Source organism: Plectropomus leopardus, chromosome 17 (genome assembly GCF_008729295.1).
Source record: "Plectropomus leopardus isolate mb chromosome 17, YSFRI_Pleo_2.0, whole genome shotgun sequence".
Taxonomy (NCBI): Eukaryota; Metazoa; Chordata; class Actinopteri; order Perciformes; family Serranidae; genus Plectropomus; species Plectropomus leopardus.
The window spans coordinates 19,698,637-19,838,636 of NC_056479.1; the positions used below are offsets into that span (position 1 = coordinate 19,698,637).

Here is a 140,000-nt window from a genome sequence, read left to right on the forward strand (position 1 = left end):
TAGAATAAAGTCTCAATAAAGAAGTGCCAAAAATTTACGAGAAAGAAAAAGCCAAATAAATTTTTAAAAAATCAAAAATCCAAAGTAAAAATGAATCACTAAAATAATGCAAACACACCACCCCNACAAGAAGACATACCTAAACTAAGACGCCAAAAAAAAAAACCCAAAAGTCCCTCCCCAGTGCTTAAAGAATTGTTTTTTACATGCCTCCACCTTGCTCCTCCTGTCTCATAATAACGAACAATCCCTAATAATGATAAAAAGCCCCAAATAATAATCTGTCTATACTTGTACTTCACCAAATGTACTTTATTCTGTCACTTTTAATAAAAATACATTCAATTTTTTCAACTCTGGTCAATCGATTTTTAATAATAGTAGTTGTAAAGTATTCTGTTTCTACATAGTACTAATAACTAACACCTATTTTACCTCACAAATTTAATTCATACTTGAAACATTCTTTAATTACAGGGTAAATGGGGTGCTAGGGGGCATTAAAAACACCAAATCAGAGCTTGTTCATTAAAAAAGAGGATCCCCACCGAACACCTAAAGATCCAGACTAAGCCCCCAGTTTCATCAAATCTTAGAAACGCCCCTGTTGTTACACTTCAGTTGCTATTTCTAGCTTATTAAACAAGAAGTCAAACTTAACTGAGCACTTGAGTAAAAGTGAAATAATAAACCGCGGACAGCCTCTCTCAAGTGGATGAATTATTGTGCAGAAAGGCGCACTGATGTTAACAGATGGCTGAGGGCTATCAAACCGATTGTCTCTTTAGAGAGGAAAGACAAAGACCTGCAGAGTCCAACAGTCCCGCAACAACTGGATCAGTCCTAATGAGAGAGACAGAGAGAGAGAGAGAGAGAGACAGAGAGACAGACAGACGGAGAGAGACAGAGAGAGAGAGAGCTGAGGAGTCACAGCATCGCGGTGCAGCAGAGCGCTTGTTGTTCTCTCGACTACTCGCAAACTTTCCAGCCATGCTCTTCCGTCCACTTCTGTCTGGATTTTCATCTTTTTTTGGTTGAGATGTTGCCAAATGTGATTATTCTGATGTGCATCCTGGCTCCTCAGTTACTGCACTGTACGGCTGATCTGTGCAACTGGACTGGAAGGTGAGTAACTTCTCTCATTTCTGCAAGATGATTGCATTTTAAACAGGGAGAAAGAAGGACGTTTAAATAACATTTAACTAGCCAGTTTAATAGGCAACCCTTTATGCTTAATAGATCCGTTAAAAGCCATTAATAAGAGCAACTTTTGGCTCACTCTGAGTCATTTGACCGTTTAGTTCCAGAGCTAAGCTGCACAAAAACGATTTAATGAAACTTTGAATTGCAAACTTGATGATTAAATTATTTTATTAATGGATTGTTAACATTTATTATGAATATTTAATGCTTATTATGTGGCAGGAAACATATGGGCACTTATGGATGAATTATTGAAATTTAGAACTGAATTAGAAAGAAACTCCAGCTCATTAGATTTTTTACAGCCTAGCAACCTTAAATTAGTGTCTTAAATTTATAAAATATATGTTAGTGTTTAACTATTGATAGAACCATTGGTAATGATGTTATCCATGCCAAACAGTGATTTGAATCTCACATCACTGAATGATGCATTTCTCGATTGCCAGCGGTTTTGCAGCTGGCGTGGACTCCAGGATTGTCTTCCAGGTGCGGCTGCGCTGTACAGAGGGCTCGGTGAGGTGGATATACCCGGGCCAGGCTCTCCGGGTGGTCCTGGAGCCCAACTTGTTCTCTGCCATGCGCACCACCGTCTGCATCAAACCGTCTCCCTCTTTCCGGGGAGCCAGCGTGTTCATTGAACGCGCCGGGGAGCTGGAGCTGCTGGTTACGGATGGCGGGAGACCCGGGCAGCAGGTGTTCTGTTTCCGGGCAGATGGGCCGCACAGGCCCGCTATCTACCTCCAGTCCAGCCCGCAGAGTGACGGACCCTGGAGCAGACGCATGATGGGCTTCAGATATGAGCTGCTGGGAAACAGGAGCAACGTGGGCTCCAGCGGGCTTCAGAGTGAGTGGACCTTCTTTAATAGATGCATCGATACATTTGCACCCTTTACAGTAGGTTTAGTGCGATTTGCAAAAGTCTCAAGTCTTTGCACTTAATTCCCAAGTCCTAAATTTTGAGTTTCGAGTCATAGCAACTCATGGTGCGCTCTTCACTAAATGTATTGCAAGTTTAACAACAGAGTAATAATATATTACATTTAAAAAAAATGTTAATTGAAATTATAATTAAAATTATCATTTGGATCATTTTGTCCAATTGGTCCTCAGTAAAGTAATGTTAGTTTTTCGTGCAACCTGATTGGCTGTTGTCCGATTGGTTCAACCAAGCAGATCTGAGGACTTGAGTGTCAGCTTCCTGGAAATAAATAGAGTTTGTTGATTCAGGAGATGAAGGGAAATCAATTGATTTGTGGCTCACTTTTTAAATAATATGCTTTAAAATCTGTGGCAAAAGATACCAGGTATTTTCAAGTCAAAGGGCTCGTATCCAAGTCACGAGTCTTTGGTGTCAAAGTTCAAGTTGAGTCTAAAGTTTGTGACTCAAGTCTGACTCGAGTCCAAGTCATGTGACTCGAGTCCTCACCTCTGAATATTTGTAACAAATTGCACTATCAATTGTTAATTAAACGTTAACTATAGCTTTGTAAGGTATTAATGAGACCAACCTTTGGGTTGCCAGGTTGTGAAAAATCCCTTTTACTGACGGGAAAGTGACCACGAACCCTCGAGAAAAGGGCTGCAGAGGATAACAACCAACATCCAAAGAAAATAAGCTCTGTGGTGAACAAACATTTATGATACTTACATGTTTTGTTCAGCAAAGATATTCCTCACAAATAAACACCATGCTCAGGATTTTTAAGGCCTAACTGCAATTGTAAGAAGTAAAAAGCTAATGGCTATAAAGAACTACACCACAGTCGCGTCGCTGCTGCTTTGAGGCTGTAAAGCTGCATGTGTTCTGCACGGCTCGGTGTGATGATGTTCTGTAGTTTCATTCAGCCACTTGTTAGTAACCGACTTTTTTAAGACACAAGGTTTGCAAGTGGGGTATTTACTTACGTGATTTATGTCGTAGAACAAAACATGGGAATCTCCTCAGCTTGTGTTAACCACAGACCTTATTTCTGGCTTCCAACCAAAAACCCATACAAAAAGCTCACTGACTTTGAAATGAGGGAACTGGGGCTGAAATGCTAACTCATTTCTAGATTTTAGGACTCATAACTGGGGCACTCTGTAGGGATTTACTCTGTTTTGGAGCCAGCCTCAAGAGGCCATTTGATGAACTGCAGTTTCTGGCACTTCAGCATTGGCTTCATTTTTCAGCCTCGGAGGATGCAGATGGCATATTACCTAACAGAAGGAATACAATTGAACAGAAGAGATTTTTCTCAACCTGGGTACCCAAAATCTGCTCATACAAATAGTTTGATGATCGATAAAGCCTTATTGCATGCCAATAAGCTCTCAGTTAGCCATTAGTTACAACTTATAGATCCTTTATAAAGGGTACTTTATTATAAAAATAATTATAATACAATTTCAAAGCTGCGTGGAGTGTGAGGGACTTGCCAGCCCTAATTCCTAGAAAAAAAATAGCGGTTATTTAATTATAGACCACAATCATACTGACTGGAGCAGGCAGCTGCTGCTGGTCAGTCGTGTGTTTTGTCTGGCTGTCTGGTTTCCATCGGGGGGACAAAGCAGCGAGGACAGAGCAGACCACAGGGCGGCTGAAGGGCACCAGGCCAAAGAGCCTGAATTGAGACTGCAAATACTTTGCAGATTCCACAAATGCCTTTTTATTGTGCACGTCTGTTTATTAGCATTTATCCATGTGTGCGGGCTGCTCCCAATGTGGTGATGTCATTCTGTGTCTATAATGGACAGCTGCTGGTTCATCTTTTCTGCATTGCCAGTCTGGCAGAAGTGTTTGACTCCTGCAGGCTCCTGCATTGGCACGGGGTCATTCAATTAGGTGGACACAATAGGAGTCAAACGCGGGGTCAAGACCGGAGAGGGTTTTTGATCTGGAGGCGGTGTGGTGGGCAGAGCACTTAAACACAGGGGCAGCATTCCTTCATCGAAGCCCTGGTTTCTTCACTCTTTGATGTGAGGGGCGAGATGAATGTGGCCGGTATGTGTGTCGGATTTTAGGTCAGCGGAGTGGAAGGGAGGAGAAGTGACACCCAGCTATCAGTCAGTGTCAGTCATGGAGCTTTGGCTTGGTTTGGGAGAGACAGGTTAATGAGATTCAGTGCAGGTTTTCATCCTCTTAAATGTCATTTTATGAACTGATTTTCATTTACAGCTTCATGCCGACCCTGCAACGACACAGAACTCCTCATGGCCATCTGCAACAGTGACTTTGGTGGGTACATGATAATCTTACTGTTCAAACTGGAGATCTGACCGTCAAATTTCCATAAAGAAATACTGTAGCTATAAAGCAACGAGGTGTAAAGAAGAAAAATGCAGGAGAATATGAACGAGATTTGGTGGGAGCAACCACTGTGAGTCACCTGACTTGTAAAAAGTGGATGTAAATGGGGTTAAAGATCCTAAAATAATTGAGTCAAGTGTGAAGCGAGTGTTGATTCAAAAAGGGCATAAATGCACCAAAATATCTGTTTTTGAAAGTAATTTAATACATTCATTCATGTATGTGTATCGTGTAAACATTGATGTACTTGTATTTTAAATTTAAATTGTTCCATTACATGTGACTTTACAACTTCAGTTCCTCTGCATTTATTCAAGTTGTGTAAAAATATTGTAATTTTTACTGTACTTAATTTATTTGACAGCTACACTTGGTAGTTCCTCTGCAGATTTTTCACACAAAACTTAAAAGAATACTTCACACAAAAAAATTATCATTCACAGATCAATCGTTCGCCTCGTGTTATCTTGAGTTTGTGAATAACACTTTGTTGTTCTCACATGCCTCCACAGTGAACAAAGACCCATAAACATAGTTTCTTTAAGAATTAAAGTGGTGGTGGTGGGGGGGGGATCACGTTTAACAGCAGTAAAACTATATCATCTGTTGACAAGCATCTGTTCACAAACTCTCGCAACTTGTGTAGTATAATTCAAGTCTACTTCATCCAGTCATATGCACAATACTCCCCAAACACATGCATTTTTTTGCAAAAACCTGACATTTTAAAACACGTTGTGTGAAGCAGGGCTGCGTTCAGCCCTGACAAAATGTTGTAAAATGTATATTTAAACAGAAATGGTGGTGGTGCACTGCACACACCCTGCTGTGTTACGCAGGTGCACTGCTCTTTAAAACAGTTCACTTCAAAGGAGCTTTATTTGCGTGGTAAAACTTGAATCGACATTGCCAAAGCAAGTGTGAAATAAAAACAAAAACTGCAAGCACAATAAGTAAAGATCTACCAGAATTTGGTTTATGTACACGTTGCTGCTGACTATGTACGCCTCTGGCAAACCCACCAAATGAAAGAAAATATACCTCAAAGCCTGATGCACACCACTTCAAAGAAACCTGTAATTCAATCCCGAAACCGTAGCAAAACTGTGCACACCGTTTTGAGATTGAACGTGGCCCAGGTTTGGGAGCTGTCTGGGGAGAAGCAGGAAGGAGGAGGAGCCTGATTTGATGAGACTATACATGCTGGATTAAGTTCAGGTGTGAACCAGTCCCTGCACTACCTTCAGCACAAACCTGGGCTGCCTGGCAACACAAAATGTGAGTTTCTTTGTTAAAAAGCATGTGTTTGGGAAGTACTGAGCATACACCTCGATGGATAAGACTTGCATTGTACTGCACAAGGTATGTGTGAGTTTGTAAACGGATGTTTTGATATATTTTGCTGTTGTTAAACGCGGACCCATTTTACTTAAATTCGTCAAGAATTTTCTCCGCTTTTGGATTCTTCGTTCACCGGAGGCATGCGAGAAAAACAAAGTTTTCTTCACAAATTCAGCGTAACAAAGGGTGAGTAACTTTTATACAAGTCGTCTTTTTGTCGGTGAAGAATTCCTTTAAGATCACTTCATAAAATATGATTCAGTGTCATAAGTGATAGGAGTACCAGTGCAATATAAAAAAAGATGAATTCAGCTCCACCTGGACAAACTTAAGCAATAAAATGTTGCTTGCATGTTAATATTGCATCACTATTTGAATATTTTTATGAGTTCTTTGACATTTAATTCTTTAAGTAGTAGTTTTGAGCAGTAGTTTTACTATTAGTAAAATACGTTTTTTTAGTAAGTAAGTAGTTAGTAAAGATTTTTTGTTTACTTCTTTCTCCGCTGGTAAGTCGTACTGAGATAAATGTTAAAAGCCAATCTTAAGGTTTTGTGTATGCTGAGAGAGCAGCAGCTCTGCTGGCAGTGCAGAGGTTAAACAGATGTCGAGGAGAATGGGCGAGACCTGTGCTTTAGAGCAGAAGTAATCTCTCCACTGGGCTTCATTTCTGTGCCTCAATATCCCAAACCTTTTATCCGTTTAAAAATAAGGTATAGTTGAGCAGCTAAGGTGTAAATGGCTTGAGGTGAAAAACAGACATTAGAGAAAATTTTAAAAATCCTCACCATACAATTACAGGCTTCTATCTGACATTTTTGTCAAGATTTAGTTATTTAAATATTCTCATTCTGCAACAACTTAACTAAAGTGTCTATTTTCTTTCAGTGGTCCGAGGCTACATTAAAAATGTCACCCACGACCCTGAGCGTCGGATGTCGTTGGTGGAGGTGAATGCTGTGAAGGTGTACTGGCAGCGGAGCGGCGTGTTTGAACAACAAGCAGCTACCTCTGGGTCACCTCGGTCCGTCCTGTCTTGGCGTGGACACATCCACACACTCCTGCAGTGCCACGTGAAGCCTGGGGACGGAGAGTTTCTCTTCACAGGGTCAGAACACTTTGGGGAAGCTTGGTTAGGGTGTGCCCCGCGATACAAAGACTTCCTGTCTGTCTACCAGACCGCCTGGGCAGCACGTCGGAATTCCTGTGACTTCCCTTTAGACTGAGGAAGTGTGTTGTTTTAGCACTAAACTGGGCCCAGCCTGTTTTTATCCACTGGCCTCCTCACCCCTGGCACTGTGGGATCCCTGTTAAGTTGTCATGCGCCAGCAAGGTGGCATCCAGCATCACCAGCAGGGACGAAGCTGTTTAATTGCTGGTAGAAAACACATTTGGAGGAGCAGAGCAGGGCCAAACAGCAGGGCCTCCTGCACTCAGGCTCAGAGAGAGCCGGTCTTTGTCTCGCTCCCATCACTGCCTTCAGTCCTGGGAGACTGAGAAGGGGTTGGGTTGCTGCTCTCTCTTTGTGCTTCTCCCTACATCAACGGTTGTTCACTTTGCTGGCTCTGTGTGACAATTGCCCCCTGAACTGAGGTGGGAGGGAAGACTGAGGCAGGGCCATTCATTATCCCCAGTTTATCCTTGTGAATAGGCTTGTGCAAGGACAATTGATTGCAAAGTTATTTTTATTCTCATTCATCGGTGCTTAAAGGTGCAATGTGTAAGATATAGCCAGAATTTGAGGATAAAACCTTTGAAAAAATGAACCAACAGTATCAACAGAATGTGAAGAAGTAACAGTTTTGACATTATGTCAAAGATATTTATGTGCTGTGTTGAGAGATATCTACTGAAAAGAGCGTGCTAACCAGTTTGTCCTGGTTTGTCCTGTCTTCCTCGAGAGGTGATAGTGAGTCACTGTAGCGTCCAGTCTGCCCTAGATAGATAAAGAGAACTGGATACAGCGTTACAGGCGGGGCTTCGTTCATTCCTATGAAAGTTGCTCATTGGTGCATGGTGCCAAAAAAGTTTGACTTCTGGGGTTCAAAAAAAACAAAAACAAACCCAAATTACATACATAGTGAGGCTCATAGAGCAAGTGCACTGGAGACTTTTGCTGGCAGACTTCCAGTTTAGCGCTTCGCTCAACTTGAATGGGGATAAAATAGTTGAATCTTGCAGCTCTTTTAGACTTTAAAAATGTTATTGGCACAAACGGATCAAACTGTGATAGTTTGAAACACTCTCACGGGGGGGTCTGTGCTGCTGAAAAAAAATGTATTCACTGATTTACAGACTTCTTTTTCCCAATTTAAGACTGTGGGAAAGAAACCTTTGTGCCCAATTGCATCACGGGACAAGCCTAGAAATTGTAATTCCACGTTTTGGCCTCTAGGAGAATTCTAGGCGCTTTATTGTAGGCAACAGGACTTGCTTGAGTTTCTTTAAGACATTTAACGTCTAGGCTGAGTGGCTTCTTCAGTTCTAACAGACAAGGAGGGAGTCGCAGGCTTTAAACCCTGTGAGGGTGTGAACCTTTACAGAGTCCTCGGGGTCACATGTGAGTCGTTGACCCATCTGGCCATCATGTGGATCATTAGGGCCATCATCATCAGACCTAGACTAGTCTGTTAGAAGCTGAAGAAGCTGCTCAGATGAGAGGCAAAATGTCTTCAAGGAAAGTCCAGTTGCCTACGATATAGCCGCTAGAATTACCATGACCTGCATGACTGAGATCTTCACCAACTCGAGAAAAATTAGCTTCAAAATCTGGCACGCTTTCTGGATGCCTGGGGATCTCTCCCAACATAAGTTCAGCTTTCATTTTATGTCCTGGACTTCCTCTTTCATATTTGGAGAAGCTTTTTTCAGTCTCATCTTGCTTGCTCAGTGCAAGGTGTTCGTGGTCGACCAAACAGAGTCTGCATAAAGTACAAACGAAATTCCCAGTTGCTACCCGCTTAAGCACAGTCTGGGGTCAAGTGTCGCCAAGCTAGACAAGCTAGCCCCATTTGGTCAAGTTCCAAGCTCACGATTCAGACACGATCGAGAATATGTCCCAGTTCAGACAATCCAACATTCAGAATCTGTAATACTGGTATGATTAGGTCAGCTTCTTCAAGTTGATACACAACCAAACTAACCTGCTTAGACTTAGCTTCCAGGTGTACCGTTAGTCAGTCATTCAAATCTGTGATCTTAAATCATAATCAAAAAGCCGAGAGACACACAAAGAACAGTCAGTGCAACTAACGGCAACACAGATTGCATCGCAGATTTGATGTGACTGTTTACAACTACTGCGTGTGAAGACTATAAGATTGCAGTGTTATTTTGACTGTCTCTTAGAGTTTCAGCAGTTTGGTTGAATTTTTCGTATTCTTGCCCTGCTGTTAGTGAGTAGTTGGCTTGAAGTTAAAATGCTGCCACCCATTAGTTTGGAGCATGTGATCAGACCAAGAGACAACGTCCGGAGCTGAAAAATGAAACCAATGCAGAGGCTCCCAAAACTGCAGTTCACTAAATGGCAACTTGTGGCAGTAAATCCCTGAAGACCCCCATGTTAAAAATCCTGACTTTAAAGCAGAAATAAAAATGTTTACAGCCTGGTACAAATTATTTATGCAGTCTATGAGCCACAAATTACATATTGCACCTTTTAGTTCCAATCCCTTTTGTCTTTTTACGTGTTCACCTCTGAATTAAATGTTTTTGTACATGTTTAATTAAAAAAAAAATCATCCACTTTATTAATGATACTTTTTTTTGCATTTATTCTGGTTCCCTCTATTTTTGCTTGTGATTAATTGCGTCAGTGCAAATTGCGTCACTTTACACATTTAAATCAGAGACCAAATGAAATCTTAGGACTTTTGTCAAAGCTTGCAGCTGTAACTGGTCATAGTATATCAGGTCTGCAAGTCTGTTTTTTGTTAGATATACTCAACACTGTTGTATTTTGATTCTCCCAGGCTCGCCTGTAAAAGTTGACATTGAATCAAACATTTTTCTGTCTTGATTTATCCGTTTATCTTAAGCAAAACATTTGATATGCATCCTAAAAATTGGTGCTCAGTAGAATTTGTTTTTATCATCAGAAAATAATTTCATGTTGAGTTTGTTTTAACAACAGAAAAACAATGAAAACACTGTTATCTGCAGATTTATTTTCAATGATAACTGAGCCTGGTCACTTCATACATCTGTGTGTCTGATGAAGTGAACTGAGCTCATGAAGAGTGCTTAAAAATCTAAATTTCATGAGACCCTCCAGTTCACCAGGAAGCTCCGGCCCCTTAAGACTCAACTTAAATGAACTTACACCCCCACTTCCCATAATATGCTGCATAATTTGTTTTTTTTTTTTTTAGGAGAACAGGATTTAGAGCAGAAATATCATACAAGCTCATTTTGGCCCTTTTTCCTCCTGTGTCCCATCTCTTCCCCTGTAATCAGATTATGATAACAGGATATTCCTACCATAAAATGAAAAACAAAAATTCCCTTAGATGGCGAAAAGCTCTGAGCAGACTGAATTGGACTTTTCTTTTGAGTTGTGTGGCCCCTGCATCGTGGCCTGAGAAGACGAATGGACAGATGTGAGGCCCCAAAGCTTGGGGATCCTCCCCCTCGGCCCCTCCCAGCAGAGGGGAACAATTAATTGACTTTTAAAGCAACTGCTTTCTTTGCCTATTCCACACTTCTCCTTGACTGAGCAGGGCTCACAAATTGGTGTGTTGAACTTTTTATGAGGACTAAATAGCTGCCAATGAAAGTGTAAATGACTGTGTGGTGAATGGGGCCCGCACAATGGCTCTGCAGTGACAAGGCCTCCGGCAGACATAATGACTATTGTCATGGCTTCTGTCATCTAGAAACCATCAGGGCTCATGAATCCAAGAACCGAGAGGAGGAGTGATCACTGTTTTTTACTCTCACTCCGTCCACATTTTGTCTTCTCGTATATGTTCTGGTTATCTTTCATATTGTTTTTGTTACTGATCCTCTTTGTATGCATGTTGCACATTCCAACCACTAAAAGCAAACTTCTGAAATTGTTTTTGCATATTTGAAATTAGACAAATAGTACTTTAGGCACAAAAAGTCTTTAAAAATCACTGATAATGTGAAAAACATTTCTGTGTATGTCCATAAGTATCTTTTTATGGTAAAAAGTTGCAAAACCATCTTATTTTGATTAATGTTTCCCTAAAATCAAGCTCTCCAAAAACTTTTTTCATTCTACAGAAGCTCAGTTTGAAGTCTCCTCCCTCAGTATTGTCCCATGGGGCCACCATGTCAAATTTTCAAGCAAAATATAGCCTCTCTGCAGGCTTTTGAGACCCAACAATTCTCATCTCTGGGAATTCCAGCAGGCTCTCATGGGGAACGAGCCCAGGAGGGCTCGGCCCGGAGCTGCTGAGTGGTGCGCCGGCAGGAGTCCACCCAGACTTGGGGGGTAATTGGTTTATCCCACCGCCTGGCCTGCTTTCCCATGTGGGCCACTGCTGTGGGGAGGCCCAGGGGTACAATATGGAAACAGCGTGATTCCCTCCAGTGCTGAACAGGCATTCACTGCCCTAGCTATAGAGACCAGAAAGAGGGTACCAGGAACACAAAGCTGAAGGAGAGATGTCTCTTGGCTTTGAAAAGGTTGCCATTTGGTTTCCTTTTAACAGTGGGCAGCATTTGTGATTTAAAATCTGAAGTAATTGAATCTGAGCTTTTTTAAAAAAAAATAAATGTTCTTCTCAATTCTAAAGGTAATGAACTTAAGTTTTTCTAAAGCTTGACATAATTGTCGTCACTCGTGCACCTGGCCGAAAATGAGATTTTCCCATTGTCCTTATTGTCTTAAACCAAACACGGAGCACTACAATAACAAAAACAGAATGTATTTCTTTAAACTAGACAGACACGTTTACTCAGTTTACTAATCATCTGCAACTCTGTTTAACTTTAACTGCACGTATAGCACTGCAGCAGGAGCAGTATCATATTAAATTAATTTGTAAGCTAAGCATAATATCACATTCTGCACAACTCTTGTTTTTTAACCATCCAACTCCAGCGCTTTAACAGAGAATCAAAGATGAAGTTACACCCATGCTTTTGCATCTTTTTGTGGTTTTGTGTCTCCTTGTGGTTGTGTTATCTTTTTTTTACAGTCGTTTAGGTCCCTTTGAGATAATTTTGTGTTTTTTTGAGGTAATAGTATATCTTTCTTTGATCATTTTACAGCACTTTACAGTAATTCCATGTCTCTTTGTGGTTGTTTGCCCCTTTTTGTAGTTATTTTCTGTCTTTTTGCAGTGTCCTTGCTTTTCTTGTAGTCTTTTGTGTCTCGCTGCGGTCTTTTGAGTCTCTTCCTGGCCGGTACCTGTTAATTTCAGCGACAGTGTCAAGGGCCTTGACACTTTAAGCCCTAGCCTTGTGTCCAGTTTTAGTCATGATTTATCAAGAAAAAAAAGAAAAGAAAAGTACAATGTAATTATGTGAAAAAAAGTCAAATTTAATGGTATACAAACATCTCAGTGATAAAAAAGGGGGTTTATATTGTAACTGTAGATGATAAAGCATTCTCATGATTTATCCCACTTAAGTTCTCATTTCAGAATGAGTCGCACCTTCCTGTCTCCAAGGAGAAGTCTGTGAAAACAGGAAAACAGTTACATAGTTTATAATGAATCATTGTCCAAATACATACAAACATAGGATTTGAGAGTAAAATGTGTTTATGTTGCTCCTACCGAACCAGTACAGCTGCTATTACACCTCCTGCGATGGGTCCCACCCAGTAGACCCAGTGATAAACCCAGTAGTTGCTCACTATGGCTGGACCAAAGGCTCTGGCGGGGTTCATGCAGGTGCCAGATACATCTCCACTGAGATGATGGGATAAATTATTAAAGTGAGTCTCCCATTATTTATGTAGAAAACAATAATATTTATGTCAATTTTAATACTGCCTCATTGTTTATTTACGTCTATTTGTATCACTGATGCAGCATAAACATGACATCATATGTGAGATACACAACAAATAATGCAAATTGGATGTGAAGCTTTAAAATATTTTTCATGGGCAAACCAATAAAATACCACTAATGCTTCTCTGTATAAAATTGAAGTTATACACATAAAGGATTTTACTGCAAAATGTCCCTCAAACTCCTCCAAAACAGATGCACTTTACTGTAGGAATAAACATCGAATCTGTACAATTCTTCTTCTTTACTCACCCAGCCAAAATGTTGAAGACAACAGTGCAGCCCACTAAAAACGGCACCATGGGGCTTTTGGTCTTGGTGTTGACAGCCCCTAGCAGCACCACCATGGTGACCAGGCAGGTCATGGCGACCTCTGCGAATACAGCTCGTCCTATTTCACTGTCTTGCTGCAGGAGAGCAAACGCAGCCCCGTGGGCTCTGGCGAAGTTCTCCTTCGAGGTCATCCCCTGTTGACATCAGCCATGATTCAGTTTATTTAACATACATATAAAAGATTCTAGGGTGAACATTTTAATGAAACCAACATGAGGCAGGTTTACCTTTGCCATCGCAGCTCCGAGCACCCCTCCGAGCAACTGACATGCGAGATATGGGGCCACCATGTTCAGCTCCATCTCGCCACATAGATAGATGGCCAGGGTGAACGGTGGGTTGAAATGGGATCCACTGAAGAGACAAAAAATCAAGAGAAAAGGTCACTCTTGCAGAGCAATGTTGTCCTCAAACTATGAACTTTTTAAAAAGGCGTTATTATGAGATGTAATAGTTCAGCTTATGTTAAATAGATAAAAGTATGATTTGTCAGGATTCACATGGCACTTTCCTAAATGGAAGTCTTAACTATTGAAAACAGTGTTAATACACAGAATCATGTGAAAAAATTTAAGCACAGCTGAGTAATTTCATCTACAAACAAAATGTTTTTATTTTTGTAATCAATTAAATTTGAAGATATATATGCATTCAGATCCCCCGTCTCATATAATCTGAATGTAACTGGAAAATGAATAAAGGAATACTGTTCAGATATTATTTTGTAATTATGAAATCAGTTTAAAATGCATCCTATTGACAGTGTACACAGAACATTAATCTATTAGTAGGATTCTTTGTAGAGATTTTCCATAAATTGGAAGGACAGAAAAATAACACGATAGACTGAATTTTAAAAATTACAGATGATTTATGTGTGCATTTAAAGTAGAGATCCACCATTACAATATTTTCTGTGTGTGTTTGAAACATACTTTGGTTCTGAATGTGTTAAGTGTTTTAAAATGCTGTTTCCAAGAATTTTTTTTAACAGCCTATAATTAATAATTGCCCACTCAGGTATTGCAGTAATTTACTGCATTTATTCCCTTAATATGTTTAATGTATGAACCAAAAACCAAAGTATTTCCTTGTAAGTGAAAACCTACTTGGCAATAAATCCCTTTCTGACTCTGGCATACAGGAGAGAAGATAAAAAGAAAACCCTCATGGCCCAATAAACACTGAAGATGAGCCTCACCTGATCTCGGCCATGCAAGCCACCATGACGGCCACAGCCAGGCCGTGCACCAGAGCCGGCTGCAGCCTCCCCGTGGACTCCACATTCTCTATGACCGACACGCAGCCGATGAACACAAAGAAGGTAGTTCCCACCAGCTCGCCCAGACAGGGCTGAAATAACCTCTCAAATTTGTTTGGAGGTCTGTCTGGAGGCGGCTTAGGCTGTGAAGACATCAGAGACGCCCCGACTTCTCCCATCTCCATCTTCTCATCAGCCATGAGTCTTCAGTGAGGTGTGGTTGTGAGAGCTGAGGATGTGACACTGAGCCTGCTGACCCGAGAGGTGCGTACAAATCTCTCCATGCCTGTAATCACACGGACTTTGGTGCTTAGGGTTAGAGTCTAGGCTACATTTGCTCCACTGACCTCCTTTGAACTCACTGACTCTTTTTCTTATTAATCCAGGATAGCTGGTTCATCACATACCCTCTCATAGCAAGAGTGCAAGTCTGTGAGCTGTGCCATGAGCTGTTTATAAATCAGCTAGTTTTTGTCAGTGATTGATACTTAATAATTTACAGTGAAGTTACACAAACGTGTTTTCAGAAGCTACTTTTCCATGACAGGGTCAAATCAGGTGGGACAACAAAAATTCAGACATCTTGTTATATATTTGTCTGATTTTATTTTGATGCAGATTCAGAAGCTCTTCAGTACTGTCGAGATGAAGTTTCTTAAAACCTAATAATGATGAACAGTGACAAAACATCAGCCTAGATATGGATGCAAGCCAGCACACTTGCTTAATGTTTACCCAAGAGCAAAGTCTAAGAGTTGTTTTTAGTTTGGAAAAAAATATTATTTAACTTAATTTTCCATAATTTCATGATACAGCAGATTCCACTCACTAATTAATCATTTCCCACAAGGTGCTCACACATTAAATGAATGTACGTAATGGAGGAGATGGCGCAAACAAACTGATAATACAGCACACATGGCCACCCAATGTTTGGAAGAGCTAGAAACACAAAAGCAAACTGTATTTTAGAGTCATTTTTTGTTCTTACTGGATGAATTGTTAATAGTCATAGGATGTACAATGCTACAAAAGAACTAAAACCACTTATGGTCACTCAAAGACAGTTTTGCACATTAGTAGAGATCCACCAGTAGATGGAGACAAGGGCATTTCTAGAATTTGAGGAACGAGGTGCTTCGCTCTGACCTGTCTGACCCAGACCCAAGCTCTATTTTTATGCTTTTTTTATTTTTTGTATGCACTGTTATCTTAATTACCCTTTAACACATTTTTTGTGACTTTTCAGATTAATAATGAACTGTGATGTTAAAAATATTAATGGTTTTCAGTAACTAAAAGAATTGATAGAAACAGAATAAGAGTTGCAAAAATAGTTAAAATTGTGAATTTTATAATATATATGCATTTTTATCTAATATATATCTAGAGCCTGGGCTATGCATTAAACAGTTAAGCCTGATGCCTCAGACGCCAAGCCCCAACAATGCCACCGGGTGGAGATATCAAACAAACACGTAAACATACATCAACAAACAGACATGTCCAAAAAGGAGTGGGAAGAAGTGCAAACACTAGCCCTTTTAATATGAAAAAGCCTGGATTAAAGAGGGCAAACCCTTTTAGTGACAAGACTTTCAAAACAGCTCTGCAAAGTACAATGTGACAGAAAAGTTTGATAACTAAATGAGGAGCAGATACCCGAGAAAACAGGGACACATTAAAGCTAATTTAATCACAACAGAAGGGAGCATATCGCCTCTCAGAGCTGTTTAGTATGACTCTGAGTTCTCACCTGGTGTCAAACTACATTGCTAGTTGTTCTTTAACGTCAACAAAACAGGGTTAAAGTACCTTGAGCATGACTTCTCTGCTCTGTGCACACAGGAATGAACAGACACCACATGTTCACTCCATTTATTGGGATCATATAGTTTCCATCATTCCCATGAAAAAAACAGGTTCATGGGTCAATGACATTAGTGCTGTTCAGATAGGAATGCCTTTACAATGTATATATCATTGACCCCCATTACACTGGGCAGATAAGGCAAAGGTGCGCCCTTTGTCTTAAAAGACATACTTTTGAGCTATTGTAAGCCTTTCTATTATGACGTCTATTACAAGGTCCGCTGAGGAAATGTACTATTGTCCTGTTCATGAAGACTGATTTGGCACCATGCGGAAAAAATAAATTTACCTCCATTGAATTTGGGTGACAGCCATTAATGAATTACTGAATAGACTTACTGGGGACGGACCCAAGGTCGCAAAGTGTCACGTGCCCTACTGGCCCTCACGAAATGTCACTTACATTTCTGTAACATGTAGCAACCAGGAAGAGATTCAAGATGGAGCAAAGAGACACAAAGACACAACAAAGAGATGCAAACAGACACAAAATAACTACAAAGTGACACAAAATGACAATCAAGACACAAAATGACTTAAAAGAGAAAAAAAACAACCAAACAAGACAGAAAATTACCTCAAAGGGGCAAAACAACCAAAAAAAGACACAAAATTACTGCACAGATGTGAAAAATGACCCCCCCAAAAAGTAAAATTGCCCCAGAGACACAAAATGACCTACAAAATATTGCAAAGGGACACAAATTACCAAAAAAAGACACAAAATATGCCAGAGACGCGTAATAACCACAGAGACACAAACTGACCAAAACTATTGCCACTATTATTTCAGAGAGCTTCAAACCGACCAAGAAAGACATAAAAATACTTCAGAGATTTAAAAATCACCCCCAAAGCCAAAATTGCCAAAAAATACAAAAAATTACCCCAAAGAGACATAAAATGACCACAAATACACATAATTACCCCAAAAAGAAACCAAATAACACAGACACAAAATTGCACAAAGAGATGCAAAATAGCTACAAAAAAAGTTAAAAAACAAAATTAAAGAGGTGAAATCACCACAAAGTCTGTGTGTCTCACTTCTGTATAGGAGAGGTGATGGGGCCTTTTATGTGTATGTGCCCCGGGAATGCTGCTGCTTAATCCGCCCATGCTGGCAGCACAAAATCTGAGGCGGATATGACAAAATCAAAATCACCTGTATGTTCAAATGCTGCTTGGGACAATTTACAAAATATTTCTCCTTCGCATGTTTCATTCTGATGTTAAACTTCATAATTCTTATTCTGTTCATGTAACAAAGAAACGACTCCCAGATTTGTTTTCAGTGCTCATGTCACCATAGGGAAGCAGCCACAAGGTGGCAGCAGAGTGCTGATGCAGGATTTAAAGTCAGACTGATCTCGAGTCAGTCCGGAGAGGCTACTTACCTGCTGACGTCACGAGGACTGACCCCGGATCAAAATGTAATTAAACCATGTTGATAAGTTTTTGCAGCATTTTTTTTTTGTTTTTTTGAAAAGTGCAGTGGGTGAAGTTTTAGTTTTTAGCAAGTTTCTCTCCGTCTTTTTTTTTAACTTTAATTTACTTCAATATGATTTTCTATAATCTAATATAGGCTACACAACTACTTTCTATATTAAACTAAAATGTAAGACGGTGACTTTGCCATGACCATGACAGACCAATAGCTGAGTCAAAGTTTTTTTTCCTTTGCTTAGGTATCACATGTCACCACTGGGCCGTGCAGCTCACAGTGGGGAAGTGCAGGCACTTCCTTCTTCCTACCACACCGGTTGCACACAAACCAGTCAGTTTAATAGGAAGTGGGATAATCGTGGCGATGGGGATCTAGCAACTGTTTCAACTGACTTCTCTGTACGTCTCTCTCTCCAGTTAGTGTCCCCGAGTTTCACCAGTAAAACCACCCAGTTTCAGCGCGTAAAAGTGATCGGAGCGCAGCCCTTTTCTGCCACAATGGCTGCGACGTAGCGCAACTTTTGGATCCGAGGTGGATGATCGACAGCGCTCCGAGGTGCCGTCAACTTTTACACACTTGAAGGAGACACCGAGGAGGAAAACAAAACAAAAACAACAACATGAAGAAACAGTTTAATCGCATGAGGCAGCTTGCCAACCAGACTGTTGGGAGGTGAGTGTTTGTTTTATCAACATGCATTGTTGCAAGTTGATGTCATACATTTATTTTCTGGCAGGCCAACGCTGTTGTTGATTTCTCATGATTTGTCAGTGCTCTGCCATTGTCATACGTCGTTTTGTTGAAGGGCTTGATAACCCGTTTTTTGGCAACACACACCTTAAAGTTTGAGGAAAGTAAAGCATCTGTTTACAGCTGAGTAATGTCAAAAAGAAACTAAACCTGGCCACACGTCACGTGGACTTTGATTTTTCTTAAAACAATACAACATGTTTTAAAAGGTAAATGGAGCTCCAGATGTCTTAATGGGCTCTAGTATTCTCCCATTATGTATTTTGGGACTTACAGTGTGTCTGTGGTCATAATCAGATCAAAGGCTGCAGCTAACAGTTATCTTCATTATTGATATATCTGTCAGTGTCATGTGTCATGTCTTATCAATGAAATGTCAAAAAAAAGTTCTGCGGGCCCAAGATGTCAACTTCACATGTCATTCACATGTCTTATTTAAGTCGACCAACAGTCCAAAATCTAAAGATATTCACTGTAATAATGCAAAATAGTCAAGACCACCTACACCAAGACCAAGTTTAACCAAGGCCAGAGAGTATCAAGACTGAGATGAGCCCTAGTCCAGTCTACTTTATCATCATTTTATTCCGCATATACAGTATGTGTTAACGTATAAGTGTACTATGAGATATTTCTTGATGAAATATTTAAACGGCATTGCACTGGTGAACGTTAGATGCATGTAATTTCCTTTGTTTTCTATGAGCAAACAAATACAAACACTTAAAACCTGAAATCAACTTAACCATATTTACACTCCTTTTTTTTGCACATGCAATTTATTGATATCCCTGCAGGTGTGATCTTTACAGGCCCTGAAACAGTCCTCTGAGATCCAGACAAGACTGAGTAAAAATGTGGTCAAGCCCAAGAGGGGCATGAGACCTTCAAAAAGGGGTCTTGAGACTAAGACTGATCTTGAGTACTACACTACAAAAGATAACGAGACTCCTTAAAAACCACCACATTTTCACAATTAACGGTCCTGTGTTTAAGATTAGGAGGATTTAGTGCCATTTAGTGCCATCTTCTCGCAGTTACAATTTCTTCAGGGTTCATTGTTTTGTTTTGGGTTTTTTTTTACCAGGAACTGGTAAATTAATATAACACTGAATGAAGCAGTTTCACATTACATATCAGTGTTTCTTCTACCTCGTTTGGCACGTTGCAGATGGTCAGTTTACCAGCACCTGCTTAATGTGCGCACCTCTTTTCTCTGATAACGTACTTTGAGCTCACCTTATTTCAGATACAGATGTTCAGGATCTTTTCACCAGAAGTCGAATTATCTGCAGAGGTCTCTTCCTCTTCAAAACAAATAGACAAGGTGATTAAAACTGGCAAAACACTGAATAAAGCAGTTTCACATACAAAAAACAGTGTTTTTGTGATGCTCTCGTTGCTGAGGGGCATTTAGCGGCCAATGCAAAAACGCGAATGTCCCTATCAAGAGCCACTGTTTGGGTTTTCTGTTCTGCTGTAAAAACATGGTGGTACAACCTTAGTGGAAGAGGACTCACTTTGTATTTAGATATAAACGTCTAATTCTAAGGTAACAAAAACACAACAATTCTTATTCTCTTATAAACCCAACAGACTGGACCTTTAACATACTAGAACCAGCAAATATTTGGTGTGTTTTGCTTGATGGAAACATTAAAATGACTAGTTAACTAATTGCTTGAGCTCCAGTTAGATTAATTACATTTCCTTTGTATATATTTCTATGTAGCAGAAGAGATGCTGCTCTGTGTGGGCCCCTGTAATGTCACCACATTTAACTTTAGCAGAGGTCTATGATAAGATTATTTCTAGAATTACTGTTATTTCTGCAGCTGTAGGCTTGGATGTGTACACAAACATGTATTTCCTGATGTCTGTGATACTGGCAGTTTGCAGGCACGGACGCACACACACACACACACACACACACACACACACATGCACACACGCACACACATGCACACACACGCACACACACACACACACACGCGCACACACACACACACACACAAATATCTATATCATCTCCTCTTCCTTCATCTCCGTCCCCACAGGGGTTTCCAGCCCTGTTCTCTATCACCCAGAGACCATGTGTCCAGTTATTACAGCATTAACGGAGTCTGCAGATGATGCCCTCGTAATGTCTCTTCAAAATGACTTTCCAACAAACAGCCCGAAGCCACTGGCCTCAAATTCCTCACTTACGTTCCTCCATATGTTGTGTAAGAGCAGTAAAAGTAAACTGAGCAGAGTGACAGCTTGCTTACTGCGAGGCAGAAGTGTTTGCGAGCACACCCCCCCACCGTAGATTACTGCAGGATACCAGGAAATCCTTTGGTGCCGTCTGTAACACTGCGTGACTAAAGCAAAGTGGGATTGATGATGTTATATGAATGAATGGTTGAGATTAGTCTCACTGTGTCTGAGGAAAAAGGTGGGTTAGTTGAAATATGCAGTCAGTGACAAGAAACCACTGAGGTCAAATCAGTGTTTCAAATGTCAGGTTATATGTTTCCCAGAATCTTCATTCAGTCTAAGCATCAGTTTAGGGATGCAGTTGATAATTTCATTATCGATTATTGGCCTGATTAATTGTTTGGTTTATGAAGTGTCCTGAAATAGAAAAAGCCAATCACAACATCCCAGAGTCCCAAGTGATGTCTTCAAACGTCTTGTTTTGTCTTACCAAAACCTAAAAAGAAAACCCTGTCATTAGGAACTGTTGCACTTTTTCATTATTTTTCTTGTTAATACTGAAATGATGAACTGATCTTTAAAATGGAGCACCCAGTAGCCCATGTAAAAGCATTCACACTATCTATCCTATCAAATCAAAATAATAATTTTAAAAACAAGTGATCTTCAGAATATCTGTTGATAAGTTTTCTTTCGATCATTTAAGCAATTAAAAGGATAGGTGTAAAGCAAATCACAGCTCTTTTTCCCTGTTTTTATGTAGTCAATTTCAAAAGTGTGCATCTTTCTGCTGCAGAGACAGCCCAGTTTTATAAAAAGACCACATTTCTAATTGTGAAATACGTTTTTAACCAGCTTCTTGCTGCTGCTCTGTGTCAGTTTGATGACGCAAGCTTGAGGAGAAAGTGTTAAGTTGCATCACTATAAGGGTGTTGGTTCATCCTTTGAACTCTGTGATTGATTATTTTGCTGAAACTGGGTACAGGTGATACGACCACATCCATTACTTACAAAAATTGTTTTAAATCTTTCTTCTTGAACTGTAAAATGTTCATTTAAAATGTCATTTTAAATGGACTTTAAAGTGATTGCCACAGTAGGGCAACTTTTTATCTCTTTCACAAATCAGTATATTTGTGTCCCCCATGATAGTTTGTGATGATGTGGTTCTCTGTTTGGCAGGAAGGGCCGGGCACGGAGGGTTTTTGTGGAGTAAGCATTTCCATGATTGTTGACGGGGACACAGCAGAGGGCTGGGGACGTCACACAGCCACAGAGGGGTGTTTTTATAAAAGAGGAAGCCAGTTCAATTTGCATGTAGCTGTTGCAGTGAGGTTGAAGCTTGGAGGGCAGCAATGTTTACGAATCAGTGCATATGTTTGAGAGAGATAAGCTTATACAGAGCGCTTTTAACAAAACTTTGATTTGGAATGAAAACATAGGCATCATATAAACATCATATAATACCTGAAGTCTAACAGGTGTAAAGTATTTGTGCTCTATGTCTTATATTAATTTTCTCACAGGCTCTCACTTAATTATAAGTCCATTTACACCACATGCAGTTACTGTTTTTCTCTTTCTGTCTTTCTGACGTTTTGCTCCAAGTTTTCTTTCAGGGTCTGGGCTCCAGCATTGTGGGAGTCTATTCTTAGAACAGTAGCTGCTGGCCAGAGCTGAGCTGCACGCCAGTCAAATCAATGCTGATTCAATATTAATAGGAATCTAAAGATTTCTCCTGTAGCGAGCCACTAAAGCCCAATGTGTAATGTGATCATATGGATCAGTGTGGAGGTATTCTGGCGTCCAGATTGTATGTCATGCCATCATGTATTTGTAGATCTCAACCTTTGTTGAACTGTTTGAAAAGCTGCGACTTTTTTGTGTTAATAAAAGGCATATTTGCCATCTGTCTATATTACAGCTTCATGAAAGTCTTTTATTTGTACATGTTTTATATATGTTCTGTTTTAAACATCAGTTTCCTCTTGTTCTGGAAAAATAACCTCTGTTGCTCAGGACATGATGCTGTGCATGTTAAAGAAATTAGCAGGATAAACAGTTAGTTTGTAAAAAAACAAACAAAAAACCCTTGTATATCAAGACAGAAAATTCAAGAAGCCGCAGTGTATACAGTGCTGAGTGGCTTGGGTATCATTTGAAAACTTGGCATCAGTGCTGAAACAACAGCTGAGTTTTGGTACGAATATCTAATGTTTTTAATTTTTATTTTATTTGTTAGTACTTCTCTTTGAAACACAAAACACATGATTCCTCAAAACAAAAAGGGGTCAACATTTACAAATGTTAAATGTTTTCTAAACACAAACAGTCTGACTTTGCCTAAATGAAATAGTCAAAAAAATCAGCAAAATTTCTACTTAAATCCAGAACTATCTGATCAAAGAATAAATTATTATAAGATTAGAAATAGAGACTTGATGCCAGCAAGGGCTGCAACTTTTCATATTTACATACCATCTAATTTGTTTTGTAACTGCTGCACAGCAATTTTCCTCTTAATGAATAAAGATATATTTTATCTTATGTTAACTCATGATATGATTAAAATTTGATTTGATTCAGAGTGTACTCTGGGCACAGGCGGAGCAGCAGAGCAAGAAACACAGTGAAAGTGGTTTTAGTGTTGTCTATCATCCAAGTTGTTGTCCAATATACTTTAGATCAAATCTGCAGCATTATCATGGAAACTGTGCACACTGTAGTCCAGTGCGGGTTTTTTTGGCTGCCTATCATTATCTGTCATGTGCTAGGCTGCTAGAACTGTTTAAATGTTTTGGAAGGAGTCGTGCTTGGACAGAAATGTTAAGACGAGTGTGCTATGGGCATTTACAAATAAAAGTATATCTTAAAGATGATAATATGTATTGATGTTTTCACTTTGTATCTTGACCACTGGACCAATATATGAATCCAGATCGATGTATCCTCATACTCCTAATCGAATCCTTTTCTTATTTAATAGTTCGGTCAATAGTCTGTTAGGAAAGAGCCAAAAATGCCTGACAGAAGATCTCAGGACATAATAAAAATATCTTGTTTTGTCTGACCACGAGTCCAAACCCAAAGTTATTCAATTTACTATCATATAAGGCCAAGAAAGCAAGGTAATATTCTCATTTAAGGCCAACTAGACCGTTTTTGCCTTAAAATCTGATTAATCGATCACCAAATCTGCAGTTTTCAATACTCCGGGTCCCAGTACAGGGTATTTTTTATTGCAGTATGACTACCAGTACAAGCAAAGAAAACCTGTCTACAGAATCATAAAAACCAAGAATCTTTTACCAGTTGAACAAAATGTTCTCCTCATAATTGTATAAGCTCAAGTCAGCAGCCAGAGGCATTTTCTAGTAACAATGAGGATATTTCAGGCATAAATGAGGTAAGCCTGTATCTGTAGGGTGTAACCTACAGCAGTATTAGGTAATAGCTCCAGTATGGGAGAGGGTTAATTGATCCCTGTGAGATTTAAATCTATAGTGTGGGCCTGCTCTGGTGGAGGAAGGGGAGAGGTCTTCAGGGATTTGTGTAATATGTGTGTGGTTGGTGTATTTGTGGGATATCGACAGGGTGAACGATGTGCTCGTACGTAGGTCTTACTGGCTCAGCAAGGTTGATAAAAGGGTGGAAATCTGCTTTGAGAAATTGTGGTCTCATAAGCAATTGTGTATCTTATTTCAGAGGTGGTTTGGGCATTTTCTCATCATTTTCTAGATGTTTTGGAGTGATGTCACTGATTTTCTGCAGACTCTGCTACAATACGCAGTGTGTTCAGTGTGTTTCAGACATCAACAAGCCACTTGGCAACTCCTACCCTCCTCCGCACAAATACACACACCTCCCCCCTGTTGCCATAACAAACAAGGTGCAGATGACACCAGAGGAAGTGTGTGTTAGGACAGGGTAGAGGAATCCGACAGGTCCATCATGGAAAACAGCCACAGGCGGGAGTGGTGATAGGCTTGTGCATGTGTGCATACATGTTGAATATGTGTCCACAGAGGTACCCACATAATTTAGCAGGTCTATCATGTGATAAGATTTTATTCTGGATTTAAGCAGATTATGTGCTGTGTGTCTTTGCTGCAGGCGCATACTGTAGACAGGTTAAGCTGGAAAGACGTTTTTGCTTTAGTTGGATGGTCTCATTTGCTGTGTGCTCATGAGTTCATCTGAGTTTTAGCAGCAAGTTTGGTCTTGTTTAGTTGAAGCAAAACATGGAAACCAAAAGAAAACAGAGTGCAGAGTGAGACATTCAAATACTTCATATTTTTAGGCATGTAATACAAACTCATTGCCATTTGACAGGTGTGTCAAAGGCTGGGTATCATACGGTTACTCAACTTGCTTTGCTTTGGGGATCACTTTTGGAAAAAGACAAAAGGCCTGGGGCCAGTTGCAGGAGCCCTGCACAGGTCAGGTGTGTGTAAGGATGTTTCGATGTTTTGAGGACATTCAGGGCAGTCTGAGGGGCCCTGGAAAACCAAACCTGGCACTTAAAAAAAAAGATGATGTATTACTCAATTAATTCATTCATTAAGTCATTTTTAAAGAAAAAAAGTTAATCATTTCTGATTTAAGCTTTTTAAATGTGAATATTTTCTGGTTTCTTTACTTGTCTGTCACAGTAACTTTGTATCTTTGAGTTGTGGACAAAACAACATTTTTGGGACTTCATCTCGAGCTTTAGGAAACACTGAATAACATTTTTCATAATTTTGACATTTTAGAGACCAAACAGCTAAACAATTAATCGACAATGAGAATAATTGCCCTAATAAACAAGCTCTATTTTGATGTTTTTATGCACTCATACTGCATTTTATTTACAGTAAAAGTGCAAAAAATCACCAGTATAAATCAATTTACCATTGTGCATCAGATAATGGGGGCCATATTTGGCCCATGTGCCATCATTTGAGTGTCACTGCAGTACTAAGTAGTATTCCAACTTCTTAAGTCAAATGATACCCGTGTTTGAGCCTTTTTGTACCCAAATCTAGAAAAAAAAGAGAAAATAATCCTTTATTCGTCCCACTGTGGAGAAGTTTGAAAATGACTTATCAGTATGGTTTTGCTCACAGCCAATCACTGCCAACATTTTTCAGTTCAATTTGACATGTGATTGGACCACTACCGCAGCAGCTAAAACCCATAAAGCCTGTGGTGTGGTGAAGTCAAGAGTGGTGCATTTCACAAATTGGCAGTTCAGCATACCAAACTTTCAAAAGTGTGGCTTTGCTACGTGCTTGTGGCCTCTGGTGGCATTTTGTGCAACTGAATGCTTCCATTTGCATGACTTAATATTGAATAAAGTAGAAAAAAATATATCATATTAAGTACTCTACTAGTATCAGTATCAATTAAAGGGTATGCCCCCTGTGTGTGCCCCTCAACTCACATCCTTAGATTGCATTATATTAATATTATTTGTTTGGTAGGTATTATTATTATTCTCCCTGCATGCTGAAAATGTGTTTTTCTGTGTCTTTATTTTATTTCTTTGTTGTCAGTGTTTGACCTTTGTCTTAATTTTTGTGTTTCCATCTGCAGGGCTGAGAAAACTGAGGTGCTGAGTGATGACCTCCTGCAGGTGAATATGACATTCTTCTTCTCTATCGCTGCTCACATACATCAACTACCATTCATTCACAGACTGTATTTGAAGGGTAACTTATGTGTTTTTCAATCCTATTTTCCCTTTTTTGTGTCTAAGTGAATAATGAGAACAACATTTTTTGACATTTGTTCAGTATTGAGCGAGGGGGCTGCAGCAGGCAGCTGTAAAACAGGCTACAACTGCACTCAGGCACATGTGCAGTTTATGTCCACCAGAAAGTACTTGTTTTTGACACTGACAGGCTCAAAATATTTCGTGTCCGACAGCATTATGGAAAGGATGATGGATCTTGTTTAAGTGTAAGATCCTTGTTCTTCAACCAGAAACAGCCCAGAATTCCCTATCACCAAACCTTGCAGACTCCATTTAAATAAACACAATTTTAGCATGTATAAAGCCAGCATATTTTCTCATCTAACAGGGTGAATTAAGCGTTTATTTCAACAAATCCACAGTTGGTGATTGTTGGAACAGTGGAAAGACAAACCAAGACCTTTTTTGTGAGTTTTATTTCAGGTTTTAACTGTGCGTGTTTTATGATTATTGAGTTATTGTTTCTTTAAATGAAGTCTGGTAGGTTTGGTGATAGGGATTTTGGGTCTGTTTCTGGTTTAGAAAAAGGATCTTACTCTCTAACAAAGTCTAGCTCTGTAGGGATCCTTACACTAACACTAACAGTCTGAACCTGTCATTGCAAAATGAGCCCTTTCAGTGAACCTTCATTGAGAATACACAAATTCCCCAAGTGGTTACATTGCAGCCTTGTTTTGAGACTGCTGGCTGCAGTCTCTCACTTAATACTGGGTCAGTTTCAAAAACTGTTGTTCCAATTAGTCACTTACACACCAAAAAAGGAAGGGAAAATAGGGTCCAGGTTGAAAAACAACAAAGTTACCCTTTAAGAGGTCGTTTTCTGGATGAGTAAAATGCGGAAGTTATCAAAAGACTTACAAGTTCTCCTCTTAGTCTCTGTTAAAGTGATCATGCCTGAGCGGCTTGTTGATGCCAAGTCTCTCTGCAGTCTTGGAGTAAAACTGCTGGTATTAAAACATTACTGGGGAGTCTTTCATTCAGTAACACCTCGCCAGCTCAGGGGTTTGGCGCTGCAGGGAAAAGTGCCTCATGGTTTTCCACTCAAGGCGAACCCTGGCAATGTTCTGTTATCTTGAAATCATACTTGGTGTGTGTGTGTGTCTATGTGTGTGTGAATGTGGCTGTGTATGTTGGGGGATGGTAGTACCCTAAGTTAGTGAAACTGTGAGATCACTGCTAGGAAAAGAGTATGAAGACAGAGCATGCTTACTTAGAAAGGAGCTTTTGTGGAAGGAAAACTGAAGGTGAAGTCTAAAGCCTTTCAGTCACTGTAGTCAAAGTTTTATGACATGCAGCAGTGAACTCTGAACCCCATGTGGTTTGCACACACAGTTAACGCAAACACTTGGTGGTGAGGAAAATGATTATTTCTTTAAAGGATAAGCAGAAATACATGTTTTACTGTAATCGAGACAATAGTCAGGGTCCTTTTTTTGTTGCTTTAACAGTGTTAATAATTACATTAAGTCATAATTTTACACCACTGTGCCGTTAGCACTGCGCACAAACTGACCTAACCCTTCCAGAGAATGCTTTTCCTCGTGTTTGGTCCTTGTCCTGAACGACAGGAGCTTTGTGCTGCGTTAGACATTCCTTTAGCTTCAGCTCTCAGCGAGGAATGTGATTGTCAAGCAGTCAGCACAGTGGAAGCAGCTTGGATGTCTCTTGGCCCAACAACTAGTGCTCCAAGTCAAAATCTGCAACCGTATTACAGTCACGTTGATAAAATGTGTCACTCACAGTTTCCTAATTTGTAGACCAACAAATCTAAATTCGATCACATGAGCTGGGAAAGTTTTTCCCTCTTTCCAAACATGAGCAGAGAAAGAACCGTTTTTCCTTTCCCCCTCCCCAACACGCTCCCACACCCACTTCTCTGAACCGTCCAACTTGAAATTTGACTCTATGATTTCCATGGTGTCGTAGTAGACTTTTCTTTTTCCATTAGTTTCCGTAGTCCTTTCATTGGTTAAGGCATTTGTCTTGTTTGGACACGTCCTGCCACAGTGGGAGAGTTGAAGAGGCTCATAACAGTAGAGAGAGTCAGGCTGGAACTGGTCCCATAGCTCAGTGTTTGATTACCTCTTACACACGACGGGCTGTTGTTGTGGACACTTGAACATACACTCATATCTGATACTGTATATAAAGAATCAGAATCAGAAATACTTTAATAATCGGGAAGAAAAGTGTAGTTCATTACAGTCGCTCTGATGCAAAGCATAGGGAATGATAAAGAGTAGAGATAAGTATAAGCACAAGTATATACAAATATAAATGTAAAAACAGAAATACAGTAATAGTAAACAATAAGCACAGTATGTAAATAGATGAAAAAGTATGTATAATATGCTGTGTATGCAAGTGTGTAAAAATATAAATGTAAAGAAATAAAGTAACAGACAATTAGCTCTATTATGGGAACATTTAAATTATAATGTGGATAATGTGCATATGTAAAGTGTGTAAAATATAAAACTGTGCCTTATGCTACAATACAATGTATAAAATTAGAATCTAACATCAAAATATATAAATAGAAATATGTGTGCAATGCGACAGTGAACAGAGATATGCATAAGTACAAATAACAATAGGAGTATATACAGTATATGTAGCATGTTAAATGTAGTTCAAGAGTTAGAAGAATATTGCACATTTGAATATTTGCACAGATGATTGCTGTAGTTGAAATATTGCACCAAATATTGCAGTTTAGATAGTGATATTGGGCATTATTGCACCATAAAAGCCATATTGCACATACGAAGTATAATAAATAAATTATGGATATTTAATTGTAGATGTGTGTATTAAGTCACAATACTGTCTTTATGCTCTAAACTGTCTTTGTGCCATATTCCTGCATAATACTATACTATGTCGTTTTCAGCCATTTTGGGCTTTTTTTTCCAACACGGTATTCTATGAAGTGTATACTGTAGACACACTGTTTTTACACTCAATTAAGCAAATGTGATCCAGTGTGCTAATTATTGAGCTTTAAGGCGCTATGATGGGCAACATTTGTCACCTTTAGACAGAGCCAGGCTAGCTGTTTCCCCCTGGTTCCAATCTTTATGCTAAGCTAAGCTAACTGGCTACTATTTATAGCTCCATATATAACAGGCAGACATATGAGTGGTATCAATCTTTGTCCAGTCAAGTCTAGACCAGAAAGAGAATAAGAATATTTCCCAAAATGTCAAACTCTTCCTCTACGCAAACTATTTGGAGATCCTGTCTCTACTCTGTCATCAGCTAACCAGACCCTGCCAACAAGGTCAGCCAGCCCATCAGTTCACCAGCGATCCAGTCTGCTAAAGCAAACCAGAAAACAAAATTGTATTCACCCTCCTGGTTCCTCTGTGACTCACTAAATGTTCCACATTTTTTTTCTATGCTGTGGCAGGTCAGAGGTCGTCTGCTTGCTCTGTTCACTGTTTTCACTGCTGTTGGAAAAAAGATGGCAGTAACTGTCCCGTAAACCTTTGGACAGCTCCGTAACTGGAGAGGCGGGCAGAAGGGATTGTGTGTGCTTATGATCAGGGAGTTTTCCTGCTTTTTTTTCCTCTCTCTTCAACTCCATGACTTCAGTTTGTCAGGGTGTTTCTGTGTTTGTTTTTATAATTGAGTTTTTCCTCGAGGCCAGATCTCTTCTTGTGAGCAAGTAAATCTGCCTGCATGTGATGTGAAGCTGGCAGACTTTTTTTTTTTTTTTTTTAAATGGGACATCGTGTTTAAAGAGGGTTTTAGGAGCATTTGTCATCATTGAATATATGCCAGCACATTATAACAGCAGCATAACCTTGTAGATAAAAAGAACAGACAAGTAACATGGAGAAAAATAGCCGAACTTTGAGTCATTTCAAATGCAAATGCAGCAAAACAGACTGCAACTCAATATCAAAGACATTATATTTTGTACTTTCAGTGTGTGTCTCGAGGGTATTTTGGTGTACGTTCATGGAAAACTGGGCAGAAACAATACGATCACCCATTGTATCCAGTCTGCGCCCACACTGAAGTCACTCAGGCCTCTTTCTTTCCTTCTTGGCACCGAGTGTTTGAGGTCTGGATCCAATCGAGCCGTCACCAGATAGAGCTAGACTTCCATGCATTAATCAGAGCTGGGGATCAGCTGAATAGTGAGCGAATCAATTGGATCCAGGCGAAGAAGCCAAGTCCAGCTGTGGTCTGGCACCAAGAAACAGCTGCAGGAAAGAGGGAGGAGAGAGTCGAGGGAGAGGGAGGTGGAAAAGTGTGTGTGAGTGAGTAAGAGAGCCCGACATGCCGTAAAGAGAACACAGAATTAGCGACGATAAAAGTAAAGGGAGGAGAATGAGAGCAAGATGGAGATCAGACAGCAAATGAGGGTCCCTCAGATATAGTATCACAGCCGGATGTTTATACTGAAACAGGAAGAGGAAGTGGATACTTAAATAACCTTTGCAACAACTTTGCATTTAATAATTGTCTTTAGGGACCAAACTAGTGCCTTTGCATGCTTAACTATAAATGTTGTGTGTGATTTACATTGCTGGCTGCTAATTTACAACCCATGCCATTGTGCAAGAAGCTATTAAACTTGTGTTTTTCTTTTTAAAATGTCTGTTTTTGGAATTCTGGGATTTATTTTTAAGCTCTTGGATAGTGTTTTTCAGCAGTAATATCTGTTTTTATATTAAACCATTGTGGGGAATACTGCAAATCAATAAACAGGATCTGATGATGGCAAAATTAGATTTTTATATCATATTGACATTTTTTTATGGGATAAGGTAACTTTACCTGTATTGTTTTTATATTGCTAGATTTTACAAAAAAGACCTGCCAAGTTTATCACTGCTAGGGTGCTCAATCTCACCCTGAGCCCAACGGGTCCCGACGGTCCAGAGGGGTCCCAAAAATGTGTGCTGATTGCCAGTGTTCGGGTAGGGCTTTTCTGCTGGAGACTCGTGTCACAATGCCACACAGCTGATGAGTCCCAGGTGCTTAAAGACGATTCGTGCTCTTTGGGAGGTCGAGCTTGGTCGAGCTCTGGCTTAGTATTTTATGGGTTGATCTCGAACGGGCTGAGTTCGGGCATCAGCTCACACGGATCAGTTTGGTTTGGGCTGACCACTGAGCAAAGGGAAACGTGCATCTACTGCTAGCTGGGATGGAAAATATATATTAAAGATTTTGGGGTGAACTTTCCATTTTAAATCAGTGTGCTGCTGCCTGGAAAGTAGAATATGAATCTTAAAACATATGTCATGCTCTGGAAAATAGTCTTTGGTAACATGATCTCTCAGTAAGACGTTAAACTAGCAAAACCACCATATGATACCGCACTGCTCATGAAGTATTACCAGCAGATCAGACCACCGCGGGCCGGCAGTTTGAATGATTCATTTGTTCTACCTGATAGTATCTTATATCCTCATATGTCCTTGTATGTTAAGACAAAGCAGCTTTCCCTGTTCGCAGTAAAGACCACAATCCATCAGTCTGTGTTACTTATCTCCCATGATTCCTTCCATCTGTCTGTCAGTGCTGCCTGTTGTAACATTGCACGCTACAGTGCAAGAGCTAGACAAACAATACTGACGTCCTCCATCATCTTTCAGTAACAAAAGCAGGATGGAAAGTTTAGCGATGGATGTGCACCTTCTCTGTTTGATTTGTAGCTCTCACCTGGGTTCTTTCTGTTGAACAGGAAATGTGTATCTTTTACTCACCAAAGGCCTGTTTGTTCTTATTTTAAAACATTTTTTGTCTTGTGCACGCACAGATCGAGAGGCGGTTGGAGTTGGTGCGTTTGGTGTCGCACAACACACACAAGAGGCTGGTTTCCTGTCTGCAGGGTCAACTTGGAACAGACACAGAGAAGAGACATGTAAGAAGCACTTTATTGCTCTTGTATTCAGCTGCTGCACTTTTTAGACACTCACAACTTTCAACAGGCCTCATCTAATCATCTCAGCATGTTAGCAACATGCTACATAGCCAGGATCTCTACATAAAGCTTCCATTTTGCAGTAAGAGTCACTCTGTAGCTGCCAAATGAAATAAGGATGAATCACTGTGACACCATTGTCAGTATTTGCGAGTACCTGCTACATTGTGCTATGAGCACATGGCATCTCCTCTTATGTAACACACTGATATGAGAAGGACTCAGGAGAAAAATATTCAGTGCTGGCCTCCTGCCAGCTTCACTTTTACTGAATAACAAACCTACCTCAGCCACAATAAAACACACCAAACTCTGAGTAAATATCCTAATAGTACATGAAGGCTGAAAAACAAATATTGTTTACAGTAAATACTTCGATCCTAGGTGCTGATCGTTTGGTTATCTTTTGGCTATTTGTTTACCACACATCTTTATGTTGGCTGAACTTCATTTGCTGGTCTGCTTGCAGAAAAAGTTGCCCCTGACGATGCTGTCCCAGGCAATGCAGGAGGGAGGCGGTCAGCTGGGAGAGGAGAGTCTGATTGGGTGAGATGCCTGTCTATCTCTAAAAGATGTTCCATTGACTCTAATCAACCATTATGTTACAGTTGTTTTGTGTCTCTTTCTGGTGTTTTTGTGTTCTCTTTAATTATTTTACCTTTTTTTTGTAGTTGTTGTGAAGGTCTTGGCAGATGTTTTGTCTCTCTTTGTGGTTGTTTTGCCCATTTTCTTTGTAGTCGCAAGTCTCCTTGTATCGCTTTGTAGCTGCTTTGCATCTGTTTGTAGTCGTTCAGTGTTTCTGGTCTTTTTATGTTTCTTTGTGATTGTTTTGCCCCTTTTTGTTGTTGTTGAAGGTCTTTTTGTGTCTCTTTGTGGCTATTTTACATCACTTTGAAGTCATTTTGTGTCTCTTACTGGTCTTTTTCCATTTATGTGTTTTTTTTGCGCTTTCTAGTTTTTACGTCTTGAGTCTCTTTGTTTCTCTTTGCAGCAGTTTTGCATCTTTTTATAGTTGCTCAGTTTCTTGGGTCTTTTTGCATCTCTTCGCAACTGGTTTGTCCTTTTTCCTTGTTGTCTTGAGTCTCTTTATGTCTTTTGTTGCAGTTTTGTATCTCTCTGTAGTTGTTTAGCATCTCTGCTTTTTTGCATCTCTGCAGTTTTGCCCTTTTTTATTTGTCCTTGTGAGTCTGTCTCTTTGTAGCTGTTTTGCATCTCTTTTTAGTTGTTTATTTGTCTCTCTCTGGTCCTTCTGTGTGTCTTTGTGGTTGTATTGCTTTTTGTTGTGGTCCTTGTGAGTCTCTTTGTAGCTCTTTTGCATCTCTTTGTAGTCATTTTGTGTCTCTTTCTGATCTTTTTCAATCTTTCTTTGGTCAAAAAATGTCTTTTAATGTGACATTTTACAGGTGAAGGCTCAGAAGGGTCCCCTGACATTTTTGGCCCCTGGGCCTGTGCCCAATAGGCCCATTCAGTAATCCATCCATGCAATGGGCCTCTTGTGTGTCTATGTTTCCTTTTACCTTAACATATTTTTTCTCACTGTGAGCAAGTGCTAACTATATATGTGTGTGTGTGTGTGTGTGTGTGTGTGTGTGCGCGCACGCGTGTGTGTATGTGTGCGTGCAGCAAAATGATGGATGTGTGTGGAGAGGCTGAGAGCAGGTTAGCCACTGAACTGATGCAGCATGAAGTCCAGATTGAGAGAGACATCCTGGATCCTCTGAACCAGCTGGCAGAGGTGAAAACACTGCAGCTCTCTCCATACAGGAGTGATCTCTTAAAACCTGCATGCATCTGTATTTTTTGTACATTTGTATTTTAAGACAACTTACAATTGGCTGAAACACTGAGTAAGCCTGTACAGGATGTGTACACACTGTGCCTCTTTAATCTCACACTTGTGCCTAATTCAACATGGCCTTTGGCATCTTTTTGTGTTATATTAACATTATTATTCATGATTCGTATTGACAAAATGTTCCCACGCAAAAGATGTTATCCTACGTGTTGACTATGAAGTGCGTGTGTACTCATGGTGTACTCATAATTCTCACTGTTTCCCCCACAGATTGAGATTCCCAATATACTAAAACAAAGGAAACAATTGGCTAAACTGGTTCTGGACTATGACTCGGCCAAGACAAGGTACACTTGATTATAGTCTTTAATCACACCCTTTTTTCATATGTTAACTGTGTTCCACACTGGCCCCTTTTTGCACATTTAGGCCGTGGTTTAGTGGAGGGTATAAACAGGTTGCAAAAGCTGTGAGAAAAGTCTGTTGCTGTTGTGTGCACAAAGTGAACCATCATGCGTGTCAGTCAGCACAGGATCCGTTAAATCTGAGACTGCCAGCCATTCACTGATCATTGCCAATCAAGCTGAAAATAGGCTGATGCTAGTCACTTGGCGATTGATCTGCGCATGTCTAAAAGGTTTCAAATCAAACACGCTCATTCTTACTGTGGCCTAAATGTCTGAATAATGTCTTCGCCTGCAGGTGGTACCAGGCAACAAAGTCCAACAACCAGGCCATGGCAGCTAAGGCGGATTCTCTTAAAGATGAGATGGACGAGGCTCTCAACAAAGTAGAAATATGCAAGGTAGATTTGTTTTAAATCTTTTTTGCAACCAGATTTCTTACTCAAAATACAATTTCTGCTGCTGCCACATAACAGTACAGTGCTTTACCAACTGTGGTTTAAGTATGGCATACATATTGTATTTAATCAAGACATATTTAATCTAACAGCTGTACATTCCAGTCAGGGCCTCTTCATCAGGTTAGGATCATATCTTATGACCTGCCTGAACAAAGGAAACCTTGTAACAGGAACAAACATGCTATGCACATTATTAGGACCATGTAATTAAAGGTCAATGCTGTGTCATCTGGAGTTCATCTGCATCTTAATGAAAAGTTTCTGTGCGAAAGTAAAGCAGAGGTTTAAGGTTGCTGTAATGTTTGCCATGTATGGAAATATGTATATATTTTGCATCCCACAGGACCAGCTCTCTGCAGACTTGTACAACTTTGCTTCCAAGGAGGGAGATTATGCACGCTATTATGTCATGGTGAGTGCACCTCAGTTTAGTGTAAATGACCCAGTGCTGACATGGAAATGTGGTGCAAAGATGGACTATTCCACTATAACTGTGTTGGTTTAGTGATGCAGTTTGAATGCTTTATGCAAAAAGTTTGTATATATGACCTTTGATTATGTTTGTGTATTTATATCAGTTATTAGAGGCCCAGGCAGACTACCACAGGAGGTCTCTGGCAGCTCTGGAGGCAGCTATACCGACTATCCAAACACAGCAAGGTAAACAACAAGACTTAAAACAGACTCTACATCTGCAAACAATGTAAAAAACATAACCTTTGCATGCATTTGTCATTAAACCCCAATATAGTTAAAGAGTTGGCAACCATACTTGCAAATATGTTGTACAGCTCATAAGCTACTTTATACCCTGCTGTTGAGATATGTTTCCTGGCTTGTGATAGTTTGTTATTGGGTCATGTATACAACATATTCTGCTTCAATATTCTGGATTAGGCCTTTTTCCAAATTTAGCATTTCCCAATTAAGATGTGGAATATGCCGCTATTTTTCGGGTTTTAACAACACCATTTGGACATGTATAGAGTGTATTCAGAATATGCATCTCAGTTGGGGTTTTTGCCACAGTTTGCGACACCAGCCTGTTGCCAACAGTTTGGATGGCTGAGTAGAAATTCATGCCCAAAAGAAAAGCCCACATTTCTAGTTGGAAGGAGGAACACCTACATTTAAATACTGTGAAAGACAAATATCACAATGCCAACCTTTTCAAGAGGTTGGTTGAAGGAATGAAAGAGAGAGGCTGTATTTGTATAGTTTAACAAGTCAGCCACTTATGGAAAATTTTGCAAAAAAATCCTATTTTGATGCAAAGAGGCCAAATGACAAGCACTTTAAGCCGTTCTACTTTTCTGTATTTGACATAAATGCCATGTTTATTACGTTATTGCGTTATTATTATGTTAAGTCGAATATGCAGGGCTGCACGTAAAATGTAATTTCAGTGGAATATTCATTTTCATTAGCTGTGTAAAAAAGTTTAGTAAAAATATTGTCTTTTTTGTGAAAAGGGAAAAAAACCTGAATGTTTAGTGCATGTAAACACTAACACTAACACAACAACAGGAGGGATCATTACACAGAACAATACATTTTCATTAAAAAATCCTCCATCCATCCAAGTCTAACTAAAACTCACAATGCATCCTCCATAAATCTAAATAAATTGGTTTCTAAGTACTTTTTTAAAAAAAAAAACAAAACTCTGACACATTCACTGTGAGCTATAGAAGAACTATAGAAGAATAGTGGACAGAAATGCCTCCACTGACACTGACTACTATTCTAGACTCGTGGATGGAGAAACCAGCGTACGGCACGGCTCTGGAGGAGCACCTGAAGAGGAGCAACCGTGAGATCGCTCTCCCCATAGAGGCCTGCGTCATGATGCTGCTGGAGACCGGCATGAAGGAGGAGGTACGGATGGAGTAATGATGTTGGCACCAAGGTTGTTGTCGTTAACTAAAACTAAACTGAAAACTAAAATTAGGTATGAAAAAACATTTTATCAATGAAATAAAAATTAAAAGCAGACTTGAGAAAAAAATATAAACTAACTGAAATGATATTTTGTACTTAGAAAACTAAATAAAATAAAATATAAATTTACAAAAAAAGGAATAATGTTTGTCTTGTTCAGTTTGGTCAAATTGGATTTGAATATGTACATTTGCTTGTCACTCACCATCATGTGATTGCTCATGTGACTGCAGTCACCTGTGTTTAAGATAGTGCTGTACAGCGTTATCTAATGAAGAGCTAGTGTGCTCGAAAGATCGCTATCTTAGTGCCTTAAATATTTTGGATTATCGCAGCCCTACAGTCTGCAAGCTGTCTTTTTCTTCATATTGTAAGCACATCAAGCACGAGGAGTCATTGGTCAATGCATTTATTGAAACTCGGATATTTATATGACTGCGGGTCAATTGCCTTCTCAAAGTGTTATACTAATGTTAGAATTCTTATTCTTAAAACTTGCCCCTGATAAAACCCCCACATTACAATAATAAAAAAATGAAATGAATACTGAAACTACTAAAAACAAAAAAAAACAAACCATTTTTAAACAATAAAAACTAAACCGAAATGAGCAAACCAGCTCTGGAAACTAACTGAAATTCAACTGAATTGAAAACGAAAATTGAAAACAAAATAAAAACCCATAAAATAAACACAACTATGAAAAAACTTGTTGGCACACAGACTGAGTAGAAGATGTGGACGTTATTTTCAGGTCTGAAAAGTGAAGCCAATACAAAAATGCCCACACCTGCACCTTTCAAAGAGCCCACTGGAGGCGAATCTACTGATTGCAGCAAGGAGTCAATATAATTCAATATATTAATAGAAATCAATTAGAAAATGACCCTAGTTCTCTGATTAATCACCTCAGTAAACATTTTCCTAATGGGTTTATGGTCTCAATCGCTAGTTTCAAGTATTCTTCAAAACAGCATGATGTTCATTTTGTAAATTACGGTACCGTGTAGAGTAAAATAGATAATAAAGCAGCGTATGCTTTGATGTGTGGCTACGTGGTGATTGACAAGTCACTACCAGCCGGGTTCTTGCTCATCTTGTCCAAATGCGGTCACTTCTGGCTTCAAAAAACCAAGATGGTGACAAAAACTGGCTTTAAAATGCAAGTCCATGGTGGCTTTTTCCAATTTTATTATACAGCCAATGTTTTTGCAGAAGAGTAGGAAAAACTTTGGAAAAGTAGGGCAAAGTTGAGAATTTATTAACCAGAATTTGGATATAAATTTGTGCCCATAAAACCCACTGCTCCACTCTGTCGGAGCAGGAAGTAGAGGTGGGTCATAAGGACCGCACTCTAGAGATGATGGCACTCACAGTCTGGAAATATCCATAACTTGTGGTTAGTTAGCCTTGAGCCCGCGGTAAGATGCACCGTGTGTGTGCGTGCGTGCGTGCGGGCATCTGTTATGCATTAGCTTTGACTATTGCACTCTTAAACTGTAACCATATTACTAGACTTCCCAATGAGGACAATTTTATTAACGGAAACAAAACTCTTGCTGTACGTCTGCTACTCATCCCGAAAAAGCCACATCTCTAATGGCAAAAAACACTTCCTATCTTGAATTTCTCAGTTGTTTACAGGATGGTACACTTTGTTTGCTTTACTTCTCTTTTCCTGTTACCAACCCATGCTCACTTCTTTAATCTGAGGACTGAAAACAGTCACCTGTACCTGTACGAGAAAAGCATCACTCAAGCAATTTTTCTGCATTATCCCGACAGGGTCTCTTCAGAATAGCTGCTGGAGCTTCAAAACTGAAGAAGCTAAAAGCAGCGCTGGACTGCTCCACCTCGCAGCTCGAGGAGTTCTACTCTGATCCACACGCCGTCGCCGGTACACTGTCTTCTACAAATCCGCAAAAAGTGAAACCATCTGGTCCAGTTTATTTTCTCATAACTTTTCTCTTCACACACAGGAGCCCTGAAGTCCTACCTCAGGGAACTTCCTGAACCTCTAATGACTTATGGTCTGTACGACGAGTGGCTGCAGGCCTCCAAGTAAGACGACACACAGATACGACTCTTTTAATATTCTGTAAAACAAACATTAAACTCACCTGAAGCTGTGTGCGCACACAGGTTGCGTTAGGTATTCTTGTACTTGTGTGACAAGCAAATTTTTTGTGTGTGTGGTTTCAGTGTGTCTGACTCGGACAAGAGGCTTCAGGCCTTGTGGGTGACATGTGACCGTTTGCCGAAGACTCACAAGGCGAACCTCAGGTAGGAGCGTCTTCAACGATACGGTATTCAGTTCGGATGATGCAATTCAACGTGTTGTTGCCACGGTGGAGATGTGCGCTCTGTTTCTGAAAGAACATCAACGGAACTGAACGTCTGAAGTTTATTTCAGTTTCCTTTTTTCACTTTCATAAATGATACTGCAGATTTTAACCAGCTGAAAACGTCGTTTTGGTGCCTAATTAGCAGTAGCGTAATGTAACAAAGTAATAATATTTCGTTACAGTACTTGAGTGTTGTTTTGGAGTATCTTTATTTACATTTTTATATTTCTGTCAACATTCACTTTTTCTTCACTGCATGTACTAAATACTATTACTCAAAAACATTTCCCAAAACCTAGTTTGGAACCGAGTTATCTACGACAAAATAGGAAGGGAGGGATGAACGGATGAAGGAACAGAAGGGAAGGAAAGACTGGATTTTCTCTTTAAATCCATTCAGTTAAAAATAAAGAAGCTGTGTTTGAAACTGTTCCCTATCACGGTTTAGTGTGCTATATAGTGTGTTTGCCTTTTTATAGTAGTGTTCGAATTCTCAGCAGTTACTTTCATCCACTATATAGAGCACTATTAAATTCCCACAATGCAAAGCTAATTTGAGTGTACATATGATGTACCCTGCATTTCACTCCTGTATACCACAATGCAATGTGGTCGTGTATTTTCGGAGGAAGAAAATTCTAGCACAATGGCCAAAATCTTGTTCATATGTGATATTCTGCTAAAATCTGGGCCCCAAGATGAGTCCGACGGTTGAAAGATGTGAAATGGAAATGAACAATAAGAGAAAAATTTATTCTCACAACAGAAAAAAAGGATGAAATAAAAATAATAATGAAAAGTAGTCACAGTCGCCTCAGGGTTTTTTAAAGCGCCTGGAGTTTCTGTTTCAGGTATCTGGTGAAGTTTCTGGCTAAACTGGCTCAGGACAGTGAGGTCAATAAGATGACTCCCAGCAACATCGCCATCGTCCTGGGGCCCAACCTGCTGTGGGCAAAGACTGAAGGGTAAAAACTGTGTACTGTCACTTCAAATTTATGTTAACCTTCAGTTTACAAAGTGAAGCTGACTCTTCCTCCTGTCCTCGTCCGTCTGTGTCTGTGCTCAGGACGCTGGCAGAGATGGCAGCAGCTACATCTGTCCACGTGGTCGCCATCATTGAGCCCATCATCCAGCACGCTGATTGGTTCTTTCCTGAAGGTAAAACATCTCAACTTGTTCTATTCACAGTTGTGCTTCTCTCGCTCTTACCTCAAAAAAGATTAAATAGAGAAGACCAGAAAGATTTTGGAAGACACTGACCATTGCCGACTATTGCATCTTTATTGTACAGTTAGGGGGAGCAAAGTTCTGGTTTTGCTACCCCACCTCTTTTCTTTTTAAAAATACACTTCACTTATCTTTGCTTATATTTAAGCAGCTTGTATTGAACATGAGTTTACTGTTTTAAACAACTGCCAAAAAAATATTCCAAAATCACACATTTTTGACCATGTTTTGAGTTGGTTCAGTCTAACCTGTAGCTAATGGCACAGCTGATGGATATGAGTTGGGAGAAGATTTCCTAGAGGGCTTTCTGTCAGAAATGATGAATGAATAGATTTCAGTACGGGCTTTCTGACAGAGAGCCAAGAAGGAAAAACTCTCCCATGTGTGATCGCAGCCGACTGACAGCAGCGCAGTGAGAGAAGCAGAGAAAGAGAGCAGAGTTTTTCCTCACAGGGCCTGTCTGAGTGTTCAAGAGTCACAGGCTCAGTGGTAGAAATTTTTTTAGACTCCCGCAGACTACATGTACCTTGTTTTTCGTTTCAGTTTTAGTCAGACTTATTTATAAATACGAGGATGCGTCGTTCCGTGTCTGTCCTTTTATCCAGCCGCTTCGCTGTGCTTTCAGTATTACCAGGGGTGGATTTGGTGAAATGGGGGCCTTGGGCCTCAGACAAAATCTGTCTGGCTTTTTTTTTTCGAGTTCTCTTACTGAGAATGTTGGTAGAAGTGTGACAGAAAAATATTAACAAATGATATGAAGTGTAATTATGGAACGCAGAAAGAGTTCAAGTCAAACTCCTGCATTCAGGAAAGGATTTGTTGGAAAACATTATTTAAATTGACAAAGTCTGTTCAAGGTGAAGCTTATTCTGCTGGACAGTTTGATATATTATAATGTATCATATTTTAATTGTTCTATTTTGTACGTAATAATCTGACACTGCATGATGTTTTGTTATAAAGAAGTGTACAGTTGCTGTTTTAAAGAAGTTATTATTACTATACTATGACATTTTAACTAAATTCTTATGATAAATTATACTATAAACTTTTTTTTCTGATTTTTTTTTACATTCGTATGACACATTATACTGTGAGATTTTCATTAAATGTTTATGTTATAGCATGCTATAGCATTTTTATACATTTTTTTATTTACAATTACATTTTGATCAGGTTACTTGTTTTATTACACGTTTATCAGCTTTTTTCTCGACATGTGATATTTTTATGTTTTTCTACATATTATACTATGACGTTTCGGGAGCTTTTTTTTACACACATGCTATGTTATGATGTAGCTGGCCATTTTATGACATTTTATGTCTCAAACATGCTCTGCTATGTGGTTCTCAGCCCTAACCCTAACCCTAACCCTATTTTATGCTGTTTTCAGCTATTTTTGGGACATCTCATATTTTGACATTTTTGGCTATACTATAGTATTGCATTTTTTTACATGCTATATTATGGTGTGCTGGACATTTTTGCAATATTGAATATTTCAAATTTTATCCTGTTTTTAGCTGTTTTCAGCTGTTGTCATATTTTGACATTGTTCACCATGCTGTATTATGGGGTTTTTTGCCGTTTTTGCAATATTCATTGCTATGGCTTGTCTCTGCACACTATTTCATGCTGCTTGTAGCTTTTTTCAACTGTTGTTGAGACATGTCATATTTTGACATTTTTCACCATACTAAAAGTATTGTATTTTTGTACATTTTTTGACATGCTATATTATGGTGTTTTTTGGTGATTTTTGAAACATTCTATGTTATGGCATGTCTCTGGACACGATTTTATGCTTTCTTAAGCTGATTTCAGCTGTTTTTTGGACATGTCATATTTGGAAACTTTTCACTTTGCTATAGCATTGCTTCCTGGGTCGTTTCTTCGACATCCTATTTTATGCCGTTTTTGGATGTATTTGGATGTTCTGCATGACATCCTAAGTGGTTTTCAACAGTTTTTTGGACATGTCATATTTTGACATTTTTGCCATACTATAGCCTTGCTTCTTTTGTCATTTTTTTGACATGGTAATTTATGTGGTTTCGGGACGTTTTTCTGTGTTTTTTCAATACTGTATAGTATAATATGACTCTACATGCTATTCTAAGTGGTTTTCAACAGTTTTTTGGACATGTCATATTTTGACATTTTTGCCATAGTATAGCCTTGCTTCTTTGGTCATTTTTTCGACATGCTAATTTATGGGGTTTCTGGCCAGTTTGTGGATGTTTTTTTCAATACTGTATAGTATAATATGACTCTACGTGCTATTCTAAGTGGTTTTCAGCTGTTTTTTTGGACATGTCATATTTTGACATTTTTGCCATAGTATAGCCTTGCTTCTTTGGTCATTTTTTCGACATGCTATTTTTTGGGTTTCTGGCCAGTTTTGTGAATGTTTTTTTCAATACTGTATAGTATAATATGACTCTACGTGCTATTCTAAGTGGTTTTCAACAGTTTTTTGGACATGTCATATTTTGACATTTTTGCCATACTATAGCCTTGCTTCTTTGGTCAATTTTTCGACATGCTATTTTTTGGGTTTCTGGCCAGTTTGTGGATGTTTTTTTCAATACTGTATAGTATAATATGACTCTACGTGCTATTCTAAGTGGTTTTCAGCTGTTTTTTGGACTTGTCATATTTTGACATTTTTGCCATAGTATAGCCTTGCTTCTTTGGTCAATTTTTCGACATGCTATTTTTTGGGTTTCTGGCCAGTTTGTGGATGTTTTTTTCAATACTGTATAGTATAATATGACTCTACGTGCTATTCTAAGTGGTTTTCAGCTGTTTTTTTGGACTTGTCATATTTTGACATTTTTGCCATAGTATAGCCTTGCTTCTTTGGTCATTTTTTCGACATGCTATTTTTTGGGTTTCTGGCCAGTTTTTTGGTGTTTTTTTCAATACTGTATAGTATAATATGACTCTGTGTCTATTCTAAGTGGTTTTCAGGTGTTTTTTGGACATGTCATATTTTGACATTTTTGCCATAGTATAGCCTTGCTTCTTTGGTCAATTTTTCGACATGCTATTTTTTGGGTTTCTGGCCAGTTTTGTGGATGTTTTTTCAATACTGTATAGTATAATATGACTCTACGTGCTATCTAAGTGGTTTTCAGCTGTTTTTTTGGACTTGTCATATTTTGACATTTTTGCCATACTATAGCCTTGCTTCTTTGGTCAATTTTTTCGACATGCTATTTTTTGGGTTTCTGGCCAGTTTGTGGATGTTTTTTCAATACTGTATAGTATAATATGACTCTACGTGCTATTCTAAGTGGTTTTCAGCTGTTTTTTGGACTTGTCATATTTTGACATTTTTGCCATACTATAGCCTTGCTTCTTTGGTCAATTTTTCGACATGCTATTTTTTGGGTTTCTGGCCAGTTTTTGTGGATGTTTTTTCAATACTGTATAGTATAATATGACTCTACGTGCTATTCTAAGTGGGTTTTCAGCTGTTTTTTGGACTTGTCATATTTTGACATTTTTGCCATAGTATAGCCTTGCTTCTTTGGTCAATTTTTCGACATGCTATTTTTTGGGTTTCTGGCCAGTTTGTGGATGTTTTTTCAATACTGTATAGTATAATATGACTCTACGTGCTATTCTAAGTGGTTTTCAGCTGTTTTTTGGACTTGTCATATTTTGACATTTTTGCCATACTATAGCCTTGCTTCTTTGGTCAATTTTTTCGACATGCTATTTTTTGGGTTTCTGGCCAGTTTGTGGATGTTTTTTCAATACTGTATAGTATAATATGACTCTACGTGCTATTCTAAGTGGTTTTCAGCTGTTTTTTGGACTTGTCATATTTTGACATTTTTGCCATACTATAGCCTTGCTTCTTTGGTCAATTTTTCGACATGCTATTTTTTGGGTTTCTGGCCAGTTTGTGGATGTTTTTTCAATACTGTATAGTATAATATGACTCTACGTGCTATTCTAAGTGGTTTTCAGCTGTTTTTTGGACTTGTCATATTTTGACATTTTTGCCATACTATAGCCTTGCTTCTTTGGTCAATTTTTCGACATGCTATTTTTTGGGTTTCTGGCCAGTTTGTGGATGTTTTTTCAATACTGTATAGTATAATATGACTCTACGTGCTATTCTAAGTGGTTTTCAGCTGTTTTTTGGACTTGTCATATTTTGACATTTTTGCCATACTATAGCCTTGCTTCTTTGGTCAATTTTTCGACATGCTATTTTGGGTTTCTGGCCAGTTTTGTGGATGTTTTTTTCAATACTGTATATAGTATAATATGACTCTACGTGCTATTCTAAGTGTTTTCAGCTGTTTTTTGGACTTGTCATATTTTGACATTTTTGCCATACTATAGCCTTGCTTCTTTGGTCAATTTTTCGACATGCTATTTTTTGGGTTTCTGGCCAGTTTTGTGGATGTTTTTTTCATACTGTATAGTATAAATATGACTCTACGTGCTATTCTAAGTGGTTTTCAGCTGTTTTTTGGACATGTCATATTTTGACATTTTTGCCATACTATAGCCTTGCTTCTTTGGTCAATTTTTCGACATGCTATTTTTTGGGTTTCTGGCCAGTTTGTGGATTTTTTCAATACTGTATAGTATATAATATGACTCTACGTGCTATTCTAAGTGGTTTTCAGCTGTTTTTTTTGGACTTGTCATATTTTGACATTTTTGCCATACTATAGCCTTGCTTCTTTGGTCAATTTTTCGACATCTGCTTTTTTTTGGGTTTCTGGCCAGTTTGTGGATGTTTTTTCAATACTGTATAGTATAATATGACTCTACGTGCTATTCTAAGTGGTTTTCAGCTGTTTTTTGGACTTGTCATATTTTGACATTTTTGCCATACTATAGCCTTGCTTCTTTGGTCAATTTTTCGACATGCTTTTTTTTGGGTTTCTGGCCAGTTTTTGGATGTTTTTTCAATACTGTATAGTATAATATGACTCTACGTGCTATTCTAAGTGGTTTTCAGCTGTTTTTTGGACATGTCATATTTTGACATTTTTGCCATACTATAGCCTTGCTTCTTTGGTCAATTTTTCGACATGCTATTTTTTGGGTTTCTGGCCAGTTTGTGGATGTTTTTTCAATACTGTATAGTATAATATGACTCTACGTGCTATTCTAAGTGGTTTTCAGCTGTTTTTTGGACTTGTCATATTTTGACATTTTTGCCATACTATAGCCTTGCTTCTTTGGTCAATTTTTCGACATGCTATTTTTTGGGTTTCTGGCCAGTTTGTGGATGTTTTTTCAATACTGTATAGTATAATATGACTCTACGTGCTATTCTAAGTGGTTTTCAGCTGTTTTTTGGACTTGTCATATTTTGACATTTTTGCCATACTATAGCCTTGCTTCTTTGGTCAATTTTTCGACATGCTATTTTTTGGGTTTCTGGCCAGTTTGTGGATGTTTTTTTCAATACTGTATAGTATAATATGACTCTACGTGCTATTCTAAGTGGTTTTCAGCTGTTTTTTGGACATGTCATATTTTGACATTTTTGCCATACTATAGCCTTGCTTCTTTGGTCAATTTTTCGACATGCTATTTTTTGGGTTTCTGGCCAGTTTGTGGATGTTTTTTCAATACTGTATAGTATAATATGACTCTACGTGCTATTCTAAGTGGTTTTCAGCTGTTTTTTGGACTTGTCATATTTTGACATTTTTGCCATACTATAGCCTTGCTTCTTTGGTCAATTTTCGACATGCTATTTTTTTGGGTTTCTGGCCAGTTTGTGGATGTTTTTTCAATACTGTATAGTATAATATGACTCTACGTGCTATTCTAAGTGGTTTTCAGCTGTTTTTTGGACTTGTCATATTTTGACATTTTTGCCATACTATAGCCTTGCTTCTTTGGTCAATTTTTCGACATGCTATTTTTTGGGTTTCTGGCCAGTTTGTGGATGTTTTTTCAATACTGTATAGTATAATATGACTCTACGTGCTATTCTAAGTGGTTTTCAGCTGTTTTTTGGACTTGTCATATTTTGACATTTTTGCCATACTATAGCCTTGCTTCTTTGGTCAATTTTTCGACATGCTATTTTTTGGGTTTCTGGCCAGTTTGTGGATGTTTTTTCAATACTGTATAGTATAATATGACTCTACGTGCTATTCTAAGTGGTTTTCAGCTGTTTTTTGGACTTGTCATATTTTGACATTTTTGCCATACTATAGCCTTGCTTCTTTGGTCAATTTTTCGACATGCTATTTTTTGGGTTTCTGGCCTTTTTTGTGGATGTTTTTTCATACTGTATAGTATAATATGACTCTACGTGCTATTCTAAGTGGTTTTCAGCTGTTTTTTTGGACATGTCATATTTTGACATTTTTGCCATACTATAGCCTTGCTTCTTTGGTCAATTTTTTCGACATGCTATTTTTGGGTTTCTGGCCAGTTTTTGTGGATGTTTTTTTCAATACTGTATAGTATAATATGACTCTACGTGCTATTCTAAGTGGTTTTCAGCTGTTTTTTGGACTTGTCATATTTTGACATTTTTGCCATACTATAGCCTTGCTTCTTTGGTCAATTTTTCGACATGCTATTTTTTGGGTTTCTGGCCAGTTTTGTGGATGTTTTTTCAATACTGTATAGTATAATATGACTCTACGTGCTATTCTAAGTGGTTTTCAGCTGTTTTTTGGACATGTCATATTTTGACATTTTTGCCATACTATAGCCTGCTTGCTTCTTTGGTCAATTTTTCGACATGCTATTTTTTGGGTTTCTGGCCAGTTTTTGGATGTTTTTTTCAACTACTGTATAGTATAATATGACTCTACGTGCTATTCTAAGTGGTTTTTCAGCTGTTTTTTGGACTTGTCATATTTTGACATTTTTGCCATACTATAGCCTTGCTTCTTTGGTCAATTTTTCGACATGCTATTTTTTGGGTTTCTGCCAGTTTGTGGATGTTTTTTCAATACTGTATAGTATAATATGACTCTACGTGCTATTCTAAGTGGTTTTCAGCTGTTTTTTGGACTTGTCATATTTTGACATTTTTGCCATACTATAGCCTTGCTTCTTTGGTCAATTTTTCGACATGCTATTTTTTGGGTTTCTGGCCAGTTTGTGGATGTTTTTTCATACTGTATAGTATAATATGACTCTACTGCTGCTATTCTAAGTGGTTTTCAGCTGTTTTTTGGACTTGTCATATTTTGACATTTTTGCCATACTATAGCCTTGCTTCTTTGGTCAATTTTTCGACATGCTATTTTTTGGGTTTCTGGCCAGTTTGTGGATGTTTTTTCAATACTGTATAGTATAATATGACTCTACGTGCTATTCTAAGTGGTTTTCAGCTGTTTTTTGGACTTGTCATATTTTGACATTTTTGCCATACTATAGCCTTGCTTCTTTGGTCAATTTTTCGACATGCTATTTTTTGGGTTTCTGGCCAGTTTTGGATGTTTTTTCAATACTGTATAGTATAATATGACTCTACGTGCTATTCTAAGTGGTTTTCAGCTGTTTTTTGGACTTGTCATATTTTGACATTTTTGCCATAGTATAGCCTTGCTTCTTTGGTCAATTTTTCGACATGCTATTTTTTGGGTTTCTGGCCAGTTTGTGGATGTTTTTTCAATACTGTATAGTATAATATGACTCTACGTGCTATTCTAAGTGGTTTTCAGCTGTTTTTTGGACTTGTCATATTTTGACATTTTTTTGCCATACTATAGCCTTGCTTCTTTGGTCAATTTTTCGACATGCTATTTTTTGGGGGTTTCTGGCCAGTTTGTGGATGTTTTTTCAATACTGTATAGTATAATAATATGACTCTACGTGTGCTATCTTCTAAGTGGTTTTCAGCTGTTTTTTGGACATGTCATATTTTGACATTTTTGCCATACTATAGCCTTGCTTCTTTGGTCAATTTTTCGACATGCTATTTTTTGGGTTTCTGGCCAGTTTTTGTGGATGTTTTTTTTTCATACTGTATAGTATAATATGACTCTACGTGCTATTCTAAGTGGTTTTCAGCTGTTTTTTGGACTTGTCATATTTTGACATTTTTGCCATACTATAGCCTTGCTTCTTTGGTCAATTTTTCGACATGCTATTTTTTGGGTTTCTGGCCAGTTTGTGGATGTTTTTTTTTCAATACTGTATAGTATAATATGACTCTACGTGCTATTCTAAGTGGTTTTCAGCTGTTTTTTGGATGTCATATTTTGACATTTTTGCCATACTATAGCCTTGCTTCTTTGGTCAATTTTTCGACATGCTATTTTTTGGGTTTCTGGCCAGTTTTGTGGATGTTTTTTTTCAATACTGTATAGTATAATATGACTCTACGTGCTATTCTAAGTGGTTTTCAGCTGTTTTTTGGACATGTCATATTTTGACATTTTTGCCATACTATAGCCTTGCTTCTTTGGTCAATTTTTCGACATGCTATTTTTTGGGTTTCTGGCCAGTTTGTGGATGTTTTTTTCAATACTGTATAGTATAATATGACTCTACGTGCTATTCTAAGTGGTTTTCAGCTGTTTTTTGGACTTGTCATATTTTGACATTTTTGCCATACTATAGCCTTGCTTCTTTGGTCAATTTTTCGACATGCTATTTTTTGGGTTTCTGGCCAGTTTGTGGATGTTTTTTCAATACTGTATAGTATAATATGACTCTACGTGCTATTCTAAGTGGTTTTCAGCTGTTTTTTTTGGACTTGTCATATTTTGACATTTTTGCCATACTATAGCCTTGCTTCTTTGGTCAATTTTTCGACATGCTATTTTTTTGGGTTTCTGGCCAGTTTGTGGATGTTTTTTTCAATACTGTATAGTATAATATGACTCTACGTGCTATTCTAAGTGGTTTTCAGCTGTTTTTTGGACTTGTCATATTTTGACATTTTGCCATACTATAGCCTTGCTTCTTTGGTCAATTTTTCGACATGCTATTTTTTGGGTTTCTGGCCAGTTTGTGGATGTTTTTTCAATACTGTATAGTATAATATGACTCTACGTGCTATTCTAAGTGGGTTTTCAGCTGTTTTTTGGACTTGTCATATTTTGACATTTTTGCCATACTATAGCCTTGCTTCTTTGGTCAATTTTTCGACATGCTATTTTTTTGGGTTTCTGGCCAGTTTGTGGATGTTTTTTTCACTACTGTATAGTATAATATGACTCTACGTGCTATTCTAAGTGGTTTTCAACTGTTTTTTGGACATGTCATATTTTGACATTTTTGCCATACTATAGCCTTGCTTCTTTGGTCAATTTTTCGACATGCTATTTTTTTGGGTTTCTGGCCAGTTTGTGGATGTTTTTTCAATACTGTATAGTATAATATGACTCTACGTGCTATTCTAAGTGGTTTTCAGCTGTTTTTTGGACTTGTCATATTTTGACATTTTTGCCATACTATAGCCTTGCTTCTTTGGTCAATTTTTTCGACATGCTATTTTTTGGGTTTCTGGCCAGTTTTTTGGATGTTTTTTTCAATACTGTATAGTATAATATGACTCTACGTGCTATTCTAAGTGGTTTTCAGCTGTTTTTTTGGACATGTCATATTTTGACATTTTTGCCATACTATAGCCTTGCTTCTTTGGTCAATTTTTCGACATGCTATTTTTTGGGTTTCTGGCCAGTTTTTTTGGATGTTTTTTCAATACTGTATAGTATAATATGACTCTACGTGCTATTCTAAGTGGTTTTCAGCTGTTTTTTGGACTTGTCATATTTTGACATTTTTGCCATACTATAGCCTTGCTTCTTTGGTCAATTTTTCGACATGCTATTTTTTGGGTTTCTGGCCAGTTTGTGGATGTTTTTTCAATACTGTATAGTATAATATGACTCTACGTGCTATTCTAAGTGGTTTTCAGCTGTTTTTTGGACTTGTCATATTTTGACATTTTTGCCATACTATAGCCTTGCTTCTTTGGTCAATTTTTCGACATGCTATTTTTTGGGTTTCTGGCCAGTTTGTGGATGTTTTTTTCAATACTGTATAGTATAATATGACTCTACGTGCTATTCTAAGTGGTTTTCAGCTGTTTTTTGGACTTGTCATATTTTGACATTTTTGCCATACTATAGCCTTGCTTCTTTGGTCAATTTTTCGACATGCTATTTTTTGGGTTTCTGGCCAGTTTGTGGATGTTTTTTTTTCAATACTGTATAGTATAATATGACTCTATGCTATTCTAAGTGGTTTTCAGCTGTTTTTTGGACTTGTCATATTTTGACATTTTTGCCATACTATAGCCTTGCTTCTTTGGTCAATTTTTCGACATGCTATTTTTTGGGTTTCTGGCCAGTTTGTGGATGTTTTTTCAATACTGTATAGTATAATATGACTCTACGTGCTATTCTAAGTGGTTTTCAGCAGTTTTTTGGACATGTCATATTTTGACATTTTTGCCATACTATAGCCTTGCTTCTTTGGTCAATTTTTCGACATGCTATTTTTTGGGTTTCTGGCCAGTTTGTGGATGTTTTTTTTCAATACTGTAGTATAGTAATAATATGACTCTACGTGCTATTCTAAGTGGTTTTCAGCTGTTTTTTGGACTTGTCATATTTTGACATTTTTGCCATACTATAGCCTTGCTTCTTTGGTCAATTTTTCGACATGCTATTTTTTGGGTTTCTGGCCAGTTTGTGGATGTTTTTTCAATACTGTATAGTAGTAATATGACTCTACGTGCTATTCTAAGTGGTTTTCAGCTGTTTTTTGGACATGTCATATTTTGACATTTTTGCCATACTATAGCCTTGCTTCTTTGGTCAATTTTTCGACATGCTATTTTTTGGGTTTCTGGCCAGTTTTTGGATGTTTTTTTCAATACTGTATAGTATAATATGACTCTACGTGCTATTCTAAGTGGTTTTCAGCTGTTTTTTTGGACTTGTCATATTTTGACATTTTTGCCATACTATAGCCTTGCTTCTTTGGTCAATTTTTCGACATGCTATTTTTTGGGTTTCTGGCCAGTTTGTGGATGTTTTTGGATGTTTTTTTCATACTGTATAGTATAATATGACTCTACGTGCTATTCTAAGTGGTTTTCAGCTGTTTTTTGGACTTGTCATATTTTGACATTTTTGCCATACTATAGCCTTGCTTCTTTGGTCAATTTTTCGACATGCTATTTTTTTGGGTTTCTGGCCAGTTTTTGGATGTTTTTTCAATACTGTATAGTATAATATGACTCTACGTGCTATTCTAAGTGGTTTTCAGCTGTTTTTTGGACATGTCATATTTTGACATTTTTGCCATACTATAGCCTTGCTTCTTTGGTCAATTTTTCGACATGCTATTTTTTGGGTTTCTGGCCAGTTTTTTGTGGATGTTTTTTCAATACTGTATAGTATAATATGACTCTACGTGCTATTCTAAGTGGTTTTCAGCTGCTTTTTTGGACTTGTCATATTTTGACATTTTTGCCATACTATAGCCTTGCTTCTTTGGTCAATTTTTCGACATGCTATTTTTTGGGTTTCTGGCCAGTTTGTGGATGTTTTTTCAATACTGTATAGTATAATATGACTCTACGTGCTATTCTAAGTGGTTTTCAGCTGTTTTTTGGACATGTCATATTTTGACATTTTTGCCATACTATAGCCTTGCTTCTTTGGTCAATTTTTCGACATGCTATTTTTTGGGTTTTCTGGCCAGTTTTTGGATGTTTTTTTTTTCATACTGTATAGTATAAATATGACTCTACGTGCTATTCTAAGTGGTTTTCAGCTGTTTTTTTTGGACTTGTCATATTTTGACATTTTTGCCATACTATAGCCTTGCTTCTTTGGTCAATTTTTCGACATGCTATTTTTTGGGTTTTGGCCAGTTTGTGGATGTTTTTTCAATACTGTATAGTATAATATGACTCTACGTGCTATTCTAAGTGGTTTTCAGCTTTTTTGGACTTGTCATATTTTGACATTTTTTTTGCCATACTATAGCCTTGCTTCTTTGGTCATTTTTCGACATGCTATATTTTTTTTGGGTTTCTGGCCAGTTTGTGGATGTTTTTTTCAATACTGTATAGTATAATATGACTCTACGTGCTATTCTAAGTGGTTTTCAGCTGTTTTTTGGACTTGTCATATTTTGACATTTTTGCCATACTATAGCCTTGCTTCTTTGGTCAATTTTTCGACATGCTATTTTTGGGTTTCTGGCCAGTTTGTGGATGTTTTTTCAATACTGTATAGTATAATATGACTCTACGTGCTATTCTAAGTGGTTTTCAGCTGTTTTTTGGACTTGTCATATTTTGACATTTTTGCCATACTATAGCCTTGCTTCTTTGGTCAATTTTTCGACATGCTATTTTTTGGGTTTCTGGCCAGTTTTTTTGGATTTTTTTTTTCACTACTGTATAGTATAATATGACTCTACGTGCTATTCTAAGTGGTTTTCAGCTGTTTTTTGGACATGTCATATTTTGACATTTTTGCCATACTATAGCCTTGCTTCTTTGGTCAATTTTTCGACATGCTATTTTTTGGGTTTCTGGCCAGTTTGTGGATGTTTTTTCAATACTGTATAGTATAATATGACTCTACGTGCTATCTATTCTAAGTGGTTTTCAGCTGTTTTTTGGACTTGTCATATTTTGACATTTTTGCCATACTATAGCCTTGCTTCTTTGGTCAATTTTCGACATGCTATTTTTTGGGTTTCTGGCCAGTTTTTGTGGATGTTTTTTCAATACTGTATAGTATAATATGACTCTACGTGCTATTCTAAGTGGTTTTCAGCTGTTTTTTGGACATGTCATATTTTGACATTTTTGCCATACTATAGCCTTGCTTCTTTGGTCAATTTTTCGACATGCTATTTTTTGGGTTTCTGGCCAGTTTTGTGGATGTTTTTTTCAATACTGTATAGTATAATATGACTCTACGTGCTATTCTAAGTGGTTTTCAGCTGTTTTTTGGACATGTCATATTTTGACATTTTTGCCATACTATAGCCTTGCTTCTTTGGTCAATTTTTCGACATGCTATTTTTTGGGTTTCTGGCCAGTTTTTGGATGGATGTTTTTTTCACTACTGTATAGTATAATATGACTCTACGTGCTATTCTAAGTGGTTTTCAGCTGTTTTTTGGACTTGTCATATTTTGACATTTTTGCCATACTATAGCCTTGCTTCTTTGTCAATTTTTCGACATGCTATTTTTTGGGTTTCTGGCCAGTTTGTGGATGTTTTTTCAATACTGTATAGTATAATATGACTCTACGTGCTATTCTAAGTGGTTTTCAGCTGTTTTTTGGACTTGTCATATTTTGACATTTTTGCCATACTATAGCCTTGCTTCTTTGGTCAATTTTTCGACATGCTATTTTTTTGGGTTTCTGGCCAGTTTTTGGATGTTTTTTCAATACTGTATAGTATAATATGACTTTACGTGCTATTCTAAGTGGTTTTCAGCTGTTTTTTGGACTTGTCATATTTTGACATTTTTGCCATACTATAGCCTTGCTTCTTTGGTCAATTTTTCGACATGCTATTTTTTTGGGTTTCTGGCCAGTTTTTTGGATGTGTTTTTTTCAATACTGTATAGTATAATATGACTCTACGTGCTATTCTAAGTGGTTTTCAGCTGTTTTTTGGACTTGTCATATTTTGACATTTTTGCCATACTATAGCCTTGCTTCTCTTTGGTCAATTTTTTCGACATGCTATTTTTTGGGTTTCTGGCCACTGGCCAGTTTTTGGATGTTTTTTCACTACTGTATAGTATAATATGACTCTACGTGCTATTCTAAGTGGTTTTCAGCTGTTTTTTGGACATGTCATATTTTGACATTTTTGCCATACTATAGCCTTGCTTCTTTGGTCAATTTTTCGACATGCTATTTTTTGGGTTTCTGGCCAGTTTGTGGATGTTTTTTCAATACTGTATAGTATATAATGACTCTACGTGCTATTCTAAGTGGTTTTCAGCTGTTTTTTGGACTTGTCATATTTTGACATTTTTGCCATACTATAGCCTTGCTTCTTCTTTGGTCAATTTTTCGACATGCTATTTTTTTTTGGGTTTCTGGCCCAGTTTTGTGGATGTTTTTTCAATACTGTATAGTATAATATGACTCTACGTGCTATTCTAAGTGGTTTTCAGCTGTTTTTTGGACATGTCATATTTTGACATTTTTGCCATACTATAGCCTTGCTTCTTTGGTCAATTTTTCGACATGCTATTTTTTGGGTTTCTGGCCAGTTTTTGTGGATGTTTTTTCACTACTGTATAGTATAATATGACTCTACGTGCTATTCTAAGTGGTGGTTTTTCAGCTGTTTTTTGGACTTGTCATATTTTGACATTTTTGCCATACTATAGCCTTGCTTCTTTGGTCAATTTTTTTCGACATGCTATTTTTTGGGTTTCTGGCCAGTTTATGGATGTTTTTTCATACTGTATAGTATAATATGACTCTACGTGCTATTCTAAGTGGTTTTCAGCTGTTTTTTGGACTTGTCATATTTTGACATTTTTGCCATACTATAGCCTTGCTTCTTTGGTCAATTTTTCGACATGCTATTTTTTTGGGTTTCTGGCCAGTTTTTTGGATGTTTTTTTTCAATACTGTATAGTATAATATGACTCTACGTGCTATTCTAAGTGGTTTTCAGCTGTTTTTTGGACATGTCATATTTTGACATTTTTGCCATACTATAGCCTTGCTTCTTTGGTCAATTTTTCGACATGCTATTTTTTTGGGTTTCTGGACAGTTTTTTGGATGTTTTTTCAATACTGTATAGTATAATATGACTCTACGTGCTATTCTAAGTGGTTTTCAGCTGTTTTTTGGACATGTCATATTTTGACATTTTTGCCATACTATAGCCTTGCTTCTTTGGTCAATTTTTCGACATGCTATTTTTTGGGTTTCTGGCCAGTTTTTTGGATGTTTTTTTTTTCAATACTGTATAGTATAATATGACTCTACGTGCTATTCTAAGTGGTTTTCAGCTGTTTTTTGGACTTGTCATATTTTGACATTTTTGCCATACTATAGCCTTGCTTCTTTGGTCAATTTTTCGACATGCTATTTTTTTGGGTTTCTGGCCAGTTTTTGGATGTTTTTTCACTACTGTATAGTATAATATGACTCTACGTGCTATTCTAAGTGGTTTTCAGCTGTTTTTTGGACTTGTCATATTTTGACATTTTTGCCATACTATAGCCTTGCTTCTTTGGTCATTTTTTCGACATGCTATTTTTTGGGTTTCTGGCCAGTTTTTGGATGATGTTTTTTCACTACTGTATAGTATAATATGACTCTAACTCTACGTGCTATTCTAAGTGGTTTTCAGCTGTTTTTTGGACTTGTCATATTTTGACATTTTTGCCATACTATAGCCTTGCTTTTTGGTCAATTTTTCGACATGCTATTTTTTGGGTTTCTGGCCGTTTTTGTGGATGTTTTTTCAATACTGTATAGTATAATATGACTCTACGTGCTATTCTAAGTGGTTTTCAGCTGTTTTTTGGACATGTCATATTTTGACATTTTTGCCATACTATAGCCTTGCTTCTTTGGTCAATTTTTCGACATGCTATTTTTTTGGGTTTCTGGCCAGTTTTTTTGTGGATGTTTTTTCAATACTGTATAGTATAATATGACTCTACGTGCTATTCTAAGTGGTTTTCAGCTGTTTTTTGGACTTGTCATATTTTGACATTTTTGCCATACTATAGCCTTGCTTCTTTGGTCAATTTTTCGACATGCTATTTTTTGGGTTTCTGGCCAGTTTTGGATGTTTTTTTCAATACTGTATAGTATAATATGACTCTACGTGCTATTCTAAGTGGTTTTCAGCTGTTTTTTGGACTTGTCATATTTTGACATTTTTGCCATACTATAGCCTTGCTTCTTTGGTCAATTTTTCGACATGCTATTTTTTGGGTTTCTGGCCAGTTTGTGGATGTTTTTTCAATACTGTATAGTATAAATATGACTCTACGTGCTATTCTAAGTGGTTTTCAGCTGTTTTTTGGACATGTCATATTTTGACATTTTTGCCATACTATAGCCTTGCTTCTTTGGTCAATTTTTCGACATGCTATTTTTTGGGTTTCTGGCCAGTTTTTTTGGATGTTTTTTTCAATACTGTATAGTATAAATATGACTCTACGTGCTATTCTAAGTGGTTTTCAGCTGTTTTTTGGACTTGTCATATTTTGACATTTTTGCCATACTATAGCCTTGCTTCTTTGGTCAATTTTTTCGACATGCTATTTTTTGGGTTTCTGGCCAGTTTTTTTGGATGTTTTTTCAATACTGTATAGTATAATATGACTCTACGTGCTATTCTAAGTGGTTTTCAGCTGTTTTTTGGACATGTCATATTTTGACATTTTTGCCATACTATAGCCTTGCTTCTTTGGTCAATTTTTCGACATGCTATTTTTTGGTTTCTGGCCAGTTTTTGGATGTTTTTTTCAATACTGTATAGTATAATATGACTCTACGTGCTATTCTAAGTGGTTTTCAGCTGTTTTTTTGGACTTGTCATATTTTGACATTTTTGCCATACTATAGCCTTGCTTCTTTGGTCAATTTTTTCGACATGCTATTTTTTGGGTTTCTGGCCAGTTTGTGGATGTTTTTTTCAATACTGTATAGTATAATATGACTCTACGTGCTATTCTAAGTGTTTCAGCTGTTTTTTGGACATGTCATATTTTGACATTTTTGCCATACTATAGCCTTGCTTCTTTGGTCAATTTTTCGACATGCTATTTTTTGGGTTTCTGACAGTTTTTTGGATGTTTTTTTTTCAATGCTGTATAGTATAATATGACTCTACGTGCTATTCTAAGTGGTTTTCAGCTGTTTTTTGGACATGTCATATTTTGACATTTTTGCCATACTATAGCCTTGCTTCTTTGGTCATTTTTTCGACATGCTATTTTTTGGGTTTCTGGCCAGTTTTGGATGTTTTTTCAATACTGTATAGTATAATATGACTCTACGTGCTATTCTAAGTGGTTTTCAGCTGTTTTTTGGACATGTCATATTTTGACATTTTTGCCATACTATAGCCTTGCTTCTTTGGTCATTTTTTCGACATGCTATTTTTTGGGTTTCTGGCCAGTTTTTTTTTGATGTTTTTTTTTCAATACTGTATAGTATAATATGACTCTACGTGCTATTCTAAGTGGTTTTCAGCTGTTTTTTGGACATGTCATATTTTGACATTTTTGCCATACTATAGCCTTGCTTCTTTGGTCAATTTTTCGACATGCTATTTTTTGGGTTTCTGGCCAGTTTGTGGATGTTTTTTCAATACTGTATAGTATAATATGACTCTACGTGCTATTCTAAGTGGTTTTCAGCTGTTTTTTGGACTTGTCATATTTTGACATTTTTGCCATACTATAGCCTTGCTTCTTTGGTCAATTTTTTCGACATGCTATTTTTTTGGGTTTCTGACAGTTTTTGGATGTTTTTTCACTACTGTATAGTATATATATGACTCTACGTGCTATTCTAAGTGGTTTTCAGCTTTTTTTTTGGACTTGTCATATTTTGACATTTTTGCCATACTATAGCCTTGCTTCTTTGGTCAATTTTTCGACATGCTATTTTTTGGGTTTCTGGCCAGTTTTGGATGTTTTTTTTCAATACTGTATAGTATAATATGACTCTATGTGCTATTCTAAGTGGTTTTCAGCTGTTTTTTGGACTTGTCATATTTTGACATTTTTGCCATACTATAGCCTTGCTTCTTCTTTGGTCAATTTTTCGACATGCTATTTTTTTGGGTTTCTGGCCAGTTTTTTGGATGTTTTTTCAATACTGTATAGTATAATATGACTCTACGTGCTATTCTAAGTGGTTTTCAGCTGTTTTTTGGACTTGTCATATTTTGACATTTTTGCCATACTATAGCCTTGCTTCTTTGGTCAATTTTTCGACATGCTATTTTTTGGGTTTCTGGCCAGTTTTTGGATGTTTTTTCAATACTGTATAGTATAATATGACTCTACGTGCTATTCTAAGTGGTTTTCAGCTGTTTTTTGGACATGTCATATTTTGACATTTTTGCCATACTATAGCCTTGCTTCTTTGGTCAATTTTTCGACATGCTATTTTTTGGGTTTCTGGCCAGTTTTGTGGATGTTTTTTTCAATACTGTATAGTATAATATGACTCTACGTGCTATTCTAAGTGGTTTTTCAGCTGTTTTTTGGACTTGTCATATTTTGACATTTTTGCCATACTATAGCCTTGCTTCTTTGGTCAATTTTTCGACATGCTATTTTTTTGGGTTTCTGGCCAGTTTTGTGGATGTTTTTTCAATACTGTATAGTATAATATGACTCTACGTGCTATTCTAAGTGGTTTTCAGCTGTTTTTTGGACTTGTCATATTTTGACATTTTTGCCATACTATAGCCTTGCTTCTTTGGTCAATTTTTCGACATGCTATTTTTTGGGTTTCTGGCCAGTTTTTGGATGTTTTTTCACTACTGTATAGTATAATATGACTCTACGTGCTATTCTAAGTGGTTTTCATGTCATATTTTGACATTTTTGCCATACTATAGCCTTGCTTCTTTGGTCAATTTTTCGACATGCTATTTTTTGGGTTTCTGGCCAGTTTATGGATGTTTTTTCACTACTGTATAGTATAATATGACTCTACGTGCTATTCTAAGTGGTTTTCAGCTGTTTTTTTGGACTTGTCATATTTTGACATTTTTGCCATACTATAGCCTTGCTTCTTTGGTCAATTTTTCGACATGCTAGTTTATGTGGTTTTGGCAGTTTTTGTAACATTTTATTCTATGTCATGTGTCAGCATGATCTTTTATTCTGTTTAAATTGTTTTCAGCTGTTTTTGGGACATGTCATATTTTGAAATTTTTGACCAAATCATACAATAACGTTTTCAGATTTTTTGACATGTTTTATCATGAAGTTTCTGGTCTGAACATTCCCTACTACAGTATATTTGTCCTTTGTTTTGTTTTTTATCTCCACATGATACATTATGATGTTTTTGGCTACTCCTTGGACTTACTTAAGCACACACACACAAAAAGAATTTTATTTCACACAAGTTTAAGGTTTACAAATATCAGTGTTAAAGTTCACAATTAATGTTTTCTAAAACATAAACCGTGAGATAAAGTAGAATTTTGCAAAAATACTGCACAGCAAAGCAAAAACAAATGAGAATGTAAGATGACATGTTGCAAAGGAGAAGTCGTCCACCACAAAAAGCATTATGGGGTGGTTTTTAAGGGAACGTGGAGACAGTGGCCAGCTTCCTCCAATTCCTAAATGAACCTGCTGTTGAAACTGGCCAGGAACCAGGAACACTGACAACATGTACGAGGAGCACTGCAACAAAACAACACACAAAGGCCCCAGGGGTTATAATGCAGTGCAATGATAGTTTGATCTAAATTTAATGGGAACCTGTACAATGCCATTGTCATCAAATATTTTGACAACTAAATATATGATACTTTTTAATCACTTCATCATGAAATTCTAGTATATGAAATTTTGGGACATGACATTTTAATACCATATTTTAACATTTTACCATTTTTAGGGTCGTTTTTTGACAGGATATGTTGCTATTTTTGCATTGTATACTATAGCATGACTCTATATGCTATACCTAGTGTTTTTCTGCTGGTTTTCTGGACATGTCTTGTTTTTCCGTTTTTCACCATACTATAGCCTTGCTTCTTTGGTCATTTTTTTGACATGCTATTTTTTGGGTTTCTGGCCAGTTTGTGGATGTTTTTTCAATGCTGTATAGTATAATATGACTCTGCGTTCTATTCTAAGTGGTTTTCAGCTGTTTTTTGGACTTGTCATATTTTGACATTTTTGCCATACTATAGCCTTGCTTTTTTTGTCATTTTTTCGACCTACTAATTTATGGGGTTTCTGGCTGTTTTGTGTTTTGCATGTGCATGTTTCTGGCAACATGCTATTTTTTGGGTTTCTGGACAGTTCTTTGTTTTAAATGTCATAGCATGTAGGGTCATGTTTTAGTAAACTTTTTTGAATAAAAACTCTTTTTTTTTTATTTTTTTTTTTACCTTTTTTTCATAAATAAAAGACTTTTTATACTCTGACATTCTTATCCAATCTTTTTTAAATACTATATGGTCTTTATTTGACAAATGATAAGAGTTTTTTTTGACAAACTACACTATGAATTTTTTTCCCCACAATTTAATGACATACTTCACTATGGTGTTTTTTTTTTAATTCGAATTTAACATTTTTTGTCATAACATACTATGATTTTTTTTTTTTGAAAATGTTTCTTTTTTCATGCCATCGTATACCATATTTTTCATACATTTATGATTATATTTTATGATATTCTATACTACGATATTTTGTTTTTCATTCATGTAGCATACTATGACATTATAATTAAATTTTGATGTTGTATGAGATATGTTTGATCATGGAATTAGAGATCATTCTTACCACTGTTGTTATTTTCATCATCTCTTTTCTGTTTGCTTCTCTCTTCTTCTAGAGGTGGACTTCAACGTGTCGGGCATGTTTGCCATGCCCACCCACCCCGCCACCCCAGATCCCGAACCTGGCCTGGATAGGAAACGCCCCGGCAGCCTGGTGGGGCAGGACGGGGACAGTCACACCCCCCGTAAAGACAGGTACCTGCCTCGCCCCAACCTCAGCCTCAGCCTGCCCCTCACCCTTCCGTCCCGTCCCAAGACACTGAGCAGGCAGGAGTCGCGGGGTCCGGTCGTGTCGGCCCTCTATGTAGTGGCCAACGAGTCCATCACAGTCACAGAAACACCCACTGAAGATCTGCCCAGTCCAGACTTCAAAGCTGTGCCGCAGTCCAATGTAGCTCCCATGAATCCAGATACTGATAAGTAAAAGAAGAGAATAATGTTATTTTGTGATTTTAGCAGAACATTTTTGCTTTTAGCACAAGCTAAGTCGGTTATGTTTTCCTCAAGATTGGTACAGAACATGATGAAAAAGCAGTTCTCTTTTAGACAAACACAAACCGCTTTGAACATGATTTCCATCTCATTGGGACAACATTTTGTCTAGAACTATAATTCTCGTGTGTTGCTCTTGTGTACTTTTGTGTTATCTCCTTTGTTTCCAAATTAAAGCTTAGGTCACACTGTAGGTTGCTGGTTTTATGTTTTGTGTGGGCTTCCTCTGTTGCATTTTGTTTTTGTATGGTGTGGCATCTGTCTCTTCTGTCCCTGCAGAGATGTTGCAGTTCGAAGTTGTTCTATTTAAAAGGTCACTGTCATGTGGTTTTATGTCCCTTTTGGGTTCCTCCTTCTGAACTGGTTTCATTGAACTCAGGAAGTGGCGTCTCTTTCTGTCTCCTGCACCATTTCTCTCTGTCTGTCTCTGCTCTTGCTGTTTTTCAGTCTCTCTCGGTCTCTTGCTCTTTCACTCTGTCCGATGGCGTGTGGTCTGTCCTCCTGAACTCTCTCCCCTCTCCCCCCTTCCCTAGCACTGTTAACAAACAGCCGGAGCCCACTCCACGTAGAGCCAGCGCTGTAAATAGAAAGCAGCCGCAGCTAACCTCACCCACCTTCCAACCCCCACTGCCCCCTCTGGAAGCCGGGGGTCCTGCCCATCCTGAGCCCCAGCCGCAGCTCTCGTCCCCGGCTACAGAGGCTGAGCAGCCTGGTGGTGGTGGTGTTGGTGGTGGTCTGGGTGGTGGGGTCCAGGTAGCCACAGTGCAACCTCAGGTTGTAACCCAGCTCAGCGCAGAGGAGAGCAGGTAAGGAGGAGCGAGCTGAGGTCGCAACAATACTCCACCGCCTGCTCGCAGCCAATCAGTCAATCCGGAGCTCACCCGCCCTTTGTGTTTGTTGTGTGTTTGATTCATCTTTAAGTTTTCATTTCCCATGTCAGAAGTCCTAAAATAGAGAAACAAAAGAAAAACAAAGTTTATAATGTCCACATCTTTTAAATTTGTTTTCATTTTAACAAATTATGAATGTAATGCAACAGAAATCATGCAATGCTTTGATTACAGATAACTCTTAACCTCCCTCCTGCTTGTTGTGATGATTGACTAGTTCAAATTTTAAAGATCTACTCCCCCTCCTTGTTGCCTGCCTGTTAGTGTTTCTGAGTGTTCGACTTATTCGTGGCGATGTCTGATTTTGCATGTAACACAGTACTGAACTCCTGAACAAACTGATTTTGCATCCTTGCCTCCACACTTGTCTTTACACTGTTTTGTGAGTTATTCCTGATGTGATAACCTTCATCTAATGTAATAAGCTTTTGAATGGGAAAACATGCAGTTTGTTTTATATAAATTACATGCATGCATTCTTACAGCATTTCTTGTTAAAATTTGCGAAAAGTACTGATGACATGTTGATGGATTAACATTTCTATTATTTTTGTATTTCTACAGCCCGGCCCGTGAGGTTACATCTACCCCCCCTCCCCAGAGGAATGGTTCAGTCCATCTTTCTGTAGGAACCCCTCACTCTCAGGGTGGATCCAGGGGGCCTAGTCCTCATATGGTTCGCAGAGGTGAGGAAAAATACAATTTTATTCTGATTATTTAAAGGCGCAGACACCAAACCCACAAAGATGTAGTGGCAACAAAGCCAACTGATGCGTCCCCTCACATTTGCCAAAAAGTGGCACAGAAACACAACGCAACGACTACAACTGACAGCCAACCAGCAGATACGTTCTGTGCCTGCTTGAAAGGAAATAACTCGCTGTACTAAGGGAAAGTTAACCACTTAGCACATTAATAACACAATCCAATGTTGACAGAAAAAAAACATATTTACAGTGTGTCTGTAAACATCAATTCAAATACTTAGGAGACGTTTCTACAGAAGAGCTCAATGGCTAAAAAAAAAAATAATTTTACTAAATATACAGGGTCCCCACACATTTCCAAAGACAGAATTTCCAAACTTTTCAATGACTTTTCAAGGACCCATAATTAAGACTCTTTTTTTCTTGTCCCACTAGTCCAGCATTAGATTCAACATATCATCTGTTCAGTCTTATCCCAACATATCAGATTCAAACTGTTTCAGACTCTTTTTTAACATAATTTCAGCCAGCCAGCATAAATGAAGGGAGAGACGAACCCAAAATGACAAAACGTAGTTGAACAAACATCACACTTTTTTGCATGTCATCAAAACTTTTCCAAAACTTTCATAGATTTTGACTAATTCTATGAATTTTCCAGGTTTTTCATTATTGTGGGAACGCTGAATATAACAAGCTTGTTTCAATCTAATTTTAAGCCTTTTGTCTACTTTCCTTACTTAAATTCTGCACCATCTCTGATGACAGTTGAACATGCTGAAACAACTGAAAAGGAGCACGCGAGGGCCAACGGTGCATGACACAATGCAGCAACAAGGGCAACAGACGCTCACAAATGGTCAACATTGATTGATGGCGAACAGTCAGTTTGGTGTGTCATGGCCTTAACCCTTTAAACCTGAGCAAATTGGTTAATTTTCTTTCAGAAACATAAGAAAACAAGCAACATAACAAGACCAAAGTTACAAGAAAATTCCCTGAAAATATTTCCTGAAAAATAAACAAAAATGGCCTTTAAACATGCATTTATTTTATATGTTTTCTTTTTTCTTTTTCTGTAACATGATTTTAATTATAAAATGATAAATAAAGTCATAATTTGGGGAAAATGTTCTCTTTTTTTTGGAAGATTTTCTTATAATCCTCATCCTTGTGGGATGTAGTTTTCTTGTTACATTTTTACATTACAATATATTTACATAACATTTTACATATTGACACTTTATTGCAATTTGTAGGATGTTACTCATAACCCATGTTATTAAAAAGGAATCAAGCCAATTTGCTCAGGTTTCAAAGGGTCAAATAGCTTGTGAAAGGCATTTGAACACAGCAAAAGAAAACTGATGTCGATCCATAATCTTAATATTATTCAATAATTATGTTTTTCTCTGAAGGCACCAAGAAGCAGGCCCCAGCCCCGCCCAAACAGTTCAGCCCCTTTGCCTCTCAGCCCAGCAACACCCAGACACCCGGATCCCTTCATCACCCACCCATCACGCCCAGGCGCCACCCTGGCAAAGACAGCCCAATCCACGCCCCGAGCCATCCGCCTCCACAGCCTCCTCAAGCTCAACCAAGCCAGGGGGAGTCGGAGCCTTCTCCCCCCAGCACTCCTACCCCTCCTGACACTCCGCCTCATGATGGATCGCAGTCCAACCCGCTGTCTTCCTACCACTCTGGATCCCTCCCTCGCCCCTCCAGGCCGGCGCCTAGGCCACGGCCCCGACCCAGCATGCCGCCACCCCCACAACCTGCAGCGAATGACAACGGTAATGGCCTCTTTGGCTCAGCCTCCAAGATCATAACAGGTGAGCTTCAAAAATTCTGTTTTTCAGTGTCTTTCTACTGAACCACAAAAAGCAGTGTGCAGTGTCGTGATTTAAATAACACCAGTAATTCGTGAAAAAGAAAACTGTGATTAAGAATAATATTTCAAATAAATAAAGCCACACCAGGCTGCACAAATCAAGGATAATAACATTTCAATTTAGCAAAAATCTATAATAAAAAACAGTAAAGATTGTGCAAGAGAAATGAGAAACCCTAAAAGTCTTATTTATAATAATTTGGATATGTTTACATATACGTTAACATAATTACAGTGAAAGAAGCATATGTCCATATATGTGCATTTTATGCCTAATGTGTACTCTTTGACAGGGATTTTTGAATGGAAACTTTAGTAGTAGGTGTTATATTAATTTATTATTTATTATATAAGCGCTTTACTCTGTATGCAGTGAGCAACTGTTTTATCTTTTCAGTTAAATAATTTTATATATATTTCTACTATGCATAGTGCAGAGAACACCATCAGAAGGAACACATCTTTATTGATCCTTAACATTATGATTTCTTCTTCTGTTTAAGCGTTTCAGTGACTGAAATCACTTGCTGATAGTCTGCTCATACTGTTTTCAGTATTGCGTGATTTCAGCTTCCTCTCAGGGCGTTGCTGTATTTAGCTTTCTGGCTTTTGGGTGTCACTGTGTCATAGAGCCTCACACACTAAATGTAACTGTGGTGATCTGACGCATGACAGATAATGTGTGAATATTACAGATGTCTGAGCTGCTGGTCTGCCTGTAAGATGAGCTTTGCAAGGCAGGTAATGGTAAGGATCTGATTGGCTGATGTGTTAGTCCTGCTTTTGTGTCCACTGCATGTCTGTGTTGCCGTGCACATACTGTATACATATGTTTATGTATATTGGTATGCACTTGCCCTGCTGTTTAACCCTGCTGTCTAACAAAACTAACATGCATGTGATTCCTGCATCATCCCCGATGCTGGTGGCCTGCTAAAAGTTTTTGTGATAACTAATATACTATACAGACTTTAAACTGACTGTGTGCTGTTACTCTGTATGTGCGTCTTCTTTTTAACAATAAACACACCAAGGATACTCTCTAATAACTGCCTCCACATTTAAAGATGTTATTTAAAGAAGTATTTCACCGCTAGAGTTATGGTCTTTTCATAACTGTTTTTGCATTAGACAGACACAAATACTTCTGAAATAGAGTATTTATTAGTCTAGTGCAGAGCGGTGCATTCTGGTAGTTGTATTTTTTCTACCTCTAAAGCTACAGCAAATACCATGTCCCTCTTTCTCTAACTGGTGGGTGATCTAATGTGAGTCAACCACTCAAAGATAATCGTTCAATTCTGTGAAAGCCAGATAATGCACACCATGAGTTTTGACCCTCGACTGAGATATTACACATGGTGTAGTACTTCCAGTGCCCACTAGATGGCACTGGAGGGCACATAAATTCAATGTACATCATTTGTAGACCAAACCATGAAAATTTCATGCAAATTAATTAATATTAAAACAAAAAAAAAAAAAAACTATTTGGAATGTTGAGTTTGAGCCTTATACAGGTTTACAGACCGCTTCCCAGAGAAGAGTGTCAACTTCAAGTGAAAACACATTTCACATATCAGAAGGTTTAGCTCAGTTGGTTAAGGTGCTTGCCTGAAGGTCATGGAATCATGGGATCATGACCCATCCATGACAACATATTTTACAAGCAGCTGTCCACACCACAGAGGGAAAAACAACGCCAAAAATAATCTAATTGTCAGTTGGATTATCTCTAAGAGTATTTCAGGTTTTTATTTTGTTCTATTTTACTTAATCTCTATTTCAAAGACTAATGTCCAAACAAGAGTGTGAAACAGAACATTCAAAATGACTTGAATGGCAGGAGGTTTAGCTCAGTGGGTTAAGTAGCCACTTGCAGTCCTAAAGGTCTGAGGTTCGAGCCTTGCTTGGGACAGATGGCTTTTAATGGCTGTTGTCCATATGTGTCCAAAGATTAAGGGAATGTCCTAAAAAGCATGAGTAACTGACATGTGGCTCAAGGGATAACATGGCCACTTGGAATCTTCCAGGCTGGAAGTTTGAACCTCACAAGCAAAGTGGTAATGCAACAGTACATAACCCATGGCTGAAATTTTACGGGATAATGCCAGAGTTGACGAAAACTTTACACATACAAGACAAGCAGATAGTTGATTATCAACCTGACTCATGTATGGATTTCTTTTTTGTGTTTGTGAAATAACTACGTTTTTGGCAAGGAAAATTCAGTATCAGGAGTGACGTCTGTCGAAACTTGACTGATATATGAGTCCGATATTCCCTGATTTTGACAGACACATCTGCCGATACTGGTTTTACCCAGTTTGGGACCACTTTACCTGATTTTTTTGATGATATAATCGATAAATGATATAAATGATATATCACTCAACATTACGTGCCTTATGTTCTGCAATATGAAAATCAGTGTCTAAACTGAATGAATATATAGCCTAATGCATTTGCATGGCATACATAAAATAAAATGTCGGCTCTGCTGATGTAAGGGTCATATGGTGTTGAAGCAGAAAGTTCAGTATCAGCAGTGACGTCTGTCGAAACTCGACAGATATATCAGTCAGACCGATATTTCTTGATTTTTGACAGACGCATCTGCCGATACTGGTTTTACCTAGTTTGGGGCAACTTCACCTGGTTTTTCAGCCACAATGATATATCACTCAACATTACATGCCTTAATATGTTCTGCGATATGAAAATCAGTGTCTAAACTGTATGAACGTACAGCCTAATGCTATTGTATGGAATAAATAAAATAAAATATTGGCTGATATATCTGTCGGCTCTGCTGATGTAAGGGTCATATGGGTATTGGCAGTGACTCTTCTGCTTTGCTTTTCACCTCATATACTCTCATCCTCTACGTTCATCTTCTACCTTCACCCTTCCTGTCTCTCAACTTAACTTGTTGTAACTTGATTAATGTTCCTATCTTTCAACCCAACTTCCTGTTTCTCATCTCAACTTCCTGTCTCTTGACTGTCCTTCCTGTCTCACAACCCATCTGCCTGTAACTTGACTGACTTTCTGTCTCTTAACCTAACTTCTTGTCTTTTGACTGTCCTTTCTGTCTCTCAACCCAACTTCATGTTTTTGACATTCCTTTTAGCTCTATGCTTTGTCTTCAAAATTTTCTTGTGTAAGGTGAGGCTTGAACTAGCAACCTTCTGCTCACTAACCATGTGAGTTCCCCACTTAGCCATACTTCCTGATACTTTTGAAGGTTTTGACGATCCCTTTAGCTCTGCACTTTGGACAGTCTTCAAAAGTTACTTGTCATGGATAAGATTTGAACCACCAACCTCAGGCACACTAACTACCTGAATTACCTGCTGAGCCAAACCTCCTGATACATGACATATTTTCGACGTTCCCTTTAGCTCTGTGCTTTGGACAGTCAACAAAAGTCATAAGACTTGAACCAGGAACCTTAGGCACACTAACTACCTGATTTACCCTCTGAGCCAAACCTCCTGATACAGGGCCTGTTTTCGACGTTCCCTTTAGCTCTGTGCTTTGGACAGCCATCAAAAGTCACCTGCCCAGTATAAGACTTGAACCAGGAACCTTAAGCACACTAACTGCCCAATTTACCCACTGAGCTAAACCCCTGATGCTATTTGACAGAGGGATCGATCCTTGGTGTCTTACTAATGGTTCAAAGGTGGTGTGTGCACTCCCCAGTTTGAAACCATATGTGTGTTTAGCTGTTCTAAGTTTGGTTTATTGCTTGAGCTCAAACTAATTTACATGTTGATCCCTTCCTTAACTGTCCTGTACAGACGGAGGCCTGTCATTTAAGGGGCTTGGACGAGCCCTTATCCCTGAGGTGATTGCAGACCAACAAGGGGAGAGCTCTGCTGGTCAAGAGCCCGCCATCAACCCAGCCCCGCCCCCAGACCCTAATGTTCAGACAGATTTCACCGCTCTCTGAAGAAAAAGAGACCTTGCTTTCATCGAAATCCTCATTTATTCTGGAGGTCTACGTAACAGATTTGAATGTTAAGAATCAAATATCAGACAGGTAACTCAAGCGCATCGGTTTACTCCAGCTCTTTTCGCACCACTCATATGATGCTCAGACTGCTTTCTGGAAAAAAAATGGCTGCCTTATCTTCATTTTGCCGAGACTTGAACCAGAAACCTCAAAACTCCAGTCCAGCTATTAGACTTAATATCAAACTCCCTTTGTTCTATATACTGCTGGGTATGTTAGAAATGGACTGCAGAGCCTTGCTAGTCTCGAGGCTAATGGGACTTAAATATAAATATATATATATAGCCTGAACACAGCAGCTGAAGTCAAAGGGTGCTAAGCTTTTAACTTGCCTCCTTCTTTTTTTTAAAATCTTGCTATTGATACTAAAGGTTCAATGCTGAATGTTTTTGGAGACAGAAATCTGTGAATCTGGTTTTAGTGCCACATAGACTTGACAACTAGTATTTTTTTTATTCAGCAGAGCTGTGTGGGGATATTTGAGTGTTAACCAGCCACTGATGATCTATTTATCATTTTCCAGTTTCTCAGTTTCAGCTGGCATAATGCATTGTTTAATTTGGAAGTGCTTTTTAATAATTGTCAAACACTTCACTATACAAACAACTGTAAAGGACCAAAGATATGGGCCAAAGGAAATTTAACAAAAATTTAGAGCTGCTCTGCTTCTGTTGTGGTTGTTGATGACCAAATATTTTGTGCAATATACGATGCAGTTGTCTTCCAGTGGTGTCCTCTCCACAGCACATAATTTTTCTGATAGTTTTTCTTCTAGTAAACCAGTGGGGTGGAATTTTTTTTCTAAATTTTGATTTCAACTGAACTGATTTACCAAAGCTCTTAAATGGCTTTAAAACTCAGAGATTAGCTTTTATCATTAAAAGGGATTTTTCTAACAGACTGATTGTGATAAATGTATTTTCAGTACATAGCTTTTAACTGATCACTCCCATTCAAGCTCAGAGCTATGACCAAATGCAGCCAAATTCTTATTTTTTGTATAATTTTACTGGGGCTGATAATCTTTATCTTGTTGGGTTTTTTTCAGCTCTTTAATATGTTTTTTTTTAAATTACTTCTCAGCATTTTTATGTTGGCTTTTCTGCACATTATGCATCATACAATGCATCATTACTCTTGACAATTAAAGGTTTTTCAACAATTTTACAACATTGTCAGCTTCTTTTCATCAGTTATTTGTCAATTTGTAATTATTCATATCAAAGGGAGATGCAAAGCGTGAAAAGACTTCACTTATATCACTTATTATGGCCAGTTTGGGAATGTTATTCTGCTGTTATTAATTTACAAAAACACATTGTAAATGAAGCTTTTATCAAACATTTGACAAAAGAACATTATTCCCTTAAAACCTAATTTCAGGCATCAGTGTAGTAAAATCATGCTAAAAATTAGTGGAAGTTTTCATATGACTCGTTTCACAAGTAAATCCTTGGATGTAAACGTGTGTTTTGAAAGAAATACTGTCACTATCTGGACTTATGTCATTTTAATGTCAGTTTTAAGACTGTAAAAAGAACAAAGTGGACATTTTAATCTTCATTCCTAAACATTATAATCTGTACACACTTTTATCTACCCCACACACCACGTGTCCAGTATAAAAGTCATGACCTGCCTGTCATCCCCAGTAGCCGATGATGAAGGCAGTTACAGAGAGGCAAATGAGGAGGTTGATGTTGACAATGAGTCGTAGACGTGGCTTTTCCTCCAGAGAATTGATAGCCTGTTCAGGTGCAGAAGGCGTAACAGAACTATCAGCTCCCTCCTTCCTTCTCTCCATCCCACATAGCCAGTAGAGGGCAGACCATAGCCTGGACTGGCTTTCGACACTGGACGTGGACGATGAAGAGTCTAGAGAGTTCAGGACAGAGAGAGGGAAAACACTGAATAACAGAAGGGGTACATTTACTGGCAAGAGGAACTGTAAAATGGAAAAAATGTAATGGCAACACAGGACAGAGACACACCTTTCCTGTGATGACATGCTTTTCCGTTGCTGCTCTCCTGCTCTCCTTCTGTGACGCCCATCTCACTGGTCTGACTTGTGATCACCTCTAAGCTCTTAGTGCTCTGCTCTACTGAGAACACCTGCTCTTTGGGCTCCACTGGGTCAAACCTTGTGAACCAGGTGAGGCGACGTATCTGTTAAAAGAAAGACATGTAAAGAGTTAACTTCCAAATGTGCGAACATACTTTTTCAAAGGACCCAAATCATGATATATTAGTCAGTTTTATATCAGCTTACTGCAAACTAATATCAGTTTGCCTTAAAGTTACCCAGAGGTGTTACTGACACTCCTAAATCCTATATACTGCAGCTTTAATGGATCGTAGCAAAGATCCAGTAGAAGACAGCAAACAGATTTAAGTAATGCATATTTGAAAGCATTTTTCTATTCCAAAATGTGGGTGGTACTTTACATTACAGCTCGGTAACAAAATAGCGAGTGCATGTGCAAATAATACAAAAAAAACCCAGCCCCACAACTTTACTTCAGATGTGATTAAGTGGCCTCACCTGCTCTGGTTTGGGCTCCTCTGTAGCCAGGCTGACTGCAACCACCACCATCAGGGTGAGGAAGGACAGCATCGTGGAGAAGTACAGGTAATGGACATCTTTCAGCACCGCAGGTCTGTCGTCGTCCTCGTAGCACAGGGGAGCAGGATAAATGAAGTCCAACAACATCCGGATGCAGCCCACAGTCAAGCCGATAGCCAGGCCCCAGAATGCACCCTGAGTACAATCACACATGCATTTAGTTACACTTGTTTAGGTGCCGCTGTCATCATTCAATCACATCAGGACTCAAAGGGACTAAAAGATGGTGCTGGCAGAGTGGATATGAAGTCATTTAATGTGATTTACTCAATATAACAAAAAAAAAATAAAAAAAATTAAAGTTTAAAATTAAAGTTTAAAATTTAAAGTGACAGTTCACCCTAAAAACCCTAAAACCAAAAATGCATATTTTATCTCTTAGCTGTAGTGCCATTTGTAAATCTAGATTGTTTTGGTGTAAGTTGCAGAGTGTTGGAGAAGGAAAATAAACTGCTGCTCACATCAAGGTTTGTGGATTATCTTGAGTAATCAAGTCATGAACATTGCTACAGACAATACCTCCAACACTCTGCATCTCACACCAAAACTATCTAGACTGACTAAATAGCACTTCAGCTGAGAAAAGAAATGTGTAGTTCTGATTTTAGGGTGAAGTGCCCTCTTAATAAATGACTAATATTGTATGCAGCCTGTTGTCAGGGTGGGGAATCACCTTCTTACCTTCTCATTAGTCCTCTTCCAGAAGCAGCCTGTGAGGAAGATGATGGAGACTGGGGGCTGCAGGTAGGTGCTGATGGACTGGATGTAGATAAAAAGTTGCCCACCCTGACTGGCCTGGACAACAGGAATCCACAGCACTGACACCACCACCAGCACGAGCACAAACACTCTGCAACACACACACACACGTACAAAAAACATATGATCTATGTTTTTGAATACTTCAGTTTAGTTGTGCAAAGACACAATGTGTAAAAGATTTAATCACAGGATAGCTTGTAGGGAATGGAAAACTGTTTCTCTGAACAGAGCTGTTCACTTGGTTATGAGGGTATGAGGGTGTGTGTGTGTGTGTGTGTGTGTGTGTGTGTGTGTGTGTGTGTGTGTGTGTGTGTGTGTGTGTGTGTGTGTGTCGGCTGGAAAAGTGTATCTGGGGAAGTCATTACTTACAGTAGGAAAATGTGGAAAAAGAGGTTTTGGTTTGGGTGATCATGACAGAGAAATGTAATAATTTGATACGCAGCGAAGTGGCTGATTTAATCCAAAGTGCATTATAATGCAATACATGATTTATGCTATAATTGTAGATGGTCTGAGTGGGGAATAAATATTCCACATGAAGTATAAATCCCTTAACCTTTAACTAAAGGTCTCAGTGAAAAAAGCAGGGTGGCCTTCTGTAGAGAGACTTTAAATTAAGTGTTCCTCAGAAAATGTTGTGAAAACGAGGTGGAAGTGTGCTGTAGGACTGTCTTTGTCACTCGAGTAAAAACGCAGGTGAAGAAAAGGGTCAGCACATTTTCTGTTCCTCAGAAAATATTGAGCTTTCCTGATGAGTTAAAATTGTTGCGGCATGAACCATTTCTGCAATATACAAGCATACACCTGTTTGTCACATACCTGCCCACAATCATGAGCTCCCACTCAGATGCACGAGATCTGAAAGTCTTCCACAGATCCAGGGTGAAAATGGTGCTGGCGCTGTTGAAGATGGAGGTCAGGGAGGACATGAGGGCTGCGATCATCACCGCCATCATCAGACCTCGCAGCCCTGGGAGGGAAAACACAGACATGCGCATAACAGAGACTCAATGTGGAGTACGGTGGTACAGGAGGAGTGACAAGGGAAAAAAATCTCTCACCTGTAGGCAGCAGCTCCATGACCAGTTTGGCGTAGGCGGTATCTGTGCAACCCACCGGGTTTCCACAAATCTGTTTACACAACTCAGGGTCTGCACACGCCACCTCATCTACACAGGATCATTAAAAGACTCAAGCTTAAATATCCACAATGCGTCATCCAGTTTAATGTCTTTAATAGCACCTCTTTTTAAAGGTGTAGCAAGCTGACTGAGCTAAACACCAACACCTGTCCAACAGAAAACAGGCCAGCTCTGAAGCGCTCTCCATCACCTTCCTCTCCTTTAAAAAAAAGCCTAATGCATTCATTTGAGAAAAAAATGTCCTGTTTTTCCAAATAAACAAGATTATAATCTTAAAGTTCTGAGAGAAGTTTACGTGGAAAAAAGTGCTTTTGGACCATGAAATAATGAGGAAACAATCTTACGTATTTTTTTCTGAATTACTGAGATCATCTCTTTAATCCTTTAAAAACTGACGATCATGGGAGATCGCTGTTTACGTGATTCTGAGTATTTATTCTTCATGCACCAGAAAGGCCTCTTTTCCTCTATGCTGTCACATCACTATGTTATGTTACCAAATTGTACTTGTGTCGCAAATGTTGTGAAAACCCACGGAAGCACCAGTATTTCCCTGCAGTGGCTGTGGGAGACAGTTATTTACAAGATCCTGTTTAAATTGATCTAAAATAAAAAAAATAATAGCTACAACATTCACTCTTTTTACAGCAGAAAGTTCTCTGTTGTATTATTGTACGCCGTGATGACGTTATGTCGTGTGGTGGCTAAGTGAATGATGAAACTATCAAAAACGCCTTTGCATCTCAAAAACTATATAATGTAAATCTTTTCTCCATGTTTCTACATTTAGAAATATTTAAGATTAATATGTTTTGTGTGTTTATTTTGTAAAACCTGATGAGAAAACACATCCATAAAAAAAAGACTGAAATCCAATACTTCAAATTATACTAATACTACCAATACTAATCAGTTATTACAGTTTATTGACTTACAGAAATATTTAGTGGCTGTACAGATTTTACAGATATGAAGCATTTAAATAATAAAACTGACATTACAAGAAGCACAAATAGATGGAAGCCCTGGTGTGCCATTTCTATTGCAGAATTCAAAGGGTTAATTTAGAAAAACAAGCATTATTTGCCTTCTCTATATCTTGGCTGCATGCTGCTACTACCTGGTCACTACATTCCCAACCTCACCTGCACGTTGTTTTTGGCTGAGGGCTACACGATAAGAAAACCTGAATGCAACCAATCTGTGCAGTACTGTCAAAAATAAGTACTTCTAACACAAGTCATACATATTTTCACATTAGGTGTATATCAAGCTAATTTCTCCAGTTCCTGGCTTGAAAAATGAAAACATAAATATACTGTACCTGTGTAAAGTATCCTGCTGATCATGCCTGGTAGCATAATAGCAAAGAAAGGCAGGATCTTCAGATAAGCAGCCAGGAGGGAGCCACCTTTTGCATGAGTCAGGGTCTTAGCAGCCAGCGATCGCTGAACAATCACCTGCGGAGAATCATGGCGGACCCTCAGTTAACTAACAGGGAGTTGCAGCAGCATATCAGTACATTTTAACAGACCTAAATAATTCCTCATGAATATGGAAATTGCTGTTATTACTCTGGCTACTCAGTCTGGCAGGTGACGGGTTATGTGCAGAAATTGGATACTGATAATGTTAAACTCAGAAAAATGCTCATTAAAACTACTCGTGTTTTCTGTTGTCTCAGTCTTGGCTGCTTGGCAAAATATCACTCTGATATTGTTTAAAGGGAATTTTTAACCTCACTGAGGAGCAAAACATGCCAAATACTCAAGCGGGGATTTTTTTTAGATGAAGACTCTTTCATACTTAAGAGGAATTTTGTAGAAAAGCATAAACAAGAGAGACACGCACTAAATTACATCTTTAGCTTTTATAGATCAAAAACCTTTTGACATTTCACAAGTAAGATAAAATGAAATGTATTTTTTTATGTCTATGTTGGCAGCTCTGGTCTCCCTGTGAAGATCAGGCTTGTCAGCACATAATCTAGTTAAAGTTAAATGAGGTTTAAAGGAATATTTCACCAGCAAAATGATCATTTGTATACAAAGTACTCTCCCTATGTTATCATTCAATTTGTGAAGAAAATTTGTTTTTCTCACATGCCTTCATAGTGAATAAAGAATCTAAAATAACAGAGAAAATTCTTGATGAATTGAAGTGTTAAGGGTCCATGTTTAACAACAGCAAGACTATATTCAAATATTTGTTTTCAATCTCTCACACACAACTTGTACAATATGATCCAAATCTCGTACATTTAGCTGTAAATTCAGTACTTTACAAAAAGATAGCCCGTTCTGACGGGAACTGAAAGGAAAGTGAACCTTATCTACAAACTCTTCAAAGCCAGACTTCATTACAAAAACAGTCATTTTGCTTTGCTGAACGAGTGAGCTGATGATCTACCGCCGTCCCAAATCCATTAGTTTGTTTGTGTTATTGTGAGACTTTAGAAAATCTGAATTAACTGTTTAAAACACCAAAATCACACATTAACACGAACAAGTAACTGATCGAGGAAGTGTTAGACCAGCAGCTCTTGTGGTCAGAGAAGTAAAATGATTGTTTTTGTCAATTGAGTCTGGCTTTAAAGAAAGCATAGATAAGTTTGATTTTTAGGTCAGTTTCTGATCAGAAAGGGTTCTCAGTTTGGGAAGAAATGAGCATACGACTGGATAATGAGTCTTGGATTATGCTGCATGAGTTGTGTGAGAGTTTGTAAATAGATGTTAAAATCCAGACCTGTTTGACTTAAATGCATCAAGAATATTCTCCGTTTTAGATTTCATTCACCAGAGGTATGCAAGAAAAACTGTTTTCTTAACACATTTTAAATAGCTGGTGATAAATTGATATACAAATTGTTATTTGGGAGGTAAAGTATTCTTTTATTTGGGAGGTAGACTTTTTTAAAAATATATCCTGAACTGTGATATCTGATTTTACTCTTTTGTATGCTATTTGGGTATTTTAAATCCAGGGTTCCCACGCATCTTCATGGACAAAATTTCCAAAACTTTTCCATGACTTATCATGGACCCATAATTTTTTTTCTTGTCAAACTTTTCAGGAATTTTTAAACATATCAGATTGAAACTATATACAAACATAATTTCAGCTATGTGAAATACATGAAAGGAGAGACAAAACACGCAGAGAAAATAAAGATACATAAGTGATCATAAACAAAAAATCACACACTGACAGCTATTAGAGCTGTTATGTCAACAGCTACAGAAATAAATTTGCTTATGTTACATAAAGTGAAAAGTTATCCGCACTCCATTCCACACAACAAACTTTCAATGATTTTTCCAAGACTTTCAATGATTTTTACTAATTTCATAACTTCTTCTGAACCTGGAAAATGTGATTGCAAAATTTCAAGACTTCCCCAGGTTTTCCAAGCCCTGTTAATCACTGCATTACAGGCATTAATGTCTTCTGCTGGACACCTCTTCGCCTCGCCTCCCTGTCAGGTTTTATTGGTCCAAAGTGACCTTTCAACTAACCCACCTTTACAGGTGATCTATTGGCTGATACATATGTGGATGTACATGATTTGTTGTATTTATGTACTTTTTTACCTTTAAATTTTTTTCAATTTCATACCCACCTATTTGAATCACTGCAGTACTAACTGACTTTTTTTCCCTTTTCCTTTATTTGTTAAAAAGTGCCCCCACAAAAAGGTTTACCTCTATTACAGTACCTGGTCAGAGCACCAGTACCACATGCTGGGGATGGTCATGCCAATAATGATCCCGGGCCAAGGAAGGTCAGAGTTCACCGGGTCTCTGAATATGTGGAAGGCGTCATCTCGGGGGATGCCACATGTTGTGTTTGGCACACGGACAGAGGGGATGGCGTTGGCGTACCGGTCCATCAGCGCATCCCATCCTCCGACCTCCGCAAAGCCTAAACAGGAGGTGGCAGGATCAGATAAACTGGAACACAGAGTGCTGGTGATGGGAGCGTGTTACATGGACTCAGATCTGACTTACTGAAGCCCATGAGGGTGACAGCTCCTGCCAGCATGATGGCAGTTTGAGCTGCATCTGTGTAGATAACTGCAGCCAGACCACCTGAGGAAACAACACACATAACACAACAGTTAAAACCAGTAAGTAGGCTCCTTACTGGTTTTAACAGATGACATCACATCACCCCAATCCTGGCTTCCCTCCATTGGCTCCCTGTTCGTCTAAGAAATCATTTTAAGACTTTACTGATCAGTAGGCCTGGCCCCACGCTACATAACTGAAATGTTGACCCAATATGAGCCAGTTTGCAGCCTTAGATCCTCAGGTGGATCCCTTTCCAAAGCTGAGCCTTAACCCTTTGAAATCTGGATCAGCATCACTATTCTTGTGCTGTGTTCAGACGCCTTCACAAGTATTTAAACCTTTGAGACCTGAGCAAATCAGTTTGTTTTCTTTTAAAAAAGTAGGGAAAAGGGCAATGAGCAACTTGGCAAGAAATGTTACGCAAATTGCAAGAAATGAGTTGATCTGGATCAATTTTTTAAAAGCTATTCTATTTTATCTACAATAAGCAAAAGATCTATTTTATTTCCTTTTTCCTTACTGCTTTTATTGTTTCTGTTGTTGCTATATCTTTGTTTTATTTTATACTGACATTATGCGTCGTGCATCTTGCATTATTTGTCCTCTTGTTTTTATTTTATCCTAACTCTACCCGAGTTTCACCTCGCTTGTATTCAACGGGAGTGTTTGGCTCTCCGTTGTTGTATTGCTGTCTATGAATCCCATTTCTGTTTTGCCTTGTTTGTCAAAACACTTTGTAAACTCTATATAAGATGCTGTATAAATAAAGTTATTAAGTTATCATTGACACTCAGTGACAGAGCAGGCAGTAAACAGAAAACTTGTGTCAAATTTGTAAGTAAACGGCGAGGGAATGAGGTCACCTGCTACAGTGTAGATGGCAGTGATTGACAGCAGCAGCACCACAGCCAGGTAGATGTTCCACTGTAAGGCGAGCTGAATGAACAGCGCACCAGCATACATGTCCACCTGGAAACACGCACAAACACATACATAAACACATATCTAATTATTTGTAACAGCATACAAACACTAGAGAATGATTGTGGATTTGTATCATACCGATATCTTTGTAAAGATGTAAATAAATAAGGACAGGACAGTTATAAATAACCGTGTCCGTCTACCACCAAACCGCCGCTGCAGATATTCAGGCATGGTCATCACCTGGAGATGATGCGTTCAGAGATGATTACATAGAAAGGAGTACATGAACATGCATGTACATGTATGTGTTTGTGATGTTTCACACTCACCCCAGAGGCAATATAAATGGGCAGGAAGAGCCATCCCAGCATGAGCACGACCATCATACCCTGTCCATCACACAAATGTTCACATTTCGTAATTGAACCCTTTGAAATCTAGATCAACATCAGTTGTCTTTTGCTGCATTTAGACGTCTTTCACAAGCATTTGAACCTTTGAAATATCAGCAACTTGGTTAGATTTCTTTCAAAAACATGGGAAAAAGGTGATCATCAACTTGGCATGAAAAGTCAAATAGCAAAAAATTAGTAAAAGGTCACAAGAAAATGACCTGAAAATTAGCTTTAAGAAGAGTGATAATTGATAGAAAATTATTTAATAAATACAAAACATAATCAAGAAAACTTAAGTCATAATTATTATAATTATGAATGTTAAAGTAAAATTAGGTAACAGGAATATATTTTTATATTATTTTCATTTTGGCATTTTTTTTTTCAAGTCATTTCCTGTTTTTGTACGTTTTCTTTTCTTTTTGCTAATTTCAGATGATTTTCTTATAAGTTTTTATTAATCTCTTGCTGTTTTTTGGGTCCTTTCTTCTTTCTTCTTCTTACTTCTTTACAAGTATTTGAAAGAAAGAAATTTTATCAGGTTTTGAAACCTGATAAAATTGGTTTGATTTCTTTAAAAAAACTTGGGGAAAAAGTCAGTGAGCAACTTGGCAAGAAATGTCCAAAAAATTGCAAGAAATAAATTGTAAGAAATAAACTGCTTTAAAAAAATGTCAAGAAAACTATCTTCATTTTTTAAACTTGTTTTATGCTACAGACATTTTTCTAAAAAAAGTTTTATAGTTTAATTTAAACTTTAATTCACATTTTTTCAATAATATTTTTTTTTAGTTTTTTTTCCTTACTGTTTTTTTTTGTGTTTATATTCAGGGGATTTCCTTTTTAACATTTTAGTAATATCTAGAGCAAATTTTTGGGCCATTTCTTAAATTGCTCATTGCCTAATTCCCACTTTTTTGAAAGAAATTAAGCCAATGTACTCAGGTTTCAAAGGGTTAAATTCTAAAAGCATATATATAATCTCTCACACTCCACTCATATGTGATCGCCCCAATTCCTGCTGCAGCTCCTGACCCTGCCAGGCCGATGAAATGTCCACTGCCAATGTTGCTGGCAAACAGCGAGGCACCCACCTAAATATAGATAAAAGAGTCAGAATTGGGATCAAATTAGTATTTCACTTTGAACTGTCGAACATTTGTCTCCATCTAACTTTTAAAGTGTTAAATTGCTCTCGACTAGAGCGCTGCAGTTAGATTCAACACTCTTGTTTGACTCACCGGCCACCAGGTCATGTTCTTCCCAGCCAGGAAGTATCCATCCACCGTGCTGCGCTTGGTCCTGCACATGGACTGGTAAAAAAAAGAGAAACCTTTTAAAGGTCAAGTCTCTAAGACTTTTTGGCATCTATTGATTAAAAGAGAATTTCATTGTTTTTTAACATTTACTTAATCTATCGAAGTTGGGGTTTGGTGTGACATAAAACAACATATTTGATGCAGCTACATATACTCAGCTCGGCTGGTTGAAGTCTCTAGCGTTCCTGCTCTATGGGTCACACAGTACAGAAGCAGCGCCAATCATCCGAGTAATTTTATATGCAGAAGTTGAACTTTTTTTGTGCCACTTAGCAGCTTTCATAGGAATAAACAGGGCCCTGCCTCCAATGCTATTTTCACATCTTTTCTATACATCTATGAGAACTACAGTGTCCGAGCTGAAAACGCGAATGACCCTATCTAAAGCCAGAGTTTGATTTTTCCGTTTTGCTATAAACGGCTCATTCTAAGGTAACAAAAACACAATGATCCTTAAATTCAGGTGATTTAAATCTAATGGAAACATAGTTATGGATGTTATATACCATTTCTGCCAATTAATGCTGCTAAATCCTACACAATGGACCCGTAAAGACACAATTGCATTAGAAATGTTGATTCCAGTGGTGGAAGAAATATCAGATTTTACTTAAGTAAAAGTACCAATAACACACTGCGAAAATAGGTCCTGCATTTAAAACCTCACTTAAAAAGATGTTAATAATATTATCTGCAAAATTTGAGTTAAAATACCCATTGTGTATTAAAATGCATTAATGTGTATGTTGCATGTTACTGTTGATGTTTAAGGTTGTGTTGATTTTAACTTCTTGAAACTGTTGAGTTATTTAATATACAGCAATGCAACATGTTATTTAAGATCATCATATGTGTGTCAGTGCTATGTCATGCCAGTCAGTAGAGAGCATACTGACTGGAAACATAAACTGGCATGGTTCGTGCACGACTTCTTTCTCGAGGCTGTGAGACTACTAAACTCCTCCTTCGACTCCAAAAGATGTAGCAGGATTTAGGGACAAATTTGAATTTATCTTTTTTTCTAGCTATTTTTTAAATGTGGTTTAAAAAATGCCAAATAAATCTACCTTATACCTTGTACCTATGCAACAGGGTTTGCTCATATTCATCATGATCTTCCACCAAGGATCATCCAGTTCCCTTTTTTACAATCATTGGTCTTATCACAGTGATATACTGTCACATATTAACAAATGTTCTGGAAAGAGCAGAAACCTGTCTGGACCTGGCTACTCACTCCCACAATACAAACTGCAACTGTTCAGACCGCAGCAGGAATATTCCTCACTCAAATACCTGTTAGCACAACTAAGATATGACAAAATAAAGCATTAAAGTGTGCAAAATCTGTAGGTGGCACTCAGATTTAAAGCCATTACCTCTCAACTGACAACAACCCCGAAGAATCTCTCATACAGCACAGTATTTTTGTTCTTCTGACAGGAAATAGACAACGATGTAAAAATGTGAGGTATTAGAGCAGAGATCTGTTTTCTCCTGTACTCACCCAGAAACCAACAGCCAGAACCAGCAGGAAGTAAACTACCAGCACCACGATATCCACGGTCCCCAGGGTGGTTACTCCTCCTGGAGAGGGCGATGGAGGTGGGGGCATGCTGGTGGCTTGGCGGCCTGCTGTGACGTCAAAGGTCATCTGGAATCAAAGAAATTGATAAATTGTGTCTCCTTGTGTGATAATGAGTACAGTGATTAATTGTAATTGTGAAATTTCAGGACTTTTCCAGGTTTTCGTTGTTAATTAAAACAGAAAAATAATAAAATTTTCTACTTGAAAGGCTTTGACTTTTGACAGATATTCACTTGATTTCTCTAACTTCAGACTACTTACAACAACTGGTGATAAATTTTAGAAGGTATTTTTGCACAGAATGGGAGCTGTGGATTTTGTCCCCCAGCATATAAATCTGGAAGCGATCCCTAAATAACCGGTATGAACAGAAAAAAAACTTAAAACAAGGAAAAACAGTTTCAATGTAAATACAGGCACCTGCATGGTGTTTAACAACACTAGTTAACTAAGAAAATAATGAACACTTTGAGCTCCACAAATCAAGTGCCGTCTTGTTCCATTAGATTAAAGACAATGCAGACATCACTACAGCTGATATCCAAAATTTGTCAAACCAAAACACACCAAAACAATCTAGATTGATAAATAACACTACAGTTAAGAGGAAAAGCATGTTTGTTGTTTTTTTTTGTTTTGGGGTGAACTTTCCCTTTAAACCTGCTGTACTGTCATTATAAACAGTAAACTACTGACGAAACTGCACTTCTATCAGTATGAGATGGTACAGATTTTGCACTTTGCTACATAAAGCATAAAAAGAGTATAATTACTTCCATCTCACATGATAGATCTATCCAAATCCTACCTTTCTTACAGTGAATTGGATGGTATTACCTGTTAAATAAACTCACCTTTCAGAAAGTCGGCACGCCGTGTATCATTCCTCGAGCTGAGTTTTCCAAACAATACAGCATGTCACCAATAACAGAACAGGAATCTCACTTATGACTCGAACGTTTCCTCCACGTGCACAAAGATCAAACTCCACTTTCACCTACAAGGTTTAGTTAAAATGTAAATAATTTATTGCTCTTAACAGGGTAATAAAGGCTGCCACAGCTGTCATGGGGAGAGCTAAATTATTTCTGAATGAGTTTTAAATTCATGCCAATTAATCAGAAAATGTGGGAAGTGATAGTACAGCAATGTCTGTATGTGTGTTTGTGTACATGCGTATCTCACAAAAACAAAGGTTAATCTGAGATTTGCAGGACAGATAAACTGATTGTAGCAATAGCAGGTGAGTCAGCAGCAGTTGTAAAGACAAGCTTCAGGAAATGTAGAAAAAAGTCCCTTTGTCCTGTCAATATACACTGACGGATGCAGTATTATTCCTCTGTAGGTAACCCCATTTCCATGGTTTTTACATCATAAATCTTAAAAACACAGACATCCAGGCTTAAGCAGATTTAATTCCACTCTTTATAGTTGCCACTATTGTCAGGATACAATACAAAATGCAGAGTTAACACTTTATAGGCCTTAAATGGACAGCAATGCTTTAGAGGTTTACATTCTATACTTTAAGAAGGAAAAAAAACTTAAGACTGTTAGAAAACCAAAGCTTTCACTAGCTGCATACATTATTCCTATTGTAATAATTTGCCTTACCAGTTAAAAATGTCACTTGAGGACTATGCTTTATGTTTTACAGAGCACTGGCACACCTCAGAAGAAGCTGTTTTTATTAGTTTGTATGCAAAACGCTGCATCTGCTACACTAACTGTTATGGCACTGCTGTCCTCTCAGTCGTATAACTGACACAATCAATAAAACAAAATATTTGGGTAATAAATGAAAGTAACAAAGTGCTTCATATGTAGCATCTGCGTCTGTTTTCTTTGTATCCACTCTCATTCTGTACAATCATAATATATCTCTGTAACAATTTAATATATCATAATAATATTTGGGGTAATAACCAACAGTGGAACACAGCTAAACATTCACATATTGCACACTGCCCGCTTATCCAACTTTTCCAACCTGTGATTAATGTGTTTTAGGGATGCACAGATTTATTGTTTGAACATCAGTATTGGCCGATATACGCCTTCTTGACTGCCATCAGCCTGTTGGCAAACATAATGACGTGCACTGATGGTAGTGGGCGATGTTTTTGTAGTTTCGTATCAATTTTGCGCAGGCTAAAAAAGCAGAGCTCAATGACTGACAGCATCCTGTCATCCCGAGGACAATATGTGTTTTGAATGATCAGAGATCTGAACTTCACTGTGATCTGTGTGACGCAGTAAACTCACTATTGATGGTCGGACGACGCACAATATATTTTCCCTGAAAATATTATATTGTGAACAACAAATCTGTGTTTAAATCTGCAGGAGACATAGTTAACGTTAGCTGTTACCAAATAGTGGTCTAACCAGTTCACTGTCACTACCAGCTTGTTTAATACCACCGTTTTGTCAGTGATCTCGGTGTCAGACACCAACTCATAGAGGCGCTTCACAGCAGTCTGATACGCACTGGGCAACAGCGGTTTCTGATGCAGCAGGAAACAACTCAACCTGTCAAATACTGCCAAATTATTAGTGCACCTTGGCGTCAGACATCGACAAACAGAGGCACCATTTGCATGGTGTGATATACACCAGGCGGCCGCTGAAAACTACAATGGTACAAACGGAGAAAAAGTCTGTACAGTGAGGGCGGGAGGAGAGGTGGATGGGTCAAACAAACTCTGGACTTTCACCGGGGAGCCCTTGGAGCCCGGGAAACTTGTGTGTAGCATGCAACACTATGCAACAACAACTATGATGGTCTTTTTTTAACCTCACCACCGAGTTTTGCTGCCTACCTACAACCTAAAAAACAAAGTATTTTAGCAACATATTAAGTTTATTTTAAAAAAGATTGAATGCATTTCACATCCATAAACTGTACATTTCATGTAAGAAAGGAAGTGTAAGTGTAAACAATTCACGTAAGGAGTGTAAATTGACACGCCATCCCTGATCGTCCAAAACTAATACAGGAGGGTATCTACTACGTTATATTTTTTGAATAGATCCTCTGACAAAGAAGCGGTATTTGACGGGTTGGAAGTGACAACTTGTTGGATGTAACAGCTAACGGAGACTACAATGAGTCACAAGCTCTAGTCAGTAAAAATGAGTAGTGGGCAAAGGTAAATTATATTGTTCTCATGATGTGTTTAAATGTAGTTCTAGGTGAGAAACTTGAATAAATATCGTTTAAAGGAGAAATATGATGATGCTTCCAGTGCAATATAAAAAAGATAGAAGCAGATGGAAATATGATACATATAATAAAAAAGGCTTCTGAAGCAGTTTTATTTTTAATTTTCATGTAAAAAAAGGTTGTTTTAAAGGTTGCTTCATAGATGCGTGTGATTAAATTTGTGCTAATTCAAGGGTCGTGTAACTGAAGGGCTGTATGATTTGAAAGGTTTGTTATTTTTAAATATAAACAGACAACAATGACAAAAAAACAACTTGGTATTGGTTTTTGAACAAATTGCTATTTTAAACATCTGTATCGGCCCAGAATTTCACAATCGGTGCATCCCTAGTGTTAATGACTGCAGACCAGTTTAAAATTAAACAGTTTAAATCATCTTTTACATAAACACGTGCCAACTTCTTATTGACGCTGTCTCATATATACATATTAGTAGCATATCAGGTTATTACAGCACACTCAAGAAAAAAAAATCTGCTGCTGACAGTGAGGCACAGATACAAAGCAGAACATGAAACAATCCATCATCAGGACAGATGAGTATCAGCTTGAGGAAAATAAGCTACACTTAGTAAAGAACTTATGTTACATTCAGTGTGGTGGGCGGCTTACAAAAATACAGAAGATGTAAACTAACAGGAAAACTCCTTTTTTGGTTTCCTCCAAACCACCAAGAGAATGTGAATGTATTTCCATTAAATGTCTATTTCAGGATAAAATTCATTTTTGGAACACTATATCTTATTCATGGATATATAACAAAGATTTTACTGCAGAATTGTAATAGCACACTTACACCAAGGCTTAAGAAAGAAAACTTGACTGACAGGATGTTACTGATTAACTGTCTTTCAGATAGTAGGCATACCTTGTCAGTCCAACAAGGTTGTTTTCTATGTAGCAGCCTTAGCCATTTTAGTTTTAGACTTCGACAAAAACTCTTCTTTGTTTGGAAGCATAAACAGTACATACATTACCACTGGTATAAAGCTAAAATGTCCATCTTTGATGCAAAAGACACTTTTTGCTTCTCCTTCCATTAATTTGACCAAAAACACAAATACATAAATCTTGTTTTTTGCTCAAAATTGTTCATGTGTGTGTGCTTGTAGTATACAGTATATGTGGATGTGTCTGTGTACCTGTGTGTACTGTATGAAGTATTTAGTTATCTCCAGATGTGTATGTGTTTGTATGTGTGTGTGTGTGTGTGTTACCAGGCCAGTGGGGAGGCCATTCGAGGACTTCTGGGGCTCTTCTGGTTTTCTGCAGCTTGCTGATCACTGAGAGCTCTCTGTAGTAAAGAAACAACAGGGTCTATTAGCTCACATAAATGTTACTATTACTTAAAAAAAAAAACTGCATTTGAGGAATATGCTGTAATCATGCATGTATACACGTATGTATGCATGTATCATTTATGGTTATTTTATATTTAGGGCTTCAAGCCATGAGGGCTTCCTTGCTCTGATTATTTATAATTTTTCTTCAGATATGTTTTTGCAAATTCCTGTGAGAAAGTACATCACAGACACACACAGCAATGACTGAGAGTTGTGTGCAAACGCTGCCCAGGAAATATGTATTGTTTTTGAAAACTCAACACTGGGCTTCCAGAGGGGACCTGCCGGGCTGCAGCACAGTGCTGAACGCTCAGCGTCAACATACTGATCCTGTTACTGCGTGTGGCTCGTTATTATAACTGTAGGCTGGCAGACTTTCTTTCTACATCTTTGATGAAATGCAGGCTATGCTCATTACTAAACACACTGCATGGGCCTTTCTGAAAAACAAAACAGTGGAAGAGTAGAAAATCTAGGACATAATGAGGTAATCACAAGACGTGTTTATCTGCAACCATTTATATATTGCATCAGAGGCTGTTTGAAGAACAATTTAGCTTTTCTTCCAAGGCATTATGTTGAATAATGTGGTAGAAGGCTGAGGAGGCAACGCAGAGACTAAATGTGCATACAGTAGTTTGACTTTTAACGATGCAGAAGAAGGACTGCATGAATTATTAGAATAAATGAATGCCTGGGTGTATTTTGCTTACCTCAAATTTGCCGATAAACTCTGCAAAGATACCAAAGAAGGCCTCAGTGTTGGTGGATTTGCTGTCTTCTCCAAAGTAAGAGGCAGTTTTGCTGAATTCCTCCATCGCTCTCTGCTGCAGGGACTCCAGAGACTGGACTGCTGGATGACTGTTTTCTAGAAAGTTCTACACATACTGGAGTCAAGGAGCACAAAAGTTTAATCTCATCTACTACATCTTTTCCGTATCTCTCTTTGGCAATTTTGTGAAGGATACACTCATGACGACAGCAAAGCGGTCCTCAGCAGTCGCCGGCATCTTCTGACAGGCTGAGCGAATGTCCTGGATGGTTGCGAGAAGGTCATTCATATCTGATGTGATAATCCTCTGATTTACTATGGACAGAAGAAAAAAAGAAATGTAAAGTACGCTTAAAAACATAAACAAGAGCTCTGTGAATTGAGAAAAGTTATGGGGCAGAGGTAAAACAATAATAATTATCTACCTTTGGCTGCGAGGGGAACCATGGTTAAATCTTTGGAAAAATCCAACACATCAGGGAAGTGGTGACACAACGACTTGACCAGAATGTGTAGAAAAGTCGATTTCCCATCCACTGTTTTCGTTGAACTCAACTGCATAGGACACAATAAAGTTGTTAAAGGGACAGTTCACCCCAAAATCATAAATACATTGTTTTCCTCTTACCTGTAGTGCTATTTATCAGTCAAAATAGTTTTGGTTTGAGTTGCCAAGTGCTGTAGGTATCAGCTGTAGCAATGTCTCTTTCCAGAAATCATGTCCCAGTTACCCAAGACAATCCACAGACCTTGCTGTGAGCAGTTTCATGTAGAACCTATTTTTTCTACCCGCTAACTGTATCACCATGCAGAGCTCACTGAGCAAAAACCATAAATTTGGTCTGTGGATTATGTTGAGTAACTGGGTCATGAGTGCTATCTAGTTCCGTTTTATTCAAGAGAAAGTAGACATCTCTATGGCTGATATCTCCAACACTCTGCAACTCACCTCAAAACAATCTCTAGTGAGAAATAGCACTGCAGTTAGCGGGGAAAATGTGCATTTTTGATTTGGGGGTGAACTGTCCCTTTGACTGCATAAGCATAATATGATGAGGAGGAAAACAAAGACAAACAAATATTTGGTGACATGTGTTAAATATGTACTAGTGTGTGATGTACCTCTGTAAGGAAGTTGATCTTGAAGCCTGTAGTCTTGTTGGTTTTAGGCTGGCTGTTATTTAAGTAGTTCCCCATCGCCAACACAAACTAAAGAAAGACAGAATTTAGCGAGAGGAACTGAAACTTAACTAATTTAACTACAAATATTCAACTGAAACACATTTGTTTACTTCTTATATGTACTCATGGATAACTGTTATTCAGAACGGAAGGAGCCTTTCGGAGAACAGGTGAAACATCTTCAAGAAACCTCAACAAGTCCAGTTGCCACTTTAAAAAGAAACCTCAGATTATTATTTAGAATTTTTTTGTTCTTAAAGTCTTACTGCAGAGTCAAAAATCCTTGAAAATTAGGGTATTGTGTATGTTAAGTTCAGAGAAAAACTGAACCCACTTAAAACGCACTGATAATATTCAGATTTATTTATTTATTCTGATAATAAACTCCTGCAGTGCATGAGGGAGGATGATTTTTGCAGTGTGTGTTATCAAAATGAAAAAAAGTTTTGAAAGATGCATTTGTTTTAACCTTTTATTATTTTTATTTTAAACCCTTTGCAACCTGGAGCAACATCACTTTATTCATGCTGCTTTCAGATAAATATTTAACCCATTGAACCTTGAGAAACTATGTGTGGTTAATTTTTTACTTTTACTTTTAAAAAAAAAAGGAAATGAGCAAGTTGGTAAGAAATGTTTTCAAGAAAGATTTCAAGAAACTAGTAGACTAGTAGATTTTTTTATTTAAATATAAAAGGCTAGGGAAAAAGAAATAAGCAAGGGAAAACATTTATAATTACTTACTATGTTACAAAATTCAAATAAATTTTTTACAGGTCATTTCCCAATTTCTTTTCTGTTTTGCTTTTTAACTTATTTCAGGGTAGTTTTCTTGTACTTTTTATACATTTCTTGCTAATTTTTGGGTCATTTTCTTATTTCATTGCTCATTGACTTTTTCCTAAGTTTATGAAAGGAATCAGGCCAATTTGCTCAGTTTCAAAGGGTTAATGTACTTTGCTGAACTGTAGGCTACCTCAAGTATCTTTGCCAGCTTCTTGCTTGTCTTTAGCTCGAGCGAAGCCTTGTAGAGACATTCATACGCTCCCCTCAGCTCCTCCGTCTTCTCCTGCAGAGAGCACTTGAAGAGGAGGCTCTGCAGGCGGGTCTGGTACTCTGGTACTGACAACATCTGACGGAGAACACACACAACAAGCAAAGAAATGACAAACACAAATACAGCACATACACATCCACACAAACAACCCCACCTATCCACCCCCCGCCAGGTCTGTACCTGCAACACAAACTGGTCTGGCTCGCTGAGTTTGCTGGGATCTTGTCTGTACGCTTCGTACTTTTTGACCTCCTCCGCATCAGGAGCATACAGCAGCAGCTGCTTAATGTGCGCTGGCTCCAGCCTATCAGTGACCATGTTCATCAGCACCTGACGCAGCTCACCAGGAGACAGCTTCAGGTGAGCTATCAGGATGGCTAAAGGAAAGATGGAGATGAAATATAAATTCCTGACACTGAACTACACGAGGCCATTCATCTGGGCGAATGGAAACACATAATAATAATATATAATTTTATACTTACAGGCATTGTAGGCCTTCTTATGGGACAGGATTTCAATCACATCTTTCTTCTTGAAGGTTTCCGGCACAAGGGATGGCTCTGGAGCAGCCACTAAAAATAGAATCAGTTTTAGTAAAATGCCCAGGTGTTGTGGCAGTTCAAACAGACAGTATAGAGATGAATGGGGATAAAGACTTTGTGTACATTTTACACTTTTTTGCAGCAGGTTAAGAGAAAATAACTAGTTTAAGAGCAGGATAGACTTAGATCACATTTTAATACACTAAAAATGAGAGAAATGCTAGGAAAGGTAATTTAAAAAAGATGTGTTGTCTCAGATGCTGCAGACAAAACTCAGTGCTGAAATACTGTAGATTTTAATGACTAAATAATCACACTCCAGGGATACAGAGATCCAAGAACTTGGATAATGATGTGCTTGGAAATAATGATGCATGTGGCATTCTGCATATATTTGCAGCATACTGTGCATATGAGTGGGGCTTACTGATTAATCCAGAATTCTTTGCATATTTTCTAATGTTTAGCTGTTTTTTTTTTTTTATTTGAAGCACCGCAGATATGCATACAGCCACTTGTACTCACTGGGGGTCTTCTGCGTCCCAAAGTGCAGCTCAAGATCCAGATACTTCACCATGTCGTGCAGTTTTTCATAGTCAGAATTTGCTCCCAACTACCAAAGACATGCAAAAATGATGCTATGTCAATGACAATTTCATGGCTGTTACTGTTATTGTTTTTAATTTGGTATTCTGAATTGTGGTACACTAAAGGGACAGTCTAACCCAAAGTATTTATTAACCCAAAGCTATTTATTAAAGATGCACAATATTAGACATCCAATATATCACCGCACAGAACGAAACATGCATCGAGTCATGGACGAGAGTCTTCTGCTCATCACAGCGCGGAATGTGAACAATAATAATGGCATCCATAATGGCTATAACATTAGTTAGCTCAGTGCTGCTAGGTGAGCTAACAGTAGATACACGCTTCCCTCTGCGCACTGATGCGTTTGGCAGGTGTAGCTTGGTAGAAAGAAAATAGTTCCTTCTTCAAACTGCTCACAAGATCTGTGGATTATTTTGAGTAACCAGTTCATGATTTCTACAAACATTGCAGTTGAGCACTTTTTAATTTGGTGTTAAACTGTCCCTCCAAAGAGTCCTTAGCTCTTTATGTCCAAACCCCAAAAAGCTCACCTGTCCCCAGATCGTCCCTTCTGAGTTTTCCACCTGCTCCCAGCGCAACCTCTTCACACTCATATGGTTGGAGTCCATCCTGGAGAGCGAAGGCCTGGGCAAGGGTGGAGGGGAGCAGGGTGGGGGCAGGGGTGGAGGCGGAGGGGGCTCCAGGTGCTCTGAAGGGTCGGACAGCGAGTGGGGGAGCGACTGGGGCTGGCTCTGGCTGTGGGATTGCTTATGGTGGGACTGGGTTTGGGGCTGGTGTTGGGACTGCAGTAGATGATGTGAGGGCTGGGATTGTGGGCGGGTGGCTTGGGTGGAGGGCTGGACTTGGTGCTGGGATTGGTGGTGTTGCGGCAGAGGCTGGAAAGTGGAGAGGGTGGTCTGGTGCGGCTGGAGCGGCTGAAAGGTGGACAGAAGGGGCTGAGGCCTGTGGGGCTGCTGGGGCGGGTGAATGACATGAATCTGGTGTTGGTAGTCCTGCGGAGGGGGTGGAGGAGTCATATGGTGGATGTGGTGGATCTGAGGTGTGCTGGAGTGGTGGTGGGTCTGCTGGATGGAATGGGGTCTTTGGGGAGAGGGTTTGGTGGGCTGGGGATGATGACTTTGGTGGATCTGCTGTTCTTGGTGTCTCCCTTGTGGTGAAACTTGGGTCTGATGGTGACCTTTCAGACTTCTCCGACTCTGATGGGAGTGACTGTCCCGGTTCAGCTGAACTGGGAGGGAGGGTGGATCTTGCTGGGCTTGATGGAGCAGCTCTGTGGAGGAGTGATGGGGCTTAGTTTGGTGCATTTGGTGGGCTTGATGAAGCAGCTCCGTGGAAGAGTGGTGGGGCTGGGATTTGTGCATTTGATGGAGAAGCTCAGTGGATGAATGGTGCGGCTGTCCCCGATGCAGCTGGTGTGCTTGATGGAGAAGTTCAGTCGAGGAGTGGTGAGGTTGCATTTGCTGCATCTGGTGACCTTGGTGCAGAACCTCTGTTGACGAATGATGAGCCTTGGATTTGTGCATTTGGTGGAGCATCTCTGATGATGAGTAGTGACCATGGGCTTGCTGCATCTGCTGGAGCATCTCAGCGGACGAATGGTGCGCCTGGGGTTGTTGCAACTGATGGAGCATCTCGGCAGAAGAATGATGGGCTGGGGCTTGGTGCATCTGGTGGAGCATCTCCGCAGACGAGTGGTGGGCCTGGGTTCTCAGGCCCTGGTGGCTTTGGTAGATGCCCTCAGCATATTGAGTTTGTTGGCTCTGGTGGGCTGTTGGTTGGGGTTGCGGCTGGTGAGGAGGTGGGGCTGAACGAGACTGACGTCGGTGGTGATGACTCTGGTGGGCCTGTTGCTGCTGTGCTTGGCGCATCATATACAGAGGATGGTTCGGGTGGTGGTGGGCGGAGTCTGGAGAGGGTAGTGGAGGTAAGGACTGGTGGAGTTGTTGAAGAGGCAGTGGTGAGTGGGCTTTCTGCTGCGTTGGCTGGTTAGGCATTGAGTGATGGCTCTGGTAGATCTGTTGCTCCTGATATGCTTGTTGCTCCTCGTAGGCCTGCCGCTCTTCATAAGCTTTTTGCTCCTCATAAGCTTTTCGCTCTTCATAAGCTTTCTGCTCCTGGTAGGCTTGAAGCTCCTCAAATGCTTTTTGCTCCTTGTAGGCTTGGCGCTGCTCGTACACTTTTTGTTCTTGGTAGGCTTGCCGCTGTTCGTAAGCTTGTCTTTCTTGGTAGGCTTGTTGCTCCTGGTACCTTTGTTGCTCTTCAAAAGCTTTTTGCTCCTCGTACGCCTTCTGCTCCTCATAAGCTTGTCTCTCTTTGAACATTTTCTCCTGATAGGCCTGTTGTTCCTGGTAAGCCTGCTGCTCTTGGAACAGTTGTTGTTCCTCATAGGCTTTCTGCTCCTCGTACGCCTGCCTCTCCTTATATGCTTGTTGCTCCTCGTAGGCTTGTCTTTCCTGGTAGACTTGTTGCTCTTGATAGGCTTTTAGCTCTTGTATGGTAGCGCGGATCTGAAGGTCCTCTCTTGTGGGCAGCACTTTGTGTAAGGAGTGCCGTTTCGGTGGTGGATTACTGCGGGGTGGAGGTGGGGGAGGGGGGCCAGATTTTCGACGGATGGGCACATATGCTCTGGGGGAGTGTTCAGGGGTAAAGCTGAGCTGTTGCTGCTGTTGTTGTTGGTGCTGAGACTGAGTCTGTGCAGGTGCTGGAGGAGGAGGAGGCGGCGGGTCATTGAACTGAACAGGCGGGGGTGGCGGAGGAGTCATTGGTGGTGGAGGGATGTGGTCAGAGGAGGAAGAATAGGTGAGGGAGGAGGCGTTTTCTTCTCCACTGCTGCTTTGTACATCACTCGGGCTGCTGAGCTCCGGGCCCACAAATCCTCCATTTTCTTCTTCATCCACACCCAACTCCTCTTCATTATCATCATCATCCTCATCTGGGAAGCCCATCTGCACAACATCCTGGCATTAACACCAATTACACTTCATTAGGCCTTTAATGTCAAAGTGGAACTTGTTAAAGTGGTACACTTTTCAACCTGATGAGTTGATTGGCTACAACAGGAGGGATTTTTATTCTAATCCAAACACTCACCCTCAAAGGGAAACACCACCTCAATTAAGAATTTCAGTATGTTATTTCAAAGGCCTTGGAAAGTTAATCGATATTTGTAAACATGATCTACTTTCTCAAAGCCAGAAACCAAAGAAGCAAGTCTTAAACTGGTGATGTCATAGGGTGTAAAGCCTGGAGCTGCTCTACAACAACGAATAGGAGCCTAATTTTGTGGAACCACAAAATGTTTGATTTCTTTTACCCAAATGAACTTTGTTCTGTTGTAGTGTTGTCATTTCTGAAACAGAACATCCCACTGTGTCCTAACAGTTACATCCATCCTTCCCAATTCATATTGTATGGAGCAGCTTCAGACTTCATACCCTATGACATCGTAAATTTTAGTTTTAGCACTCTAGTTTTTGGAATTGAGAGAGTTGTTCATGCTTGCTAATATTTTTTGGCTGTCTTAGACCATAAGAATAACATCTTTGAATTTGGAAATTGGTGCTGTTCCCCTTTACATCATAAGTTGTCCATGCTCATATGAGGCAATGACAGACTGTCAATTTTGATCACAGCCACAAAGCTTTTCTGCCATCAAAGTGGGTAGTTAATTTCATCACAAAAAAACATATTTTATAAACTTTTCACAGACTGTATGTTTTGTTAGTAAACATATGGAGGCTTCGCCGAGGCTGGAAAGGTAGTCAGAGTGAGTAAATGTCAATGGTCGGGCTACTCTTTTGTTTACATTTGGGTCACAGTTTTTTGTAAATGATGGCCCACAAAACCTAATGGAGACAAACTATACAAGACACAGATAGAGGAAGAAATATGTTGCATGTGAGGCAATTTGTACTGCAGTTTTACGCAAACATTATTCTCTAAACCTAGTTTTATTCTAAATATTTAAGTATAACTTTGTCACTTATTTAAAGGAGAGTATGTTCTGTACCCATTCTGTGTGTGTATGTGTGCCAAGGGGTCTGTCCTATTTCACATTTGCATCAGGCTTACATACCGTAGGGAATCAGTGTACCATGCAGAAATTAACCCACTATCACCAGAAACTATGGAAAGATGGGTATTTTCACAAAACTATTTCAGCTGACACATGACCCAAAAGGCCTTCAGGATATTTGCAAAAAAGAAAATTCTTTCGACACCAAAAGAAATATCTGTCAGAAGCTTCTGTGTTAGGGTTTCCTTGGTAGAGTAGTGATAAAATAGTTAGTTAGGTCCAGCATGCACACATATAAAGTGAAGGCTTCAAATTGTTAAGATTCATAACCTGATACCTAAAAAACATCTGACATTGAGTATATTATACTGACTAAACATCAACAGTTGTCAAATTAACAGTAAATTCTTTTAAAGTTTTAATTTATAACGGGTCTTCAGACTTCATGTAACTGTGACTCTACCTCCTCATAGTCGTTCTCCGGAGTCAGGAAGTCATCAATGATGGCCACCCTCTGCCCAAGCTGCTCGCTGAGTGCATCCAGAAAACGATCTGTGTCTTCTGAGCGCGGCGGTTTGGAGAAGGTGTAACGCCGCTTATTACTGCGGTGGGCGGGAGGGCTAGATGGGTAGTCTGGGGGTTCTGGAGGTGATGGAGGGGGACTGTCCAGGCTGATGTAGGGGTTGGACTCCGCACTGGTCTGGCTCGTCAGCCCTGATTGATAGAACTGGGGCGTAGGGGGGCTGGGAAGAGGCTCCGGCCAAGATGTGGGGGGTGGGGGGGGCCTTTACGGCTACCTGAGATAAGAAAGGGACACGCAGTGTCCTGTTACATAATGTCAGCTAAATCTCTGAAGCTCTCTACTGACTTTAAGATGTTTAAAGGAATATTTCACCCCCTCAGGTGAACATTTGTATATCAGTTACACACATTGTGTTAATTAACATTTATGAAGAAAACTTTGTTTTTCTTGTATACTATCACAATAACCAAAAATCCAAAAACAGTGAAAATTCCTGATGAATTGAAGTCATAGGGGTCCGTGTTTAACAACAGCAAAAATATACCAAAATATACAGTATGTTTACAAACTCTCACACGACTCCTGCACTATAATCCAAGTCTTATTTTATCCAGTCGTATGCTCGGTATTTTGCGAACAGACAGCCCTTGCTGATGGAGAACTGAAGTTAAACTGAAACTTGCTCTCTTAAAAGCCTCAGTTGACAAAAACTGTAATTTTTTCTTGCTAAACACCGGAGCAGCTGGTCTGCCACTGTTTGTTTGTGTTATTGTGTGATGCTGATTCTTTAAAGGGTAAGTGCAGATTTAGCGAAGTCACACAATAACACAAAAAACATTAACTGATCGAGGCATTGGTAGATCAGCAGCTCCCATGATCAGTGAGGTAAAATTACTGTTTTTTTCAATAGAGTCTGCCTAGTTTAGAAAACTTAGTTTATTTTCACTTTTAGTTCAGTATTTGGTCAGAAGGGGCTCTCTGTTCAGGAAGTACTGAACATACAAATTGATAAATGAGTATTGGATTGTGCTGCAAGACTAAGAGTTTAAAAATGTTTTCATATAGTTTTGTTGTTGTTAAAAGTGAACCGCTATCACTTCAATCAATCTACAATTGTATCCATTTTTAGATTCTCCGTTCAGCATGGAGCCACGGGAGAAGAACTAATGCAACGTGACACAGGGAGAGAAACTGATATACAAATGATCATTTGGGGTCTGGAGTATTCCTTTAAATAGAACAAAAAACATGAAGGCTATCAATGACAGTCTCTGTCCAGAAGATTAATTCAGTAAAGTGTGGTCAGGTCTCCCCAGTCTGCATTTGTTCAGATACAAATCCAATCCAGAAGTACTCAGCCCTTAACAAACAAACTGTCCAGTATTGTTCTTTTCCAACACAATCTACAATAAACCACAGAAAATATCCACACGCTATCTACTTCTAGAGAGTCTGTAGGAAATCCCCCTAATCCCTCAACATCTCATTTAATCTAAAACAGTGGCAATAATGAACTACAGTAAAAGTAAGTAAGAATGGAAAAATGTAAGAAGTTATGCATTTTTTCTGCACAAAAAGTAATATGAACACATCTCCCAGAGGAATTAAACACTGCAGAAAACACCTTTTCTGGTCTTTTCATGTGTGTTTTTGGGGCACCAAGTGGCTCAGTGGATAGAGTGGGTGCCCCCTGTATGGAGGCTTAGTCCTTGCTGCAGCGGCATGTCATCCCCTCTCTCTCCCCCTTTCACGCTTCACCTGTCCTATGTAATAATGGCATTAAAAAAAGCCCAAAAAATAATCTAAAAAAAATATATATATGTGTGTTTTCTAGTTCCACTTCCACCATCACCATATCCTCCTTACTGTGTGAGGTTTTAGTGTTCCTTCCTTCCACCTAACATGCAAAATAAATGCTTTATATCAAGGTGTGTGATTCCAGCTCTCACCCTTCTGACACAGCAGGTCATAATCTAACTTAACTAATCATAACGGCAAAGCTGGGGAAAGATTAAAAGCAGGTGATTGTTTCATGACTCCTATATGCTGTACATCTATGTACACAAAACTCCTGTCAATGTAAAATTCAGGGATATTCAGTTGAGTCAGAAAGGGACTGGTTACTTTGGGATTTATCATTCTTGCACTGCAGTACTATTTTTCCATGATGTTAGACTCCCTCTCTTATATTTCTCTCTCTCTCTCTCTCTCACACACACACACACATACACACACACACACAATGGATCCGCAAGCTTGTCACAGTATATCCGTAAAATATGATTCCAGCTGGTTTGAGTTTAGTGTAAATTTAAGCTTTCAGCTACCTGTGTTAGCATGTATTGTAGGGGAGGCTGTGCGCGAGGGAGGCTCCAGATCCAGCAAACTCTCGGGGGCGGGAGGAGGACGACTCTTCAGAGACTTGGACCTCTTGGCTGAATACATGTTCTCCAGTTCAGCGTACACTGCCGACAGCTTGTATGGTGGAAATGTACAAAGAAACCAGAATAAGTGTTTTCCTACTGATTGCGAATCCTACGTTGATATTAAATGTATATTTTCCGATGAAGACTTTGGTGCGTACATTGGTGAGGTTGTTTGGAGTCTCTGGAAGGGAAGTACCGTCTCCTGACTGTCTCTCTCCTGGAGCCAATCTCATCCCTGTCTCCAGCACTGTCTCTGCACGGAGGCCTATGACAAAACACCCATTAGTATGACTAAAAAATGGCCCATGTATCATCGCCAGATGTGCTCAGGCTTCTAGGGCTGATACGGGTTGACAGTCAGCTCCAATTGGATCCGGCTATCTTTGGGGCAGTAATGAGGGAGCAACAAACCGAGTGATTTTGGCTACATTGGAATATGTTAAACTATCATTCAGAATATAAAATCTTTTCAGAAAAAATACAGTAATGAACTCAACTAGTGTGAGCCACACTGGCTACACAAAAAGAAAATTGTAAGCTGTAAAACAAAACAGATTCTCCCCAAAAATATAATTATGATTTAAAGGGTAACTTTATGTGGTTTCAACCTGGACCTTATTTCCCCATGTTTTGTGTTTAAGTGAACAACAGGAACAGCATTTTTTTATTCATTATTGGGTGAGAGCACTAATGCAGCTGGCAGCGACAAAGCATTTGTCCATTTACATCCACTGAAAGCACTTGTTTTTGCCAAAGAATTGCTAGGATTGTTATTGGAAGTGTCCAACAATATTATGGAAAGCATCTCTACAAAGATAGACTTTTTTGTTTAAAGAGTAAAATCCTTTTTTTTAAGCCAGAAACAGCCCCAAAATCACCATCACAAATTCCACCAGACTCCATTTAAATAAACAGTAATTGGAGCATGTATAAAGTCAGCATATGTTTCATAAAAATAATGGACAAAGCTGCCATGATGTCACTAACTGGTCAGTGAACTCCCATTTTGAAGCCTCAAATATGACAATTTGGCTGTCACCATCTTGGTTTTAGGAGCCAGAGGTGACCATATTTGGGTGAGAGGGAGGAGCTGCGGAGTAGCGAGGGGACACCATCGGCAGACAGCCTGTGATTAAAGCAGTCACGCCCTTCATTTTGAGTAACTTTGAGCATTAACAAAATTTAAACTGGTGAGTAATATAAAAATAACCTCCCCTTACAGTTGTCATAAATACTGAAATTTGCAATAGAGACCAAAAATGTTTTTGTACAAAGCCGTAAACATATTTATTTCTCCTATAAAGTTGGGTATTTTAACATGGAGGTCAGTGGGGAATGACTCACTTTCTGAGCCTGCCAGAGGTGGCCATTCAAAGAACTGCAGTTTTTGGCACTTTATTTTTCAGCCCTGGGTATTGCATTGCGTGAACACCATTTTCACATCTAACTGGGTGACTTAAGGGTTTATTTTAACCAAACAGAAGATGTTAATTATTGGAACAGTGGAAAGAAGAACCAATAAAGTTTTTTAATATTATTTCTTTCAACTTTGACCATATATTTAAAATAACATTCTGAGCCTGTCAGTGGCAAAAACAAACACTTTTAGTGGACACAATTTGACAATAGTTACATTTCAACCTGTTTCGCTCCAATCAATCACAAAAACATGGGAAAATAGAAATGAGGTTGAAAAATACTGATTTTACCGTGTAACAGGACTATGTTAATGATTACAATGAGGTTAATAATATGAACACTGACAATAATAGCAGCGGTGTTGCTACGAATCGAGGGTGTCATGGTGGTGGCAGTGTTACTTTTGTTATGGATGATTATGAAACAGTGAAGTTCTGTACCCATGCCCAAGTGTGTGCCAATGACCAAGTCATCAGAGCTACGTCCCCTCACACTGCTCCTGTACGTGGTCCCTGTCACCCTCATGGAGCTGCTACGTCGATGGGGCTCGGGGGCAACCTCTGGCTCCGGAGGAGGGGGAGGCGGAGGTGGTGGTGGTGGAACTAGAACACACACACATATTGGCAATGCAGAGGATGAGCAAAGGTGTATGAAGGGCACCTGAGTTGCATTTTAATGAGCCAGTGAATCTATATTGGCAGCCATCTAACCCTCACACCCCTCATCATTCACCCACACATATACACCTCCAAAATATGCATACACCAAAAAAAAAAAAAAAAAAAAAAAAAAATGAAAAAGGACAAATGTGCGCACACACCTGGCGCTTTGTATCCAAGGAAGCGTGAGATCTTGCTCTGGCAGTGCTCCTGCTCCTCATACGTCAGCAGCTGGTAAACAAACTGCCAGATCACCTGTTTGGCTGGAGTATCCAGCACCGGGAACACATCCACGATCAGAGTGTCAACATTCCTGTTGCCATGGAAACACAGGCAAGGTGACAGAGATCGCCTGGTTGCCCAGTCAGAGGTCAAAGTTGAATTTGTGGATGTGGTCACCCACATATGCAGGAAACTACACACACATTTAAAAGGGGCACTCCACCAGTTTTACACATGACTGAAAGTTTACTCATCACAAGGAGTGTCCCAAACTTTAAAAGTAATTTACCAACCAGGGATGGGCTGATGAAATTATACTACTACTACTACTACTACGTTTTAAGACATGTAGGATATGGATCCAGTGTTTTGAAGATTTACCCATACTAGGGACGAAAAATCAAGATACCTTGGCTTCTGTTGTTTCAATTTTGAAAAGTCATTCTTTGGTATGTCTCTTGTAAGTCCCCAAACTTCAACACTAAATCTCTAAAGTACCCCTTTTATTACAATCAGACATTTACAAACATAATTTATTTGCCTGAATATGTGACTACCTATTAAAAATCTTGATTTGTCTAAAATGTATTCCCATGAGATCCAAGTTTGTTCCCTGATCCCTTCGCTATATGTCAACACTCAAAGCTGTAGATGGTAGCTTTTATAAAACATAACTTTTTTAATATTTGTCAAAACAGTCACTATATTCACACAGACATATAATCTGAGAAAAAAATCCTGTTCTTCTGCAGAGCCATAGGCATCAAAGTTTTCAACTGTATCTTTAAGCACCTGATTTTAATGTTTTTCTGCCTCCACAATGCACCTTTTCTTAAAACGAACTTGTAAATTATGGTTTAATATACAAGCACGTAACAGACTCAACAGTACACTCATCATATCCAGTTGCTCCTCTCAATAATTGCTGTCCCCTCCCTTCCTCGTTTGTAAATCACTTTCCATCCACCCTCTCACTCCCCATATCTCACCCCACTCCCCCTCCTTTTCTCCCAATCTTTTCCCCTCCATTTTCTTACCTGTGCTGAAAGAAGTTCTCCAGAGCCTTGCAGATAGTATACCTCTCCTGGATGGTCAGCAGGTGCTCCAGCTGTTGTCCGAATGTGCGGCCCTGAACCCGGATACTGGGGGGCAGAATCTCTGCCACCCACTGCAGAGAGCTGAGAACAGGGGAGCGGGCTCGCTCTGTGGGAATGCCGCCTCCCGCAAGGTCCTGCTCTGCCAGAGCAAAAGTAGGTGGACCGTCCTCCACTACCAGAGTGGGCATGGCACCACTGCCCTGGAGCATGGACACCACCTTCTCATGTGAGGAGGTCCTACATGTAGACACATGGCACACATGGAAAGCTCTTTACACAAATGAACAGTTATAACATTTAACATTTGTAAGATGAAATCAGATTCCCGCTCTCTTCAACGACTGAAATATAAAGGGGAACCATATTACCATATTTACATTTACCTCTAAATGAAATCATTTTCTGTATTATTAGATTGAGGCCCAGTCCCATTTCTTATTTTTAGCCTTTGTTTTCAAAATGCCACATTGTCCCTTGGAGCAGAGTTACATGGAGCGGTGTTTGAAATCTTCCCCTATGAAATGGTACAACCATTAAAGCCCCTGATATGTCATCTGTGGTCATCGATGCTGGCATTTACATGAACAGACGGGACATTGCGAAAATGTAGTCTTTAGCTGTGGTGATTTCTCTTGCGTGGCCTATAGGCATCCTTTTGCAGTTGCAAGGATGCTCACGATTCATTCACAACTGAACTTTCACGCTATAGATCAATCAAACAAATCATTAAATAACAATCAAGCCACTGAGAGTGCTCTGTAGGCTAACATTAGCAGCAACTTTGCTTCTGGACTTTTTAAATTTTGGGCATCATATGCCACCAATTGGGGGGGGTGTAACAACAAAATTCAGGACTGTCGTGAAAAAATCAGCAATATCAGTGTAACCTTAGCTAGCTAGTTAGCTACCAAGACAGCAGCATACTAGGGATGTCTTTTATTTTGCTTAAAGAAAAGGACAGTCACAAACTGAAACAACAATAAACTAAGATAATACAATGGTTATCGGAAGTTTTAAATCTTATATAAATATATTTGTGTGTTTCTTTTGTTGCTTGTGAAGCCATCCTGTCGGTGGTTTCTCTTAACAGTCTGTTAGAAGTGTGATTCTGAAAAACCTCGGTTTGGAGGGCCATGTAGCCTTTATATTTGGGATTGGGCTGTAGAAACTGCAGGGTTTGATCTAAAACTTGGGCACAAATTTGCAAAGAATTTGTAAAGTGAATGCAGCTGAGAGAGCTTAACCTCATGTCCAGTCCATTGAGAAACAGGATGCGGTCTCCTGGTTTTAGACCTGCCTTGTCTGCTGGGCTTCCTACAGAGCAGAAAATGAGTAAGAGAAGTCTGATTGATAATTTCCCCATTACATGACTAAGGTACTGAATCTTTGTAAAGATTCAATACCATTATGTGTAATATCAGTGTTATTACAACGTATTAACTAAAAATACTCAAACACGATACATACACACTAATAATCATAATGAACTACATCCAAACACATTTTTTTAACTCACCAGGAATGACAGAGTCAATCCACACTGGAGCATGTCCTCTAAGAGTGAAGCCAAAACTTGTGTTACCTTTACACACTCTCACTGTCCTACAGAGACAAATTTGAGCTTTGATTAATGGCAGGACTGAAAAATAAACAAAGGCCTTTTGAATTATAAGAAAAGCAGGTAATCAAAAATACTAATCTCTATCTCAAGTAATTGCTGAATGTGCATGGTTAAAGTCTGGGTAAAGTAAAATCAGAGATTTCTTTTTTAACACATTCTACATGTTAGAAAATACTTTTTGAAAACTTAAAAAACTAGGAAATATACAATACAGAATTGTGGTGACCATTTTTCACTATTTTCACATCTAAGATTTTTGGGGCGGGCTTGAAATCATGGCTGGATGAGGCACAGGAGCATCCTTATCATAACCCTTCCCCTGCAATATAAATGTAATTACAAAGAGCGCAAATCATCAGTGTTGTTTCGTTCACTCGTTCACTTGTAAACAAATAGTCATCACCAATGTACCTTTCAGTCTTTTAGCCCAGATTTGCTTTTCCGGCTCAGCAGTGACTGCTCACTGTGCTTTATGCAAACATTAGCTTCTATTAGCTACTGAATGAAAGGCGGCTGCTGTGCAGTAAATCAACAATTCTTCAGCTCGAGGGGTGTGTTTGCTTTGTGCTACTAAGTTAGCTGCTAATGACAGTCAGACGCTTTGCATTGGCTTGTTCTTTGGCTCAGCTTCCTGAGCGTAATAATGAAAAACTCGATTATTTTATCATTATGATTTGATTTGATTTGATTTGATTAAAATTTGGCACAGTGGTTAATAACATACTTTCCTGTGATGTGGCAAATTCAGAACACACTTATTTTTGCTTTACCCGGACTTTAATATGATAAAGTTAATGTTTATAATTTTCTACTGCATGGGTTACCATGGAAACCCCGTTAGACTCAAAAAATATGACATAATGGACACAAACTGTGCTTAAGTGAGGGTGGTAGAATTAATTAATCACTATACCTCATTACACACAGTGTTGTGGCTGCAATCTGTTTAAAAAGTTATCTGCTATTAGTCAAATAATGCAGTTTAAGCCAGAACTGTGGACATCCTGCAAATTTCCATATTCAGCAGACTACTTTAAATTCACATCCTGCATGAACAACCCCACTTAAATATGGACAGTATATCCCAGGGGAGCTGCGTAAGCCAGAGCCATCGATGAGATTAGCAGTTTTATGGGGCACTTAATTGCTACAATTTCAAGAAATTTCGACAGGATGTTTGTAAACATGTTATTTTTGTGTTTTTTAAAAAAACTGTGAAATGTGATGCAGATTTTTTTTTCATCTAACCACAAAACAAACAAAATTCATAAAGAGATGACAGGAAACAACGTCACAGCAGATGAAGAGCACAAGAAAACGGGCATGACTGTCTAAATAGGTTTATGTTCCCATTGGCTTAAACACCGGAGGGTCTATTTTTTCACCTAACTCCTACTCCTCTCAATTCATTTAATCCCATGCTTACACAGGAAGACTTGTCACAGCTGTTCTCATGTGGAGGTTTTATATTCCATAAGACGTAAGGAGAGAGATGACGTTATTTTAAGAGAAGGGTTTTCTTTGAAAGCTAAAAATGATATACACTGTGTGGCTGATGGGAAAAATGGGATGATGATGATGATGGGACTCCTGCTGATAAAAGGCCAAAACACGCAGGAAGCAGAAAAAGCAGAGCAAAGGAAATATTGTCAAATGCAAATCAGCGACATGATTGTTAACACAGACCTGCAGTTGGTGGTGGTGCCACTGGAGTGCCCAGCTATGAGTGAGGTGGTCTTGCGCATGCCGCGGGCGGGGGGGACCACACCTTCCTCGGCGTGGGTGCGTGGCACTGAACTGGCACGGGTGGAGACCAGGAGGCGTTCGGGGTGATCCTCACTCCGGCTGCGGCGAAGATGGTTACGGCTGGGGTCGCTGAAGCTCCGCCCTTTGAGCCTGCTCATCAGGCTCTGGGAAACGACCTCGTCAAAACGCTCCCGGTGCTTCTTGGGAATGAAGATCCTGGCGAACATTGCAGACACAAACTCAGATTCACACCAACATGACAACAAAAAAATCTAAATTCTTCAACCCAATCTTGTCCAGAGTATCCTGTAAAATAGAGGGATTCTTGTTCTGACTACATATTGTTTCAGCAGCAGGATGCACTTAATTGGTTCAAAAATAGTTCAGTCCATATCGTCTCATGGGAGAGCCGAGGCAGGTAGAACGGATTGGTCCAACATTAGTGTGTGTGTGTGTGTGTGTGTGTGTGTGTGTGTTTGAGTGTATGCATGTGTGTAAGAGAATGAAAGAGATGAGCTTTGTTTGTGTGGTCCTGTCAGATTAGCAGCTGCAGGTAAGAGTGCTCAGTATCAGTGACAGCTCACAGCTAATATGCGAAAAAGGAGGAAGCTCAGAGCCAGAGCCACCTCTGGGAGAAAGTGCTCCACTCCCCCTACCAGTGTTATTTTCCCTCCCATAATCAACTTCCAATGCCTTCATCCTCTTAAAGCAAAAACCCACCCACCCCTGGATACTCTTATATATCAGTTTGTGAGATTTGATGTTGTTACAGTGTCAGTTTTGTGGTGCACCCACTTTCTTCCAGTCTGTTTTGTGTGCTGCAAACATGTAGATGAAAAGAATGTGTCAATAAAATTAAGACTGCAGAGGGTGTTGGCATCAAACTTTAAACAAAGAGGGCTTGTATTACAGCTGTCTGAGGCTTGGTGTGAAAATTGGTATCACTGCCTCTTTTATGACACATTTCTCAGTGCAAGATTGTTAAACATCAGCACACAATTGTAAAGAAGGCAGCTTTTTTCTGTCTGTTTCCCCAAACCTGACATTTCCCACTGATGTTTTACTCTCCTTGAAATGTCTACTCCCATTAAACCCCCTTGTAGCTGTGCTGTCTGCTGCATGAGATTTATATTAGGCCAATTATTTGCGAGAAAGATACATAACAAAACAACAGAAATGACCCAGAAATGGAAGAATCACTGCCAATAACTGTGTTTGGATAAATGTTTTAGGCTTCCTTTAAATATAGGACGCTGTCTTCCTTTTTATTTCTCTTTTATGTGTCGCACACATGCACAAGAAAACCTTCATCTCACACCCATGTATACACACCTCATTTGTCCCTTTTCTATTTTGCATATCTTCCCTCCCATCCCGCCTACAAAATGATGCTGCCTCCATTCTCTCTGTCTTCTACGTGAATCTCCAGGGTACTTTCGCCGTGCAGAGGAGAAAAGAGCGCTTTGGTTTTCAGAGTGCACCAGTTCCAATGTGCATCTAAATGCACAGCACAACTCAAAATGCTACTGTTGAGAATAAGACTCAGTGGTTAAGTCTGGTTTTCAAAGCTCTCACAGTCCCTTTGCAGGTATGTTTGGGGAACATTGTTAGGAGGCAAGGATAAGATGATTTGGTGTTTTCGTAAAAATAGCACAGCAAGTTTTGGGTTTGAATTAAGAGTGACAAGTAAGCTGCGCTGCCTCCATACCAATATCATACAACCAAAGGTTGAGGGAAGCTGACAGATATTTCCCCTCTGGAGATTTCTTAACTAGACAAAAATCTGATTCACTACAGTTCACAGGTTTGCACACATACACAAACAGCTACCCCGAACACCTTCACATTGATCCAGTAAAACCTTAGACCATAAAGCCAATCTGTGTGTAGGTGTAACAAAAACATTGTAACTTTGTAACTTCTATAAATCAGGTCATACACTCTGAAGGAGAAAATCCTAGTTAAACTACCTCCAACAAATCCCAACTAACAGCTTGTGCTTATCACAAATAAATATACTAAATTCAATACAGTCACAATTTCAGTAATATTAGTTCCCATTAAGACACAACAGTGTATTATGAAACATGTTTTGGTTATTGCACTGTATTCTTATCAGACACCAAGTGAAAAACTGCCCTCAGCATTATAATTAATGTGATTTCAAAATCTAGTCATTGGCTGCATTTGATTGTACAAAACATATAAATATTGCAGATTTTCTGCTTTGCAGTCCATGCATCAGTCCTGTGTCCAATTATAGCACAACACACTTGCATCTTATTTATGGCTGTTTATTGCAAGTGAAAATGTCCCCAACAGTATAAAGTCAACAGCAACTGCAGCAACAGTACAGTTTGCCCCTTCCACAGTTTCTCCAAGTCATACACACACATTACAGTCACATAATGAGAAGTTAACTGCTGATTCAGTGTTTTGTGTGAGTTAAACCATCTGTGGAAACACTGCTTGTGGCACAAGCAATTACAACTTTACAACAAAAGACTAAGTCACAAAAAACATATCAAACATTGCCATTAAAACAGCATTAAAGGGGCTCTATGCGGAATTCAGAGGGAAATTATGAGTTGACTGGACGCAATTCTCAATATATAGGTGGCTAGCAACTAACTCCATAAACTGTGCTAAATAACAGCGCCAGTGCTGATAGTGCTAACAGTGTTAGCTGGGGGGGGGGGGGTTAGGCTCTGCTTCCGCACCATCGCTTATATTGTGATATCATACAAAAACCATATGAGCGCAGTGCACGGTGGCAGTGATGAGTTAGCCAGAGGAATACATACATGTACTAACATTCAATACAAACGATGGAGATATTATTATTATAACACACACATATAGGTAGCATGATTATGCACCTATATGTGTAATTATTTGCTCAGGACATCATTACTCCAGCTGTTAATTGCTATATTAATGCTCTGACTGTTGCATACAGAACGTTTAAAAATGTTGTAATTAAACCACTTTTAAAGAAGCACAATGCAGAAGCTTCTGATCACATTACCTGTACCTCTCAACACAGCAAAAACAGTTCTAATTAAGAGTCAGAAAGTACCTGTGCATCCTTGTGTTTCACCACTGCATTCAAAACCATCAATTACAACACATTATTAAAAATAACTGAAAAGTGACCTGGACTCTTTGGCAGTATGGTAACATTTTTTTCAAAAACTATCTACATGTGTCAAAGTAATTCATCACATGGTGTACCACAGGGATCAATCATGGGTCTCCTTCTGTTTCACTTCAATGTTAAACATTAACCCATCATACAGACTTTACATTACGATACTTATGATATCACACCACATCATATCTCTCAGGCCTTGGATGACATAAGTCCTATCAGTACACTCTGACTGTATTATGGACATACACATGTAAATGTGATGCCAGGCTGGACAACTAAACATGAAGCTCACCTAGAAAGGTAAATAACTTCCATAGATAAAATTTTATCTGCTTACGATGCAGACACCCACATAAATAAAGGCCTAGGGAAATAGTGTATGTAGGTGACAGTGATAAAGTGCTGTGTGTGTTCATGCTGCAAAATATCAACACTTCCCTGCAGGGCTGAAATATGCTCGTTTGCGACACCAGGCTGCTCTGAAGTGCTATCTCGAGGGTCAGCAAGAGCAGAACTACAACGACTCCAGGCAAAGACATAACGTAACAACACTGATTAGTAGACGAGAAAATATTGGGTAATATTGGGTCTGAGACTGAGACTGAAGTTGGTCTAAGAGAGATGAATTTATATGAAGAATGGCAGAAAGGTTGCAGATATACATATGAGAGCCCCGGTTGGCAAAACATGACAGAGCCAAAGACAAGGTAAGAGAGAAAATGAGAGCTACAGCTCTTTCTAGGCCAGGGTCATGTAACTATTGGGAATGAAGCAGGCTTGCATGTGCTAACAGGCGATGTAGGCCACAGAACTTTCCCAAACTACACTCATACATCACCACGGTTACGCCGACAAATGGCAGACAGGGAAAACAGAACAGAATGGGGCTATTTATTGTGCATTTATAACGGTCACAGGCCCAGCTCTATTAGATTTCCATTACCCTTATCACCTCAGACACCTCTCTGTCATGATACAGTCTTAGTCAAAGAATATGTCACTACTCAAATCTTCTAAGCCAGCCAAAACAAATGAGCAGAAACTTCACAGCTCTCCTCCGTTAAAGTTGGATGTAGGCCTTGGGATGCCCTCAATTATAAGGAGGGCGAGAGGAGTCTATAATTAGGCCTGAAGGAGTGGTGGATCAAGGACACAGCACACAGAGGGATGAATGACAATTGCAATCAGCTGGAAAACTCATTGCAAGAGCCATTATTGTCAGACCCATTTATGATCAGCTAATTTAACAGCCGGGCCAGATATGATTTTGCATTCACAAAGCATAGCAGTAGAGAGATGAACAGCTCTACAGAGTTGAAACAAAAAAAAAGCCACAGAAAGCAAAAAGAAGGAAAAGTATCAGTACTGATTTGGAGATGTCAAACTCTGAGGTTTGCAAGAATCTTGCAGTTTTCACAGCATGTTTCACATACTGGATTCAGATTCAGGGAAGGTACAGAGTTTATTATTTTTACATGCTGACAGAAAGTGTAAAATAATCATCAATACAAACTTGATAACAAGTTGCACAACGACACTTCAGCAACTTCAGATACAAGTCAGCACAAACAACACAAAGCACAGTGAACACTGCTGAGATCAAAGAAAAGTGCCATACCGAAAGTGTCTGGAAAGGCTCCTATCCCTTCCCATGGCTCTTCAGGGCTTTGAGGAAGTGCCTGAGCTCAGTTAAGCAATGCAAATGCCTCTCTATCTCGGTGAGTCCCCATCTAGTTTGAACAAACAAACTCTCCCGGACAAAGGCGAAAGAAGAGAAAGATGAGAAAAAGGAAGGTGCTCTGGATCTCAAAAGCGCCTGCTGCAGGCTCGGAAAGCAGCCAGAGGAAGAAAAAGAGAGAATAAGAGAGAGGGAGGGTGTACACTGTAACGGTGACTGTGGTTCACACCCCTCACACCTCCAAAACATCCTCAGGTAGCATCATCAGCTGTGCTCCAACTTCGTGTTTGTGGCATCACTCTTTTTTTCATTCCCATCTTTTGTACCCTTCTTCCTCCAAAGAAGCCAGGGTCGAGGTCACCGCAAGGTAGTCTTCTTCGTCGCCGTTAAAGGATAATCCTTGTGACAGAGTCATCCATCATTTAGCAGCAAGAGGTAGTGAGTGACAATTCTTCTCTTCCCTCAGTGGAAGAAGGAAAGAATGAGATGAACAGAGGAATGAGTGAGAAGGGAGAGAGAAGTGAAGAAGAGAGGAGAGCCCCAGTGGAATTCCATAGGCAGGTCAGCACAATGGTTGCATGCATGTGTCTGTGTGTGTGTGTGTGTGAGCGTAAGAACAAAAGTGTGTGCATGAGTGAAACTTAAAACAGTCACGTCTACCCGACTTCTATAATGACATATACCTGAATGTCTCCAAACATCTCCAGCCCCAAACAACCTGACAGATTCGTAAAACATTTGTAAATGCAGAACTGGTGCTCAAGTAATCATGAAAAGAAAAGAAAAGAACTTCACTGCATCCTTAATCCTGGGTTATCAGTCTAATTAATTCACATCTTTGAAGTCTATATACAGATAGAGTATCAGACAAAGGCCTTCACTTCACTATAATTACATTCAATTACCATAACACTGCAGAAGCGCATGAGCAAAAGAGCGGATAGATGTTCCGAGATTGACTCTAACGACACTCCAGATACATAATCTTTTGCATAACTTTCAAGTCTTCAAGCACTCGCTAACCCCCGGGTTTCAGAGCCGTTTAAGAATCGACACCAGCAAATGTGTCAGAAACCTAAGAGAGAATTTATTAAAAGAAGTAGGCTGCTTAAAAATAGAACACATCCTGTGGGAGGGCGAGGCAAATCGGCGAAAGGGACAGAGGCAGACTGAGCAGAGCGTGGCCCAGCTGGTCAAGTTTTACAAGGCAGTACAGAAGGAATAACTGTAAGCTGTTAAACACACCTCCTATCTTATGATACCCGGCCTCTTATTATGGGACTGAGTTTTTATGCGTGTGTGTGTGAGTGTCACAGGAAGTGACAGTGATTGAGGTCGAGGGAGTGAGACTGACAGGTTGACAGACAGAAATAAGGGGAGGAGAAAGGAGGCGAATAAAAGAGGGAGATTCATCTTCAGTGTCAGACACATAGATTCTCCACACTCAAACAACACACTGACACCCAGATCATAACTTACAGTGTCTGGTTTCTTAATCTTTAATTCAAAAGACTCACCCACAACTGTTAAGATCACTTTGATTAGGAGCTCCGGGGTAACCAGTGGATTAGAGTAGAAAACAGGCAATATCAACATTTTCAGACTAGCTCTCACTCTGTATCTTTAATCTGTTTTCAACAAAAATTGGAGGGTATATAAAAGGTTTATTTTGTGGGAAAACCCACTAGAAGTCTTTACCACTGCCAGGCTCTGCAGTGGATGAGTGTGCCTTAATTTTTTTTGTCTGTTGTGTCATGCTTGACATCACAATCGCTTCGACAAACAGGTTAGTAAACAGAAGAAGGCAGCATGGAGGCCAGTGAAAATGATACAGCGCTTACTTCTTTTTTTAATTTATTACTTAGTCAATCTTTCTTTCAATATCAGAACCAACTAATTTTAAGAGATGTTTGAGCATTGGACAAAAATGGACAGAATTTTTTGGCAGTGTGTCATTGCATCACACTAGAAAACTGGGCAAAAATTAGCATGTCCACCCAGTTGTATTTCCATCACTGATGATGGAAGTCGATAAATACGTATGACTACTGCAAAGTCAGTTGTTCCAGGAATGAATTCCCATTTGTAACCTTTTCTGTTACAGACAGAAGCCAGATTTAGTGGGTCTTTTGTCCAGTGGGAAAGGGGCTTTAGTTTGTTAGTTTAACATGCTGATATTTGCTATTTAGCACTCAACACAAAGTACAGCTGAGGTTGATGGCATTGTTATTAATTTTGTAGGGTATGGGCAATTTAAAATAAGGGTGTGCCATATGAGAAATTGAAATACCACAATGTTTTTGACCATATACCATAACACTGATATTGTGACAATATTACAAAATATTTACTGAATGAGATTTTTGATCGATTATCAGTAATGGCTTTTTTTGTATATAAATCAACATTGGCAAACATGTGGATGCCCATTTCCAATCTGTCATTAGCATAGTTAGCACTCCTTACCTCAGAAGTCTGACTTGGCTTGTTTATTATATTATATAAATGTTGCTGTCACCCTGGACATCCCGCCGAAACATTGTTCAAAAACTAGCAGCTCAATGAATTGTTGCTTGATAGTCTATATTAAAAAAAGGAACTTGTCGTAGTGTATTTGTATTGAACAGCCAAATCCAATTCAACCGACAATATCTCATATCACTATATTGATATTGTATCAATTAATTGCCTGGCTCTAAATTTAAGTAAAACTTTTGACCTGATAATGGCGTTATGGGAAAAATTAGGGGATCACCAAAGCTATAACAAATCATCTTGAGGGGTATACAAATGTGTGAATCAAATTTCAAGGCAATCTAGACTTTTCACTCAAAGACATAAATGTCAACCTCACAGTGACACTGGAGGAAAAGTCAGGGGACTTTCTAATTCATTAGGATTTTACCTTTTGTCACCATGGATATCTGTATCAATTTTCATGACAATCCATCCATCTGATTTCAGTCTGACCAAAGTGGTGGACAGACTGACTTTGCTATCCCTAAAGTCAAGCATCTAGTATGTCAAAAACTAAAAAAAAGTCGTCATGAAACACACCTATTACAAATATATTCATCAGCAACACATTTCCCTAAGAGCAGAGAACTTCCACATCACATTTTCTTCCCCAGATGCCGGAGACATTTCATTGTCAGCAGCAGCCATTAACACCAACACCAGCCTGAGGCATGACTCATGGGCAACCTGGGAGCAAAACTCCCTCAGGCTCCTACAACGGAAACATGTTCACCATGTTGGCCATAAAGAGCTATTCAAAACCTGATAATTATTTTTAGCCATTTTCCAGAGTCAGATTTGCACAGCCTAATTGGCAGAAAAAAAAGCATGTTGCTGCACAAAACTACAGCACAAACAGCGCTGATAATGACAAGACAATGACACAGAGGGGGGGGAAGAGGAAAAACTTTGCATATCAAACACTACAGCCCACCTGAACTAAAAATGTCAGGATGGAATTACGGGCAACAACAGCTATCTGAAGATTTATCTAAAGAGAGATTCAGGCTCTTATTGGGAGAGTTACTGTACTTTTCTCACTGGCTAAAGGTGAGGAAAACAACTAAAACAGTTCTCAGTCCTCTCTGGATACAGCTAATGCATAATTAATGGGACTGCTGTGCAAAACAAACATTACAAAGCATTTTCACAGGCAGCTTTCTAATGTGCTATCAAAGCTGCCATACAGACAGCTGTGTCAGAGGAAACTGAGATGGCTGGACAAACAAGCTTAAGCTAGAAGGCGAGCAAATTACTCTAAAAATGATTCACCGGAAGAACTGAATGCTAATTTATTGTTACTAGACTACAGAATGCTTTAAACTCGATACAGCTTATTTAATGACCAAGCATAACTCATAAATAAACTTGGTTTCAACTTACACGCTACAAAATTTGCAAATTTACATTGCCAAACTGTTTTCAGTACTCACCTGAGGCAGCAATTCATAATTTCTTCCCACATAGAACTTCAAAGCAAGGACTGCATGCACGTGTGTGAGGGAAACGGCGCTGTGTGCACGCGCTCTAAGCATCTGCATGTTTTTCTGTTTTCGTATGTGTGCCTGTCTCAACCAGCAGCAGCAAACTGGCTGTAGCGGCTCAGAGCTGCATGCAGAGGAGGGAATAAAGAGGATTCAGTGATGTGATCCACAAAAAAAATGGTGTGTGTATCAAAGAGTGCATCACAGCTGACAGGGAGAAACAGGAAAGAAAGAAACCAACACAGAGAAAGTCAAAGTGAGAGGAAAAGATAGACGGCGGAGAGGTATTGTTTTGGGTTTTGATTTCCTGATCAATGCTGAGGAGGAGGAAATGCAATATTCTGCAGCAAATGTCTAACTATACTCTTGTGTACTGAACCTGAGACAGAACAATTCAAGAAACCAAGAGCAGCAGTCAATGCCTGGCATCAGGTCAGCTACCTATATGTGCTCTGGTTGTACACCTCTACCACATTTCACATTAAACTGCTGTTAGTGTGTTACCTGATGAAACTATTGATTTCATGAGGTAACATAGTTTTTATTGCTGTGTGAAGGCTGAGTGGTTACAGTGAATCCTATAGCCGAACTGTCTATAACAAACAACGGACCATGACTCTCTCTGGTGCACCTTTACAAGTGCTCTCCAAAACAATGATTATGAGAAAATGAGATGTACAGCACAGCCACAGTTTTATCGGCACAAGGATTTCAGCTAGCCTTGTTGAATATTAATTTTCTCACAGTGCTAAACAGAATAAATTATGGATGAGTGATTGATTTAGGTTTTAATTTTTTTGGATGTTTTTCTGCATTTATTAAAAAATGCACAGATTGGATTAGTTGAAACATCTCACTGGGCTGTTAATAAACTGCGCTCCAATGTTTCGTTAATGTTTTACAGTTAAGATGATGCTCATATCCAATTATTTATGGATGTTTTTAGCATATACAGATGTATTTAATTATGTACAACCACAACAACAACAAAAAAATAATAATCTCAGGAAAGGTTTGGTACGTTAGTATAGAATAGTATTGAGGCCAGGCATAAGGGAAAGTAATGAGAGGGAAGATTTTTTTTTTTTTTTTTGCATTTTGTTTTGTTATTGCATTTTAATATATTTAGAATAAAGTCAAAATGTCCTCTGGTACATCAAATTGTGTCTTGTCATTCAAAATGTCCTCTCTGTATCTGTATTGGACGGCATGGATACCATAAATACTAAATTGTGGAAATCACCACCCACAATACGAAATTATCATGATGCTTCAAACACGATGTATTATTGCAATTTTAATACCTTTTGCGATATGCTGAATTTTGTGCTAACATATTCAATATTCTGCAGTTTATGACCTTTTTTAACAGGCAGACAGCCTGACCAACACTGTCACAAAAACTGACTGATCCTGTGACCGTGAAAAAAACTCAGCACCATCTAGTGGAAAGCAATGGATTTTTTTTCTGCCATAAAGTTTAATTCATTTTTGTAATATTAATAATTGATATAACAACATAATGAATATTGGGGTCTGTGTATCAATACATTATTAGCAAGGAAAATATCCCAGTACTTTGCTGTATCGACTTTTTCCCGCCACCCATAATCCATACCATCGTATCTGTCCATTACCAGATATTTCTTCCAAGTCTGAGTCGTATTTCTTCCAAGTCGAACAGATGTCGTTTTTGGCACAATTTCTTCAAAGCCATACCCACTCATCAACTCGTTTAACTGATAAATTATTTCTGTGTTACTAAATGCGATTCTAAAGTACATTTTAGAGGCAGCCATATGCAAAAAATGCTACTAATTTCATAATTCACAAAAATTTGACTTTAATCTGAAAACGTCACGTTTATTCTCAACATTTCGAATTTGTCAAAATGTGAAAAATAAACAAATGACTAAATCTTTCTTTTTATTCTTATGACTGGCACTAATACTGATAGTCCGTCTTTCCTCTTGTAATGCAAAAAAAAAAGAGAAATGTTTCTCCTCTCATTTTTCCCCTGATGTGTGGCCCTGCTACTCTTCTATAATTTGCTCATTAGGCAATAAGTTCCCCTATAAATAAACATCCTAGTTACTTCCCAACAAGCAAAACTAAAATGCAATTCTATATTCACTGTCACAAATACCCTGCAAGAGCTTAGACTGGAAACAGGGCTGCAGGCTAAAATATTCATGCATTGTCCCGGCTGCATCACTGGCAGTGACAGACACTGAAACAAGACGTAAAGCCACCACAGTAGAAGAACTTCGTTGCACAGTGAATCTGATTTCTATTTGCAGAGAGGTCTGTATTAGTGCGAGGGGAGAGTAGGTGTAACAGTTTTAAGAGATTGTCTTGTATCTGACAAGCTTCTTTGATAACTGCACGAGAATGATTTAAAGACTTGTTTTTCACACAAACATGCACAAAAACACGTTTGACATACAAAATCTGCCTGAGCAACTGATTGGTTACCTGACGCTGTCAATCAGCTGCTGATGCTCCTCTGTGATCAAGATGTCGGGCAGCGCCTCGGCCAGACTCTCCACATCCCTCTCGGCAGCATACTGTTTGAGCACCTCAAACAGCTGTTCCTTCACATCTGGCTCCTCTCCGAGAACCTCCTCCACCTGATGGATAAACAAATGACAGGAATCAGAATCAAAATAAAATTGAAGCAAACACCAAAAAAAATTGCAAACATGTATTTAGCACTCACTTTCTTATTGAACTCCATGGCCTTGTGGGCACGACTCTCCCTCACGCTGTCCCCGCTCTGCGACAACACCCTCATGCTGCTGCTCAGTCGCTTGGGCCGCCGGGCCATACTGAGCACGCCCAGACGCAGGGGCCGACCCTGAGCCGCTTTGATCATGGCCGCCGCCGTTTCATGATGCTTCACTGGGATGCCATTGACCTCCATGACATAGTCCCCAGCCTTGAGACCATTGCGACCAGCTGGACCATTGGGCATGCAGTCCTCCACCATCAAAGGGCTGTCGCCGACGATAGTGAAGCCAAAACGTCCATCTGGTCCGGGAGTGATGTCAATCTGAAAGAGTGAAAAACATGCTTGCCACCTCAGTGATGTTGCCATCTGATTGTTGTGTTTGTTTTTGGTGGTTTTCCACCGATTAAAGGTCCAGTGTGTAATATTTTAGGGGGATTTAATGGAATCTTGCAGTGAGGACGCAGATTGCAACCAGCTAAAACTTCTCCTGGTTAAAATTTTCTTCAGTGTTAATTGGTCAGGAGGTTTTTACTGGGAACAGAAATATCCACAGAGGTCTCTTCCTCTCTAAACAAACAGACCAGGTGATCAAAACCAAAAAACACTGAATAAAGCAGTTTCACATAAAATAGCAGTGTTTTTTTCCAAGGCTTTCATCTCTGAGGCGCTGCTAAAAATGTCAGCAAACACTAAAAACGTGAATGTCTAAGTATTTGGTTTGTCTGTTCTGGACTACTGTAGAAACATGGCGGCGCTACATGGTGATCTCTGTAGACAAGGAACAGCTTCCTATGTAGATATAAACAGCTCGTTCTAAGGTAACGAAAACACGATTCTTATTTTCAGATGATTATACACTAAAAAAAAACCACACTGATTATATTATATTCCATTACTGCTGATATATCCCCCTAAATCCTACACACTGGACCTTTAAAAACACAAATTTCATCAGATTGTCAGATGACCTGTTCGATCCGTGACACCACTCCAATGCTGGGTGGTACCGTCTTGAGGGTCTGAGCCAGAGCGATCAGTGCCGGTGTGCTGAGGTTGGTCACATCCTGGCCCTCGATGTCCACCACCTGGTCCCCGGGCTGCAGGCCAGCCAGGTATGCACTACTGCCCTCCACCACGGACAGGATGTAGCTGGGCCCTGTGCCACCCAGTCGGAAGCCGAACGCCTCGGGCCAGTTCTGATTGGTGGCTGGAAGGCCGAGAACTGCAGGATGGAGAGAAGATGTAACATGGAAAAGTTGAAATGCATTAAACTTTCGTAATTGGTTTTTGATTAGGCCGTGAAATGCTTTATTAATTGTATGATATGTATGTCATATTAGCATGTAGGAGCGTCACTAATCTGGTACAAGTTGCTCAAAACAGACGAGCAAGGTACGAGCTGTAAAATGGAGGTCAAGCTGTCCACTGGTTTAAATAGGGCATCTCAGTAATGGAGCTGCATATCTGTAGCAGCAGGTACACAGGTCTGTGTAATAAAGCCACAAATATAATGACACACAAGTCACATTTTAAGACTGACAGATAGTGAAAGGACAGAATAGTGCGAAGGAGGTTATTTCTGACTTTTGGTATCTCGCCCACATGAACTGCTGGCTTTCCCCTGGTCATTGGCCTCATTCTACTACAGCGGGAAGTGTCCCAGCAGGCTCGCTTGACTTCATCTCCACTCATCTACAGCCATCTAGATACGTCAAAGATATATATAGGACATTATAGGGATCGGTCAGTCCACTTTATGATGTTATCTGTTGAAGATTTCTCACCAAACACCCCAAAACCGCCTCTTATTCTGCTTCACGGGTTGAAGATGTTTCCTTAAATTTAGTTCATTTATCATTTTCCAATCATTTTGTTCTACCCACTTGTCATTTGCACACTTCAAGATTATATTTAAAGGCTACTTACAATAAATATGCCATTATTAGGAACTTAGTTGAATCTGCTGTTTGTATTAACGTCATATTTCTGTCTAAAAGCATAAAATACCTGCGTATAAGTCATTTGATGAAACATGTTTGCCTCAAGTCACAGCGGCACTCCCACTCTCATCAACTTAGATTTTAATCAAGTCTTCATATTATGAAATGACTCCAAGGTGCAAATTTAGATGGGAAATTTTGACAGAAATATAAGAGCACACTTCTGTAAGATACATCACAAAACTGCAGACACAAACAAATGCATGCAGTCATCAATCAAACCTCCAGCACCAAACTGCTCTGCTCTTTTCTTTTTATAATTGATCAGAGGAAGAGGAAAAGAGAGACAGGCAGAGAAAGACCAAATTAGAGACAAGAAGTAAGAAAAGTACCACAAAAGTGCGTAAGAAGTGAGGAAATAAGTCTGTGCAAGACTTTGCAAAGAAATGCAGAAATGTCTGATCTGCCTCAATGTAAAAAAAGACCAAGATCTCTCAGAGAAGGGGGCTGAATATTCAGGGTGAGATGCGGCTGAGTGCATAAAACATATATTAGATCCAAAGACTCACAAAGAGCCACAGAATGTGGTGTCAGCTTGCTGGGAGGAAACATCAACCTGCAGCTGATTATTGATCTAAAATAGATTGAAAAATCACTGACATGGAGCCACGGATCATAATCTTTCCTCTCAGTGGGTTGTTCCTGTTCTCTCGCTCCAACCTACGACCCACTTACACAATGTCAGCTTTAGATCCTTTCCTCTCTATCGTACCTCCAGCAGCTAAAGCAGTTCAGGAACGTCATGTCAAAAAAATTACCATTCAAAGAAAGACTTACAGAAATCTTTGGATGCACTCCGGGTTCCAGACTTGCTCTGGCGCAGGGAGAAGCGGCCCTTTCTGCTCAGGAAACGCCTCATCCTTGCCCGGCTTGCGGCAGGGCACGTTCCAGCCAGCCTCCCTTCGCCCCCGGCCTGGAGGTTGACGCAGCCAAAGAGTGCCCTTGGACACCTTTGAGCTGCTCCTCACCTGAGCTCACTGCCTCCAAAAGCCTCAACCCTTCTAGGCAAATCAGGCGAACCCAAGAGGTCACATCTGTGGGTTATCTGGGCCGCCTGTTCTCAATCAAAGAACCAGCGGTCTGTGAGAAAAGGGAGGCCAGAGGAGAGGGGAGAGCAGCAAGTCAAGCTCTCCATCCTGGGTGAGGCGGTCCAGCCTCAGCCCCAGCCTCAGTCCAAACCCTATGGCTGAGCAATGATCAGAAAACTGGGACACACTCACTTGGTCCTGAAATGGTTCTTTGCAAGAAAAAGGTACTGCGAAGCCCCATTTTTCTATAAATACCTTTCCCTCTCTCTCTCCCTCTCCCACCCTCTCTCTCTGCCTTCCTCGGTTGCTCATGTGGATAGGGCTCTCTCAGAGGGCTGAGGAGTGACCCAGAAACCAGTGACACTTCTCTGATTATAGCGGCTGTGTTAACCTCAGTACTGGAACACCAGTTACAGAGATGTAGCCTGCAGATAGGCTCAAGGTTGGCAGCAATATTCCAGCTAATCCTGTCAGATTTGGTAAATTTAGCATAGGATTGTAAATACAAATACAAAGTTGACAGCATGACATCAGTCAGTACAAGCCTAGTGGTGTGTGTTTGTGTCCCAGAGGATGTTTTACCTGGCAGGTGTTTGTGGTTTCAAAGCAGGTGGTATTCCCATGATGAGATGGTGGATGACATTCACTTTACAGCCACACACTTCTAAAAACAAAGAGAGGAAATTAAAAAAAAAGACAGATGATAAAAAATGCACATTAATAATACTCCATGATCTTAGCAAATCAACGAAAGCAAGAAAAAACTCTCACTAAAGTCTCACTGTTTGGGTGACTTTGGAGAAACACAAAAACAATGAATGAGTACATTGGAAACCACCAGATATCATCAGGCCACAGTTAACTCCTTCTGTAATAATGTGAGAGAGATGAAGTAGATTATTACCATTAAAAACATCCCAAATTTTGAGTCTAAAGTGCATTCATTTTGGGAGTGACCAAGATAAATTCTATGTGGTTGTTTCCGCTCACTATCAAAATCAATGCTCAAAAACGGACATGATTTTCCAAAGACAAATAAACATAATCACAGAGATCTAATTAGCACACAAACCTAATCACACACTGAAAGGTCAAAACATTCTTCATCAATCAATCAGAAAAACAGAACATCTACAACGATAAATGAAAGCAAACTGTATAAGAAAATAGCATTTATTTGATGCAAACTCTACTCGAGTAACTGGATGACATTTAATGTCTGGTGTATCTGTCATGCTTAAAGATGCATTATGATTAAACACTGTTCAATGGTGAAGTTTATACTCCCCTTAAGCGGCCTCAGTCAGGCAGGCACACACACAGTTTTAGGTCAGTCGGGCTTCAAAGGGTATCGAATTTCAATTTAGAGATTAGAGCTGCAACAATAAATCAATTAGGTGTCAACTATTAAATTAGTTTTAACATTGATTAATTGGTTTGAGTAATTTTTAAACATTTTTTTGAAGTGAAAATTATCTGATTCCAGCATCTTAAAGTGATAAATGTCTGGTTTCTTAAAGAGACACCACTTTTTTCCCCCTTTCCAATACCTGAACATGCATATCAGCCAAGTACCAATCCAATGCCATTGTTTTAAAAAAATAATTAGCAATTTCAGCTGTGTAGGACTAACACATTTCAATGTCAAAAGGCTAAATTACAAAAGACGAATCTGAGGCCATTAAAAGTACGTTTCTAAAGCATAGCGTTCCGGAGATATTTCAAAAGTAGAAAACAGGGCACTTTGATCTCTGATACATCACCGACCTCGGGGGTTAAAGTTTATCAATAACTTACATGGTATCGCATTGGTGAGGAGACTTGCCTACTCGCTGATACTTTTTCTACCATTTAAGGCAGTATTGGATGCATTATTAATACTAGTATTGGAAGTACTCTGGTTTCTTCACTCCCAGTGAACTAAATATCTTTGGGTTGTGGACAAAACAAGACAATTGTGGACGTCACCTTGGGCTTTGGTAAACACTGATTGAAATTTTTCACCATTTTCTGACATTTTATAAGACAACTCATCGATTGATAGAGAAAATTATCCACAGTTTAACCGACAATTTAAAAAAAATCTTTAGTTGCAACCCTATTGGAGAAGAAGAGCTCCAAAACTTGACCATACCAGACCCAGACATGAGAGCAGATGTGAAAACTGTGATGGAGCGATGCCATTTCAGGTAGTAAAAGAATAAAGGAACTTCATTTTGTGACTGCAGAAAAGCAAACAGACCAGGCTACAACAGATAAAAAGGCAGAGACGAGTTCAGTTTGAACCACGTAAAAAGAAATATGCCTTTCAAAATGAATCTGGTTAGTTACTTTTTTAAAGATGTACGCACCTAGAAGTTCAAAAATTAGCTAGCATACTGAATGAAGTGCTTCGCTTTAGTAAATTAGCAAAAACACATGACAGAAGTAGTCCTCATGCACACTCATTCTTTGTTTCACACACACATTTCTTTGTAAGTTGATCTATTTTTGTAACGATAAACCTTATAAACACTTTGGCCTTTTGTTTTGGAGTCGGATCTCGCGCATGAAGCTCATAGAAAGTCTACAGTAGTCAGCTACACAGGTACAGTCCATAGTTAGTATCCTCTTCGATCATACAATGACAGTTTGGATCTCCACCTCCTCTGGGGAGGTGATGACATATTCTTCTTGCTGCTGCACCATCTGTATCCCCCCCTCCACTGCTTCCTCCGTGGTAACCATAGTAACGGTCCCGTCTGCTGTCTCCACGGTGCCCGCCGTGGCCAGCAGCGTGCCATCACTGATGGCCGAGGCCAGCGTCATGGCCACCTGCTCAGTCAGGCTCTCGGGTGTGGCGATGGTGATGGTGTCGCCGCAGTCAGAGATCGATGCGCCCTCCTCGTTCATCGCCATGTTGCGCACAATGATCTGGTGGCTGCCCGTGCCGCCGGCGCCATGTGATTGGCTGACAATACGCTGCACCACTTTCATGATGTGGTTTCCCATCTGGCAGGCAGAAGTTTGATCAAAAAAGGAAGGAGAGGAGTTATACGATAATGAAAATACAATTACCAGCTCTGATCAGATCCTTTGCATTCTCACACTCTGCAGCGGCCATAAATCAAACAGATGTTCTCATTAGTGTGTGTGGGTGTGTGTGTGTGTGTACTGACCTCATTCTGACTGTCTTGAATAAGTGTAACCTCTTCTTCCTGCACCTCTTCCTCTGTTTGAGTCTATATGAGAGAAAAACAGCAAATAAAATGAATCACAACCAAGCGTTAAAGGGAAAGTTCACCCCGAAATCCAAAATAAACATTTTACCTCTTACCCATAGTGCTATATATCAGTGTACATTATTTTAGTATGAATTATGTTCAACTTACTTACTTTTAAATTTAGAACAAAACCCAGTGATGCGTCTTGCAACTACAAAACAAGCTAAGAGAAGTTCCAGGAACACCGCAGTTTTACCTCCATAATCAGGTCAATAGGCTGCTGGGGATGGACGGCCTGGGAGCCAGCTGGTTGCTGGTGGATTTACAGAGTGGAGGAGGAAGTTGTTGGAGGGTAAAACTACAAACAATGACTTTTTTTTCTCATTGCCAGGGGCTTGTAAGCTAACGACCATCAGGACTGTGCCTCTTTCACTCCAAAAGTGGGCCAAAAGTACACCACTAAGTTGTGCTGTGTTTTCAGGAGGGCAGGGGGGAGAGAAAAGAAGAGGGAGATTCATTGCGCTAAAGTTTTATAATGCTCGGGAAAACCTTGCTGTTTATTCTGGACTCATGTTGGCTAAAATGTTGGTGACATTCTTACATAAATACAACAGGCTAGGGCTGGGTGATTTGACCTCAAATCAATTTAAGATTAAAATTTGGATTTTTGGATTGGACATTAATTTGGTTGTGGTGTGTTGGAGACTTCGGCTGTGTGCTATTAATCATTTTCTTGGGAAAAAATTCTGAGCAACCAACAGCCTGCTAACATTTCAAGTGAGAGAAAAGTAGATAATAAGGCAAAGTGCCTGTGGCCCCAGGACCCCAAATCACTACATCTGCCCCTGGTAATAATGGGAAAAGGATTAACAGTATTTTTTAAAATAAACTGAAATAACCTCCCCTGGTAGGGAGGAGCATTTCCTCTCATGCAACACAGAACGTGCGTGCTGGTTGGCCATCTGTTCGGTGTGTTCATGTGCACGTTTTTGGGCGAGACACAGCAACATGAGGCGACGCAGCGGGGGGCTTTTGTCGCTGCTGGTTCTCTGCTGTCTGTTTGGTGTGTCTGGCCCTTTAAAGCTTGAAGCTGTGATGTAAGGGAGAGAAACCAGACAATCTCTTAACCTTGATCACCGTGTCTCACCTTGATGATATACTCCTGAGTGTCTGCCACCACTGAGGAGAACTCCACCAGGACAGCATGCGGATCCTCTGACAGGATGGCTGCGGTAGCGAGGCTGTCCACTGAAGACTGCTCCCCTGATACTGCATCCTTCTGCTCACTGGAATCGTCTTTTTGACAGCCTCCTGGTGGAAATCAAAGATTGTGTTATCACTTCTGTCTGCGTCACTGCTGCAAACACTTGTTTTCTTGTAGTTTTGTTGACACGCTGACCTTTCGCGCGCATATGCCGATTGAGAGTCCCGTGCTCAGCAAAGCCTCGGCCGCACTTCGGGCACTTGAAAGGCTTCTCTCCTGTGTGATGGCGTATGTGTCGCACCAGAGAACCTTTCTCCCTGAAACCTCTGAGGCAGAACTGACACACATAAGGTTTCTCATCGCCGTGGGTCCGCTGATGCACTTGCAAGGCATTCTGAGCAACACAAAGACATATTGTTAGAGATGACACTGCCTTTAATGTCTCTGAATGATAACTTGGTGAGGACAAAGCTGAGTGTTTAAAACAAAACAAAAAATAATATCTTCCAAGTCATGCATGAAAAGTTCCAGGATGTTTCCTCTTGCGATCCACGTGGACAGGCACCAGCTTCATTAGGACACATGTTTTGGAGTTGCCCAAGGATTGTTAATTATTGGACTAAAATATACCAAACTCTATCTGAAGTTTTACAGAAGCAATTTGAACCAGACCCAGTTCTGGCATTGTTTGGTGTGAAAGCAGCTAAGATACATACATTGTTGGAAACAGAAAAACTCATCAGCCCACCTAACTTTACTGAACTATGTAATATGTGACATGTGACATTTACATTTAGAAAACATTAAATTATCATTGAGAGGAAAGTTGGTTGTGTTCTTCCTAACAATGCAACCTTTAATAGACTATTTCTGTAGGATTAACACATAAATTATTATCAAAACACTTGTAATAACATCTCTGGCATCCTTTTTAAAAATTTCATTTATATACATTATTGAAATCATTTTCTTTCTTTAATTTATATTATTTATATTTATACACTTAAGCATGTACAGCCATATTTGTTCAGAAGGAAACTTTGTATGTGGATTTTGAAAAAAAAAAACAAAACTACAAAATCACCTTGGTCTTGTACCCCTTGTTGCACCTGGCACAGCGGTAGGGTCTTTCATCTGAGTGGGCCCTCATGTGCTCACGTACATGCCCGATGGTTTTGTAGAGTTTGCCACATTCACCGCACTTGTACCTCCTCTCGCTAACATGGACTTCCATGTGTTTCTTCAGCAGGTAACCAGTCAGAAACTCCTTGTGGCAAAGTGTGCACTTAAAGGGCTTGTAACCTGCATGAAGAGCAAAGTGCCCATTAAGTTCAGTGTTCTTTGATTTTGCATTTTCATAAAAGTTGATCAGGATTATATAGAGTGGAGTGTAATGCTGAGAGTCATCATTGATGGTTATGGACTTACCCAAATGGCCCTTGACATGGAAGCGAAAGTAATTCAGTCCTTTGAAGGAGCGATTACAGTGTGGACAAGTGTACAGTTTTGAGGACGTTTGATCATTTCCACTACCTGCTTCCTGCAAATGAAACAAAACAGACTTTAAGACATTAAAAAAATATGTATGTATGCAAATAATTATTGCAACAGCAGCCCAAACTCTGCTAAGAACCAGCTAAAATGTTTCCACAACAGATCAGTAGAGTTGGGCCGGTGTACAAAATTTCAAACTGGGTGATAGCAATTGCAAGGAAGATAATTAGCTGCAAAACAACAACGACATGCAGCAAAGGGCAGAGGCCAGAATCGAACCTGCAGCTGCTGCGGCGAGGACACAGCCTCTATACATGGGGCACCCGCTCCATTCATTGAGCCACCAGGCACCACAATAGAAAACATACTTGTCGTTTACTCTCATCCTTACCTCTGTCTCCATCTCCACAAACTCTTCTTTAACCTGGATCTCAGTGATACTCTCTTCCGCATCAGGACAGTCAGAAACCACTTTATCCATCTCCTCAGTTGAGTGTGTGGTCTCCTCAACCACAGCTTCCTCTGTCCCCAGTGCAATGCCAGAGTTGATGATGGCCTGGCAGATGAGGTTGTCGCCTGCTGCTGCAGCAGCCGCCAGGGCTTCTGCCTGAGACTGCTCTACTACAACCTGAGGGGCAGAAGAACGGGATAACTGAAAAGGCTGAATGAGCGTTAGGGGCAAATCCATCTAATACCAAAGCTCTACAACTGCACTTTTTCTTTGTTATTGCCAAAATTTACCAAAAAGTATTTTAACACTTTCCCCACCAGAGTATTATTATTAAGTTGCCAGCCAGGGCAAAGTGAAAGACTATGTGTATTATGCATATTATGATTTGTGCCAGCCTACGTAGGACTTTTAGCTAAATGTGCACTCTTTCTCTACTCACCTGTTGCTCCTGCGTTGTTCCATTCACCTCCATTGTGAAGTGGACCTGATGGAGGACCTCCTGGGAACCAGCTTCTACCACACTGACGACAGCCGTCTGAGCCTCGACCATCTCCTGCTCCTCTGGCTGTTCTTCCAGAACCACTACCTCCTGCTGCTGGCTGGCAACTGCGGCGCGATCGTCTTCGACTCCTGGAAAAAACCTGTTAGTGACTTGACTGATTCCCACTTTTTAGGTATTCTAAATCTATTCTTGTATCCGGTACTGCGTTTACAATTCACAAGTATTCCATTGAGCTCATTTGCTTTGATAGAACAAGACTGTGCAAGACTAGTGAGTTATCCTCTTCAGCACAGATACACTTGGCTTCTGCTGTATAAATCTGACCTTTCTGTACTCCATCTTTGCTGACCAAGATCTCCTTGTACTGAACGAAGCGGATCTTTTCTGTGCAGGGTGTGAGGGCCTTAAGGTGCCTGGTGAGGGCACCTGACTCTCTAAAAGACTGGCCACATAGCGTGCAGCGATACGGCCGCTCATCTGCAAGAGAATAGGAAGAACTCAGCGTTATCATGAGGTAAAATATATTAGAGGACTTCAATTCAAGAGAAAAGGAGTCCCTGTTTAATGTCTGTACCAGTGTGACGACGATTGTGTCGAATCAGGGAGCCTTTTGTGCGAAAGGATGTTCCACAAAGGTCACATGAGAAGTTTTTCTGGTCACTGTGAGTTTTCATGTGAGTTCTCAGGATGTTGGTCTGTTGGGTAAAAGTAGAAAATGTTAGAGAAACAACACGAGCAACATAAAGTGTAATAAATATCCTGCCTGGTAACAAAATATTATGTTATTCATCTCAGATAGTCGAGTAAGAAAATATAACTCACATTTCCTCATAAAAGATACACAAATGATATGTATGACTCACTGTTTTAAAGGTCTTGTCACAAAGTTGGCAAATGAAGCGTCCGTCTGGGTTGACTTTGTAAACAGGCCTGTCACTGTCAGCATTGTCAGATAAGGATCCTTCAGTCCCATCTGAGTGGTCAGTGACTTTGAGCGAAATGGTTTTCTTCCTGCGACCTCGACCCAATATACCACTGCTTTCATCTATGTGAAAAAAATAAAAAACAATTCAGTCCTTCTCAGATATAACTCACAAGTTGAAAAGATGTTAACTTGTCAGTAACTTTGTTTAGTTTATACACAAAAACAATCGGCAGCTATTTTTGTCCACTGTATGGCTTCAGTCTTCTTTCAAGCAGAAATGCTGAACCAAGGGACACTGAACTTACTTTGCCTGAGGAACACTTTAGCAAAACAACAGAAAGTCCTGGGCCATTTTCTCACATTTTTAGAAACTTCAGTGCTTAGCTTGGACCTCTTTTGGGGGTCCAAGGGAGTCCTTTTATCATACCATTTGAAAAACATGATCTATTTTGACACTCTGGCACCTTATTTGCATTCAAAGTACAAAAAAAAAATCCCACTGTAAATCAATTTACTTTTACTATGAATGAGAAACAAGACAGGGGACCACCCGGCACCTTATTGTGGGCCAAATCTGGCCCCCAAGCCACAGGTTAAGCATCACTGTACTGAATATTCACTGATGTTCGAACCTCTCAAATGTGTGGATTTAATGCTTTTCTCTGTCAAACTGATTGTTAACTGATGATTTATTATCTGTGACAAACAATAACAGGCATTTTCCATTATGTTCTCATGATTTTGTTAAGAAAAAAAAGGCAAATTAAATGATAATGGATAATAAGTTGTTGACCCACCATTAGTGATCTTCACTGGTTCATCTGAGGATGCACCATCAGCTGTCTTCACCTCTGAAGAACTTCCATTGGCCACAGTAACCTGGAAAAATGTAGATAAACTTTTTTTAATATTAAGACACAACTCATGACGGTCCATAGTGCACTCAGACGGAGGCACTTCAAATCATTTTTAAGCACTGGAGATGGAATTCTGTTTATCGGTTTGTCTTAGGTAAGGGACATTCAACTTTCTGCATTTTATTTTTGTAGAACCTCAAAACCAAACACATATTTTCTTCATCTCCAAATCACACCATTCATCATAGTGAGAAAATGTTCAAACATGAATATTTAAAAACTATTTGAACAATAACAAAGTCACTCCCCAGCTACCCCCAACTCTATTAAAAAAATTACAGTACAGTTACACACTTTAAAAGCCAGACAGGAAGGAATCAGGCAATACTTGTTTTTGTCTTCACTACTTCTGACCATCATAAATTAATCTTTTTTGTATTATAAAATAATCAAAATCTATCCCATATAGTGAGCATATCCTTGGTAACTGTAACTAAGATCAGCAATACAGGGACCTAAAATGACCAAATCATCTGCTTAATGAGATTTATCAACCACGGTGGAACATAACTGAGTGCATTTACTCAAGTACTGTACTTAAGTACAAATAATTAACATTTAAGTAATTTTCTAATTTATTTTAAATAATTTTGAGTTTATGGGGTGTTTTTTTCTGGATTGGGTACTTTGGCTTTTAATTATTTAAGTACGTGTTTCTGATTATACTTATTTAAACTTACTTAAGTGCCATTTTTTAATGCAAGACTTTTACTTGTAACAGAGTAGTGTGGTATTAGTACTTTTACTTTAGTCAAGGATCTTAACACTTGCTCCACCACTGCCCTGTACCACCTCCATTTAACTGCAGTGACATATTATCCATATTAATATTTATGTATACATGTTTATTTATTGATCTATTTGTGTCATTATTAAGATCCAAACAAAGAATACAGAGAACATGTACAATGCATTAAAATAGCAAAATAGTATTTAAAAAAGGCTTCTTCAGGCTGAAGTCAAATTTAGTGTGAAACATGGAATCGTGCACTATACCATAACAAAAAGTAGCTCACACATTCAATATTGAGATTTGAACAAGTCGTGAATGTGACCTGGTGTAAATACACCAGAAGATTAATGCATCAAGTCTCATGTAACTCTCCCCAACAGAGTTCAAAACATACTAAGAGGAAAGAGAGATCACACTTGCAACTTAAGCCTGTTGAAGTTGCTTCATCTAAAACATTTGCGTTTATAATACTGCATTCATATTCCCTGCATGTTTTGTTTGCATTTTAGTAAATAGACTGCTACGAAAGAATTATGTACGATTATTATAACGTTGGTAAAATAACAAAGTTTAACACAATACTGCGCCTCTTGCAGTTTTACCTGGATATTAAACCCAAATATCAAAGCTCATACCTCTTGAATGGCCTCCAAACGTTTGCAGCTATGTTGCAGTTTGTGCTGGATGAAAGCCTCCAGCGTAGAAAACTCGGACTGACAGCGTCCGCACTTGTGCACATCTTCATCTACCAACACACACATTACAGAATAATGCAACTCTATTGCGTATTTGCGCTTTTAATTACCACTTAGCTGGTGTTCAAGTTTCTGAATACTACCTACAGGCTGGACTTGTGATATGAGTAGAGCTAGTAACTAGCTAATGTTGTTGCTAACGGTAGCTAGCTGCTAGCAAGATTTCCCGATGGAGGATGTTAGCTAGGCCCAAACACAACATCTGATAAATATTTCGGTGTTTTTCCAGCTAGAAAATGAACTAACCTTCATCTCCCAGTGTTGTTTGGATGGTGATAGTCTCGTTGCCGTTTGTCGTTTGCTCTCTCTCTGTTTCTGCCGTATGATTATTTTCTACATTCATGTCGTTCGTATTCTCCGTCTCTGTCGCAACGCCGCTACAAGGAGGGAAAACATGGCGGATTTACGACCTCGTAGTCATAACAACAAAAGGGCGTGCGCATGTGCGCATGTGTCTTTTCCCTCCTTTCATCGACAGAGAGGAGAAAACACTGAAAGTATTTGTCATTTATTTTATGAATGCCCGCACGTAAAATTAATTTAGATGGAAATAGAACATTTCTTTAAAACAGTAACTAGATCAGAGGTTCAAGTAGAAAAAAAAGACGTATTTTTGTGCGATAAAAACTGACTTAATAGTGGGAAAAACAATATTTTGAATTTATTTACTTTTATGGGACATGTTACATTCATAAATGTAAGTGGACTCCAAAGTGGACTATGTATATATGTATATATGAATATATCCTATGTTTTGTCTTTTGGGGTTTTTGGGGGGGTGTTATGTTTGTTTTTTGTAAACATGCTTGAGCCATGCATGGAATAAGTAGAGGGAAAAAAAACGAATAAAAATGGAGAAAACAATAAACATGTTATGGTCTATATTTGGCTATTAATCGTGTGTGAAATATATGTGTGTGTGTGTGTGTGTGTGTGTGTGTGTGTGTGTGTGCGTAAAACAGAATATATGTGTGTGTATAATAAATGTATATTAAATATTATTTATTTATTCATATGACGTCAACTAATCTCTTTATCTAGCCTATTTACATATATGATAAACAGGCCTATCTGATTACTATATATGTGTATATATATGTGTTTGTGTGTGTGTGTATTAATATATATATATATATGGCTTAGTTTATATATACTTTTTTGTTTGTTTGGGTTTTTTTTATTTTTTCCAATTTTTCAACAGATATTACATGGAAATAAAGAAGAAACAAACAAAAGAAAAACATGAGCTACAACATTATTTTTTTTTCAATTGCCCTGATCATAACCAACATTTTGTTTCAAAAAGTCAATGAAGCTCTCCCAGATATTCTCAAAAACTGCCAGTTTTCCTTTCGTAATGTATGTCATTTTTTCCATAGCAACCTAAGGCCTTAATATATTGCTTCATATCCAGTTTGTTCACATCTTTCCATCCTATAGCTATTGCTCTCTTGGCTTGAAAGAGACACAAGTCTATCAATACATGATCACTCTTCTTAGGAATAAAATTAATTATTGTCCATAACTGTCTTGCAGGGTTACTTTAATCGAGAGACAATAAGCTGCACTGAAACAATGAAATTATTGTGCACTCCTTTCTTGCTGCAATTTTAATTAAATATAAAATAAAAGTAAAGAACGAATAAACGTGCAAAAAAGGATACTGTTTACTGTTGACATAAAATGCAAAACTAATAACAGTTTGAAAAAAGAAAATAGGATGTGGGGATGTAGCTGCATAGAGCTATGAATATGTTTTTTTGTTTAATTTAGTCTTGTTCAATCTTATGGACATAAAGTTATAAAGCAAGATCAATGATTGGGCAAATATGGTGTTGTCAAATAAAGCTGTAAATATGGGGGGTTTTTTCAGTTTAATCTTTTAGACATAAAGTCAGAAAGAAAGAGCAATGGTTTGGTGAGGACGGTGTAATCAAGAATAAGCTGTGGAAATATTTTTTGTTCTGTTTTACCTTTAAAACATAAAGTTGTACCTGCAATTCCTGTTTATTGCTGTGGCATTTCAGGATTGTAAACTAGGATTGTAAAGATTTCTCTTCTTATAAGCTAACAGCACGTTAGAAACATATAATACACAGACAGAGATGATACAGTAATATGTAGGAAAATGTGGTTGACAGTGAGGTTTCTGCTGAAGCAGGTATTCGCGACACAAAACCAAACAACAACAAACACTTTACGGCAGTGGTGAATATGGCTTCTCAGTTTAGCGGTGTGCTGCAGCTCACAGACCTCGATGACTTTATCACCCCCTCTCAGGTAACATAACAATCATTACATGATATAACACCAGCTTTACACTAACACACGGTTAAATCTAATGTTTTTCTTCCCATATAAAAAGCAGCGAAAACTTAACTGAAATAGCTAGCATGTTTTATAACCGTAAGCTGCCCTCGTCAGTGCTGCTGTGTGAGATAACAAGTCAAAGATACCATATTAACATGAATTCTGCCGGACAAAAACTTATGAAAATGCAGTGTTTATATACCGGTTTAACTGTTGTTGATATAAAAACCCGCTAAGGATAAAATTATTAAATGCGTGTTAAGCAGTTAGCTTGTTGCTAACGTTAGCAATGATGTAAGTACAGTGCAGTAATGTTGGGTAATAACTCGGTTTTAGTAGAAAGGCATTTTGATAAGTTATACCTTCTCTCACTAAACAATACGGTACTGCAGCTTGAGTTGTTGTCCAAATTGTCAAATTGAAAGTTCTCAATAACTGTAGACCTGGTATTTTGACAGTTTATATTATTTTCTGTATCACCAGAATAGTGTGGCCCTGATGATTTAATTTTTCTATCATTTCTTACCTGTTACGAAGGATTTGAATTTCCTGCGGTGTTGTGGAAGAAAAAAGAAGTTAATCTACTGTTTTGTTTTTAGTATTAACTATTTGAAACTTGAACAAACTGAAAGGAGAAATTAGTAAAAGTACAAGAAAAATACTTGAAACAATTAAAAAAAAATACATTAAAATTAAAAAAACGAGAAAGAAAGTTAGAAAACAAACAACAAAATTACCTGAAAAACGTGCTTAAAAATCTATAATAATTCTGTAACGTAATAAATGTGTAATTATGCTTTAAAAATAGCTTTTCCCCCAGACTGTTTTCCCAAGCTTAAAAAAAACATTTTCCAAATCCACTAATTTCTTTCAATTTATGAAACATTTTTTACCCAGTTGCTCATTGCCTTTTCCCCCCCTGTCTTTGAAAGAATTTGCACCAATTTTCTCAGGGTTCAAAGGTGTAAATACTTAAAGTATCTCCATAAGAGACGTGATGTCACTACAGGCTTCAAATGGTTAAGATCACCATTTGCTTTTGCATTGCAGCAGCTATTCCTCCTGATATAACAATTGAGTGGTGACAATACAAAAAAAATACATTCATACAAAACACAACACAATACACATAAAATACAAATCTACTGTTCATGAAACAATAATAGACCAGCTCTGACTGAATCCATCATGATCTAACAGACAAATATTATAATCTGACCTACAGTAGAATGCCCAGGAAACGTTCACACATAAAAAAATATTCACATATTAGTTAAGTTCCTTCTTAAGTAATGCTCTTTTAGCATTTTTTTTAAACAAATATATTATTTTGTTGTGTAAAATGATTTGGAAGTGAATTTCATTCTTGCATTGCTCTGTATATTACAGTATGTTGAACTTGTGTGTTTTTGGACTTTGGTAAAATAAAACAACCTCTAGCAGCATGCCTTGTTAAATAGTTAATAAATATATAAAAGGAGTCCTTGTTGTTATGCCTTTCCTGATGAAAACCTTTGAAGTTGAGTCTGTCTGAAAATATTAGTCTGTCTAAATCTCCAGCGTTGACTGCTTGTCGATAAGTATTTATTCTCTTTCTGTGTTCTTTAAGGTTGTTATAAATCGCTGTGCTTTTGTTGTTCATAAAATTCATTTTTAAAAAACACGCATTGAACACAAGCATTTTATAGTTGTGCATGTCTGGTTTTTGTTTTGCAGGGATGTGTCAAACCTGTGAAAATCGAGAAGAAACAAGGTAAATCTGTGGCCAAAATTCAAATAGAAGATGATGGCAGTTACGTCCAAGTTAACCAGGTGGGTGTCGAGCCTTAATCAAAACCTGCATCTGCAGTAAAACTGAAGTATTGCACCGCCGTTTACCTTGAATTCATTCTCCTTGTGTTTTCAGGATGGTGGGAAGCAGAAGCTGGAGAAAGCAAAGATCTCCCTGAACGACTGTTTGGCGTGCAGTGGCTGCATCACCTCAGCGGAGAGCGTCCTCATCACACAGCAGAGCCACGAGGAGCTCTTTAAAGTGCTGCACAACAACAAGGTAGAGAAGGTTGGATGTGTTTGAATGTTTATGTTGTGTGTGTGTGTGTGTGTGTTTGACTATGTTGCTTCTGTCAGCCTTTTGAATGTGATTTGTGTGTCATTTGAACTTCACAGGTCAGCGGGGCCGAGCAGAAGGTGGTGGTGGTGTCGGTGTCTCCGCAGTCCAGAGCGTCTCTGGCAGCTCACTTTGACCTCAGCAGCAGTGAGGCAGGCAGGAGGCTTACAGCTTTCTTCAAAAGCCTTGGTAAGATCACTTTTTTCTGGTCTATTTAAGTCACAAAACTCAAAGTAAAACAGGAATTAAAAATGAGAGGTCGATTTAGTCACTTCTGAAGATAATTATCGTTATTGCAGGGGTTCATCATGTGTTTGAAACAAGCTTTAGTCGGACCTTCAGCCTGCTGGAGAGCCAGAGAGAGTTCGTGGAACGTTTCCAGAGGAGGGAGCAGGACAGCAAGGGTCTTCCCATGCTGACATCAGCCTGTCCAGGTATACCACTAAAAAGCCAGGTTGCTTAATACTGGAGCGTCCTGCCATGCTGGACTTTGTTGTGCATCATCCTCATTTTGTCTCTTTCATTTCTTGTCAGCTCTCCACTGTCCAAGCTTTAGGTGTTTGGTTTTTTTAGGCAGATTTTTACACCCAAGTATCTGGAGCCAATAATGGTATTTGCAGCTGTGATGGAAAACCCAATGTATCTGTTTACACCTGGGTGTATATAATAAAAACAACAACAACAATAATAATAATAAAATACGCTAATGTTGACTTATATAGGGCTCAAAAACGAGTGTCCTGTATCTAATTTCTTTGCTTGACCCGTTTATCCACCATGTCTTTCTCATGCGACAGACTGTGTTGCTCTTTGTACTGTGTCTCCTGACTTTCTTGCTTTACATGTGATTTGTTTTATTTTTATTTTTTGGTAATTTTACCAATTCATTGTCAGAGAATGTCCAAGATTGGCTGGTATTGGCCTTACAATGGCCTCTTTTCCCTAACTTGAACTATCTCCTACCTTGACACGTCAACAACGTTATAGCTAATCACAGCACATAGTGTGATCCAAAATAATGCAATATAGGTATGGTGTCGAAAAAACTGCCGTGTGACTATTCTCACCCGGGTGCAAATTTTATACGGCAGCCAAACTATTTTCATATACTTAAATTCTCGCAATATAAAACTCAATGGATTAATATAATGTTTAAGTTCAATAAAACATCATTAAATTGTAGGTAGCTGTGTTAAAGGAGGAACCAAATTGGTGTTGGACCACATAACAGCAGCATCAGTCACTATAGTGTAATAATACTTACATTTCTGATATCAGTATTTGCACAAAGACATCTCCTATTGCTCATGTCTCTGTGTCTGTGTCTGTCTCTGTGTGTGTCTCTGTGTGTGTCTCGCTCAGGCTGGATTTGCTATGCAGAGAAGACCCACGGGGAGTTCATTCTTCCATACATTAGTACCACTCGCTCACCCCAGGCGATGATGGGCTCTCTGGTTAAAGGATATTTTGCTGAACAAGAGGTACAGTTACACCTGCACATCAGACATTGGCTTCACTTTTTATTATGTCTTTTATCGAATAACGAATTTCCACTGAGCTGTGTGTGTGTGTGTGTGTGTGTGTGTGTGTGTGTGTGTGTGTGTTGTTAGGGGTTAAGTCCACACCAGATCTACCATGTGGCAGTAATGCCGTGCTTTGACAAGAAACTTGAGGCCTCGAGGTCAGACTTCTACCTGGATAAAGCTGAGACTCGAGAAGTAGATTGTGTCATCACATCCGGTACAGTAACTGCTCTTTTTATACTCTTTGTATGAATTTGGAGTATCTTGTCTTTTACACTTTTCTCACGATCGTATAGGAGAAGTTCAGAAAATGCTTGAGGAGAAAAATGTGTCTCTTAACGACGTGGAACCTGTACCCCCAGACACGATGTAAGTTGTGTAGCATTTTGTTTTTGTTAGCCATAGAAAGCATTTTCAGAAGAATACATGAACTCACGCACTACATATGAATCCAGGTTCAGCAGTGTGAGTGGGGGTGAGTACCTGAGTCATGCAGGCAGCGGGTCAGGGGGTTACCTCCATCATGTCTTCACCTATGCTGCCAAGGAGCTGTACGGAGAGGAGGTGAAGGAGCTCACCTACAAAACCCTCAGGTGAGTCTGTCTCAGCAGCTTTAAGAAGCGTCACTGCTTCGTGGTAATTTGTGGAGCCTCATTATACCTGGAACAATAAAGCTTGAATTCAGTATGGATGAAGAACTGCTCCAGTTCAATTATCCCAGAATAGCTTTCCGTGAAGATTATGTTTAATTATAATGTCACTTAACCAGGATTCTAGCTCACTGATTTTGTGTTAGAAGCTTTAAATGCCAAATGCTGAAGCCTACTGCCGCTGTTTTCCCATTTCAACCCCTCTGCCACAGGAATAAAGACTTCCAGGAAGTCTCTCTAGAGAAAGATGGGAAAGTCCTATTGTGCTTCGCATTCACATACGGCTTCCGCAACATCCAAAACCTGGTGCAGAAACTCAAGAGAGGAAAGTCGCCTTACCACTTTGTAGAAGTTATGGCCTGCCCATCAGGTAAAGTGAAATACGAGGAGGTAAACTTTTCTTTTATGTCCGCCAGGACACTTGGGCTCCATTGGTACAGCACATATTTGACACGTCAGAAAGTGTTTACTACCACCACGTTTTTTACTAAAACTGGCCTCACTTTTACACCAACATAGACGGGTTCAGTTCTGGATAAATTGGAATCTTCCAGAGCATTTCAAGCCAAAATGAATTAATTCGGACTCAAAAAGTTGGTTCCCAGTCGGAGCCCAAAAACAGCAGCTTTTCCAGTGGATAACTAAAATGGATAACTGCAACCTGCACAATCGTCCCACCAGCACTGGTATACTAATTTGACATTTGCAAGAAAATCTAAGTGAAAAACCCAGCATGTGTCCACTTACCTCTCGTTATTCTTCAGGCTGTCTAAACGGCGGCGGACAGGTGAAGCCCAAACCTGGTCAGAACCCGAAGGAGCTTCTCCAGAAGGTCGACGAGCTCTATAAGGCGGAGCAGTCCCTCTCGCCGGAAGATGACGCCCGCGTGGCCGAGCTGTACCAGTCCTGGCTCCAGAGCATCGGGGAGAAGAGAGCCAAAGAGCTGCTGCACACACAGTACCACGCTGTGGAGAAGATGACAAACGGGCTCACTATGAAGTGGTGAAAGCAGCTTTTGCACGGTCCGTGATTAGCAAAAAAAATTTTCAGCAAGCACTGACAACAGAACCGTCCGAATACATGTGACTATTTCTGTCTCTCTTTAAAGAGAAGGGTTATGTGAAAAGTTTAATATAAGCTGGTATGCAGTGTGCCAATAACCCTTTAAACTACCTGATTCTTTGTGGAAAAGTTGTGTGCCTGAGAAAGTGGAAGACTGAGAGCAGAGATAATAGACACAATGATGAGCCAAATGCTCTCATCATTTGCACCTACACCGCTGACTGTCCTTTCAGTTGGGAATCATTTGTGTGGGACCTGTTACACTTTGAAAATGTAAGCCAACTGAACACAAAGCAAAATATAATCATTCCTTGTTTATTTAACCTTATGGTTATATATTGAAAAATAAAGATTTTATTTAATTGTAGCCATTTGTTTTGTATTTTTTTTTAAAGATGTCCAACAGAGTAGTGGTTCAGACTCTTTTATTGAATAACCTGACTTTGCTGTACAATTATACGCTCTCACAAAGTGAGGTTTTACTCACTTTGGGATTAAAAGCAGCAATTTACATTCATAATGTTGTACACTGCAGGTTTTTTTCTAGTCTTGTACAATTTATGAGTGCAACATGTCAGACTCATGTTTCAAAATACTGTGTGTAACGTACAGTGAATCAAAATTATACACAAATTTACTTAAATTGTATTTTACAGTAAGTTAACTGTGTGGCGTCCAACTGCAACAGTACGCAAGAGAGTGCCTGTGCAATTTATAAACAGTATGTCTGAACTGAAATTAGTGAAAAATAAAGAAATTAGAAACTTTCTTGTACAAATAAGACTAAAAGAAAGGTTATTTCCCCCCCCCAGAACTGTTTTTAAAGCAATAAATACACAAAAATCACCTTAAAATCTCTTTTTTTGTAATGGAAATTGGTATTAGCAGACATTACCAGGTGCAGTTTGTTTGTGCATAACAGACTGAGAGATCAGCCCTTAAATTCATTTAGCTTTTAGAGATAATAGTTGAAAGCAGCTTTAAACTGGCCTCTGTGCAGACATTGTTTCATTAACACACACAGGGGTCGAACAGGTTCGCAACAGAATAAATTGGTTAAATTCAAGGTTAAAGGAACACACAAGACCCTACAGTCTTGTGTGTTGCTGCATTCAGGTGTTTCACTGTTCCTCCTTGATAGGTGAGGATGTCACATGTTCTGATCTCTGAAACTGGATCTCAGGGTCTGAGGAGCCCCCACTCCAGAGCCAACATGACTTGAGGAGGAAGTCTTTCCTTGGGCTTCTTAAACTTGTCTTTTTCCTTCCGGAGGACCCTCAGCACCTCTATGGGGTCCGTCTTCCCCGTGAACTTTTGTACTCCCTCCTCCCTAAAGTAAAGAATTAGGAATACAAAGAAATGTTAACAACTAAAACTGGAAACGTATTCACCAATCTGTCAAGTAGACTAATGATTCAAATGAGTTTATATCATGCTGATACACAGTGATTCGTCATTAAAACAGTGGCAAACTTTATATATGTTGTGTACTGATAATGTTACAAGAAGCAGCAGATAAGTGCATAGTCAAAGTACGTCCATGTCAAAACAGAATTGTCTCAGTGGAAGTAGTATTTCACTGCTGGAAAGATTTTCATAAAACTGGGCTGCCTAGGTAGGAAAATGCAAATACTTTTGACATTAGTGCCTCATGATCAGAGAAAACAGACATAAAGGGCCTACAACTACCAGAATGCACTGCACCACACCGAACCAATAAACGTTCTCACTGGTGGTCGATGTAAGGCGAGCTTGTCCGTTTTGACACAGGAAACAATATGGTGGACGGTTTATAACAAACGAAATAAATATTAGTACAACAGATAGCTAAAATGTGTTTCTGAAAACATTTGAGGTGAGAAATGTGATAATATGCAACTCAGTGACAGAATCTTGGTTTATATTTGATCAACGCTGCTGAGTATAAATATTCAAACTCACGAGAGGCGAAGAAAAGGGTTGTACTCAAACTCCTCCATCAGGGTGGATGGCACTGTGGGTTTGTCATCATCATCTCTAGCCTGCAGGCACAAAGAATGTTAGACAATGCAGGAATTTAAATATCAATAAACATGTCTGTATTAAAATGATAAGACCAAAACAATTATTTATTTATCCACTAGTTGTGTAGACGTGCCTGAGATAGCTTATATTACTAGGAACTGCAGTTTTTGGCACTTGGAGGTTGCTGCTTGGGTTTGGTCTTTTGTTTACAATATCAAACACAGAAAATATCTGCTTTATTTTTTTAAGCATTTTTTAATTGTATTACTCACCCGGGCCCAGCTCAGCATCTCTTTAACCTTTTCATTCTCTGGCTCCACCAGCATGGCAAACTTCAAGTTCTTAATGGTGTACTCGTGTCCACAGAATACCTTCTACAGATAAACAAAGCATGATTTAAAGTCAGGAATCCTGGAAAACTCACACACATATGATCAAGAAAAGCTGCATGCACAGCTGCAAATATTAGACAATGTATTGGGTTCATGGTAATGGCAAGGACCCAGACAAACAACACAGGCACTCAGATAAATTTACCAACTTAATGTGGGCAACATAAAAATGCTGGTGATGACTCTGAGCTGAAACATGATTATTTTTGTTTTGCTCACAAGTACATTTATCTGTAAGTGCCAGTGTTCTGTTGATTTAAACTCACACACATGGCCGTAGAGTTTAGGCTTTGTGCTATTTTTGAGACCTTTTGTACTACGAATGCAGAAAAGAGAGCCAAACTGCACTCAATCCCCTCATTGTACGTGTGTTTACTCATCGTTGTGACTCAGTCTTACACCAGCTCTTATCTGAGGTCATGTTAGCTGTCGTTAACCCCTTCAGGGCTGCACATAGTCAGGACAAATATCTTTTATTCATACTAACCGTGTCTTGGGGTAGGGAGCCGAGCACCTGTGTGAGATTGTGGTGCATCTGCTCTGCTGTACCCTCCAAAAAACGACCGCATCCACCGATAAACAACGTATCCCCTGACAACCAAAAAATAGGACAAGTGGAGGCAAAGGGCGGCCGTCAGTCCCTGTCATTCCGCACGACAACAACAATGAACAATGTGCTGCTCGACAAGGATTCATATCTCTAGCCACTCAATATGAAGTCATTTAGCCACGTGAAGCGACAGTGCATTTTTGCTGTCACACAGTGAGTGATCTGTAAATAGTGAGCAAAAATGAACTTCTCAGATTTCAACTGGTTCACCAGCTCTTTATGTTTACAGACAAAGACCTGTGAACACAGCAGGGG

At 39.0% G+C, this 140,000-nt stretch overlaps 8 protein-coding genes across 12 annotated transcripts in view; 3 read left to right on the plus strand and 5 right to left on the minus strand.

The window, feature by feature from the left end:
- The first annotated feature begins 1,039 nt into the window (after positions 1 to 1,039).
- Positions 1,040 to 9,573, plus strand: LOC121956768 (meteorin-like protein). The gene is made up of 4 exons (XM_042505146.1): positions 1,040 to 1,125; positions 1,653 to 2,050; positions 4,364 to 4,423; positions 6,725 to 9,573. The coding sequence occupies exons 1-4, from the start codon at positions 1,040 to 1,042 to the stop codon at positions 7,060 to 7,062; spliced, it is 882 nt and encodes a 293-aa protein (XP_042361080.1). The 3' UTR covers positions 7,063 to 9,573.
- Positions 9,574 to 12,326: 2,753 nt separating this feature from the next.
- aqp8b (aquaporin 8b) lies at positions 12,327 to 14,770 on the minus strand. The gene is made up of 5 exons (XM_042505438.1): positions 14,360 to 14,770; positions 13,386 to 13,512; positions 13,078 to 13,292; positions 12,586 to 12,720; positions 12,327 to 12,484 (listed from the first exon to the last, which is right to left on the minus strand). Exons 1-5 carry the CDS (start codon positions 14,617 to 14,619, stop codon positions 12,442 to 12,444), a joined length of 780 nt encoding a protein of 259 aa, XP_042361372.1. The 5' UTR covers positions 14,620 to 14,770; the 3' UTR covers positions 12,327 to 12,441.
- A 3,301-nt stretch (positions 14,771 to 18,071) lies between these two features.
- Positions 18,072 to 70,184, plus strand: arhgap17b (Rho GTPase activating protein 17b). 4 transcript variants are annotated; one of them, XM_042504248.1, is made up of 21 exons: positions 18,072 to 18,410; positions 26,265 to 26,304; positions 32,201 to 32,305; positions 32,835 to 32,911; positions 33,989 to 34,100; positions 34,431 to 34,507; positions 34,863 to 34,965; positions 35,369 to 35,437; positions 35,604 to 35,685; positions 36,776 to 36,903; positions 38,752 to 38,863; positions 38,946 to 39,027; positions 39,169 to 39,249; positions 40,163 to 40,276; positions 40,378 to 40,469; positions 61,073 to 61,211; positions 62,042 to 62,314; positions 62,963 to 63,084; positions 64,524 to 64,937; positions 65,692 to 65,743; positions 68,803 to 68,889. In XM_042504248.1, the coding sequence occupies exons 1-20, from the start codon at positions 18,358 to 18,360 to the stop codon at positions 65,697 to 65,699; spliced, it is 2,283 nt and encodes a 760-aa protein (XP_042360182.1). In that variant the 5' UTR covers positions 18,072 to 18,357; the 3' UTR covers positions 65,700 to 65,743; positions 68,803 to 68,889. The 4 variants fall into 4 exon arrangements, with proteins under 4 accessions (XP_042360182.1, XP_042360183.1, XP_042360181.1 ...); XM_042504249.1 differs by having other exon boundaries at positions 65,692 to 65,737; positions 68,803 to 68,888; XM_042504247.1 differs by lacking the exon at positions 65,692 to 65,743 and having other exon boundaries at positions 68,803 to 70,184.
- A 475-nt stretch (positions 70,185 to 70,659) lies between these two features.
- Positions 70,660 to 82,730, minus strand: slc5a11 (solute carrier family 5 member 11). The gene is made up of 16 exons (XM_042504874.1): positions 82,698 to 82,730; positions 81,763 to 81,909; positions 80,178 to 80,249; positions 79,926 to 80,030; positions 78,871 to 78,930; positions 78,677 to 78,781; positions 78,478 to 78,583; positions 77,552 to 77,632; positions 77,260 to 77,465; positions 74,869 to 75,004; positions 73,464 to 73,571; positions 73,222 to 73,372; positions 72,322 to 72,490; positions 71,560 to 71,775; positions 71,009 to 71,183; positions 70,660 to 70,892 (listed from the first exon to the last, which is right to left on the minus strand). The coding sequence occupies exons 2-16, from the start codon at positions 81,907 to 81,909 to the stop codon at positions 70,660 to 70,662; spliced, it is 2,070 nt and encodes a 689-aa protein (XP_042360808.1). The 5' UTR covers positions 82,698 to 82,730.
- A 3,443-nt stretch (positions 82,731 to 86,173) lies between these two features.
- Positions 86,174 to 118,734, minus strand: grid2ipa (glutamate receptor, ionotropic, delta 2 (Grid2) interacting protein, a). Its single transcript, XM_042505630.1, is given in 23 exon segments — positions 86,174 to 86,363; positions 87,126 to 87,290; positions 87,381 to 87,499; positions 87,610 to 87,739; positions 88,307 to 88,393; positions 89,343 to 89,498; positions 89,604 to 89,800; positions 89,909 to 89,998; positions 90,494 to 90,581; positions 91,114 to 93,540; positions 95,062 to 95,383; positions 97,385 to 97,596; positions 97,706 to 97,812; positions 99,407 to 99,568; positions 99,787 to 99,938; positions 100,885 to 101,181; positions 102,189 to 102,258; positions 102,461 to 102,546; positions 104,252 to 104,527; positions 115,620 to 115,774; positions 115,864 to 116,196; positions 116,844 to 117,097; positions 118,653 to 118,734. Coding segments are annotated over 23 exon segments (6,048 nt in total). The 3' UTR covers positions 86,174 to 86,282.
- Positions 118,735 to 120,058: 1,324 nt separating this feature from the next.
- On the minus strand, positions 120,059 to 129,465 carry e4f1 (E4F transcription factor 1). Its single transcript, XM_042504930.1, has 14 exons — positions 129,334 to 129,465; positions 128,968 to 129,077; positions 127,480 to 127,561; positions 126,621 to 126,802; positions 126,332 to 126,452; positions 126,082 to 126,234; positions 125,695 to 125,885; positions 125,196 to 125,432; positions 124,739 to 124,850; positions 124,395 to 124,612; positions 123,506 to 123,704; positions 123,254 to 123,417; positions 122,062 to 122,124; positions 120,059 to 121,894 (listed from the first exon to the last, which is right to left on the minus strand). The coding sequence occupies exons 1-14, from the start codon at positions 129,428 to 129,430 to the stop codon at positions 121,520 to 121,522; spliced, it is 2,304 nt and encodes a 767-aa protein (XP_042360864.1). The 5' UTR covers positions 129,431 to 129,465; the 3' UTR covers positions 120,059 to 121,519.
- Positions 129,466 to 131,300: 1,835 nt separating this feature from the next.
- narfl (nuclear prelamin A recognition factor-like) lies at positions 131,301 to 137,499 on the plus strand. Its single transcript, XM_042505444.1, has 11 exons — positions 131,301 to 131,367; positions 133,114 to 133,209; positions 133,304 to 133,447; positions 133,564 to 133,693; positions 133,804 to 133,938; positions 134,867 to 134,985; positions 135,115 to 135,244; positions 135,324 to 135,396; positions 135,483 to 135,620; positions 135,890 to 136,047; positions 136,442 to 137,499. The coding sequence occupies exons 1-11, from the start codon at positions 131,302 to 131,304 to the stop codon at positions 136,681 to 136,683; spliced, it is 1,431 nt and encodes a 476-aa protein (XP_042361378.1). The 5' UTR covers position 131,301; the 3' UTR covers positions 136,684 to 137,499.
- The window catches only part of hagh (hydroxyacylglutathione hydrolase), a 4,326-nt gene continuing 1,473 nt past the window's right edge, over positions 137,148 to 140,000 (minus strand). For both annotated transcript variants that reach the window (XM_042505446.1, XM_042505445.1), the window contains 5 exons: positions 139,983 to 140,000; positions 139,623 to 139,726; positions 139,016 to 139,117; positions 138,681 to 138,760; positions 137,148 to 138,069 (listed from right to left, as the gene is read on the minus strand). The exon at positions 139,983 to 140,000 is cut by the window's right edge and continues 91 nt beyond it. In XM_042505446.1, the coding sequence (XP_042361380.1) occupies positions 137,919 to 138,069; positions 138,681 to 138,760; positions 139,016 to 139,117; positions 139,623 to 139,726; positions 139,983 to 140,000 (455 nt within the window). In that variant the 3' untranslated portion in view covers positions 137,148 to 137,918. The remainder of the gene's footprint in view (positions 138,070 to 138,680; positions 138,761 to 139,015; positions 139,118 to 139,622; positions 139,727 to 139,982) is intronic.

What these genes read in the sequence shown, in the direction of transcription:
- LOC121956768 (XM_042505146.1), top strand. Translation starts at nt 1,040, where the DNA reads ATGTTGCCAAATGTGATTATTCTGATGTGCATCCTGGCTCCTCAGTTA. An exon ending in CTGTGCAACTGGACTGGAAG is followed by an intron (nt 1,126 to 1,652) that starts GTGAGTAACTTC and finishes CTCGATTGCCAG; the next exon opens with CGGTTTTGCAGCTGGCGTGG. An exon ending in CATCTGCAACAGTGACTTTG is followed by an intron (nt 4,424 to 6,724) that starts GTGGGTACATGA and finishes ATTTTCTTTCAG; the next exon opens with TGGTCCGAGGCTACATTAAA.
- aqp8b (XM_042505438.1), bottom strand. Translation starts at nt 14,619, where the DNA reads ATGGCTGATGAGAAGATGGAGATGGGAGAAGTCGGGGCGTCTCTGATG. An exon ending in GCTTGCATGGCCGAGATCAG is followed by an intron (nt 13,513 to 14,359) that starts GTGAGGCTCATC and finishes TTGTCTCTTCAG; the next exon opens with TGGATCCCATTTCAACCCAC. An exon ending in GTCTTCAACATTTTGGCTGG is followed by an intron (nt 12,721 to 13,077) that starts GTGAGTAAAGAA and finishes CCATCATCTCAG; the next exon opens with TGGAGATGTATCTGGCACCT.
- arhgap17b (XM_042504247.1), top strand. Translation starts at nt 18,358, where the DNA reads ATGAAGAAACAGTTTAATCGCATGAGGCAGCTTGCCAACCAGACTGTT. An exon ending in CTCTGAACCAGCTGGCAGAG is followed by an intron (nt 34,101 to 34,430) that starts GTGAAAACACTG and finishes TTTCCCCCACAG; the next exon opens with ATTGAGATTCCCAATATACT. An exon ending in TGATCCACACGCCGTCGCCG is followed by an intron (nt 38,864 to 38,945) that starts GTACACTGTCTT and finishes CTTCACACACAG; the next exon opens with GAGCCCTGAAGTCCTACCTC.
- slc5a11 (XM_042504874.1), bottom strand. Translation starts at nt 81,909, where the DNA reads ATGACCTTTGACGTCACAGCAGGCCGCCAAGCCACCAGCATGCCCCCA. An exon ending in TTCTGGCTGTTGGTTTCTGG is followed by an intron (nt 80,250 to 81,762) that starts GTGAGTACAGGA and finishes TTTTTTTACCAG; the next exon opens with TCCATGTGCAGGACCAAGCG. An exon ending in CAGCAGGATACTTTACACAG is followed by an intron (nt 73,572 to 74,868) that starts GTACAGTATATT and finishes GATCCTGTGTAG; the next exon opens with ATGAGGTGGCGTGTGCAGAC.
- e4f1 (XM_042504930.1), bottom strand. Translation starts at nt 129,430, where the DNA reads ATGAATGTAGAAAATAATCATACGGCAGAAACAGAGAGAGAGCAAACG. An exon ending in AACAACACTGGGAGATGAAG is followed by an intron (nt 129,078 to 129,333) that starts GTTAGTTCATTT and finishes GTGTGTTGGTAG; the next exon opens with ATGAAGATGTGCACAAGTGC. An exon ending in ACACAATCGTCGTCACACTG is followed by an intron (nt 126,235 to 126,331) that starts GTACAGACATTA and finishes ATTCTCTTGCAG; the next exon opens with ATGAGCGGCCGTATCGCTGC.
- narfl (XM_042505444.1), top strand. Translation starts at nt 131,302, where the DNA reads ATGGCTTCTCAGTTTAGCGGTGTGCTGCAGCTCACAGACCTCGATGAC. An exon ending in ACTTTATCACCCCCTCTCAG is followed by an intron (nt 131,368 to 133,113) that starts GTAACATAACAA and finishes TTTGTTTTGCAG; the next exon opens with GGATGTGTCAAACCTGTGAA. An exon ending in GTTACGTCCAAGTTAACCAG is followed by an intron (nt 133,210 to 133,303) that starts GTGGGTGTCGAG and finishes TTGTGTTTTCAG; the next exon opens with GATGGTGGGAAGCAGAAGCT.